This window comes from Odontesthes bonariensis, chromosome 22 (genome assembly GCF_027942865.1).
Source record: "Odontesthes bonariensis isolate fOdoBon6 chromosome 22, fOdoBon6.hap1, whole genome shotgun sequence".
Lineage (NCBI taxonomy): Eukaryota > Metazoa > Chordata > Actinopteri > Atheriniformes > Atherinopsidae > Odontesthes > Odontesthes bonariensis.
Genome location: NC_134527.1, coordinates 19609789 through 19720879, shown reverse-complemented (window position 1 = coordinate 19720879; position 111091 = coordinate 19609789). Strand labels below are relative to the sequence as shown.

The window sequence follows — 111091 nt, the reverse complement described above, 5'->3', positions numbered from 1 at the left end:
TGCTGTGGCATGTGTATCTTCTACATGGTATCAATATTTTGTCTATTGAACCTGATGGTTATAATCAGTACATCGTAATGCGCTTATTGAAAACTGAGCCTACGGCAAAATCATGGAACTCGTGTGCAATCCTGGCTTTAACGCACTGCATCTGCAACACACATCTTTCTGTTCAATTAAAAGCCACTTTAAGACTTCTGCAATAAAAACTGAAGTTGTTTTTCGCAACTTTTATTTGCCATCTCAACTGATACCGTACTGCTATTAACTTTCTACTCGTCAAATGGGTTGGTGGTCTCTAGTTTGTTGGATTATCTATTGCCAAGGTTTAGGCGAAACAAAGGAACATTCCTCCTCTGGCTTCCATTGTTTGATATGAATTTGTCATTCTAAAACATGACCTTAAATCTCAAGGGCGTAGAACAATAAATATGTTAAAGAAGGTAAAAATTCTATTTCATGATCATTTAAGAGCTCCATGAAGCTGGTAACATTAACATGCTAACATGTGCATAATTCCTATTCGTCTCAGGTGCTCTTTGTATTATGTGCTCAAAAGCTATGTTAGGATGCCAGCAGATGCATATTTCTGCTAATGTTGGCAAAATATGAAAAAGTGTGCTCACTGCTGACTAAAGATATAAAAGTCAGGATTTAATTGCTTCCCCTTGGGAGCAGCTTAATATTGTCTTTGTGGTACTAAAGTGCCTCATAAAAGATCACCATCTTTAGAAAACTAACTCTTTAAAACACTTCAAACTGCGAAGATTGAACAAATTTTATGAAACAAACATTGTTTTATATTTTGAACTGGATTTTTAAGTTCAAGCTACTGACCAGCCTGTTTAATAACTTATACCCATTCAACCAAAATCACTTTTAAAATGCTAAATGACCTGACTTTCGAACTATGTTTTCCACAAGCATGACAAATGGGATTTCAGGCACAGTAACTTCTACCAGATCAAACTATAGTTGCCCCTCTAATTCACAGGTTTTTTACTTATTACACAAAAACAAAATGTGAAAAAGTCAAAGGTTTACCGAGCACCACCTGTGTTACTGTTCAGATTAATTAGAAGGAGCTAAGGTGTGATTGTGCAGGGAAATCTGTTAAACTAGAGTGTGACAATTGGAAACACCTGAACTCTTGTGCTGCTGTGCTGTCCATGTGTGGCCACAAGGTGGGGGTAAATATTGATGGAGCTGCTGAAAAAAAAAAAGAAAACTGTCAAAACATTCGTTTTGCAGTAATTTCTCACGTGTAAAATGAAGCTGTTTCTCACTTTCTTTCCTACAGTTCAGCCTGCAGCCCCTGAACAATGGACCATCTAGTCCAAAATAAACAGTTCTCCGGACAGGGAACAAGCAGCCAATAAAGATAAAGCTTATGTAAGAGGGTTTTATTTAACCCGATCTAGCACATGAACATGAAATACACAAGACGAACAGCATAGGACTTTGTGTGCTCTCTAAAATTATAGGATGGAGGTCATGAACCTTTTTTCCTTTTACCCTGAGGGGAAAGGCCCGTTGAAACGACCACAAAGTTAGTTTTTCACAGCATGTAGACACACCCCTATCCGTTGCATGAGAGCATAATGTTTCACCCAGATTATATGTATTGTTAATGCCAAATCATTCAAAGCAAAGGATTTTCCAGTCCTCCCACTTTCCGGGTTTGCTGTTTCTTCTTTTTCCAGCTCTCAGTTCAAGCTTTGTCAAAATTGCCTGAAGGATTATTGGGGATCATATTTTTTTAGAGGTGGAAAATTGTTGCTTCAGGTTACAAAGGAGCCAGAAGCTAGCTGACAGATGGAAATAAAACATTTCAGAATGGTCACACAAATAGCAATTGTGCTCAGTCTGAATGCAAGGCTGAGCACTGCAGTGTCCGTGAGTACGTATATGGTTTCCTGCCACCTCCTCGGCCCCTCAGGCTGTGAACACAGCACACCACAAAGTCTTACGCAATAGGTGCGGAATGCTGGAATTTTGCCTTGGATTTCTGGCTCATCTCACTCTCGCACACAAAGTGGGGCCCCATCCCATTGAAAGCCAGCTTCTGCAGGATGAGGCAAACTCAACAATGATTTGTTAAATTATTAACGAGCACACTTTCAGGTAAATAAATTGGGCCAGATTGGTTTTTTTAAATGTTTTATTAACTAGAAAAATGTTTCAGTTGAGTCAAAAACATGACTGTAACAGAACAATAAATAAGAGAGCCTCAAAGTATTTCTCTTTCACAGATTATTACATATGAGAGCCTTTCCCTGCAGACTGTTGCATGGTTTTTCAGTTCTTTCTTCTTCCTTTAAAAGTAGTCTGAGTTTCACTCACACAGGAGGAGTATCAGGTGAGAATGTTAAATCTTTCTGCACCTCAACAAACAAAACCAGGATGAGTAAAGCTTTTGTTGAATATAGCACTGAAACAATTTTAACTCAACAGATGGAATACCCATACAGGAAACAGACAAAGCCACGATGAGGATAGTGGTGGTCTGTGTTGTGTGTAAACAAAAATAGAGGTTAGGGTTAAACATGCAGTGCAGCTCAGCTGGAAAGTATTCCAAAGTGGCTTCAAATCTAAAACTGCCAGTGAGTTTTAAAATGAGCAACAACCTTCATTTATATCTTCAATACACAAGTACGGTGAATGGTGTTAAATATCAAACTTTAAATACATTTTAAGATACTGTCATACTGATTGAATTTCACAAAAATCAACACTGGTGTAATCACACACCTTATATTGCACTCCCACTATCTTCCCAGAGCACCACTGGGGGGCCTCTAACTGCTTTCTCTGACACGTCACTAATCAAAGTCATTGCAGTGTTATTTTGACAGCATTTCAAGTTCAGTCCGTCGTCTATGGATCGTTAGGCATATGCTGCGACTGACATTAGGATCTGCACAGCCATGGAAACACAGGGTATCTGTGCAACAGTGTAGGCCAGAGAGCGGGTTGGTGCTTGCAGGGCCAACACGTAGGCAACGCTGTGCAGAACACGGCCCATGAAGAATACAAGGAAGTGAATGCGGGCCACTGACAGTGAAGGTCCAGTCAGGGAGTAGATGGCACCCAGGAAGAGGAAGGGGAGGATGTTTTCCAAGTCGTTATTATGAGCCCTAAAAGAGAGAAAAATTACAGAATATAAATTAAATTGCTCGGCTTGTCTTGCTTGCTTTTAACTCTCAGGAAGCAGAGAGTTGAGTGGAGGTCATTATTGTTTCAGCATGCATTTTCTCTCGTTCTTTGTATGAGCTTCAAGTCAGAACCTGAACGTTTGTCCGTTCAGTAAAAGGAAAAACATTTGCTCGAATAGAGGTGTACTTCAGACAGCAATTTTATCTCACAAGTTCCATGTAAGTGGCCTGTGGAGTTTGTTGTCAATGTGCCATTGAAAGCAAAAAGAGCAATTTGCTCAGAAAAATAGTGAGTTTCTGGGGGGCAGTTACAGAGCGATACCAGTCTGGCAGGTTTTCCTAATTAAAAGCTACCCTGAGTAGCAACTGAGATGGTCTGTCTCAATTGTTTGTGGCTATTGTTGTTTAAATGGGGCATGGTGCAGGAGGGTTTCTGTAAGTTCTTTTCAATTACTTTCGTGAAAAGCCTTTGGAAAAGTGCAAAAGATACAAGGGGCATTTAAATAAATAGTTAAAAAACAAAAACAAGGCAAGTTCTTGTTCACTGTCATTTAATATGGCTTTTTGTTGATGCATTTTTAACAAACTTGTTAACTGAGAGCTCCGGCAATGTACTCTGTACACTCTGATTTCCGTGGTGTTGTCAGGAAGGATAATGATGAAATAGTATTTCTCAATCATGCAGTGATTCATTCACATTTTGACTTCTCTGTCAGGGTTTAGGATTAGGTTAGGGTCTGGCACGGGGATTCCTTGTATGAGCAATTCTGTAGATTCGATAATTTGTCTACATCCGTTTCAACTGATTCAGTTCATGTCACATGCAACGTCAACCTTTCTAAGAAACTATATATCTTTGTAGTGAGCTGACAAGGCCTGCAGACCTTACTGTGTGAAGACGTCAAGACGAAAATTTACGAGCAGAGAAACATCTGCTCTCTCCATTTTTTTTTTCTTAACAGATGTTTTCAGACAAGTTTAAACAAATTCGTTCACAGGCTGCTAGAGGAAAGGTGGTGATGTACGGGGAAATGCCCTCTTAGTGGGGATATGCCACCAAGTGGGAATCATCCTTAGCAGCAAATATAGAATTAACACTATATGATTTTTTTTTTCTTATCTTTGCAGACTTGTATAAAACCATTATGACTATTATGTCTTCACTACTGATTTTGTTGGGTTTGTAAATTAGTATTTTTTCAAAATAAAAGCATGTCCTGACAGAATTGAACTTTGTGTTCTCTTACCTCTTACATCTTTCCACATCTGGATCCACTCTGTGATATTCTAAACCTCCGTGTCTCAAAGCGTCCTCAGGGTTGGCAAAAGCCTTCAGAAAAAAGAACAAACAAATGCATTAATGTAAAATGAATCAGTCCACAAACGCACAAAAAATTAAAGATGCTCTCTTTGTTTCCTAAACTTTCTCAACTGCTCGTCTGAATCACTCACCTTCTTACGCAGTCTCACTTGTCCCGTTATGATCGCCAGAGCGTACATTTTTATCACCAGCAGAACGGCGTAAAAGACAAAACAGGAGAAAACCTGGTTTCTTATCATGATTGGCATTTTGGAATTTCACAATGCGCCGCTGTGTAATCAAAGAGGGTCTCCGAAGTTGGTGCGCTGCTGAAAGTGAGAGTGAGGCTGTAAGGAGAGCTTTTTGTAGCCTACAGTCGGTGATGCCTCCTCCCACTAAAACAAGTCATGATGACAAGTTGAACCAAACGGAAATGTTTCATTCATGACTTTTCCCAGACTGAACAGGAAAGCCCTTCCCGCGGCCATATTTCACATGTATGCGCAATAGTGGAGGAACTCAATTATACAGTAACAAAAGAATGAATGAAATATATGTCTTTTTTCATTGATTACTCCTGATGAATTAGCAATATTTTTTAAAGATTTTTAGAGGAAGTAGGAATCAAAGGGGCCCAGATGAAATAGAACTTCACCTCTGATATGTCCTCTGCCATCCTTTGGTGCTGTAAACTGTGTACCACACCCCTCCTATTCGTCCCTGCAAAAATCCTCCTCACTGTTCCCTCCCTAAAATTTTCATCATGTGTATTAAGGTCATACCCTGCCAATGGCTAGAACCAAAGTACTGTTAAACACCCCAGTACAGCCAATCTCTGAGCAGGTATTTCTTCAAATGTAGAGGTTGAAAGGTCTTATTGTGATGGATGGAATAAGGAGTGTCTGGCCTAACGTTCTGTATAAAAAATTGTGTTTGGATGTCAAATGACCATTTTGGGAAATCCAAAATTCAAAAGAGAAGCAAAACAGCCACAGTGAGTAACTGAAATGAAATGGAAAAATCACCAAACATTCAGACTAATTGATGTAAAACAATCACAGAGAGGTTTTATGCCAAAGGATAAAAATGTCTGTCACAGAATCATCCACATCCCCTTAGAAACATTTCCAGCCCACCCGAATTTGAACAGTTTAGGGTAAGCCTTTTGTGCAACATGAATCATCGGTAACAGATGTGTGTTGTGCTGTTGGCAAACCATGCACTATCCCCATTGCTCACTGTGACACAGAGTCTGACTTCTGGAGCCAACACTTTTTCACTTTTACATTTTGCAGGGATTATACTAAGAAAATTACCTCATGCGAGTCTGCTGGCAAAACATGGGCAGTGAAGTAGGTTACAAAACACGGAAATTTTCCATTGCGATATATAGTCAGGTGGAGTACCTACTCGGTGCTTTAATTGCTCAACAGTGTAACCTGTCGTCATTCGATGCCAAACAGTTTCATGAAAATATTGTTTCATGCTACTGACTGCTTCTCAACTTAGAGACAAATTCAATTTAAGTCTAGTTTTAATTATTTACTATTTCAATTTTCTCCAACTTTTCAATGTCCAATGTACTTTTAGGACTTCACACAGTAAAACAATAACATTTCAAATTCAAAATATACAATGACAAAATCTTTGTTTCTATACACAGGATTCAGAAAACGACGCACTGATTAAACAACCCAACAGTACCTAACAGTTTAAAGAAAATGCTACTCAGCAGCTCCAAACATAAACTACAACCTTCACAATACTGATAATTTAAACACTACAAAGCAAAAAGAGTTCTGTTTACATTTTTACTCAAGTGAAAGTACATAAAAATTAGAGGGTGAACCCCAAACTTTAATTTGATGGCAGCATTCACAAAAGTCGGGACGAGGGCTGGAATACAAAAGGCTAGAAATGTAACTGAAAATGTTACTGAAAAGAAAATGACTTGAGGAGCATGTGAAAACTAATTAGGCGTATTGGCAACGGGCAAGTGACATGAGTGGGTATAAAGAGACCACATTAAAGAGGCAGTCTCACTCTCTCTCTCAAATTTAGAATGGATTTCAGAATACATGTTTTCTATGTTCTATTGTGAATGATTTGTAAATCATTGCATTTGGTTTTTATTAACGCTCTACATCGTATCCCAACTTTGTTCGAATTGGGGTCGTATCAAAAGTGTCAAAATTCAGAATGATAATGCAAAAGTATCCCATTTGCGCTTTATATGTAAAATTATGATGATAGTTGTTATATTAGTACACATGCTCATTTAAACAGCAACAATGTAGAAAGCTTATGATCTGAAATTCTGTACAGCATACTATGTGTCTAATCACTTTTGGGTTTAATACTTTTTACTTTGATAAGTTAAACCCCTTAATTCATGTAGTAACCAGCAATTATTTTCAAGTACACTATTTAAGAAATACAGTCTCCACCAGTGAATGTAGTTGTCATGTTTTACAGTTCTGGTCAAGTTTTATGTTTCTGTCATGTCTTAGGTTTGTTAAGGTTTAAGTTCCTGTTTAGTCTTTAGTTTTTTGCCATGTTTTCATTAGTGTCTCTTGCCTCACTCACATCACCCGTTTTCTCCCCTCAGCTGCACTCCATCACCAATCACCCCTTTCAGCATTTAGTTTCCAGGTTTCCCATGCACTTTGCCAGATCCTCACTGTCACTGATTCCAAGTCAAGTAAGGTTGTTCATGTTAAGTTTTGGCCATGTTTTTTCACAGTTCTAGTCAGGTTTTCTTTTTGCCAAGTTTTTCATAGATTAGGTTTTGTATACCGGCTCAGCCGTGCCTTTTGTTGAATTCTCTTGGAAATAAATCAAGTTTTTGTTGAAAATCTGCATCCGGTTCCTACCTTCTCCCCGCCACGCACACCACCAAACGTGACAGTAGCAAAGTTCAAATAGAAAACGGTTTTAAAAAAACCCAAACACTTAAAGTAATGTACCATGTTATTTTCTATTTTGAGTTTTTTAAACAAAACGTGTGTATTCTTGTTCCTTTGTCTTAAGAAAGTAAAATTTATGGTAAAGGGAACACAATTCAAAGAAAACATGCATGATCATCCCATTTGTTTCAAATACACCACATCCTTTGCATGCAGCATCTTCTTTATTTTCACATTGTACAATAGCAAATCTTGGTTGAGTGTCAGCCATCAGCATGCCAGTCCAATGTGAGCGAGCTGCCTGAGCTGGTGTCATCGCAGCAATCCTCGGCATCGGAGAAAGAGGACATGTAGTGGAGGCCTGTCACTCTGTGGTAACCTCCCTGGAGCATCTGTGGGTAGGTGGTGAGCTCCACGGCCCTGCGGCCGGTCCTTCTCGCCCTCACAGTCCATAAGTCAACCAGCTGGGAACACATGATGCAGCCCATGGTGCTCACAGATTATACAGGTATACACAGATTCTCTGCACACTACCACAGGTGTCCGCACATGCTCATACCGAGGTGGGACAGGAAGAAAGAAACTGCAAGACTAATATACTTATGACTTAATATAGCTACATGTTGTGAAATCCAGCATTTGTGACATCATTTAAATAAACTGGAGAACACATTGTTATACAATCTTCTTAAAGAGTTACAAATTCTAAATGTTTAACATTGTTATAAGAAGGAATATGTTATAAATAGAATTTTAATGCCATTATAAACAAAAGGTTTGCAAAGCAAAGTAAATGTTTGAGCGTTAAATATGTTGTAACCTATTCATTCCGTCTTATTTTGTTCTGAAAATGGAATCTAAGAGTGCACTGAAAAGCACTGCCTGTGTAAATGTAAATGTAAATGTGAGTCAGTGCTTCCTGGAATATGTGTAGCAGCTTTTCTTCTATAAAAGGCAGTAAACAAATGGAGGCACAACACAAAGATTCACAAAACAAGAAGGGCATTAGTACATTGAATTATCTTTTTTCAATGATAATTAAAAACAGTTTTACTCCCGCGGGGCAACCATGTGGTAAGAAGTCTGAAAGTCATAACAGGCTTGTCTCAAGGTGTTCTCAGTCTCTCACAGCTGCCAGGCACGGCATGCAAATATTTACAGAGGTTGGTTTTGCAAGAAGAAAAAAAGACCACTGAGAGCGAGTTCAAAGACACAGTTGAATCAGTAGTTGAATCCTCTGGCATTAACTTCTCCACAGAATCTGGTCATACAACAGTATTTGTTGATCAATTAATTCCAGAGCCATGTTAGTAATTTTGTTCAAGCTTGATGTGGCGTGTCAGTCACCAGTGATCTAATACATACCTGGAAAAAGGTGGCAAAGAAATGGAAGAGAGGTGAGTCAGCAGTAGATCAGATTACTGTAGAATCCATTCTCACTTTTTAAAGCAAATCTGAACCCAAAACATTGTTCTCTAATGTTCAATCATATTGTATTTCGTGAAAAGACAAATATTGTCAGGGGGGAGGCCGTGGCCTAGTGGTTAGGGAGGTGGACTTAAGATCAGAGGGTTGCAAGTTCAAATCCCGCCATTACCTCTCCCTACACCTCTATCCATGGCTGAAGTGCCCTTGAGCAAGGCACCTAACCCCACATTGCTCCAGGGGCTGTAACCAATACCCTGTATCTAAATAGCTGTAAGTCGCTTTGGATAAAAAGCATCAGCTAAGTGTAATGTAATAATGTGATGTAATGTATGAACAACAAAACAAAGAAAAAAAACAATAAGCATGACCATGACCTTTCCTTATTGTCGTTTCCTTTTGTTGCTATAGATAGCAGCGTGTTTATGATGCACACAAGAAGGTGCATTGCAATTGGGAACCTGAAGGACTAAACACAAAACCTGCAGGAGTGGTGGTATACTTAGAAATCAAGTGGGAACGGGGACAAGAAATCAGTCCCATACAAAGTTCTACCTCATACCATCACATCATTCCAAATCACCCCCATGTGGGCGGTCACCATTTCAAGCTGGGATCCTTTACAAGAGGCCTGGGAGCTTGAGGGTTCTACTCAGTATCAGCCCTCGGTATTTTTTATAGCTTCTCGTGTTCCTTTTTCATGACGTTGCTGTCGCTTGGGATTGCGAAATCCACAACTACTGCTTTCTTCTACCGTTTGTTGTCCACCACACTGCAATTTTTTTTACTTTGGGACTTCCAACTATGTGCTGGACTGTCTCAGAGACCAGTTTGCACAGCCTACACCTGGGGTCCCATCTAGGATTATTTTTATTTTATTAATCTTTAAGGCCTCTTCTTGAGCTGCCATGATTATTGACTCCCTGCTGTCTTTCAGACCAGCATTTTCAAGCCAATGATGAGGCTTGTCAATAGCCTCATCATTGACCTTTATCGTTTCATCGTGGATAGTGGCTCTGACATTCATTATCACCCAGTCTCCCTCCCTCCACTTAGTGTACAGTATCAGGATGCTGGGCTTGGGGTGAAACTCTCCATGTACTGTGAGGAGCATTCTTGTCTTGATATCAGTGGCTTCTATTTCCTCCTTTGGTCAGGTTGGTGTTCACAACTGACTGGGCATATGTGTAGATGGCTCACACTTTGTCCTATTTAGATGACTCTTTAGGACCTGCCTCACTCTCTGTAGGTAATCAGTTGTTCCCGACTCCTGCCTCTGCATTTTTCTTTTTTACATGGTTGAGTTTTATTTCACACACGTGTACAACAAACTACGTTCAGAGGAGCTTCTCAGCCCATGCTTTCATCCACTACAGAGTTGAGTCTGTTTTTGTTTTTTGTTGCAATGCAGCCTGAAAATCACAACCATCTGATTTTAGTTTTAAGTCTTTTCTCCTTGCATACAGATTTCTCCATATTAGCCGAATCTTTCAATGATATTATGTCCCACGGAGGATGAAATCCCCAAATTATTTGCTTTTTTACATTGAGAAAAAAACCTCAATCAATCTCTATTTTCAATAAGTTTGCAAATGATTTGCAAATGGTTGCATTTTGGTTTTATTTATAGTCTAGTGAAGCGAATAAACCATAGACTAAAGAGGTAGGTATTTTGTCAGCAATTTGGAACAACTAAAAGATATATTCATTCCTGCCTCGCACACTGCAAACATGTCAAATACGTACGCTGATGTAAGACAGTGCAGTACCTTGAAAATAAGTGAAATGGTTTAAGAGTCCTTATGAAAACTTCATGAAAGTAAGAGTTCAAAATCACTTGCAAGTCTCTTCCAGTAAAATCTGACTACTTTGCTAAAATAGATTTGTAGCTGCTGTAGGAAGAGTTTTCAAGCCAAAACAGGGTAACTACTAAAGTGTTTATATTCTGAATAGTAAAAATGTATGCATAAACCAGGCAGAATAATGTTTGTTTTAGCAGCCGTAGCAGCAAAAACATCGTTTCACAAACTCGTTTTAATTAACAACAAAAGACAGTTTCCATATAACACGAGTCTATGGATACTAAGCGCTTGGTGCTTTGGGCCTATCAACATTTTCAAAACAGTTACTGTGCTGCGACAGGATCTGTGCAACAGATTTACCCTTAAGGATAAGCAGTTTTCTTAGTGCAACTATTCCCATGTACAGATCTCAACTTGTCCTCCCAGACCTACAGTAAGATTTATTTTGGATTTCATCCAAAGCTTGCTGGTGCATAGAGAGCCACTGGCAAGAGTGAAAATGACTTTAATGAGGATGGAAAGGACAAGTGGTATGCTGCTACATGCCACACCCATCCCCTCCCAGTGAATGGACCCAGCAGGAGCGACTCCTCTGCTGCCCTAACTGTGACTGTGCTGATTTCAAATGGGATATTTAATCATTTATCAGTATATCTGGTGACTCATGAAATGCAACCTGCACAGTCTAACTTGTATCCAATCATCTGTGTAACCTTCATGTCAGTATTATTTAACAGCGTCAAAGCTGCGCGCGCGCACACACGCACACACCCACACACACTGCTGGAAACATGATGTGTTGTAGTAATATGATGTGGCAGATGCTGCAGCCATGCGTTTGTGCAAGTCAACCCCCCTAAAACATTTCTTGTTTGTGGCTCTTACCTGAGAGCAGTGTGTCAGTTCTCTGCATGCATGCTCCATATGTGCATCGTATCCTCTCAGCAGCCTGGTGTGTTTCCTTTCTGAGTCTGCCTCCGTCTCTGTCTGAGCTCGACACAGCTCAGCATACGTATGGGACTTGAGATGACATCACAGCTCCTCACTTAAGATTTGGTGTCTTTCCCAAATTAATGCATGTGTACCCTTTCTTTCTTAAATTAGATCGAAGTTTTTTGCAAAACATTTGTAATTGGAGTCCTTTTGCTTTAAGGAGGATTCCAGATATCTATTTTAGCACTGTACCAATTTGGGAAGCCCACTGGATTCAGTTTAAAAGAAAATAATCCAATGCATCAATGCAGCACCGGCAGAAATGCTCTCATGACCACCACATTCCTAGAATTTGACACATTGGTCGACAACTACAGAACTTTCAGATTAGGTCAAATAGCTGAGGCACTTTTAAGTTCTAATCATGTTAGATACTTCTGCTGAAGTGATGCATATCTTGAAACAAAATGGAAGGAAATTGAAAAACAGTAAAGTAAATGACCAACACAGAGAGTGAGCATCAATTCCAGAATTTACTTCCATTTTGACTTTGCAGCTAAAGCTAGTGTTGGTACTAAGGTTTAAGGAGATGTGTCTGTCTATCTTTGGAAATCATTTAAGGAATTCCTTTACTCACAACTTCATGTAAAGTCTGAGATAATAGGGATCATCCTACTCTCATTTATGAATGTTAAATGTGAAAATGGATGGAGTAGGCTTAGCTTAGCATATACTTTGGTACTTTTTTTGTTTTGTTTTTTAAATAAAAAAAGAAAAAAGCAGAAATGATGTGGCACAGGCAGATTTTCTTACCTTTTGGACAAAACTACAACAGCCGTTTTCTCTATTGAACTTTCTCATACAGTACCATATTTAGTAAAGTAATTTGAGAATGGGACAGAGCTTAGCTGACTCGGCAAAAATGTAAATTATAGTTTCAAAATGTCAAACTATCACTTCAAACGGAAAGCTCCCACTGAATTACTCAACCCAATGAGACGATAACCTCTGGGACATCATTATTCGCTCAAAAAGTGCAAAACACAACATTTTACAAAGAAAATGCTATTTCTAAGTGCAAAACATGACAGAAAACAAATCAACAAAACGGAACACTCTAAGAAAACATTTAAATGAACAAAATGGCATTTAAAAATATACATTACATAAAAACATACAAAACATTTCAAAGAACACTACATTTGACATAAAATTACAATATTTCATAAAACACATCACAGACGTGAAAAATGCATTTGATGATTTATAATGGGTATTTTCTTAACACATTACATCATTTTCAAAAGTTGTGGTATTTTGTGGAATGCTGACTCTTTGTTTTGTTGCCGTGTTTCTTTTAATGTTCTTTTCCAATGTGCCTTGGGTGTTTTATAAATGATGTTGTGCCTCTTGATTTTTTTTATTATGGTTTTGTGTCGTGCTGTTGTGTTTTACACCTCAGGGAGACCATAAAGTCAAGTGTCCTGTCAAATTTTTAAAAGGCGTCATCCTCCTCATAAGAAGCTATAGCTCCCCTTCAACAACTCTCTAGTTAGATCTAATTCATCCAAAGCAATGTATCCACGCCTCCTTCCTTATTTTTTTTTTTTCAATGTGGTCTGCCTTAATACATTTAAAGAAATAAAAGAAAATCTTAAAAATTCAAATTTAAGACAGGGAAACTTTAATCATTAAACCGGTAATGAGCAATTACATCAGTTATATAGACATTAAGACATCCCACTGAAATGTGGTTGACCACAGGTCAAAGCTTCACCATTGTCATGACCACAAGAGCCATACATAATAGAATATAGGGAAAACATAAGTCAATTTAATCGTGTTGTGTGCCATGATGGCACTTACGAAGAACTGTACATCAACACTTGTATCTTCTTGTGAAATGAAAATCTCACACACATAGCTGCGTGCTGTAACGTGAGCAAACATATTCACAGGTGGGATTAATAAATGAACTGACCCTCAAAATTCTTAATATGACACTATAATATGCTGCACTGCAACAGTTTTTTGTAATCCAGGCTGTTCAAACTGTTATGGTTTAGCAGCAGTGCAGTACCTCTTAGATTATAGAACTAAGATTGCACAAAAATTTGTCTTTCAGTTCATTGCACATACTCCCCCAAACATATCTAAATACAGGATACAAAGGAGATTATCTCTTGTAGATAAAGAATGTAAATGCGTGACATACTGGTTGCCTTTCTTATTAAAACTGATGAGCAGCTCAGAAAACAAAACAGGGATAAGTGGCTTACTATGAGCAAAGACAGAAAATACAGTCAGTAGACATGGCAAACTTTTTTTCCATATTACAGGGGATATTATTAGCCTTTCATAATGGCTGTCTTGCCTTTTTTTTTTCTTATTGTTTTTGGTCTTACACCTTTAAAGGTGGCAACTTCTAATTTCAAAAGCAGATCAGAGTTGTTTGGTGACAACCTTGTTGCCTATACAAGGTCCTTCAGAGAGGGCAGAGAAACTGGAGTGCATATATTTTCTTAGGGTCTTGAGTTCCCCATGACTGAGTAATGCACGTCAACATTCTGTTAAAAGAAACCCCCATTGGCAACTCAAAAAACAATGCTGTTCTCTTTTTCTTTTCTTTTTTTACCCCACCAAAAAGAGGGTTGCCATCTTTTATGATTCAATTTACATTTTATTGTTCCTATTTCTAAAACCGAATATATTGACTATTTCCAATCATATTTTCTTTGATAATTCATAATATTGACCTTGATGGAAATAAGATTAGTGATTATTTATTAGTGATTATTTATCACACAGACATGTCAAAATATTTGGCGAGCAAAGGTGTTGAACATTGTGAACTGTAAAGCAGCTCATGTCATTATTACACTTTTGCACATCTACTTAGCATGTATTGTATTAAGTGTGTCTAACAAGTCGAAATTTCAAGAACGGGGGACTGAAGATGGAGATCTGGCCATTAATGCAAGTGAAACACATTAATTTAGCATCCACAGCCAGCAGTTGCTTGCTAACTTGCAGTTGGCCTGGGTTTAGCATATAGACAACGGCTATCCACAATGTAGCCTACTATTTTAAAACTCAAGTGTCTGTAATAATTTGTTTCGAAAAAGGATTTTAGGAAATTAATCTTTGGAAGCACTCGTAAAAGAGGATTTTGTGGGGCAGGCTATGCCTTACAAGCCAGTTAGCTAATAGCTAGCCAGTTATCTATAAGCTAGCTAATAGCTAACTGACTTTTATCTGTAACATTTTAATATGACTAATTGAGATCTTCTCAGCCAATACAATGCAAGACAGATATTAAACCACATTTCTTTTTGACTTACTTCATATTTCTTATGACTTACTCTTAAGTTTATGTCCATTTACATCAACATGACCTTGACAATTCTAAGCTGAATTTTAGGCTAAAACTTTGCCACTCGTCCATACTTATTTGGCAATACAGCAGGCTGGTTTGCTAAATGATAACAATCTAAAATCGGGGTGGATGGCTGCTGAAAATTCAAACATAATGAGCCTTCAAACATTCTTGTCCAACCCCAACAGAATAACATGTGCAGTTCTTTAACAGGCACTGTACTTGACGTACAATGACTGTTTTTCTGATCATATATGATATATATATCCAAAATTCAAAATATCATTGTTCAGACAGATTAATAAAAAGAAAAATGCAGAAGTAAAAAGTACTGTGTACCTTGGTGAACAGTATTATGAAATAGACAAACTATTTTGAGGCAGCTCTGGTTCCCGATCTAAAGCGCCAACTCATTCATTTACAAGGGAAAAATTATTTTCCCTTGTAAATGCTGACTCATTGCACTTCAGCTTGGATTGGCAAGAAAAGGTCATGGGCGAATCAAAAATAAATAAAGAAAAGGTTAAAAAAGGTTAAAAACTGTGTCAAAGCACAACTGAGTACATAAAATCTTAGGAAGACCCTGAACTATAACTGCTATGGCCCTCGTTGATAAAAAAAATAAAAATTGGGCAAAAAAAAAATATGCAGACTACAGCAGAGGCCAATGGATTGGGCTGCACATAACTCATAGCTTAAACTATGCAGTTTAAATCGGTTATGGATAATATTTGATAAAATTATCAATTTTGGCTTGATTCGCTTCATCTGCATGGCAACAAACCCAGTGATTCATGGGTTATGTATTATTTAGACCCATCTGTTATAACATGTGATTTCTCAAGTTTAAATAAAACAGATGACCATAACAAATTAACTTTTGTTGCCATTATCAATTATCATAATCAAGGTAATTTAAAGTATATATATATAATTTGAAAAAATAAATAAATAAATGAATGCAGCAAGTAGCTCTGGCTACTTCACCAACTACTTCCAGCATGTGGAGACTGAAATGAGACATCATTCTTATTTTAGGTCAATTGGCTGTTGTGATACTGATTTGTGATTGAGTCTTTCTTTTCTTTTTTTTTGCTCAATTGCTAAATGCTTTTCATTACATAAAAAGAGCACTGCATTGTTTTAAATTACTGGTATCTGAAACAGCAGCTGGTATTAGGCCATTTAAACTGATATTCCAGAAGATTTACCAACTTACTTTGTAAGCTCTTGAACGAAAAGTCAACGATATTTTGTTGCACCGCATTCTCTTATCGCCCACTTTGACATGTACATCTTTCTCCTGGTTATCTCTTCCTCTATGACTGATGAAATGTTGAAATTTAAATACACATATGCCCTTATGCCTACTTGCTGATTACGCTTGCATAAACCAAAGGGCAGCAAGGCAATTTTCAAATCATTTTAAGCAGATAAACATAAACATATAAACTGGTTGTGCAAAAAAATTCAGCATTTAATCCTCCCAGTAAAATGCCCTTCCTTGCAGTTGCATGCATTTCAAGCCCGAGTATTTTATAACTCACACATGCATGTTTTGTGGTTATAAACAAACCTGCAAATAAAAACATTTAAAAAAAAAAAAAAAAAGACTTCCATTCCTGAGGGCTTGGTTCATCTGAGGTTGGAGGTGCAAGAGTTTGATTTATTAGAAACATCTCACTTCATGTCTGCACTTGTCGCTATGTAACTAGTCAACAGGCATACAACAGAAAGCTTGCTAATATATGTTGGTTGTTGCTTCCAATGGAACAGAAAAGTCCACACTAAACATCAGCCTGTCGTTAAGTACTCCGCAGCATTCTGGTTTGTAACACCGGCAGCGAGCTGTCTACCTGCCACAGCCAGTTAAGCAGAACATGACATCTAGTCGCTACAGCGGCCACTGAGACACCACAGCTACCAGAAATGGCTCCAAAGATGTGACACAATGTCTTACTGTTATCATTATATATACATAGATTTTTTTACACCTTAACACTGAAGATCAGAGCTATCCAATGAATAAACGATGTGATATTTCAGTACCGTATCCTCGTCTTGTGGCTTGGCATCATAAAATTATGCTGCTACATTTACAAAGTGCTCACGATGGGGCCTCTTCACCAAGGTGCAAATTCCTCAGCTTCCTGTGAGGGCAGGAGTGAAAAGGGGAATCCGATGACCTTAGGAAATATATGAAAAATAAAAGAAAAACAATTTGAGAGCCAATAGACTTTGAACTCCAACTCGCGAGATGGGAATTAAGCTGGGCTCCATTACTCATGACCACATGAAGAGACTTCTTTCTCTTCACTGGCCAGAAGGAATTTATGAACTCATGTGGTTGACGCAAGCAAAGTGGTCATGAAGGTCTTGTGTCCCAACATCAAGGCTGCAAGGTACATGTTACCCAAAGTACATTCAAATAAATGACTGCAAGTAGGCACTCATGCAGGTAAATAGTTTAACAATATATAAGTAGTACTTAGTTAAGATTCTAACCTCTGTTTAGCTCAAAGTGCTCTCGTCTCTGCTTCAATTTTCCTCTCTCCATGAAGGCTGTCAGGGTCAGCCGGGGCCACTGTCTGTCTTACTGCGATCTCAGGACCTCCGCCATATATGCCCAACAAATACTGCCATGTCTCCTCTGAGATCTGTCCATAGTCTGCGCCTGATGTGAAAAAACAGCAAAAATGTCTTTATTGACCATCTATTTGTTGTCATTCCACCTTTAAGTCTTTCTCGGACATTGCTTAGGTTTACCTTGCTTTAATTGTATGTGTCCTCCTTTCATAACCCCAATTTTACTGTTGTCGATGGGACCAGGTGGCTCTGAGAGAACAAAGAGAAGAAGTAATTTATAAAGGGAAAAGGATAAAGAACCTGAAAGGACAACTGTAATTTACGGCTTGCAGAGTGATACCATTGTCTTTGCCCTTCACAAAGCTCTCCCACTCTCTGAACCACTGCATGCTGATACACAGGATCACTGTTGGAGCTTCCTCGGCCTGAAACTCTTTATTCAGCTACAAATGACAAAAACAAAATGAAGAAATGCTCATTGAACATTCGACATAAAGAGCAAAGAAATACTTTTTTGCGAATACAGGTATTTACCTTGATGAAGGTGTCTATTTCTGTTTTCCTGCGTTTAGCAAGAGCTTCGATTTCCACCTGACAAATGGCACACATGTACAGGTGGTTGACAGCTGGGCCACCTCCAAAACTAGAAAAAGAAACAGCATTCAACATTATCGAAAGGTTACTAAAAGATACAGTAACACTGAAAAATGCTGATCAGTCAGTTACCAATCTTGGTTTCTAAGTTTTGCCAATGCATTCAGATCTTTTGCAATTTAAATAATTGTAAAGATACATTGGTCCAGTTTGAATAGATGTAACGTAATCAATTCAATAAAACTTCTATTATTAATTATTTTTCCTTTCCATTTGAAGAAAAAAACAATTCCGAGGGGAGCTTCTTTGTCAAAAGCAGCAGAGCATCTGGCAGGCTTGCTTGCGGTTGAGTTAATTTGCTAAATATTTTGGCCTGCCTTTCAGATGTTTGGTTTTAACATGTTAACTCTCATTGGGAAACTTTAATTACACTAACTTATCAAATTTTGACTGCACCTGTGTACTCTCTGCGCTGCTCCAGCTAATAATTCCAGAGGCTTGTTGCTATGATCAGTGTATTGACATCATCAGTTCAGCTCATTGCTTATACACACGGAGAGGAAGCATCCCAAGGGATGAAAAATAAAAACAATTGTAACGGCGTCTCTGGCTGGCCTTTACAGTCACCACCAATCAATCTATTTAGAGCTAATATTAGTGGCCAGTGAGATGCAGCACCTTGACTTTAGCTCTTTTAAGTAGCATTCACAACATATAACATTAAAAGGGGCAGGTTTAATTGTTTAGACTTAAAACAAAGTTTGGCATATAACTGGCCCTTCACACCCATCAGTGTGTTCTAGCAGGAAACAGTCCTACAGAGTGTTAGGATTTATGGTCCCAGCATCTTTAGGATACACTATGCCAAACCTTTACATTTCTGGCATTGGGGAATTGCTCAGCCAAATGGAAGCCAATGACACTGAAATTACAGTGATTAAAAATACTGAATATGAAGTTTCTTGTATGTTTACCTGTTGTAAAGGTATTCCCACACATTCTGGGGAACAATGACAACGAGATCATCTATGTACTGGTACTTATTAGGAGGGATCCCTGAGCAGAGAAAAAAGCAGGTCAATGGTGAGGAAGAAATCTTTTCTGGCGTGTGCTCAACAAGACTAATAATATAATACATAAGAAACACACTTTTATTAGTGCTGTCCTCCTGCTTGTCCTCTTCTCAATGATATTCTACAATTCAAAAGCAACATGGCGTTTTTTTTTCTAATCAAGATAAACCCAAGGGTGGCCATCTCGAGGTAATTGAAAGAAAGGCCATGTTTGTCTTAGCAAAAACGTACCTAGCCAGACATCATACAACCCGAAAGAAACCCAATGTTAATGAGTGAGCGACAGTGGGACTGACACAGCTTTGCTCTCAGCCATCTAGAGAGATGAAATGTCAAAACAACAGGCCACAAATCTCCTTTCAGCACGGACTTCTAAGAAAGGCGGAAAAAGAAATTTGGGTAAATGAGCATGTTTAAGAAAGTACGAGTTGGTTGGATGTATTCATTTGCCTTCAAACTGCACCTTGCAAAAAAATCCTTTGGTCATTATTACAAGAGCAAAAATTATTAAATGAAATGTCCAAATCGGTGCAGAGGTGACAGTTTTCTGATTTGCAGTCACTAAGAAACACCGGATATACGATTACCAAAAAGCTACTCCGTTGCATCATTTTGACTCCAAATTCACATTTCTTTTTTTGTAGAATTGGACATAAATGCAATACTTTGTCACAATACTAACAAACTAAAACCAGTTTATACTGGTTTCAGGTTTAGGGAAGCCGCAGGCAAAGGAGGAGAAATGCAGCTTTGAGAAATGTAAACACTGTATTAAATCAATTTTGTGGTGCTGTTAAAAGAAAAGTAATAAACGTGGTCACTCTTTTTAAAAATTTTTTACTTGATTTGATGTCTTTGTATAACCTTTGTAACAAAAGTTTTTTTTTATTTTGGCAAATTAGTTGGATCTACTTGTTGTGTTCGATAACTAATGACGTCATGTATGTTCACGGCATTTTTTTCAATCTACAAACCCTGAAGTTCTTGTTTGCAACGCAGAGATGAAAGTCTTCATCTTTTTACAATCATTTGCACAAGCTGAGTGGAAAAAGGAAAATTGATCCTCAAAGAAAGCACGTCTGTGTTTTTCTCTGCGACACCAGAGGTGATTATGACAAAAGCATTGAGACACATTTACCACACACCTCCGTGCTGACACAGAAATGTGTGATTGCTAATGGGGCCTGGCTCGGCGAAGGTGTTGAACTTGTTCAGCCATTCTCGGGAGATGTAAAACTGCAGCAGGCTGGGCTCCTTCATATTAGCCAGAGCCACCACCTTCTGCCTTTCTCTCACCGATTCCTCACTACTTTTCCTGCATCAGTCCATGAAAAACACAGTCAACAACGACATTTCCAATAAACCAGTGTTTATTTCGAGACAATGAGGTCCCTTTATACTCACCTATAGAACAACACGTAGGCCTCCGCATTCTGCACCACCGTCTCATGGACTTCTGTAACGTACTGATCATCGAACTCATACCACTGTCCGTTAATCACATTCTGACAGTAAGCTATGTAGTGTCCACCTGCACCAACAAAAAGGATGTAAGAGAAAAAAAATTAAATACTGAAATTTTTTACTCAGCACAGATAAAAATCCAAAAGATAAAGCGCTTGCACATGTACTCTCTGTTTCTGAGATATGTTGACCGAAAAGGAAACATCTCAATCGGTCTTGTCTTAAGGAAATGAAGAGATCTCTCATACTTCCTGCAGTGCCGTGGTGGCAAATGACCGATAGTAGATCGTAAGTGGTGACTTGAGATGGGCTCTCTTTTGCCAGGAAAGGTCGCATGTCGAGGCCCTCCAGTGGGAAGGACACGTGGCTGCTTATCTTGAAGGAATACATGACCTCGTGCCGGAAACGTTTCAGGTGAATGCACAGAATCTATACGACAAACACGGGCCCAGACATGTATGAGAAAACTTCATGCTGCCGACCACAACTCAAACCAAACCCCTTATCTGAGGCAAGAAAGATATCAAGTTTTTAAAAGAAAGGGGGGAAAAAGTACCTCTGGGAGTTTTAACACTTTACAGTATTTGACACCATTTCTCAACCTGTTGAAAACAAAATCTTAATGAGTGAATAAATGCATGTGGAACCCAATGTATTTCAAGCATGCAACTGCTTCTGAAAGCAACTTAGATTTGTTGCACATACTCACTTTTTACATCTCTCACAGCTGTACATGTTGTCTCCTGGAAAAAACAGAATGAAGTTCAGAAATGTCAGAAGTGTAACACCGTGTTAGTGCAGAAAAGCACATTTCAGTGCGGTTTACCCTTGAGTTCATCTGCAGCGAAAAAGGCAGCAAGGCAGTCCTCTAGTGTTACCATGGGCCCCCAAAACCAAGTCGGGATACACGAGACGACGAAGCTGTTCAAAAGGCACAACACAAACAAACGTGATCCTTATAACCACAAACACCTTGTTAATCTTTATCAGCACATTCACTTTACCGAATAATGACCCTAAAATGGGGTGATTTAATGGTTAATATTTACTCAAGAATGTCAACTTTTAGCCCCAGTGCTTTGTAGAGGTTTGTTCCTTGTATGACCTAATCTCAAGTGCAATGCTCATACTCGATCGTGTCCACTGCTTTAGACACGTTTTGGTCAACTTGTTAGCAAGAAGCTGCCTATCCACGCATCCAGCAGACAAGGAGAAGTGCCTGCACTTAAATGAAGTGCAAAATTCCGTCTCCTTTTAACTCTGTTGCGACCTACACCAAATCCCGAGGGAAATGGGTTCCACTAAATGTTCCATTTAACTCTGCACTTGCTTTGTTGTTGTCTGTATGGTAATAGACTGATCACACGCAGTGGGTTTATCAGAGAATATGTGCTGAGGAGGAGGTTAATGAGGCAAAAAAAAAAAAAAAAAACACGCAGAGGTAACGGGACTCAAGTCCTAATAAATCTCACTAAAGGCAGCACGGTGGTGTCGTGGTTAGCACTTTTGCTTTGCAGTAGAAATTATAGCTGGGGGCATTTCTGTGGGAAGTTTCGATCCTTGACATTCCTTCTGGTAACTCAGCATTCAGAGATGGGTGAAGAATCTAAGGGCATCCAATCAGTTTATCTGATCTCTTTAACCCATCAGCTCTGGAGTGACTCCACATATCTTCCCAATCCACTGATTTTTATCATCACATAACAGATTTCCTCTGTGACACCCAACATGCGGGCTGCAGTGCGAGTTTGTCATTATAGTCTCCAAATAAAGTGATTAATCAGCTTGTCATATCTCTGTTTCCTGTAACAAGCAAAGTTGCACAATGCGTCCTGCTGCTTCCAATTTAATGCTGAGCACGTCATCAAAAATAGAGAGTCAATGCATGATTGGCAGCAAACAAAACAATAAACATTAACGTCGACTTGGCAGATCTGTCAAAGCTTGATGTATACCATCACCTGCGTTATCTTAAAAACCTCCCAAACACAACTGAAGATACTACTTGCCTATTTCCTACACAAAGCATTTCCCTGAAGCCTTATGACTCTAATCTCAAGTCAGTCGAGTCAAAATAATGCACGGTAAAACACAAATCAGCACTTCCCTTCTGATGGGACGTGATCAGTGTAATCAGTTTCCACATAATTGACGTCCCTGCACTCAGGCTTGTTCAAACGTGCTTACTTCTTCTTTAACTATGATGGGGACATATGACTCACTGACCGGCGTATGGAGTCCATGATGTAGGAGATCCAGCCCTGTGACCCGTAACTCTCAGGACACACGCCCGTTTTTACAGGCAGGTTCTGGTGGATGGAGGAGTGGAGCTTTGCCAGGTCTTCTTTGCCAGGAATAGGGAGGGATAAATCCTGAAATGTTTCCACGGTGGTAGAGACCTGTAACACATTAAGAGAACTGGATTACAAGGCATGCCTCTAGTTTTAAACACTGTGTTCATTCAAAAAACAAACCTTTTGACTTCAACCTTTGCAGGTGGTAATAACAATGAGAACTAATGCCAGTTAATTCCTGTTAAAACTGTGAATATATATGATTTTTTTCATGCATATTTGATTGCTCAAATCAGATAAGAGACTTTCTATCACTGAAATAAAATATAGGAATCCTTTTTAGATTTCAATTTTATTCATTAAATTTGAATATTTGAATTAGGGCTGGGCGAGTTAACTCATTATTATCGCGTTAACTCGCTAATCATTTAACGCAGATAAATATTCGCGCATTAACGCAGGTTTTATTATTTTTTTTAGGCTGGGCAACGATTTAAATTTTTCATCTAATTAATCACATGATTTAGCATTTAGTTTTATTTTAAATGTACTGCCATATGAATAAAAGTGCTATAACATTTGTTGTGCAAACACACTTTTAACATCAGCATCTTTATGTAGTTTTTATGTAGAAGCCTCGCTCCACTGTCTGTTTCCTTGAATGACTTGCTGCTATCAGTTGTGTGTTTTGCCTTGAAGTGATATTTTAGACTGGAACTACTACGGTGATAAGACCATTCAAAAGAAAGTAATTAGCGGATCCACCAAACATGGAGAAGGGTACGGAACTTTTACTCGGCCATTTTCATTCTAAAGTTCTTCCAGACGGCGGAGTCGACAGAACCAAAGTCATCTGTAAACACTGCCAAGTTGAATTGTCTTCTCACCGTAGTAGTTCCAGTCTAAAATATCACTTAAAGGCAAAACACACAACTGATACCAGCAAGTCATTCAAGGAAACAGACAGTGGAGCGAGGCTTCTACATAAAAACTACATAAAGATGCTGATGTTAAAAGTGTGTTTGCACAACAAATGTTATGGCACTTTCATTCATATGGCAGCACATTTAAAATAAAACTAAATTCTAAAAGCTATACACTACTTTTGAATTAATTTTTGGATTTTGCGTACAAATGCGATTAATCGTGAATATTTAGGGAAATCATGTGATTAATTAGATTAAAATTTTGAATCGTTGCCCAGCCTTAATTTCAATATTTTAATCCCTAATACAATATGAAAGCAACCTCCCCTAGTGTTGAATCCTGTGAAGCACATCTCACCCTGTCACAGGTTAAACACTGAACCAGACTGAGGATTGAGCCGTCAAAGATGTCAGAGATCACGCTGCGATAATGAGACTGCTTCTTCTTCCTGGAACTGAGCAGCAGCTGAGCTGGAAGACACACGGCGGCAGGGGCGATGTTAAAGAGCAAACTCTCAGCTGACAAAGAACTTTAAACACAAGCTATCCTAAGTACTGCTTTTTGAGACCTACGTTGGTGAAATATCTGTGAGCACATGCTAACATTTGCTAATGTTAGGAAATGACATTAGCAGACAGGAAAATTTTAGTTACAAATTCTATTACGAAAACTTTATTTTTGACCCATCCATAGCACTGCATTAAACGTTGAGTCATGACAATTTATCATGAATCACCAACCAAATTAGATGACAGCCCGTCCCACAGCTTTTGTACCACCTTTACCCCACAGCTAAATAAATATTTCATCCTGGACCAAAGCTTCACACAGAGCATTTCTGCCATCCCCACTGACATGTTGCTAGCTACCATGGCTAATAAGCAGAAGATGCATCAGAGTAAGTTCTCATGACTCGACGAGAATATCCTCTTCGGCACACTCAGCCTAGATATACAAGGCGTTGGTGTCATTTGAACCTCGCACAACCCCATTAACGAAAAACAGAACTTAAGTGATCAATATGTTGCTGGCTACATACTGCAAACGTTTGAAACGTTTGAAATATATGCGACTCCAAATCTGTCATGTATCTGTAATCTGCCTGAGCGTTTAGAAGTAATAATACTAGCATCTAACGAGCAGTGGAACATGTTGCCCTTTGAATCCCAGACAATGGCCTACCTTTTTTGAAGGAGTACACAGGTCCTGCAGAGCGCAGGGGGCTGGAGCGTGGTGGACTGGAGGACAGTCTGGGATGCAGTTCCTGAAGGGTTCGCACAGGACTGCAGGGAGTGGACTGAGGTTGGGCCATCGATGCTTCATTGTCTGGCTCTAAAAAAAGAAAATGCACAATAAGCACAGAATTCTTCCTTTAGAGTTTCATAATCACATATAAAAGTCAAAAATGAGCTTTTGTATTCCTGCTGGCCCTCTACCTGGGGGGTTGCTGCTCTGGAGTTGCCCTGTATTAGATGTCTGGTTGTTCTCTTGGCTTTGGACCTCAGTGTTTGGGCTCGGGGCTGAGTCCTCTTCCTCCCCCCTGTCAGGAGCCCCTTCCTCAGCGGCTGTGTCCACATCAGCATCTTCGTCCATTTCTTGTGAGCCTCCACGGAGGGGTGAGCCAGGCACCCTCTTTTCCTTCAGCCTCTCCTTCTCCGAGATCACCGCTGCAGAACCAGTACCCACCATTCCCCCAGCCGGCGACCTGACCCCATCGCACTCGTCCTGCAAGAGCAACTCGCTCTCACCAACCCCTCCGCCCTCCCCCCGGTCACTGCTGGAGCCAGAGTCGCAGGAGAGGAACTCGTCCTCAGACGGGGAGCGGTCTCCGTCTCTTCTCTCGTCTCCGTCACTTCCCTCCCCACTCATGCTGCACTCCATCAGAGGCTCCTTCAGCTCCTCGTGTAACTGGTCCATCAGACAGCGCAAGAACTCTTGGGTGTCCTGGAGCGAGACAAATCCGTATCAACTCAAAACATTGACAACTGTGCCTTCATTAACAGAGGCTGGGCTTTCTGTGGAGAAGACGTACATGGATAAAGGATAGAAATTTCAAAAACTCACAAGAAATCATTTTGTATGTTAGTTAGATGGATATTTGGCAAACCAACCAGACCCACAAAAGACAGGCAAATTTTAAAACCTCTTTTTCAGTCCAGTTACAAATGAAACACGCAACAAACCGGAGCCAAACATGAAAACATCTGCGACAGGTGTAACACGGTCGGAAAGGTTTCTTAAAGCATCTGATTTCTTTTGTTGATACTGTGTTGGCCGAACTGACTGAAGAGGGCGCTGTTTGTGATTTAATCTTCGTTTTAATCTTCGTTTCCAAACTTAAAGCTACTGCCTCAAAGGACAATTACTTTTGTTCATCAAAATGAATTAGCTGCTTCACAGCATCCTCATCCGTTTGATCACATACAACCACATTTTTTTGCATGTCCACGACTAAATGAGCCACCCATGGTCTTATTCAATTCAATTACAGAGACATAATCATTTTTACAAAAAACAACAAGAGAATATTCATCTTTTCCATTAGTTCTTTGCTGTTCTCTAAACAGGTGTACTTTTTGTGGCTCTAGGGAAGTAAAAGTACATATTCATGAATGTCTATATATAACAAAATAACATCTGTAAAAAATACACAAGGTTCATGGTGCAAAAAACAAAAAATAGGGACAGCAACCAGCTTCTTCTGAGTGTTGCCAGGTGTAGTTACCTGCTGGGTGCCTACCTGCTGAGCATAACCTCGAAACATGGGGTTTACCAGTTTGATGCCGTGGGACAAGCTGGTAGGCACCACATAGCTGGGCCTGAGAGGGTTAGAGGTCATGAGAGAGATCCAATTGAGGATATTTGAATATGAATACTTAGACTTTTAGCAGCCTAATTTTATACAAATTGCAAAGCCGCCATTTAGTGCAAGAGTTCTTACCGCTTCTTATGCCAGAGTTCTGAGATGAGTTTCTGGTAGCTCTTACACAGAGCAGGCTTCTTATCAGTCCGTACAAGTCCACTGCAGTCCAGGAAGAACTGAGTGAGCGGAGGGCTGGTGAAGAAGGCGAGGGGTGGGGGGACACATTACATGATAAGAACAGCAAACATAAACAAAGAAAGAGTCACATTCCTGAGGATTAGTCAAAGCTAAAGCGAGAAAGTGAGCTCACCAGTTGGACAAGGCTTGAAGGGCAGCATTCATGTAGCAGGAGTTTCCAATATTTTTCATTCCTGTCAAGCCTAAAGGCAACAAGAACAACACCCACCAAAAATTACAATTAATCATCAATGCTGGTGTGGATGAAAGGGCTTATAAGTCATTGTTCTTAGGTCTCAAACCAAGCAGCTATGATCACTTCCTTGGATGTGTTTGGAACACATTTTTTTTTTGATCAACGCTGGGACTCTTTATCGCAAATGAATCTGTATCAAATACACAGTTACGGAGAAAGAGCTAGACTCTGTGTACCTCTGGGTTTTAGTTCATCCTCCTCTGATTCTGAACCTTCTTCTTCTGCCACAGCAATTGGTACTGCTTTTATTGGGTGACCCGTTGGCTGGGGAGCTGCATCCTATGAAAATGATTCATGCATATCACAAGTTCATCTAACGTGTGTGTGGTTTTCCTTGTTTTTAACTAATCAAGCACGAAAAGTCAGAAAATAATGTGGCGAGCTGAGCTCAACTGGTACCAGCTCTGTGGCTTTGCAGTGGTGGGCTGCAGCTGGTGAAGGCGCTAGGGCTGGCCTCTGGTCCAGGAACACCTCCCGCTCACACACATAACACCAGATCCTGAAGGTTGTCAGGTTCACCGTCAGGTTGTGCTTCTTGGCCTACAGGATGAACGTAAACAACATCTTTCTTTTAATCAAATACACGCTCTAGTAGCCAAAGAGGTGGGCTGCTAAAAAGAAGCAAAAGCCTGGCAGGTATGTTTAGTTGGTTTGGAGATGGTTTTACCTGTGCGTGCAGGGTGCTGTGATCAGAGAAGGACTCTCCACATCCGACATACGAACAGTCGCTCTAGATAGCAGAAACACTGTTTGAGATAGAATCTGACAGAACTGAATCATCTCATCTATCTTGCAAAGAAACACTGTCATCCAAAGAAAAGAAAAAAAATCTTTCTCGCTTGCATTTTTGAGAGCAGCTGCATTTAACGATAAGTTTATGTACCACACTCATTAATTATTAAGCAGTCACCTGCCTCCTAACGTCAGAGGATGTAGGATAAGTGCAGTATGTCTGTTGTTGCTGTTGCAGCAGGCATCCTTTCTAGAAGGTGAGCCAGGCTAAACCATATTTAAAGTATTTAAAACAGCACTTAGGCCTGACCCTACCTGCAGACAAGCCCATAGATTTGGGCCCCCGGCTCCACATGACTGACAAGTTCCCTGCAAACAAAGGTGGAGAATGGAATAGAATATATGAGCAAAAGTAGATTAAAATGATCCGTGTGCACATGCATTTCCACAACAAACAGCATACAATCTCAACACAGTTCAATGTAACTGTTCCCACTCACGTGGTTTATAACTAAATCAACACTCAGGCATCAAATAGTTGGTATTCTGTTAAATCCTAAACACACACCTTGGACTTCAGAAGGAGATCATCTTTGGTCACCTCGCCTATTGAGTCCAGATGTGGACACACGTCTTGCTCTGCCATAGTTATTCACTGTCTTCAAGGAGACGTCTGCTCCTTAGACAGAAAAACTGAGTAATTTAATCAGAGGATGTTGTAGCAACAGCTAGCTTCGTCAGCTGAACACAAAACACGATCAGCACTCACAGAAATCCAATACACCTAAGCTCTGACTGGTAAGTCCAACATATGTAATACGTCTACATCACTTTAACTGTCTTTTCACATGATAGACCCTCCAATGTATCTAGAGGCTGACAGCTCAACAGAGTGACAGGCCCAATGTTAACCCAAGAAGGCTCTGAAAAATCGGTTAGCAACGATGACAGTTCTTATAAACGAACTTGTATTTACCGCAGAATAGAAGGAGCTGCCGCGATGATGGTGGTTATTTCTTATCTTTCTGTAAACAACCCATATTGACAGCGAGCAGGTGACAGTGTGCTAACAAGAAGAGGAGCCGACCGACGTAATACAGCGACCCACCATCCTCAAACAGCCCCCCATCCGCAACGCGGCCCGGTGAGGCACTGCACGACGTGGGAGGAGAGGGGGGGGGGGGGTGATGGGGCACAACAAGTCAGCCCAGTTTGAAGAAGTCAGTTAATAAGTCTTAAAAGAAAAAGGAAAAAAATCAAAGCTATTTTTTATATTGTCATCTTTTTTCCTTTTCCATACAGTCAGGTAGGGACAAACATTTTTTAGCTTAGTAAACATTCTTCCATAGATAGATAGATTTAAAGGTAGATATATAGCTGGATGGCTAGATAGATAGATAATTTTATGTACACATAAAATACAGGTAAACTGTAACGTGCTTTTATTCCGTTTTCATAAATATGTATATTTACGGAAGTGACGTACGCATGTACGTCGGTTAAATGTGTCCTGTTTGTGTCGGCCTGAATTATCGTCAAGCCACCAGCAGAGGTCACCACATTTTAGTAAATTTAACTGCTCCACGTTTGGAGTTCACGTCAAGACAGAGTCATTATATATAGCGCTTGTTCTTTGTTGGGCACGTTTATTTGTATATTATGCACAACTAAAATTTTTTTCGACTATGCGACATTTTCTTTATATTGTCGTTAAGTTTTAAATAGATTTGTAGCCTATTGTAAATATTTTACTGCACATTACAAAAGGCAAAAGTTACAAAATCCCCCATCTGTCTAGGATATTATTGAATTGCAAAGTTATAGAGATTTACCACACTCTCACAATGGGCCTGTATCACTGTCTAGTCCTGGTATAATTTGATCTATTGGAATAGTATGTGGAAAAAATAGACATAGACATACTATGTTATTAACACACATCTATAGAAATATCACTAGACTACAATAAAATTCCAGTGTCCATACAAGGACAATTTCAAAGACCTTCTGAACACTACTGTCAGATGAAAAGAAACTTGTTTCTATGCACCAGTGTTTGAAATGAAGAGAGAAAACACAAAAATGTTTCCAAAAGAATTGATATGCTGTGTAAAATGTAAAGAAAAACAACTCTGCAATGATTTGAAAATATCCTGAACCAACATTATAATCAAAACAGAACAAAGAAAGCATATCAAATGTTGAATGAGACATTTTACTATTTCATGAAAATTGTGAGTTCATCTTGCATTTGATGGAAGAAACACCTCTGAAAAAAGTTGGGGCAGGGCCATGTTTACCACTGTGTAGCATCCACTCCTCTTTGGGGGAACTGAGGAGACCAGTTGGTGGACATTTGGGGAAGATATGTTGACCCATTATTGTCTAATATAGGACTCTAGCGACTATTTTCTATTTCATGTATTTTCACGCAAAATATTTTCAATTAGTGAAAGGTGTGGACTTCTAGCAGGCTTGTCCAGTGCCTGGACTATTCTACCATGAAGCCACGCTGTTCAAATAGATGCACTTTAGCATTGTCTTGTTGAAATATGCAAGGCCTTCCCTGAAAAATGTGTCTTCTGGATGGGAGCATATGTTGCTCTAAAACCTGTATATACCTTTCAGCTTTGATGGTGCCTTTTAAGATGTACAAGTTGCCAGTTCCAAAGGCACAAATGCATTCTCATACCATCAGAGATTCAGTCTTTTGAACTGAGTGCTGATAACAAGCCAGGTGGTCCTTCTCCCCTTGCTGCTTGACAGTCTGAAGATCAGGGGCATCCAACATCAATTTTCAGTTGTGTTCTTGCCTAATTAGCCTAATTAGTGGCAATTCCAGCTGTTTCTTTTTAGCATCACTCACTTTTCCAGCCTTATGTTGCCCCTCATTCCAACGTTTTTGAGATGTGTTGCTGCCATCAAATTCAGGATAATCTGATATAAAGAATGAAATACTAAAATGCCTCATTTCCAACATTTAATATGTTTTTATTTGTTGTATTTTGAATGGTTATTGCATTGGTCGTTGCGTGAATTGTGACGTCAACACAGCGCCAGGTACTTAAAGTCAGTCACAAGCAGGTAAGGAGCATCCAAACTAATCTAATTCTAGTTTACAGACTGCTACAAAACCCAGTTCAAGACTCATCCCATACATTCACTCTCTTTTCAATTTCAGTTTATTCAATTCAGTTTTAATTATATAGCTCCAAATCAACACAAATGGAATTTAAAGGCACAGTCCATGTCAAGTTAGTTACAATCCAATTCATTGTAATACAATTATAATCAAATCATATAAAATTCATTACATTCTATATTGGCCTTCTTACGTTTCTACTGTCACTACCATAGACATAATATCTATGGTCACTACTCCTTCAATTGACAGGAAACCGTGGTGCAATCAATTTATTAAAACTGTTTGTTAACTAATACATGGAAAATACAGTATGACATGTATGCAAACTACTGTATCAAGTATTTGCTTAAAAACTAAGTGGGAAAAAAATAAATAAAACCAATCAAAATATGATTTCTCAATATAATAATACATTGATTTTATTCATACTACTACTAATGCAGTTATCAAGCTGTAAGTAAAACTAATTTTTAATGCGCCCTTTCTATTCTGTCAGATATGTGATTAACATAATATGTTAATTATTATTATGAAACTGAGACATGTAACTTACGTTAAACACGTTTGAATTAAACTTCTAGACTTTTAATCAAATCGTAAACTGATTAATACATGTTGGTTACAAGCGACGGAAAGCCAAAATAATGATCGCTTCTGTTCAATTCAGCATGACGTACGACACGTATTAAGATCATACAGTAACATCATTAACAGATTCTGAGTCTGTTTTCAAGTAATTCTACCATACTTTTATAGGAAGTCAGTAGCTGAGAAATCTGACTCCAGATCGGCGCCCCGAAACGCACACTGCTCACTCCGCAAACCTCGCGGTATTTACATTACCCACAATGCCCTGGTCTTCCTTTCTGCCTGAACCGACATGGTGGGTACATAGCTCATCTTTCTGAGGAAATGTTATAGCTGTTGTATCTGTTTGCATCCTTGCCTGCATGTTCTTTTTTACAATGTTGGATGTTTCTACCAAGTCTTTTAAGCTTTTGTGTGGATTGCAAGTTAATATTGTGACTGGATGTGATGTAGTTAATGAGTAAAATTGGGTCCAAGTGACTGATGTCTACCCGGTAAGAACAGCGCTGTGTCTACCTATCGTAAGCTAAAGCTAACGCCTGTGAACACGTTGGAGTCGCCACCGCTACATTAATGTTTATTCTGTTGTAGATTATTTCATTAACGTGACTAGCTGAAATGCACCTAGTCTATACAATTCAGTCGAGTTTGAATGAGAGTTTGGACACCTTAACAGGCGGAGTTGGGTGAATAGGCCTTAGCTTTGACTGGAGATGCTAACGTTACATTTCGCAGACGCAATTATAAGTAAGCAACGTATCAGTATTCCTAGTGAAACATTCAGTTCAGACTGTAAGTTTTCAGTTTAAATGGGTTTTGAGTGCAACAGATTAATTATTACTATAGCCGGCTGGGGTTTGGGGTAGCTCCATGATGTGTTTCAGCTTCACCTCCATGTGATAATCTCGTCAGATAGTTGATGTGCGGTTTAAGGTGTTTTAAAGGAGGCATGGTGCAGCTCTAGAATACTACAACACTAGTATAGCTGTTTCTGTGCTAAATGGAGGATATAATTGAGCATCATAAGCTTCCATGACTTAATCTGTGCTTTTAAGATGTATTTACTTGCAAGCTTTAAATTCTCATAATGGATTAGATTTAGTATATTCTTCTAACTTTATTCTACTTTGCTCTTAACAGCCTAAGGGAAAGAAGGCTAAGGGGAAGAAGGTGGCACCTGCCCCTTCTGTGGCCAAAAAACATGAGGCCAAGAAAGTTGTCAACCCCCTGTTTGAGAAGAGGCCAAAGAACTTTGGCATAGGTAAGTCGTTGTATTTTAGGTGAGCGGGATATTGTTCACCAATAGTGCAGATGATGTAAAACAATATTTGCTATCGTATTACCAATGAAGACAATCTTCCACCAAGATCGCTGATGCACCTTAAACAGATAGTTGAAAATGGTATGCTTGTGTACCAAAAATGGATATAAAGTATTTATTTCTGTTGTCTACAGGCCAGGATATTCAGCCAAAGCGTGATTTGACACGCTTTGTGAAATGGCCTCGCTATATCCGCCTGCAGAGGCAACGCTCCATCCTCTACAAGCGTCTGAAGGTTCCCCCTGCAATCAACCAGTTTACCCAGGCTCTGGACCGCCAGACTGGTGAGATTTGAAAACGTTTAATTCCTCACAAAGAATTTGTTTTACACGGAAGCCTTTGCAAATGATGTTAAAGGATATTTGCTATCTGATTAGTTGTGCTGACCATTCCCACCAAGATCACTGATGCAACTGCGTGAGATATTGATAAGTGTTGCCTCCTCTTTTGGCTGTGGGGTGTTTAATTTATTATGTTCTTCCTCAGCCACCCAGCTCTTTAAGCTGGCCCACAAGTACAGACCAGAGACCAAGCAAGAGAAGAGGCAGAGGCTGCTGGCTCGTGCTGAGCAGAAGGCTGCTGGAAAGGGAGACACCCCAACCAAGAGGCCTCCTGTCCTCCGTGCAGGTGAGGAATACTGGCCCCCCTTTAAAAAAAATAAATAAATAAAATGTGTTGCTGGTACTGTCAATTCACTATGAAGTGGTGTATGTTAATGAACATCACCTGTTATGGTAGAACTTAATTTAAGACCTTTAGTTTGGCCTGGATGCAGTGATGACATGAATTTCTTCACCTGAAACCTGATGTTTTCGAGCTTTTTAACCCTGAGCATTGGCCATACTATGAAGAGAGGTTTTTATGGCAGGTATGATGCGAATCAGAAGTTAATTGCCATATTCCTGTTTATCTAAGGTGTGAACACTGTCACCTCTCTGGTGGAGAGCAAGAAAGCCCAGCTGGTCGTCATTGCCCACGATGTGGATCCAATTGAGGTAAAATATTGTGCTATATTTTGTATTTGTAATAAGTCCAGGTTAGCGTACAAAGTGGTCACTGGCAATGATGTCTGAATTTCTTCACCTGAATCCTCTGTGTGGATCAAAACTTACGAGCTTTTTAACCCTGAGCAGAGACCACAAATTAAGAAGTTTAATTGCACATAGTGATCAGATTTGCTGAACAGAAATTCTAATAAATTTTTCTGTACTTCTCCTATTTTTTTTTTTTTTTTTTTAGCTTGTTGTATTCCTGCCTGCTCTGTGCCGCAAGATGGGTGTCCCATACTGCATCATCAAGGGCAAGGCTAGATTGGGCAGACTGGTGCACAGAAAGACATGCACTTCACTCGCCTTCACAACGACTAACCCGTAAGTGTAAATATAAACTGAACTCTGCTGTGACTGAAGTTTTTAGCAGGTTTTTCTACTTTTCAGTTAGTGCTTCATTCATGGCTGAAACATTTCTGAAAATATTGGTTTGGATTGTATTACCCTCAAGTTTTTAATCCAGTTATGTACAAGAGCTAACATGAATAAAATGTGGCTCAGTGTTTATTTTTTTTTTGTTATTATACTTTGTTCCCAACTGACAGACCACTTTTGTCTTTCATAGTGAGGATAAAGGTGCACTTGCTAAGCTTGTGGAAGCCATCAAGACCAACTACAATGACAGATATGAAGAGGTGAGTATTGGTTGTTTATGGTGTCCACAATGTAAATATTTGATGTTTTTATTATTATTAAACTGTCTGAATTTTGTTTTTCAGATCCGTCGTCATTGGGGAGGTGGCATCATGGGCCCCAAGTCTACAGCCCGCATCACTAAGCTGGAGAAGGCTAAGGCCAAGGAACTGGCAACCAAGCTTGGTTAAAATGTTTGGAATAAAAAAAGTGTATGTCCTAATGAGGTTTTTGTGTTTATTATTCAGAGTAAACATGGTATTTTGTGACCAGTTTCTTATTCATTCAGTTTAATGAATGTAGTAACATGAAACAAATAAGAGATTTGTCTAATTTTTCCATATAATTTACTGGTTTAAAGAGGATGGTGCTTAATGTTTCACCTCTTAAGAGTAGTGTTGAGTTTAATCATAACCTAATTTTTTTTATTGCCCTGTTGATGGGGTGAGATGAGCTGGTTTGCTTTCAGCAAGCCACTAATGAGAATGTAATGTGAGATTACAAGTTATGGGACAAGAAGTCTGGCAGGAAATGTCCTTTATTTAGATGTTTGTGTCAATCTCCAACATTCAAACAAGTTCTGAATAAGCTCTAGATTCAAAACATTACACAATGAATGCATGATTTTAAAAGGATTGTTTGGCCATAATTTTACCAGTTCAATGCCAATAACTTATACAGAAAACACAACTCCCACACCCAGTGAGGTTATTTACATTTATCAGGAAATTTGCTGATCTATAGAACAGTTAAGTTTGAGGCCTGCTTTTGGAGTATTCATGTGTAACTACAATCTCACTGTTGAATCATCACAGTTTAATCTTCTTGATGAACTTGGCGTACCACATGTAGGTAGTAGCTGCACACAAGCCATACCTAAGAAAGAAAAGTAAGTTGCAGTATTACTAATAAAAAAGATACATTGACTTTCCAATAACTCTCAAAGTAAAGTGCCCACCTACCATGTTACTACATATTGCATGTGTTCATTCCTCAGCGTGATTCTGGTCTGTCCACCGACTGGTCCACCAGGAATGGTGCTCCCTGCATTATACAAGATACACAGTCAACATATTTATACTGATATAAGAGGGCTAATGTATTTACCGCTCTGTACCCCTGAGGGAATATCACCGTGTCTAAACCAGTAGATTTAATGTTATGACACCAGGCACTTTGGCGTTTTTACCAAGGTCAGCATCGATGAATATTGGTGTAGCTCCAGTGACGCGGGACATGGCCTCCAGGTCACGGAAATGCCAGCGGTTTTTATCCACGTCGTTGTTCGGTACAAACGGCTTACGAATCTCTGTCAGCCTGACGACTCCCACCACCTCCATCTCACCCTCAAACTGCATAACAACAGTTTATACACGCCTTGATAGAGTGCACGAGGACTGAGGGAAGCTTATGAACAAGGTCTTTACATCAATCAAACACGTGCAGTATTTTATTGATAGACAGCTCAGTCAGAGTTGTGTCCACAAAAACGGTATAAATAATTAGTTATAAAAACATTGAAATGTTTTCACTTTATGTTCAGTGATCTGTTTGCCACATAGATGCAAGATGTCTGTGTGGCACGTAGTTTGTGTCACATCATCTGGAATACTGACCTGTCCTTTCATCCTGGTCTCTGGTCTTATTTTCTTCCTTGGGACATATCCTCTGTTCACCAGGATTGTGATGCTGCAGTGACATAAACAGCATAAAACAACATGGCTGTAGACTGGCATCGCTGTGCAGTTAGTACCATCTTGCAGTCTGTAGTCTCCTTACCCGAGGTCAGTGCAGACGAATGGGGTTATGACATTAGCGCCGGTCTCTCCACTTGAAGACAGGCCTCCTGCCTCCCTGGCCTCCTTCTCTGGGTCGACAGGTGAGCGGGGCAAGATGTACAGCTCCTGTGAGTGGTCGTAGTGTCCACGCACTTTAACCCTTCTGTACTCCAGCTCATTCAGCTCATTAGGACTAGGATCCAGTGGAAACATGACAAGCAAATCTGCACATTAATGAAGAGCATATAGACTCCGGGCAGGGTCATGCCAAAAAAAAATGACCCTTGATTTTTTTACATGAATAGAAATCGTATTTAATATTTGTCTGTGTTGAGAAAATAAACCAAAAGAGAGACGGTTTGCCTTCACACAGGTGCCATCATTAATTAACACATGGGCTGTTGAGCTTGATTTCCAAGGCCCTTGATATATTGCACATTCACGCATTAACATTAATAAATCACTTAGTGAATAATCAGTGTCAGTATGACCTGCAGTTTGATCCTGTGTGCAGACTTTCACACGTCTACCATTTACTTACTCAAGAGGAAGAGGGATGGGCTCTGCTGTAGTGAGTCGTCTCATCTCATCGATTAACCCCATTTTCCACTGACGCCTTCTCAACTTCACATAAATAATGTAATTTCAGTCAGTTCAACGAGAGACCGCCAAAAAAAAAGAAAGGAAAATAGAAGCATTAGAACACCGTATTCCATAAAAAGTGACACGAAATAAGTTAATAAGCTGTACCTGCCATGTACCAAGGCCAAAGGTGGTGGCAGGGATGAGCAACAGAACCCATTTGAGGAAAGAGTCTTCACTTCTCTCTGCACTGGCTGCTGCAGAGCTGGACAGCCGACCGGGGTTTATACACTTGCCTGAAAATGTACAACAGTGAAGTCTCATTGTCGTTTGACAAAGCCACGCACAACAGGGAGGGAAGAAATAATGTATGGATGCTGCTCAGAAGTATGATAAGAGCGGCATGAGCATAATTCACAAACATATTCATACTGTATACGGTGTACAAATTGAATTCCCTGTATGTAATTTATATTTATATAATGAGCTGAAAGAACTGAAAAGTTTTACTTTGTAAAATCAATTTACAATTTTAATGCCTCTAAGCTAAATACCACATTAAAGATCAAACATATGACTTACGTCGCTAATAGGCAAGGCAAGTTTATTTGCACAATTCGTACACAAGGCAATTCAAAGTGTTTTACAGCCACATAAAACCACAAGAAAGCAAATGAAATCATTAAAACATAAAAATAATCATTAATTAAATAAATTAAAAACAAACAGTGCGGTTAAATTACTTTCAGTTGTCATATGCACAGCCAAAAATAACTGTTTTCAGCTTGGATTTAAACATTGTCAGAGTTGAGGCCTGTCTCACATCTTCTGGAAGACTGTTCCAGATTTTAGGAGCATAAAACTAAAACGCAGACTCGCCTTGTTTAGTCCTGACACTGGGCACCAGCAAGAGACCCCTCCCTGGGATTCTCAAGAGTCCCAGTTGGTTCATAGTAAATACTAAATATAATACTAAATACTACACCTAAAACCTTTATTTTTTCAATGAATTAGAAACATAGTGTTCAGTCATTTCCCCTGCTTATAACAGAATAAGAAACATTGAAAAACATTGTTTTTCTGTGATTTTGAAATGCAAATAGGACTCTATTAACATATAAAAATTAACATTAAAACAAGCGTCGAATATCGTTGTAAGAATAATTATATGTACCGTCTGCACGTTTGAAGAGTCTGGGGAGGAAGAAAGTCCTCTTAATGTAAATAACATGAGTCTGTAACGATATAAAACAGAGTATTATTATTTCTGCAGGTCGAGCAGTCACCAACAAAAATGACATTCACGTTTGTTTTCTGATGTAAAGGCACAGAGGTGAATTATGCCAGGAATAACTTACCTGTTTCCTAAGTGTTGGAAGAAGCCTGCTAGAATAAGCCACCAGTGATTTCAGAGAAGTCATGTTGAATCAGTACATTAATAACGTTTGCTAAAAGTGGACGACAACCCGACTACATAACAGCTATGTAACTGACATGTTTCTACTCGGACTCGCAGGGGACAGATTTCGGTGTGACTATTTCCGGGTTGGTGACGCTCCGCCCATCATATTTTTTAATCCACGTGCGTTCTAATATGTGTTGATATTTATAACCGACAGATTTAGTGTTTCTTGGATCAGTTTGAGTTAAAATAAACGCGGCGGCCCGGTGTATTTGGTCAACATGGATCTCGCTGCAAGGGACTCGTACATTCAGAAACTTGCTAGTAAAGTCTTGTCCCAGCGAGAACAGGAGCCAAAGAAGAGACCGTTTGGTAATATTTGCTAGTTTTGCAAAGTGATTTACACATTACCGCGCATTTTTATTGTATTTAATTAGGAACTGTACTGTATTTGGTCACGATCTGTGTCTGTGACTGTAAAAAGCACGTATTACTGAAATTGTGACCCCTCTAGTGTACTACCATAGTTCACCACACGGGGCGCTACACGGTTTAAAACTATTCCCTAATACTTTTTGTCCGTTAAAGCGATACTCCGGAGTAGATTCAACCTGGGGTCATTTGAACCGTGATATCCAGCCAAGTAGCCCACCCGCAGTTTTTCCGATATTGGCTGAACATCAGCTGAGTTACTGAGTTATCCCGAACAGCTTCCTACAAGGGTTAATGGATCCTGGCAGTATCTCCAAAATTACCACACTAAAATCACATGCCATGACACCAAACTTCTACAGTAGTACAAATATGGTCTGTACTCACAAAGCGATGCATTTGGAAGTTTGAAAATAGTCCAGGAGTTGATTATTATCAACACAAGCCTAATAGCTTCTCTGCAGCTAAAGCTGCGTCGACGTCACTTCTGGAGCTGGGAGCTTCAAAGTAAGATGAGGGTTGATCTACTACTGTAGACAACAAAGTATATGCTATATTCTACATGTTTTTTTTTAATGAATTTTTATGTTGTAGAGTTGTGAAATTATTTTATCAATGGAGAAATTGAGCAGCCTTGCTTTGTTGTCTGCAGTAGTAGATCAACCCTCATCTTACTTTGAAGCTCCCAGATCAAGGAAGTGACGTTAACGCAGCTTTAGCTGCAGAGAAGCTATCAGGCTTGTGTTGATAATAATAAACTCCTGGACTATGTACAAACTTCCAAATGCATCGTTTTGTGAGTAGAGACCATATTTGTACTACTGTAGGAGTTTGGTGTCATGGCATGTGATTTTAGTGTAGTAATTTTGGAGATACTGCCAGGATCCATTAACCCTAGTACGAAGCTATTCGGGATAACTCAGTAACTCAGCTGATGTTCAGCCAATATCGAAAAAACTGCGGGTGGGCTACTTGGCTGGATATCACGGTTCAAATGACCCCAGGTTGAATCTACTCCGGAGTATCACTTTAAAGTTTATTCTTTAGAGAAATTAATGAACTACTTTTAAAAACCGACCAACTGTTCAGAGTTTGGAGTTTATAAGATTTTAAGATTTTGAGCTTTTGCCTGTTTTTCCTTTTTAGAATTTACATCTTTCCAGGTGTGAGACAAAACTAGACATTTAAAAACACTTGGAACATTGTAGTAGGGTTAGAGTATTTATACACTGCTTTCAGACATTCTACGTAGAAAATGACCACAATAATTTGCAAAAATTAGAGAGAAAAAAGAGTAGAACGAGACCAATATATCTCAAACTGATTAAAAACTCTCTGAAGGAAATGCACAGGGACTCAAAAAGCACAACAGAACGAACATAAAGTGATGCAAACTTCATGCAAAATGAACAAATGAGAAGAATAGAAACTACCACAAACTGATAAAGATCAGACACACAATGGTCAAAATAGCACAAAGTAACTAGCATATGAACAACCAAGAGTTGCAAACTAATCACAATGTGATGAAGAAATCCTGTAAAACAGTTAGACACAGAAAAACCCAAATCTGTATCAGCATTCTTTGTTTTCTGTTCCTACCAGTCTAGATGTTTCGTTTCTCTGTAGGACAACTGGGAGAGGCCTTTTACACATTTGTTCTGTGGGGCCCACTTTAAATGATCCATCCGTATATGCAGGCCAGAAATTGCTTTTATACTAAAGACCTAAACTAAAGCATTTTACAGACGTGTTACATGTGATCTGAGACGGCAAGGACAGTTTTCTTCATGTCAAGGGATCAAAAAATTAATTTATAATCAAAATAACTTAATTCCAGCCTGAAATGAGGAAGAAGGGGGAAAAAAATGTTGCACAACAGATCATTGGACTGGCAGATTTTAAATGACTTTTGCAAATTCAGGCGTTTTGAGGTTAGCCGAGTCTCGTCATCCAACCCTCTGAAAAAGCAGAAGCATTTACAGAAAGCACTAAAGGGAAAACTATGGTCCTGAAATTTTTCACATTTGGTGACACAAAATGAGCCGATCTGGTCTTGTTTCCTTACAGTTTGTCGACATCGCTTAAGCATAACATACTTCCAGGTCTGGTAACTAACTACAGTTCAGCACCAAGGGAGTCAAATAATTGTTCATAATTATCACGTTAAATATTCAACATGTGACTATAAACATGGATTATGTTTGTCTGTCATTAGTTCATTTCAAGGGTAGAAATGACGCTGATCCTCCAAAGAAGAAGAAGAAATGTAAAAAGAAGCATTTGAAAGACAAGGACACCGATCACAAGACTCCCAAAGCCCAACAGAAGCCTTCGCCCTCTTCAGCAGCTCAGAAAAGCCCCACTGCAGTAAAACCGAATGTGTCCAAAAATGCTCAGAGTGTAAATGGAGGCACAACGCACACACCTAAAGGTGCAGTAAGTGGATGCAAGTTGAGTAATAATCTGATATCAGGCTGTCGATTTCTTTAACATCTCTTGGTCTCATTTTATTCCGTGTTTTTCATGAAGGAAGTAAGGTAGACTCCAGCTTCTCTACAGTAGATGTGCTGCGGAAGAGGCTGCATGAGAAGATCGAAGAGTCCAGAGGGCAGGTATGCAGTTTTTAAATGCGCCTCCTTAATTTGGAGTCATGTTTTCAATTTAGGCAAAACAAGTCAGCTTTGGGCTGAAAGGTTTCACTTCTTTTACCCATCAGTTGTTTCTGACCCTCACCTAACGATGCTAACTGGACACAACCGCAGACTGTGAGAACGCACTTAGCGTAAAGGCGCTAGCATGGTTGACGCGTCTGTCACGGCGGTGGCGGACCGTGACGTCAAAATGACGTATCAGGCCTGGCGCTTCCCTTGAAAAGACGGCGCAGCGCGTTGTCGTGCACCAGTAGATTTTTGTAACTTGGTGGCGCCACCAAGGAAAAACTGGATGGACCGTTGTGAGACCGGCACAGTGAGGAGGTGCGTTTGCACAGGCAGCTGTACGGCAGAACTTTGGGGAAAGAGGGAGAGTTCTGTAAGAATGTGTGGAAGAAGCTACGGGACAGATACGTGAAGGAAAGAAGAGGGCAGAGACTCAAAAAGTGGTGATGCCGGGGACTTCAGACTGTCACCTCTTTTAACTGAATTAAAAAATTAAAATTATCCGAATACTGCAGCAGTATCATTAATGACAGTATTCCTGCTCTTCATTGTTTTCTTCTCCACTTTCGTGGTTGTAGAGTAGCGGTAACCTTCACGTAGCAGCGCCACCTCTGTGACGGAGAAAATTGCAACTACTGGCGCATTGACTTGCGCCATGACTATATATGGCGGGCACGAAATCGTGACGTCATCAACACTGCTCGCGCGAGCAGACGCAGCAACCATGCTAGAGCCTTTAAGCAGAGGACGTATATGACTTTTAAGATAACGTACAAAGCAGCGTCCAAAAAGATGTTGGGAAGTTTAGTTAAATAGATAAAAAAACAGAATGCACTGCTTTTAGAATGATTCAACCCTGTTTAATTTAAAGTAACACAAAGTCACCGGATCAAATGTTGTTGCGTCAAGAATTTTGTTTAAATGTATGTGTATTTTTAATTTTATGTCGGCAAAAAGTTAAGAAAAAAGAAGTTTGGTTTGGCACGTCTGCTGCTTTTTTTTTTTTAAATATATTTTTAGCTTTGACGCTTGATGTAGGACTTTTGGGTAGCATCCACAGTCTGTTACTGCAAAGTCATGCTGTTGGAATATGGGCAGAATGTGACTTGGTATTGTCTTTCTGTAAGACACAAGCCTTAACTTAAAAACAAAACAAACAAACAAAAAACCTTATATAATGACAGCAAATATTGCGTCAAAATATACATACAGCATTAATGGAGTCTTTACATTTGTGCATGTTATGCTATTGGCACGAATTTACCCACCAACCTCCTGCCTGCTAGTTTTCAAATTATGGGTTAATAACAAGCTGGATGATCCCTCGGCTTATTGCTGGATTTCAAATTTTGATTTGCTAGACCACAGGAGGGTTGACTGAGCTGTGTATGAGAGTTTTGACACGCATTTGTAGACGTAGCAGGGAAGTGTGTTTTCAGTGGCATTCTTTAACATTTGCAGGGATTTCGTCATTTATCTCTCGGTTTTTTCAGTTGTTTTTTTTCCAGTTGTAATACCTGAGGGCTCACATTCATTACGTGTTGAGTCATCTGCCTTGTCCACTGTATAGATGAATGTTTCCAGGTTCTCTCCTCAAAAATTCCAAAATACTTATTCTTTTTAAAGTTTTACACAGCGTTAGACTGGGGTGTTTTTGGTAAGGGCAATTCAACAATTTAAAATGGTTAAAAAAAAAATGTCAACAGAGCCCAGAAAAACAAGGGGTGACGGACATTCTCAGATATTCCCAAGTCATTTAGCTATGAGCTTCACACAGTTAGGAGGGAAATGGTTCAGGTGACAGTTTTGAACAGATTTGATACAGCAGAGACTGTAGAGACAAAATGTATGTACTGTATTTCTATGTTTCCCGTAGATAAAATTTAGTTCACCACATTAATTATTTGATATTGAGTTTAATGTGAATGTTTATGCATCTTTTATCAGGGAGCCCCAAAGGATGCTTCATCAGAGGCAGTCCAGGCAAAGCGTGCCAAGCGAAAGCTGGAGCGGGAGCGCAAGAAGAGGAAGAGGAAAGAATTTCTGATGAAGAAACTGGCTGAGAAGAATGGCGAAGAGCAGCCGGTAAAAATAAAAAAGGAAGAACCCTGTGCTCCTGCCTCAGACAAAAAAGTTGAGACTCCCATTATCTTCAACAAGGTGGAGACTGTGGAAGAGGCATTTGTCGATAAAATGCTGAAAAAGAAGGAGAAGAAACGAAGCGTAAAGGGCCAGATCACGCCTCTGACGGGGAAAAACTACAAGCAGCTGCTCGGCCGTGTAGAGGCTCGCAAAGCAAAGGTGGAGCAGCTAAGAGAGAAAAATGAGGAGAAGGCTTGTGCGATGGAGGAGAAGATTAAATGGACCAACATGCTTTATAAGGCTGAGGGAATCAAAATCAAAGATGATGAGGACATGCTGCGAGCCTCTTTGAAGAGGAAGGAGAAAAATCGCGCTCAGAGGAAAAAGAATTGGGAGCAACGTAGCCAGAAAGTCGTGGAAAAGATGGGGCAAAGGCAGGACAAGAGGAAAAAGAACCTCCAGAAACGCAAGCAAGTCAAGATGGAGAAGAAGAAGAACCAAGCGAGGAAGAAGGGCAGAGTGCTGCCAGAGGACTTGAAAAAAGCCGCTGTTTAGAGGTTTAGTACCTGTGCACAGGTGTCTGTATTAGCAGATCAGCAAAGTTTTTACATTGAATCAAAGTGTATTGCTTGTGCACATATTGTTCCCGTTCTTCATGTACAGGAGTAATGTCATTTGTTTCGTGGTCAATAAAATGTGATCCCTCATTATGCAGGACTTATCTGACAACTTCTGGTACTTAATTTGATTATTTTAGCAAAGGTAGAAGAATTAGCTGAGTTGATGATTCATCACCCAAATCTAACTAATGGTGTATTCAATGTACCAAAGAACTGGGAATTCAGAAATCAATTTCTGAACGATGTCTGATTTAATGCTCAAATTCGGAAGGAAAGCATCGCTATCCCAGGTTAATGTTACTTTTCTGTGAACGACATACATCACAATTAATGAATTATATAGTTTTTTTTTTATTCGACGTGCGAGAGGCTTGACTCAAAACACTCAGATTTAATCTGACTACTGTTGGTGATGGTAAAATTTCCCACTTACCTCGAATGTAACGTAAACCAGAAAACAACAGGCTAGCTAAATTAGCATAGAAACAGAAAACTAGCCTGGCTTCGTCGGACAGGAAACAAAAGCTTGTCGGCTTGTCCTTGCTCATTAATTAACGTGTATTTATTTGACTTTATTTTACTCAAAACAAATGTCCGTACATTTTCAAACTGTTAAAACGACATGTTTTACCTGGGGGATTATTTATTTGTTGGGCGCAGTGATTTAAGTATGTCCTGTGGTTGTTGGGGGGCAACTAGTGGAAGGAATGGCAACAACCCCAATGAAAGAAGCCTTTTTCACAATCAAATTCAAATAGTCGTGATATGTAATTATTTAGTATTTTTTGCCGAACTGTGCATTACTTGCTTGTGGTGCAAACCATGGTGCAAACCGTCAGTGTCGTATCTCGCTCCGCCCAGACAGGAAGCAGAAATGAAAACAGAAGGTCAAAGGGTAGCTGTGAGAACTTTAACTCGTCTGTTACCGTTTTACATTTGCTGTATATATATTATGGTCTCTGGGGTGTCAGGTCAAGAGTGACGCACTTCTCTCGTAGCTTCAGTAAAAGCTTTAAAGTCTGCGCTCACCTGTCGGAGATGATGATCGTCCATTGATGGGAATAATCAAGAATCTGGCTGCCAATTTGACTGTAATTCGTCAGAATTTAGTGAGAAACCAGCACAAAGTGAGTTGTTCACTGCCGTTCTGAGACATCGTGGTACAATGACACATATCTATGGTGCTGTTTTGAAATATGTTTTTTTTAATCTCAGACAATCATGTCCGGACGTCTTCAAGCCCACAGGACAGACGGCGTTGATAAAAACGTTTGGTAAGTGATCGTTTGTTGATTCAGGAGGATTAAAGTCAGAATGATATCATGCATAAGCAAGTACATAGGCAAATAATTTGGAAAACAACTGTTCATCAGAGGAAGATTATGTATTATCCTATAATATGGTTTAAATGTTGCACACACGCATGGATTAACTTTTCCAGTCGAGCTCCTGTGTTTTCCTTAGTATAACTATCTGATTGGAGGGGTGGGGGGTGGAACATTATATAGGACCAAAGTCCCTATAATATACTCTAGATTATGACAAATAGAAAAAATGATTTCTACAACGTGGACTTTATGTCATCATATAAAAAGATAAAAAAGAGAGAAAGAAAATAGGGTGACTGACATTTTGTTTTCCATCGTCTTAAATCTGGAGCTCAACTTGATTATTGGGGCTGATATCTCTGTTGAACTGCATTTTCTCATCTGAATAAAAGGAAGAGTTAGGAAATGAATGCATCGGATGTGCAAAACCCTCAATTTAAGGTCCTCACATTAATTTGTACAAATAAAACATAATGGTAAATCAAATCCGTTCTTCATTAATGCTTACTTTATTCTGTTCAACATCAAATTGTTGACTGGACAGGTTGACATCCCATCACAGAGTTAACTCACAGAGACGGTTAAATCTCACTCATGCCCACAACCAATGAACCTACCCTGCGTGTGTTTGGACTGTAGGAAGAAATCAGGGTAGTCGGATAAAACAGTTTAGGCACCGCCAGAACACCAACACCATGAACCCATGTGGCATCGTGCTGCCCCATAAATAAAATATTCAGTCTTGATATTTTGTGAAGAATCCAGGCAATGATAGCCTGATCTGTGGAACACATGCACGTCATTAAAACATGGGTTTCCTCCTCTAAGATGCTGTCCCAGGTCTTTACTGCAGCTGTCCGGGTCGGTTCACGTGATAAATTGTGCCACTGGAGGATGTTTCACTGGCCTTACAAACTACTGGCTTCACGTATGATCTGGCCACGACTTTCATCCATCGTCACCTCATCAGTCAACACTAATGACCTTGTGATATTGGATTTAGTTGTTTTTGTCAAAGTATCTGGCCGTTCTAATCTTGAGGCTTATGAATGGTTTACACCTGGTAAACCATTGATTTGTTCTGGTGAAATATTTTCTTTCAACTCAGACAACAATATGTCTGCCTCCTTGGAGAGTGTTCTCCACTTGGCTTGATATGATCTAGAGGTTTTTCTTTGAGCACCACTGTTGTCTTCTGTGGATGTGTGGGCCTTTTATATATATATATATCTATATATATATTTGTTGACCTGAGCTTGCTGATAATACTGACTTCTTTTTATTTTAAATTATATGTTTAACTCGATAAAATGAAAACCTATGATAGGGCTAGAGCTCATTTGCACAACAATTAACTGCGTCGTTTGATCTGTTTTGTACCAACAGGGTCGAATTCACACAGATGGCTGCAGACTACAAGGCAGTGAACCTTGGACAGGGATTTCCTGACTTCTCTCCTCCCCAGTTTGTCCAGGAAGCTTTCTGTAAAGCTGTGAGTGGAGGACCTTCAATGCACCAGTATACCCGAGCTTTTGTAAGTGGACAGCAGGGCACGTGTCTATGTCTCAATAAATATCAGAAAAACATTTTTATTCGAAATTTTCGCTCAGTTATTTAATCATGGGTGTGAGAACAAGTGCTTGTATGAGAAATGGCGAGTCACCATCTGTTTTACCTTCCTCCCCAGGGCCATCCCCGTCTCGTCAATGGTCTTGCCAAGTTCTTCAGCAGGATTGTGGGACATGACATTGATCCTCTTGAGGACATCTTGGTGACAGTTGGAGCTTATCAGGCGCTCTTCTGTGCATTTCAGGCTCTGATTGACGAAGGGGATGAGGTACAGAAATCGACAGTCGAGTCACCTTAAGATTAAGAAACAAAGATATTTATAAAGAGTGAGGACGCCACATTTTATATAAATTCCTAGCATGTTGTATGTGCAATTTTCTCTTAAATTAAACTCCAAATGGGGCTTAGCTCAGATGACTAAATACCAAGAAATATGAAATAAATGTAGGTATTTAGCAGTTCTGTCTGTCTTTCAGGTCATAATTGTTGAACCATTCTTTGACTGCTACCACCCCATGGTGGTGATGGCAGGAGGGAAGGCGGTGTATGTACCTCTGAGACCAGTGAGTAATTCATTCCTTTTATTTCACATGCATTTCCACAATCTCATGTGGATACTTTTCATGCTAACTTAAAGTAATACTATGTAACTTCTCAAAAAGCCCATTATGGAGCTCCCCCTACAGGCTTGGAGGTAATGTACGTAAATACAACACCCTTTCGCTTTCACGTTTCACGTTTGTTGAACCGGCGAGGAGTCAGAAGGTGCAAGCTATGTAGAAAGAGAAGGTAAGAGTAATCAAATGTACCTGGGAGCGTGAGAGGGGTCTATTTATTTTTGCGGTAGGTGTGCCAGAAAGCAAGTCGAAGTACTTCCGCTCAGCTCCCGGGCCGCTCCAGCAAAGTTACATAGCGCAGTTTTTCCAACTCAGACCCCCGAAGGGCATAGGACACAGGCCAATCGTAATATTAAAACTCATTCTAGCCTCACAATTTTTTTCAAGCTGTTATTTTAAGGTAGAAATGTTACATAGTATTGCTTTAAACTTATAGATCCAAGACATATTTCGTTTGTTGTGTTTTTTGTTTATGGCAGAGAGAGGGCAGCACTGTTCTGTCAAGTGGAGACTGGGTTCTTTCTGCAGAGGAGCTGGCCAGTAAAATCACTCCAAACACAAAAGCAATTGTTATTAACACTCCAAACAACCCATTGGGCAAGGTACGATTAGTGATGGAGTCTTTGCTGTGCTCGGGTTTTGCATACAAATCCATAGAAGGCAGCTTCTGTGAGCCCTAATCTGCTGTCATGTGTTCAATTTTATTTCTGGTGCTTTGCTGTTTGATAGAATCGAATGAGCGATGTTCATTGCAGGTTTACAAGCTGGAGGAGCTCCAGATGATTGCTGATCTATGTGTCAAACACGATCTGCTGTGCTTCAGTGATGAGGTGTACGAGTGGCTCACGTATGACGGAACCAAACATATAAAGATAGGTGAGACAGAGCCAAAGCTGAAGCACAATGAGCACACTAACCAGAAGAGAGCGGCGTCATTAACAGTTGGTGTGTGTCATTGACAGCCAGCCTTCCTGGCATGTGGGAACGAACCATCACAGTCGGCAGTGCTGGGAAGACCTTTAGTGCAACTGGCTGGAAGGTAAAGCACATATTTTAATCCTGTGTATTACATACCGTTGCCATGGTGTTATTTATTGGTTTTGTTGATGCTGTTTCAGGTCGGCTGGGCCATGAGCTCTGGACATATAATCAAACACATGAAAATCATCCATCAGAACTCTGTTTATCACTGTGCAACAGCTGCTCAGGTATTTCCATCGCCAAACATTTCTCCTTATATTTTTCTAGTTCTCTTCAAGGACTCTTGTGCAGGATTTAGTGACACCTAGCGGCAAAGTTGCACATTTTTCCTCCACTTGTCCTCTTTCGCAGTTTGTACATCCTCGATTCCTCTTCTTGACTCCACTCGTCACATTTTAGCCCCCCCCCCCCTGCCAAAGATGAGAGTGCAGGACGCGAGAACAGGTACCAGGAGGTGACAGGCTCTTATCAAACTAGGATGTCCAATGTCCAACGTTAATTAAATGACACAAGTGATATAGCTGATTCATCCCTGGAGCCTGTCGCTCTTTTTTCTGGCAGGTATTTGTCACAACATATACATTTACTTATCGCTCAGTTTACTGTGTGGGATTCATGTGTCGCACCCTTCCCAGCCTGTTCTCCTGCTGCACGATTATTTTGTCTGGAACGAAGCTAAATTTGGTGACTTCTGGTCAGTTCTAATGCCACTATTCCTTCAAGTGCACTGATTGTAATTTATAACTAAATCCCTTTTTCTACAGGATTATAAAGGTGAATAGAGCTTTTTCATACTAAATAACAATCAACATGTGAAACCACATCCTGTTCAGACCAATCAAAACTTTTGTGATTAAGACTCGTGAGACCTAATTGATTTACTTTTTCCTCACTGTAAGTTCTGTGTAAACTTATGTTGCTAAGTCAACATATGGGCAGAAAGTGGGTATACTTTTATGAAAATGCTACTTTTGAAAAAAAAAAAAGTCAAGTATGTACAAATGTATGACAAACATTAAATATGATGAATATTTGAGTTTTAAGAGGTGATTTTAGGCGTCTTGCCGTGAGTTTGCCTCACATGCTCAAAACTAGAATAAATGTTCTTAGACTTTTGATTTTAAAACTACAGTGAGGCTTAGGCGTAACTCGTACTAGAGTGTGCTTTCTGGGCATCTTTATCTCCTGCAAACAGCATACTGAAAATAAGGATTATTCATTCTTTACTGAACCCACTGAATGTTTGTGTCGCATATGAGGATTCCCAATTCTCCCTCACAGCTGTCAAAAGTTGCTCATCCACTGTTGACGTCGCACTTTTTTTATTTTTTTTATTTCAATCTTATATTTAGCCCAATCAAGATTTGTAGAATTCTCCCCAGTTACACCTTTGAAAGTCTTATAGAGCCCTTTTTCGAGCCTCACATCCACCTCTTTCTTTCCTCAGGAGGCAGTAGCTCACGGATTTGAGAGAGAGTACGAGCTGTTCGGTACCCCGGAGAGCTACTTCCAGCAGCTGCCCGCAATGCTGCACCACAAGAGACTGAAGCTGGCTTCATGTCTGCAGAGTGTGGGCCTGCAGCCCGTCATGCCAGAGGGAGGATATTTTATGATCACAGACGTCTCCTCCGTCAGTGAGTGGCGAGCAGACATCTGAACCTGATGTTTATTGTCCATTCATGTGTTGATTCATGCAGTGAAATTTACCTTTGCTCATGTCAGCTTTCTTTCTGTTGACATTTTTTAATAGAAGTGGATCTCAATGATCCGAGCACCAAGGATGAATCCTATGACTTCAGATTTGTTAAATGGCTGATTAAAGAGAAGGTAAGGATTTATCAGTTTACCTTTACAATTTGTTATGGGGGGGGGGGGCGTGTAAAGAAAATCCTATTTTCTTTTTCTTTCTCTTTACATTTGTAGCAACATTTTTGATTTTCATCCTGCAGGGTTTAGCAACAATCCCCGTCTCTGCTTTCTTCAGTGCGGAACATAGCAAGGAGTTTAACAAATACATCCGCTTTTGTTTTGTAAAGGTAAAAGCTGAACCAGTGTTTCATAGTGGTGCCCTTTGTCAGTCCTTCTTCGTTAGACTCACTGTTACTCTGTCTAACAGGAGGATTCCACTCTGGATGCAGCAGAGGACATCTTGAGAAAGTGGAGCCAAAGAGAATGAAACCACCAGGCTGCTTAAAGCTGCTTAATCTGACTGCTCAGGTGTTTTTTGTGTGTTTGACCCATTAGTTGGTGAAGTCACCCAAACACACCTCCATCCTCTTACACATGAGGAAACTCTGGCGATCTGCTGTATTTACCAAGAAATAGAAATTAAATATACATGTGATTTTGTTTAAAAAGTTAGATAAGGTATGCGTGTGTAACACCTTAACTGCAGGAGTATTTGCTGGAATGAAACGTTGTAAAAATAAGAAATAAACTTTTAGTAAATTGTTCCTCGTGTTCTTTAGCTATCATCAGAGCCATGTTTCCTCTTTCTATATAAAGACTATATAAAGAGTCCATTTTATTTACCAATCTGACAACATCATTTACAACAAGAAGTACAACAATTCAGTGTTGCACTAATAAACATAAACATGGAATAACCTGTCATTTTATTTTTTTCATGTAGTATTTGAATAGTTTTTATTCTAAGTCTCCTAACAAATGATGTTTAACTCTCATCTGATCCCAATAAGCTGCACATGCAGAAATATGATGCATCTGATGCCTGATAATAAATCTTAGCAGCTTTTATCATATAAGAACAGAGGAGCCTTGCTCAACAGTTGGAGGATGAACGGCGGCAGCTGCCACGGGGAGCGTCCTCTCTCAACTTTGGGACACTGGGTGTAATGAAACAAACTTTCACTTATTCTTCTATCAACTGCTCTCAGAGACCTTTTACCTTCACCTGCTGAGGACACACTGGTCAGCATCAACGCCTGAACTCATTCAGCTCTGATTCTTCACAGTGTGGTGAGAAAAGAAACATACTGAAACTTCTCTGTTTAAAGGACAAACTTTCAGCTGTGGGGCAGGATTTCCCTGCAGGCTCCCTATTTTCTCTTTCTCGTCTGTTGTTTTCTGTCCTAACTTTAGTCAACACAGTCTGACAGTAAAAAGCTCATTCTCTCTCATTATCTAGTGTTTACGTCACTGTGTGGACAGCACAGTTACACATGTATGGTGTTGAGTGAACGTTCACTTTTTTATCATGATCATGATTGGAAATATGTTCTTGATTCATGATCAGTTCAACTGTAATGTAACTAATATCTGCTGTTAAGAAAGCGGACTCTTTATTTTTGATTTGTCGCCCTCTTGTGGTATAGATATACATTGCATGAAGTCAGTTTGGCCTCCGGTACCAAAGGCAAATATTTGATTTTTTTTTAAACTCAGATGAAAAGGTTGTCACAAAAAGAAAATGCGTGTGGAAATATAAACATACTGATAACGTGGGCATATAAAGACAAATGACAAAACATAAAATAAGCATAAAAGCTTTTACTAATTACGTAATTTACTGTACATAGTGGGGATTTTGCTTTTTTTTTTTAAATGAATTTACGATCCCATAAGCACCTGATGTTACTTACATCACTTCATTGGAGAGAAGTGATGTGTGTACTTTTATTTCGTTAGTGTGAAAATGTCAGATATCTTTAATTATTTGTTATTTTAAATATCCTCACCGACTTTATGTTTGAAATGCGGAAGTCACACCGGAAGTAAATACACTTCACGTGTTGGTACGTGAAACAATGTCTACCGACGGTGCAGTGATGAAAATCAAACCTGACGCCTCTCAGGTAGTTTTGTGTAATTGTTAATCATGTCATTGTTCGTGTACCTGTATCCGCACATGTTGTAATGTTCCTCTTGCTGTTTTACAGCCCGAAGAGGCGGTTCGCTGGAAGAAAAGGAAGGCAGAGTGTGAGTACCTAAGCTAACCTAGCTGCACTGAGCTAACAGCTACATTTCTATATATGTTGAGGGGAATTTATTGTTGCACTTTATATATATAACTGCATTTTAGTTTAGTGGCTCCAACAAGGTCAATGAAGCACATGTTTTTAAATATTCTCAGCATCATAAATTCAAGTTTCAGGTGTTTTTATAGATTATGGGCTTAAAGTTAAGACTTTAAGAATGTTTACATCCAAACTGAAGGGAACATTTAGACACTATAGCTCCTCAACACTACAGCTCCTCAATACGTTGTGGTTAAGATTTGAACAGATTTAAAACGCCATAAATAAAATGTTCAGTTATCATTTTTCATATTAATTTACAGCCAATGGTCGCCTTCAGTTTTGAACCCACGCACATTACAGTATAACGAGTTATCGCCCTTGCGAAGCCATTTTAAGTCATTTTAAGTTTAAGTTCCAAACCTGGATTGACATCAGAATTTATTTGTTAGTAAGTTAGGCCATTTTCCACATGTAAAATTTCCACGCAAAACGTCCTTTTGGATGTCAGTCGACACTAAGTCATATCATCAGACTGCATCAGACTCCATGTTACAGGTGAGCCTGTATACTTTGGCTCATTGGTCGATCCAACTATCCTCCCTACTTTAGTGTTTTTTTTTCCTGTCTTTCTGATATTGGTTGATTTTAGTTTAATCTGGATTTGTAACATGTTTTTTGGTGATATTTGTTCTTGGCTCAAAAATGATTTGTCCCTTTTATGGTAGACTTTGACAATGCCTTCCTGTTGGAGAGTTTTCTTAATCCGAGACCTTTTACCTGTTTATCTTATAAGGAAGTTAACAAGCCACAGCTATCCATAAAAGAGCTTTTGAGTCAGCTGTCCAATCACTATTAGTCCCATGAAGGATTTGATTTTCATGTTAAAGAGCTGTAATTCATTCACCTCTCTACCAATTCCTCCATTCACATAACTTTATCCTAAAAATGGTTTGGTAAACAGGCGTAATAACGCTAATTGTCCAAATGTTTACAAACCTAACTGTATTTTTTCAGTTTACTGTTGCATAAGATGAAGAAAATTGCAAATACTCAAAGATGGATCCTGATAATGGGTTGAAATTATTATTGAATTGTTATCCAAAATACGCATTAAACCACATGATACAGGGAAAATGATGTTATACGGTAAATAAAGTGTGAAGAGAGAGTATCGGAGAAACCTGCAGGGCTCGTTGTTGAACAATTAGAACATAAAAATGATTACTCTGGAACAATTACTATTATTAAGCATGAATGAAATACTGTGTAATTATAAACAACAATTTTTTAACATGGTCAAAAATGATTCCCTCTTTAACAGTAAAAGAGAAAAATAAGCAATGGAAAAAAGCCAAAGTCCTCAAACAATTGGAAAAGCAGAAACAGCAAGAGGCTGCGGAGAGCACAAAACACGAGGAAAACCAGAGCAAAACAGGTAACATGCTCATCATTTTCTGGAATGTTGTCAGCTTATGTTACTGTAAAGGGAGCGCTTTGATGAGCAACCTGTGTCTCTCAGGTCGGGCTTACACGGTGAGCGTAGCGCTGCCAGGCTCTGTTTTGGACAACGCTCAGTCCCCTGAACTCCGTACGTACCTGGCGGGACAGATCGCTCGAGCCTGCGTCGTGTTCAGTGTCGATGAGATCGTTGTGTTTGACGAGCAAGGGGAAGATGTCAAGTAAGTTAACAGAGAGGCAGAACTTGGACATAAACACTCTGTCAGACACCAAAGAGATTTAGATTGTTTTTTTTTTTTTTTTTTTTTTCTTCACAGGAGCGTTGAAGGAGAATTTAAAGGTGTTGGGAGAAAGGGCCAGGCTTGCATTCAGCTTGCCAGAATACTTCAGTATGTGGAATGTCCACAGTAAGTATGATTGTACAGATCAACACTATCTGTATCATTGCTGCATTGTATCAAATTGAGATTGAAGCTGATCTTCTCCACCAGGTATCTGCGCAAGTGGTTTTTCCCAGTCCATAAAGATTTACAGTACGCAGGTAATTTGACAAAAATCCACATTTCATTGACATGTACATCTCTTTACTCAAACAGGTTTTAAATTCTGATACATGATGTTTTACTTACTGGGTTTTTAATTCTGAGAAATAAATGTTTAAGTTGGAGCTGAACTTCAGTAAGCACTTTTACACAATATTGGCAGAAAAGGTCTTGCTAATCCCACCAAAACAGACAAAGCGCCGCTCTATAAAATGGCGCCATCGTCACTCAGCGGGATCTTTGATGTCGGCTTGATGTGTGCAAGGACACAGTAATGGGGTGCTGATCCTCCTCTGTTTGAGTTTACAAAGAGGAGCAGCGGCATGTTAACATGTACGGCTTCTTTTTTTTTTTTTTTTTTCTTCTTCTACTGTAATGTGGATATGTGAAAGAGACTTGACTGAAATTGAAACCAAAACTGGACTAACAGACCCAGATAATGCAGTTGGGGATTGAATCTCTCTTGCATATCTCAACTAAACTTCAATTGGCCCCGTTTGTCTGCACATGCTCCAGTGTCCCATCTTTTTGTTTCCTGTGTCCAACCGCTAAACGTGTCAGAATTTGTGCCTGAAAATCAGACCATTGAGTTTGTCAGCTCGTGGTCACTCAAAGCATTTCTGTTGCTTCACTCTAATTAAATCCTGATTTTTATAACCACAGCATTATCTGACAAAAATCCCCATTCATGTGACTTAAGGACGTCGTCAGCGAAGTGAATTTGGCTGTGCTCGCGTGTACGATGATCTCCTGTGATAGAGGTAGTGGTAGAGTGTCTCGAACGTGTCTGCACAGCATCGCAGCGTTGGACAGAATTACTCAATAACTCGATTCTGCTCCTGTACATGTATACTGGGACAAAGACCAATAAAGGTCCAATAAACTGGCCAAGTGGAACTACGGCTGTAGCTTGACTGCAACTGCTTCGGCTGCTATGTAATTAATCCTGTCAAACTACAAGCATTGCTTTATTTATTAAACGGTTTAGGCCCAAAATACATCTGTGATATGTTCAGAGAATATAAACCCAGCAGAGCTCTTAGATCCAAGGACTCAGGTCAGCTGGTCCAGTCCAGAGTCCAGACTAAACATGGAGAAGCAGCATTTAGCTGTTATGCTGCGAACAAGTGGAACAAACTTCCAGTGGAGATTAAACTTTCACCAAATGTAGACATTTTTAAATCCAGGTTAAAAACATTTCTTTTCTCATGTGTCTATGCAGGAAATCTGCACGCTATCTTTTAATTTATCTTGACTGTTGCTCGTTTTTAAATTCATTTAAATTATTTTAATTGTTTCTCTTTATATTCTTTTATGTATTTTTAATGCTTCTTCCACTCCCTGCTGCAATGCTTTTATTTTATGTAAAGCACTTTGAATTGTTTTGTACATGAAATGTGCTATATAAATAAATTTGATTTATTTAAAAAAAATCATATGTGCAGCATTAGAATAGTTCAAATTTCAAATTCTTTTACCTCGCAGCAGCTGCAGTGTTTGTTAACCAACATTATCGTTTGTTTTTAATCTAAAAACAGAGGGTGCTGTTTAAATACCACATGTTTGATGATATAAAATGAGTTAAAAAGAAGATACTTTTTCAGTTGAACCCATGTGTTTTTTCTGCAAGGTTTGCTCAACCCTCTCGACAGTCCTCATCACATGAGGATAGATGAAGAGTCTGAATACCGGGAAGGGATTGTCCTCAACAAGCCGCCCAAACAAGGAAAAGGCTCATTAGTCAACTGTGGAATGAGGAAGGTGAGCATCACTCAACAGGCAGCCCTGCTGTTTTTACTATGTTGTCACTATTGTCAGAGAATAGAAGCTTCACGTGTCCATCTGCTTCCACAGGATGTCCGCATTGATAAGCAATTACAGGCAGGCCTACGAGTCACAGTACAGCTCAATAAGAGCCAGAATCAAGGTAGTATTCTCCATCAGACTTCTCAGTATTTAATTTTCTTTTATTCTTTATATGACATCAGTTGAGCGTGAGTCGATTTGTCTCAGCAGATTTCAGACTGTACAAAGGTGTCGTCGTGGCTCCTCATGTGCCGAGAACTCAAGGAGGACTTTACTGGGGCTACACTGTCCGTCTGGCATCTTGTCTCAGTAGGTCTCCCGTTCTCTTTGTACTCTCCCACTACTCAGTGGGATTCACTTTGGACTACCTTGCCATGTCAGTCGTGTTTGGATCTACACAACGTCTTGTGATGTAAGAGTCCACTGTGGGACTTTCCCGCCTGTGTTCGCCTCATCCTCACTGCTGCTGGGTTTTGTCGATACAGGTTCGGTGTTCACAGAAAGTCCACACAAAGATGGATACGATCTGACCATTGGCACCTCAGAGAAAGGCAGCAGCCTGGACCAAGCAACACTGTCACCATTCAAGTAGGTTTCGAGCCGATTAGACAACGCCATGCTTACGTGCTAAATTGAGGTGTTGAGCATGTATTTGCTGGCATGAGGAGCAAATTCAGTTTTCATAACTGAAAGGAATTTTTTTTGTCCTCTTCAGGCATCTCTTGATTGTTTTTGGAGGTCTTCAGGGTTTGGAAGCCAGTTTAGATGCTGACCAAAACCTGGAGGTGACTGACCCCAGTGTTCTGTTTGACCTTTACCTCAACACATGCCCTGGTCAGGGCAGCAGGACCATTCGAACTGAGGTGAGAACACGCATTCAAATGCAGCTCAAGAAGCAGCGTCTGACTAAATAATCTGATGCCGTCTGTGTCAGTAAAATGCTGTGACACTTCTTTGTTAGGCTCACTGGTGTATTAATGCAATTATTTCTCTTCTCATGTCAACAGGAGGCCATCCTTATTTCTATGGCAGGGCTGAGACCAAAGATCACAGCAGTTTTTCCAGACGTTTCCAGCGGTTCATTAAAGAATTAGTTACGTGTCAAAGTAAACAAATGAAGTTTCAAATAATTCATATAACAGATGGATGTCATCATGTTGTTTATTGGTCATAACTGGAGTTTTTAGCTTTGCCTCTTGTTAAAAACGCATCACGCGAACACCGGGCGATCAATACTGGTGTTTCAGGTTTTTGTAAGTGTTACCCAGTCCTAATTCTGACTTTGTTTCTAAACTGTACACATTTAAATACAGATGTTCATGCCTTAACTAACCGAGATTATTGTTTTATTTAAAGCACAAAACCATTTTTTATTCAAACCAAAGGATTCCTAAAAGAACTGTGAAAAGCAACACAACACGGACAAAATAAAGGGAGCTTGTGGGTTTTAGTTTTCTGAGCTGGTAGTTCAAACATGTATGTATGAAGGGAAAGTCGTCCATCTACTGTTTGGCATCTGAATTGTTTTGTAGTCGGTGACGACTAAAGTTACAGTTCTGATTGTCTTCGTGGTTCCATCACTTAAGTTGGAATGAATACAGCACGCATCTACCCCTTAAATTAATGCCTTATTTTCCCAGTTGCCAGTTAAATGGGACCTGCAACATTCTTTTCTGGGTGACGTCCACGTGTCTTTGTGAAAAGGTTTTAAAATTAGATGCCGCTATCTATTAGAACAGTCCTGAGAAAATGTGTCCTTTGTAAACTGTTGAATCAGCTATATGTTTTGATCTTGGAGTTTGAGCTGGTCCTGATACTCTACTTCATTTTTGATATAAGTGAGTATATCAGGCTCCTGTGTGTCCTCCGTAGAAGCAGCAGGTATTTTAATCATGTTCAAACAACAGTCAGCACAGTTCATGGACTTTATTTCTATTCAATGTTGACAAATGATGTAATAGAACTAAACTAGATGGTGTGAGAGTAGCCTCTCCTGAGTACAGATACTCTTAACAATTACGTTTAAGGATAGATTACTTGGAAAAAGGCAACATGGTTAAAAAGAATAAACTGCATCCTTTTTTCTCATCCAACTGAGCTTTCACCTTTAATTTGTACAGGTCCAAGATCAAGTAACGTGACCTTGGTGCATTTTGTGAACAATCTGAAAAGCATGCTCTAAATTTAAACTCGATGTAAAGGGGTATATGTTTCAATGACAATGGCATTAATGATGTAGTAGCGACTTCATATTAAATATTCCTATTTGATCAGCTGTTTAGGTATTGGTTCAGAAACTGAAAGATTTGAAACCGATCCTGTACGCAATGATACTGCTTTGCTGGCTGTTAAGGCCCCAGTATGGACGGCTCGTAGGCTGGATTAGTTATTTGTTGGCTTTGGCAACAGAAACTGTACAACATGACCTTCGTGTAATGGACAAAAAAAACTCCTCAAAACAGTATTTTGTAGGCCACACATATCTGATTAAAAGCGCTTGCTGAAAAGATCCCCCTTCGACATGCACATGTGCATCACTACATTATTAATGCATAATAAAATAGAAAGATGTAAAAAACCTAAATTCTTCTTTTTTTTTTTTTTTACTATTTACAAAAACACTTGTCGAACAGCTCCCACGAGTCAGTGTGGCTTATAGATGTTCCACAGACCTCAGCACTGCGCAGCTTTACTCGTCTGCAACAGAAAACATCCCCACGCGTCATCTAAATCCTTCGCTCCGATATCAAAGTTTTCCAAATGCATCTTCACCTGCGTGACAGGCCTTGAACACAGCCACCGTTCATTCATGAAGTCTCCTTTTGGGGATGTGACCTCCAGCCTGTTTGTGCTTGTTCAGGCCTTGTTGTACAGAGAGCTCTCTTGGTCGCTCTCACCAGTTGGGGTTAGTGAATGTGATGTTGTACTGCTTTGCCCAGCGTGAAAACACATGTTTCTCCGTGATGAAGCGATGGTGGTTTCCTCTTCGTCCGCTCTCGTTCTGTATGTACATTTGACATTCATCGGGCCCCCTGGGTTTGTAGTAGTGGTACAGCATCTTCTTGGATCCAGGTTTTTTCCTGGATAAAATACGACTTTGATATGATTAGTTACAAGTTAGATTGAGAATTTCTCTGCGATTTGCAATCGTGGGATGATGTGTTTTGGGTTGATTTGTTTTACGGCGTCATGATTATACTCACCCACAGTAATTTGGTGGAACCATGCCATACACTTTTATGTTATCGCACATCTCAATGGCTATGACCATTGTGAACCAGCCTGTGCTCAACCACGAGTGAGATTTTTGTCTGAGCAGAAGGGGGGAAAAAAAACAAAAGGAAAGCAGAGATTGTGAATGTGAAAGTTGACAAAGACAGGACTGATTCACAATAAGATGTAATTAGAAGATGACACCAGCTCCCTTAGCGCTCACCTATCTCGTCCCGTCTCTCTGTGGAACAGATTGTCAAATTTACGCATCTTGTTCTGTGCGATACTGAAAAAAGATAAGTTGCGGTAGGTCATGCTGACTCTCTGGATCAATCTGTACAAGGTTCCTTTAGCATCCTTCCCAATCTTATTCGGGGGTCCCCAGAATATGATCGTAGAGTTGCTGTCTGTTTGGTGCAGAAACTCATTTGGCCTTCGCACCACCCGAAACACACTGGCGTGGGCTATGACCCTCAAAGTGGTCCGGTTCCCAACATCGGACTCGTACCCCAAAGTGGGGGCGTCGTTCATCCGAATCACGCACTCCGCTTGGTCGATCTCATTCCCTGCTCGACTACCCAGGACGTGGCTGGAGCTCGTCACCAGCGCGCATTCATGACAGTGTAGAGTCATACTCTGAAAAGGAAAGGAAACATTAAGCCTTTGAGTAAATCTTAACGTCAGAAGCACGGTCGTACAAACACAAGTCTGCAGACAGTAAGTTGAGCTCAATTAACCCATCCCTAGAGACTGTTCATTCTGTGGGATCTTAATTTGAATGTAATGTTTAAACAAACTGAGTTAAACAGTAAAGAGAGTGTGGAAAGAGTTATTAACTCTGCTATGTTCACTGCAGATTTCTTGCTGAGATTAGGAGGATGTCAGACCACAGCTAACCACCAGAACCGCTTCAGTGCTCCATCACACTTAATCTACAAGTCTCTGGATTACTTCTGCTGGGATGAGCACCATTCTTCCAAAAGGTATTCCCTCGTTTGGTGTGCTTCGATGATGGTCGCGAGTATTTTCTAGCACATCTGTAAAACTCCGGCTCGAGTTCTCGAGGCGCTAACAAAGCAAAAGCAAGGAATTCACATTGTTTACACTCCCATCAAACCCCTGTGTGTATGGAAATACTGTTATCCTGGAAGAGGCCCCTCCTGTCATGACCTAGTTATTACATCACAGAATAAAGATGACCATTCAGAAGAACGAGTTGCAGCGAACTTGCACTGAACCAGCAAAATGCTTCCCTCAAGCGTAACAGAGCCACTCATTGAAAGGGTTGAAAGTTCAGGCTTTTTTTTTTTTTTTTTTTTTTTTTTTTTATGTTTTTGGTCACGTCTGTAATTTGACTCAAACATTCATGTTCCTTTTGGGATACACTTTTAGAAGCTAACTCGTTCACAGATTGCTGTTTTCGTATGTAGCTCCTCCAAGCAGACGGGGAACCAATTAAAACAACAGCAACATCCGTGGCGTCAGCAGCTGTTCATGCATGCATCTACAAGGGGCTTTAATCCAGACGTCAGTCTCTTTATGTAGCGGTAACGAGTGAAAAGAAGCTTGCAAACTGTGGGAGAGCAGAGCCCTGACACTGCTCGAGTTACACATTGTGCCTTGTTGTTGCTCGAACCATACATATTGCTTGAGGTTAGGATGAGCTCTCTCTAGCTGATGGCGGAGATGAGGCGCCAGCCTTGGACAGCAGGTGCGGAATAAAGATTGAGTTTGGGCCACGTACGCACAGAATGATAGCGAAGGGTATAAGAGGTTGTCACAAACTGAGGTCATTGGGAATTTCCGTGCATGCTGAAATGTACATGTCTCTGTGACGGTCTGTTCAATAAATTCCCCATAAGAGGCTGAGCCGACGAGTCCGACTCCTTTTTCTCCACAACAAAACAAGAATTTCACAACAACAATTTCTGCCTACATACAGTATTTAATCGCTGTGGCAGTTTAACATTCAACACAGCTCTGCTTCATCTGCTACATCTCCACCCCTACTCACAGCAACATTTACATGCAAACTTGTGTGCCAGCTCTTGCGAAAAAGACCCCGTCTTCCTCAAGTTCTTTTTAGTTTGTTGCACAACTTACTTTGTTCCCGTAAACTGGCACGTAGCCGTCTTTCCCGGACCATGTCTTGAGGTCGGTAGGCTTGATGGCTTTATTTACTGCCATGTGGAACGGAGGGTAGATGCTTTCGTTGACATTGTTGGAGCCGTAGAGGATGAGGAGTGTCATCAGGAGGAAGATGGCTACAAAGATCACCACCCTGTGGCTCTGCTGACTCTGCAGTGTAAAAAGCAATGGTGGATAATATCTATTTAAACACCAATATGAGGTATTTACACACTGAATACTTGGAACATATTAACTTTGAGCCACTTTATACTTTTTTTTTTCCCCCAGTAAAATTCACAGGGTATTAACTGAGAAAAGATGAACAGTTTTTCTGGCAGTTCAAGCAAGGATTCGATCAATTTATGCGACTTTATGTTCCGAGTGAAACTATGTTGTGTGTTCCATGATCGGAGCAGTCTCAATTCTCTGAATAGTGAGGGGCTTCAGTGCTTCCTTTGTAATATCCTTTCGAAAAGGAATCGCAGGAGCATCCTTTGTGAAAGAAATGAGACAAGTCCGTCGCACAACTCCTTGGAGCCGAAACTCTCAAAGTGACACTCGATTCTATTTATCCAGTAACGCTAACTATTCCACCAGCCCGTGACAACAGTATGCTTTTATTTCTCTGCATTTTTCTTTCTTTTTTTTAAACGATCAACCTTGACAGTAACATTTCATTTTATATGATGAAGGATCTAATGCTCTTTTTGTAGAGTATTTATTGAAGAAATGTAGTTTCAGCGCTGCGGACCCACATCACAGCTGAGCTCACTGCAGCGCAGTCCTCTTTTCTAAGTCCTGACAAATTCCTTCTGTCATCTTTCTTTAACGCCACGGCATTTTTCAACAAAGCCAGGGGAAATAACTCGTATCTAAATGACAGGAGGTGATTTTATTTATCTGTTTGTCTTATCCACCAGACCCCTGGTCTACAGATTACAATGTATAGAGATGGATATCTTTATTGTCAATGTACAAGTACAGTTAAATGCAGAAGGAGCAGACCAATTTGATGCTAAAAATTCAAACACAGTCCTGTTCACTGTTCCTTATTTACTCACTTCCCTACACTCACCCAATCACCCTCCCGGTATATATTTATTTACTTTGGTTTTGTATTCTCTTGCTTCTTGTTCTTTACTTGGTGTATATAAAGGTGATTTGTGTTTTCATGGCTTTATCGTAAAATATTTCTAAGTTCTGTTTTGAAAAGTGCTTTAAGTTTAGGCAGATTACTTCATCTTAAAGCACGGTTTTTAACGAGATTAATATTTTGAAATATATGCATTAAATAATAGTTTACAGCACATTATGTCATTGCAAGAGCAGCATTTGTCATAATTTGCTTATCCACCAGCCTCCACTGCCCATGTTTCAGGTGCGTGTAAATGCTAAATAGAGGATGTGCTCCTCTTGGCATTTCTATTTATGATGATGATGATGATGATGATGATGATTAAGGGAAACTGGTCATTGTGCCACACCCTCCTCTGGTTCTGTCTCTTACCTTGCCATTGATCTGGGGCCCCATACTTTCTGATCAGTACCGACACACAGCCTGTGACTATCTGTCATCATACCTAGAGGGAAAAGATATATCAGCATCAACTCCTTTAGTAGCGTTCCTGGCGATAAAGCCGTGTATTTACATTCAGTGACAGCTTTAGCAGTCTAATCACACTCATTTAAACGCTTGGTATTTTTAATCTCGGAGTTACCAAACGTCGTGGAAATTCAAAGCAGCGAAATGTAAACATTTTGTAAGAAACCCCATCTTGCGCAGCCGGCCGCTCGCCGACCGTTACCCTGCCTTTCTGAGCCGTTAGTTCCTCCCAAACGCATCCCTGCCTACGTGACTCTGATAAAATCCACTTCCACATTTGCGAGAGGGTGTTGGCAGAGCCCGGTGTGGGTCCTGGCTTACCCTGTCATGGTGTTCGTGGTGTCCGTCTGATGTCTCCCTGGTCTTTCTCGTCCCCCATCTTCCTGCGCCACTTGCTGACGTCATCCTCGCGTTCTCCTACCGCAGCACGCGGAGAGTTCCTAGTAAACAGGAAGGTTTGTGCCGCCACGGCCGCTGAATGCGCACAACAACTTTAAACCCTGGACATGTGCTTAAATGGCAGCTGAAGGAACTGCATGCCATGCCCGCTAAACCAGCCTCCAGTTCATAGTTCATTTGAATTCTGCCACAACTATAATAGTTTTTTTTTTTTTTTTGCATATTATGTATTTGTGTCCTTACTTATCTGAAAGCCACACGTTATAGATTTCTTTAATCATTGCAGTAGAAGCGTCAATATCCTGATATAATATGATACGATTCTCTCAATTGAAACACATCCCAAACACTTTCATAATTCATTATTTTCTCTGCTTTCTCAGCGGCTGTTTGATGGAAGTATAATGTTGTTTATTGAGGCCACATATTCTCATCTAACTATCCCAGCTCATGTCACAGATTTTCTTCATTTAAAAATATCTTGTAATTTCATGGGGTTTTCTCTTTTTTTTAAGCAGAATCCATCACATGAACCAGTTGGAAGATGGCATTGGACGGCAGCTTCAAATTTGCATAGAGCCCTTCAATAACTTGCTTTCAAAATTTTTAACAAATGAAACTAAAGTAAACTTTCAGAGGCCGTACAGATGCGATCAGTGAGCCTGATTTAGTTCCTACTACTGTTGATGTTGGGTACAAACGACAATGATATCAGGATCTTTCCCACCTGAACACATACAAAACAAAGTTAACAAGAAAGTGATTCAGTAAAGTAGTTCAGACATGTTAACAATGTCCTGAAAAAAAATCATCAGTTAGTAATAAAACACTTGTGTGGGTAGAGTAAGAATGTGCCAAACATCTAACTGAATCCACAAGAACAGATTTGACTCTAGAAAGGACAGACACAAAGACTCTTTATTTACAGCCTCAAAGTCACAAACATACCCTCAAACAGGATGTATTCAACAGCAGATTTATTCATGTAGACACAGTGGCCACTGCCCAAGTTTACATTCAAGTTTTTACTTTGTATTGAATAGATGCAGACTACTTGACATTACTAACACACAATGAAAAACGAGTCATACTTGAGATGTACTTGCTCAGTAGTGCAAATACTGGTACAGTCTTTGGAATTAGTCACAAAAAAAACAAACAACAACATTTAACTGAGAAGGCAGTGCTTTGTTTTAAATTGTAAACAGGTAGAAAAATATAAAGGTTAAACCATTTGAAAGGGGACACTTAGAAAAAAATAAATCCATTTGTTTCAATATAATTCAGCCTATTACATTCAGAGTGAAAACCGAACATGGTGAAATTCCGCATTTGGGTAGGCCGCATTTCAGCTCCCAATGCAAGATGACTTCAGAGAAAACTTATGCACCAAACCCGATCATAGTGTAGAGTAGATTTGACATTACTATTTTGTTTCTGTGACAACTGATTGAGCAACTGTTTCAAATTAAAGCTAAAACTTAACAGAGAGTGGTCTCCTGGGGGTCTCCATTACTGTCACAACCAGCACATATTTAGCACAGACCTGTTTGGTTTTCTGTTCCCGTTCTAATTGTATTCAATGTGTTGCGTCAGTCCAAATCCAAAATCCTGTCTGTGGTAAAGGAGATGGCTTTGAGGGTATGAGGGTATGTGGGGTGATGACAGTAGGTTAGAGAACACATCAACCACTTGTAACAGCTATAACCTTGCTCTCAGCTCGCATCTGACACCATCAGAGCCCTGTTCACATTAACACGTGTAAATGTTCAAATAAAACCCGACTTCTCTTCCCCTTTATTAACACTAACTGGCTGCGTCGCAATAAGGCCAAACGATGTAGCATAACACATAACTATCAAACGTAAAAGAAAAACTAAAAAAAAACCAGTGTGTTTATCTGTTTTGGGTTTGATAGCCAGAAAAAAAAAAAAAAGAAAAAAGGTCATCAAACCAAAATGTGCCACAAGAGACTTTTAAGAAACAAACAAGCTTTTAGGTTTCTGCTTTGAACTCGACTTTTTACTGGACGAGACGTCAAGTTCTGAGACAAAATACTGACCAAGAGAGTAGCAATAACAGAGAGAGCTCAAAGAAAAAATTGCCGGATTATTAAATTAGTCTTGCAATGAAAGTTAATCAAACAATTTGTGTACAAGCATATTTTTAAGCAAGAATGCCACAGCATCTCTGCTACTTTCAGTTCAAACTGAGCAACTTTTGATGTTCTGAATATCTAATGCATCATTAGACAACCCTGAAAACAACTGCTAACCTCAGCCCTGTATCATGAACTTGCTGTCTCAAAGAGAAAGGTGCATACTGTCTTGTTACTTTAAATTATACAGGCAAATTGGAGCTTAAAATAAAGCATTGTGCAGTAAAAGACCAAAAGTCAAGGCACAGGTACTAAGAAATTAAAGGTTGCCAGCTTTGGCATGAATTGAATGTTTACTTTTGGGTATTAATATGCTTTACCTGTATCCATACTGATGTTTGGGTATATCCAGCAAAAATATCCAGAGAGACTGAGAGTGCACTCTGTGTGTTACTAGGAAAATGCTGGGAAATCTTAAACATCGATTGTTGCAGGTAACATATTGAGCACATGTAGCTCTTTTGTATTTAAAAAGAAAAACATTTCCCATCAGTTGTGCTTCAGATGACTCATTAAGTTCCTGATTAGGAAACACAAACGTCTTAAGTGAACATGATTCAAATCCAGAAGGCAAGCATCTTCTTATTTTCAGGATTTCTTTCCTCAGAGGATCCAGAAGGGGTGTTTAAACTCGATCTTGTGGCGTGTTGCCCATTTACCATAGATGGCCTTCTCAGTGATGAAGCGGTGACCTCCGCGCTGTGTGTGCTCGTGGACCTTGTACATCCTGCACTCATCGATTCGGTTTTTCTCGTAGTAATGGTAAGGAACAGCGCTGCGATTGGCACGGCTGTCAAGAGGAGATAAGCACCAGAGGTCAAGGCTTTTAGGGATGGGTATAAAAATATATTTGGAGCTTGAATGTAAATCTTAAACGCCTCACTTGCAGTAGTTGTTGTCGATCATTCCATAAACACTGATGCTGTCGCACATATCCATGGCCAGAATCATTGTGAAGAATCCAGTGCTGAGAAAAGCCCCCGTTTTCATTCTGACAGAGAGAGAGATATATAAAAAAAGATGTAAAATTACTAAATGATATCCTAAAACTGCATTACAGTATAGTCATTGTACACTCAACGTATCAGGTTACACTTTTCTAAAGCTGATAGAATAGAATAGAAAAATACTTTATTCATATAATTCAATTTCAAATAATGATGTATACATTTACAACTTTTGTTGACATCGTCATGAAATTATTCTTTTTCTTACTTTATTTTTGAGTTTGTGTTTTGATGTCGGCGACACTGAGGTATTAAACTGCTCATCACAATGAGCAAGCTCACCCCCCACAAACCATCTGGAAAGGTGTCGCCTGGAGTGGAGCCAGCCGGTAGAATTTTTAAAAATTTCATTTTGGCATTTCCAGTAGACGATAATCCTTTTTTTTTTTTTTTTTTTAAAGGAAGGTTTAGACAATAATAATTTTTTTAAGGGAAGTTTGACATTTCAAAGTATCTTTTGGGGTATCTTGAAAATATGAAATTGTCTATGACTTTTGTCTTTATTATACCAACAGCTTAGTGACTTTCTCCTGTCTAACAATGCTTTTGATACTTTCCAATCAGGCTTTAGGCCCCACCACAGCACTGAGACAGCTCTGATCAAGGTGACAAATGACATCCGCCTGAACACAGATGCAAGTAGAGTCACAGTCTTAGTTCTGCTGGACCTGAGTGCTGCCTTTGACACAGTTGACCATGCGATCTTATTACAGAGGTTAGAAGACTGGGTGGGAATCTCTGGTCGTGCTTTAAACTGGTTCAAGTCCTATCTGGAGGACAGGAAATATTTTGTTGAAATTGGTAACTGTGTCTCAGACCAAATGGCTATGACCTGTGGGGTTCCCCAGGGGTCAATCCTGGGACCCGTATTGTTCAATCTGTACATGCTTCCACTAGGCCAGCTAATACGCAGCTATAATGTGTCCTACTACAATTATGCAGATGACACTCTACATGTCACTGACGGCAGGAGAACACGGGGCCTGTAGATACACTGTGTCGCTGCATCGAACAGATCAGTGTGTGGATGCAAAACAATTTCCTCCAGCTAAACTCAGACAAAACTGAAATCATTGTTTGTGGCCCACAGAAACAAAGAGAAAGTGTTATCAGTCACCTTGAGACTCTCTCTCTAAAACCTAACTATCAAGTTAGAAATCTCGGGGTAATATTGGACTCAGACCTGAACTTTAACAGCCACATTAAATCTGTAACATCAGCAGCTTTTTACCATCTAAAAAACATTGCCAGAATCAAAGGAATAGTGTCTAAACCAGACTTAGAGAGACTGATCCATGCGTTTGTCTCCAGCAGGTTAGACTACTGTAACGGCCTGCTCACTGGGCTCTAAACAGGCTGTAAGACAGCTGCAGTACATCCAGAACACTGCTGCTCGAGTCCTGACTAGAACCAGGAAATACGACCATATTAGTCCAGTGCTCAGGTCTCTGCACTGGCTTCCTGTCGCTCAGAGAATTGACTTTAAAACAGCTCTGCTTGTGTACAAGTCTCTTCACGGTCAAGCGCCAAAGTACATCTCTGACATGTTAGAGCCATATGAACCAACTCGGGCTCTGAGAACCTCAGGGAGGGGTCTCCTGCTGGTGCCCAGAGTCAGGACTAAACAAGGTGAGGCTGCGTTTCAGTTTTATGCCCCTAAAATCTGGAACAGTCTTCCAGAAGATGTGAGACAGGCCTCAACTCTGACAATGTTTAAATCCAGGCTGAAAACAGTTCTATTTAGCTGTGCATATGACACCTGAAAGTATTTTATCTGCACTCTTCACTTTTTAATTACTTAATGATTATTTTAATGGGTTTCAAATTTCTTTCTTTTTTAATTTCTTTCCTTTATTTTTTTATTCATTTTTAATGGTTTTATTGCCTTCTTGTGATTTTATGTAGCTGTAAAGCACTTTGAATTGCCCTGTGTATGAATTGTGCTCTATAAATAAAATTGCCTTGCCTTGCCTTTATTCCTATAGGACCATAGTGTGAGAGTTCAAGGGAAACACCTGTTAAAATTGGCTTTGTTCTTAGACATTATGAATGCATACTAAATAGTCCATGTGCCTAGTTTGTACTTTTCCACTATGCACACAATATATGACCTTAAATGATCCAAGCATAGCGAGACAAAACAATTAGCCTGGGAAAGCAGATGCACGCTTAAATCAACATTCCCACACACACATTGTTTGGCTTATCCAAAGAACATGACGAAGACAGAGTTTAACCTGCTCATGTCCAATTATACTCTGTCGAGTGTGAGTCCAACCTTTGTGAAATAAAGTGTCATAAAAATATGAAATGTTTCCCGGAAATCGGTGCTCGGTCTGACGGATGTCCTGCGAGAGCTCTGTCACTCCGAGTCCAGCGCCGCTATACTTCACATGTGACCACCAATAAATACTTTGTTTAACTTAAGATTTCTCCAGCTTGTTCTTGAGCTTCCAATGAAAAAAATCGAGCTAACAACCTACCATATTTTAATCGGTTACCAAGGAAACTGACACTAGGTCAGTTTTTAAGTGCCATCATACCATTTCAAAACAGTGAAGGCGTAAAGCAGAAAAATCACTGAGGCTGTATTGAAACAGACCCACTTCCAGAGATGACTTTACAGTATAGAGTTAGGAGGCTCTCCTGCCATGTTGTATGCGTCTTTGACCTGTGATGGTTCCCAGCGGCTCAGCTGCAGAGTCAGCAGGATGGAGGGTGACTGGTCATCAATTTTCACCCTCAAACATCTTCCAGTGGTGATCAGGAACATCTCCCTGCCACCTTGTGCTGCTATTTATTCCATTTCTCCCCCTGATGTACTGCCTAAAATCCACATTCCCAGTTAGTTGCTCTGGAGTAATTCCATTGCATCACATGTGGTTGCAGAACCGTGCTGCAAATCTTCCCTGAAAAAAACTCCCTGCCCTGGCCCACCTCCATTCTTCAATCCTTCCTTTGATGCTGGCCTCGTACTGTTTGTGCCTGTCCCCTCACCTTCCCACATGAATTGGAGATCCTGCAGGTTCACTGATGGATTCTCATGGCTAATCTCTTTAAGTTAGTGTGGTCTTAGATCCTGACAGGATACGAAGGAGAGTGGCACACAGTTCACGAGTCTGTGGGACTTTGGGGGCAGGCCAGAGTGTCTTGGCTTGTGCTGATGCAAAGCTGTGGCAACTTCCAGATAGCCACCCATGTCATGAACTAGGGTCACATGTTGTCCTCTGGCCCTGTTGGTCTTAAGGGTTGCTTTCTTCGTGCCAGTTTCTTGGTTGTTTCTGAGACCATGAGGCCCTTTAGTGTTGCAGGTTGATAGTAGGTGTTTTTTTTGTTTTTCATAAACAACATTTATCCTCTGAATTTGGACTTCAGTGAAAGATTAAAGCTGTTTTCCTTTTGGCCTTTTAACAGAGACGAGGGGCATTAAGTAACAGTTGTAGATTGTGTCATGTCTTTTTTCACTTCACATTAAACATAATTACCACAATTTGTTTATCAAACTGAGACGTTAAGCCCATACTGTACCTGTTTTTCCCCGTTTCATTCTGAAAGACACTGTCGCAGTACTGGACCTTGTCTCTGGTCACAGCATATATTCTGACTTTTGGATACTTTATCGCCATCTTCAGGAGGACATTGAAGATGTGTCCTTTCCCATCTTGCCTCATGTTCCTCTCAGGACCCCAAAACACATATGTTGTGTTTGCTGACTGATGGAAGTAATACTTCTCATTTTTTACCAGCAGGGGAACACTGGTGTGGGACACAACTCGAACAGTAGTGCGGCTCCCAACATCTTTTTCGTATCCTTTTGTGGGCGCATTGTTCATCCGGATCACACATCCTATTTTGTCGATCTCCTCTCCAGCACCAGCTCCAAGCATTTGACCGGAGCTGGAAACCAAGGCACACTGACCGCAGTGAATGTCCAGAAGCTGTAAAGGAGAGAGGAAAAAACAAAACAAGATATGAGTGTTTTGAAATATGTATTAATATGTCTGACTATAAGGTACACCTGGTCATTTCAGTATGATTCAAAAACTCCAGGAGAGCTTGTCTGTATGTAGCAAATTATACCGATTATAACCAGCTGTCATCTGATGAAACTGTTAAAGACTGAGATGGCAAACAGTGTTAAAAACTGACAAGATACTGCGGTGGAAATTACTATATTGACTAAGGAACACGTCTGAAAACCACTGAAAACCAATGCAGTTTGTCACTGCATCCACAAATGCAAATTAAAACACACACTACTTTAGAATTACCCCTAAAGGGCGGCCGTGGCTCAGTGGTAAGAGTGGGTCGTCCAATAACCGGAAGGTTGGCAATTCGATTGACTTGAAAAAGTCCTCACAGTCGCTTGGCACTATTTTCTCTCCCTTCGTATCACTGCAATGCTGTGTAGACCGTGCAGACCGAAGCGCAGACCGAGCAGTAAACACTGTAACAGGTGCAGCTATTGGCAGGTGGCTGAACGCATTGATATGAAGGTAGAGAGAAAATAGCGCCAAGCGATTGTGAAGTCTGACTTTTTCTGGATGAACAATTTTGTTTTGGAAATGTATTACTCTTTTGAACGCATTTCATTTTGAGAAGCAAAACGCTTTACTTTTTAAGCCTCAGCCAACTAGCCGGACTACCTTCGTCAACGCCAAACCAAGGCTGGAACTCGGCTCACAGGACGCAGCGGGGGGTAAGTCAAATCTAATAAATGATATTGCTAATATGGGATGTCCTACAGCTTCATGTCAAAAGAGGCAAACTATCCCTTTAATGCACATAAGCAGGAAACACCAGATAAATATTACCAACTGCGATCAGTTGATGTTATCCTATTTGTCAATAGACCGATTACAGTCAACAAGCTTAAAATAGGCAGATACTGATGTTAAGCTGGAGTTTATTAGTGCACATGCCATTGGTAACTTATCCTGATTTTGCATATTCTGCCATCTGGATTCCAGATAACATTCTCCATGTAATACAGCAGCATTGCTCTGTAATTAAACAGCCTGGGTGCTGAACTGTCCTGCTTGCAAGCCAACCACAGTAACTGCTCACATCATTTCATGAATTGTAAAAAAAAAAAAAAAAAAACACAACAAAAGAGGCCTCGAATTGTCGAGCAAACAGCATCTAACAGTTCCAAAGAAGAGATGGTGCTGTACAGTGGGACCATATCAGCACTCATTTGAAATGTTGTGCATTTAATTGAGCAGCACGTCAAATGCAAAAACACAACTCAGTGTAAATGGAAGATATAATATCTGAAAGCAACTGATAAAACGGTGTTATTGCATGTGGGTCCAAACCAGTTTTCACGGTCATCATCAACCAGTAAGCCAGCTGACCCAGAACTCCCTGCTGTGACCCTGACTTGGCTCCTACATCCACTCACCTGACTCATCCAACCGGAGCTGATCCTCGTGTAGCCTTTCAGCCCTGGGCTCCGCACAGCAGACTCTGAGTCGTCCCGTGTGATCACATGTCCGAACCAAACCAGCAGAGGAAGGCTCAGGCTGAGCAGGCAAAGCCAGCGGCGGAATAGCTGCATGGGCGCAATAAGAGGCGACTTAGGGTTGAAGGTGCACACCTTGAATTGTATCCATATTTTCTATGAGTTCAAACATCGTATTAAATCATTCAACTCGTTCTTACCAGAGTGTTCATACCAAGGCCTTTGTAAAAGCCCCTCTCGAGTGGAACCGGTGGTTCATTTTCCAAGTTCTTTAACTTGTGACAAAAGCGGCGAGACACAAGCTCAGCCCCCCTCGAGGAATTATGATCATATCTACAGATTTCCCATAGCTTCGCAACAGTCAAATGAAAGATCCCTTTCTGTTCGGCGCAACTTTGGCTCTCATCGCCTGGCAGACAAATGGTCCATTACTCTCGTCTATTGCAACATGTTACATTTACACCTATCGACATGTGTCCAATTGTCTGCTATTCCACCACCATTGTTGACACTTTAGCCTAATAACGATATCCACAACTTGGTTCGTAGACACGCAATCTTCCTGTATACGAAGTAACGCATCCGGAACTTTTCATAACAAATGTCGTCAAACGCACAAGGACAGATTTTTCCATAGCACTGGCAAAAATGAGTCAGGAGGACGTCAAATGACACCCTTTTCCAAAACGTTGGCATAAGAAGCTCTTTACTGATCCTTCCTTTTAACAGAATAATATAATGTGCTCTGCCAATGTGATATGTGATACATTTCAAACAGTACAAATTGCGCAGTTATACACTAGTTGTGTACTTGGATTGTATAAGAATCAATTATAGGTTATAAAACAAAAATGATTTTTTTCTTAAAAAGCATGATACTAGGAGGATAATTTGATCTAAAAATAATCAGACTACGGTTGGGTAAACGTATGCAAGAACAGTATGTATGTAGTGATGACTACTGGACTATATTTGTGCTTTTATTCTGAAATATATCTTCCAAAAACCGGAAACAGCTGTCTAAGTGCAATGGTTTTCTTAACCATGCCGGTCTCTCAATGATACATTCAGGTACCATTAATAAAATCAGTTTTTCATCATACGTTGACGAGGACATTATCTTCTTTAAAAGTCAGTTGTGTATAAATTAAATTCTTTCGAAATTAATAAAGATTGTCCACGAGAAAATCATATTATGACGTTACAAAAGAACGAGGACCGCCGGACAAGACTAAACTAAATTCTTGTTAAAAACGGCTATATTACTCGTCCTGGGGCAAGATAACATATGTGGAATATTTTTTAACCGTTTGGTTCTTGGATAATGTCATAGTTTAATCCTTATTAAGATTCCGTCAAACATAACTAATATCTGTGAGTTCTTTGCTATTTTATTTATCTTTTTAAAAATATTTGTACCGTCTCCGAAACTTCTGACTGCAGTTAGTTTATGATTTTGTCCGTATAAGGGAGGACCACCAACCTAGCTTCGATCCACTGATTGGATTTCCAAAGTATACGTCCTGCCCCTCCTTTATTCGATTGGTTAAGGAAAAAGAAACCCCCTGTACTCCTAATCCAATTGGCTAATGCCTGTGTCAGTATTCTTGTAGTCCTAAAGTACCGCCCAGACATAAGACCCACACAGTGCCGCTTTCACTGACTGTGACACCGGAATGTCCTTCTCTGACGTCTCGGATGCTGAAGGCATGTACCTAGGTGAGGGATTATATTATTAGTTGTGCGTCCGGTGACCAGTTCACAGAGCCGCTAATGAATCCTATGAGGTGCCAGTTCAAACCTTTACAGTCAGTGTCTGGCTGACCGTGTGATGCTGCGATGTACACTGACAGATCGTGCCTGGCTAGGCTAGCTAAATGAGCTAACTAATGTTAGCATGCTCGGCATTGAGGTCGGTCTGCTGGTGCTGATTGTTGGCCTGATTTGAACATGGGTTTAAAAGACAGAGCTCACAGTTGCTTTGGAGTTTATGTAAAAGTTGTTTCCTGAATGAGCTAACAGCCGAGCTTTAATTTGACATTATACTGAAGTCTCTCCTAACTAGCTGCTTCTTAATTTTTCCCCGTTAAACTGTCACATAATTGTGCTTTATTTACAACAGTAGGTATTCTACTAAATTAGACAGTTTTGCTCAAAAGTCACACAGTATCTCAGCCAGTTCATGCAGTGCCCTGCATACCAGGCAGTGTGGACAGAGGTTAAGTAGCTGGTTTCATGTAAATCAGCTTCTTATCAGTTAATAAGACCTTTGTTTCCACGGGTTAATCCAGTACTGGGTAATTTTATGTTCTTTGTCTAGATGGTTTTCCTGATGTAAAAAAACAGTGTTGTCATGATACCTTTTTTTTACCTTGGCTGGCCTATATATCAGCGCAATACCACCTATACACCTTTCCCCAGTTTATCATATGTAAGGCAAAAGCAGACATGTATGCAATTCTAAAGAGCTTGAAAGTCAATATTTGGTATGAGCAACTTTAATCTTTAACACGCCCTGACCCCTTTTTGACAAGCTTTCTTGTAATTTCTTTAGATAGTCTTCAGGAACAGTTATCCAGGCCTCGTGAGGAACATTTTAAAGTAATTCTTTGGATGTTGGCTGCCTTTTGTTTCGTTCTTTGTCAAGATGATCCCACACTGCTTCAGTAATGTTGAGATTTTGGGCTCTGGGGAGGATTCATCCCTCGATACGACCTGTTGCCACTGTTTTTTCAGTCCAGTTGTTGTGTTATTTGGCATGCCTCAGCCTTTTACTCCCTGTTTCCCTTCCTTAAGAATGGCTTCTTGACAACCACACTTCCAATGAGACCATTTCTGATAAGGCTTCAGTGACCAGTAAATGGCTCGACTGAAGGTTCAGATACATCTCTTAGGTCTTGGTTTTTCCTAATTTTAAGGATATCTGCTGTAGACAGTTTTTTAGGGCTGCCAATTGCTCTTTTGTGCTCCTTTTTGTCCAGTTTCTTCAGTCATTTTTAAGGTCACTGGACACTAATGTCAAGTTTTTCCATCGCTAGTAGCTCAGTGAAAATCAGTGATGCGAGACTATGTGTATATATATGTTATTTTTTGCCTGTCACACTGTACTATGTTTGGCTTGTTAAGACTAAATGAATGGAAACAAATTGTGTATCTTTGCGACAGGCTGCTAGTAACAAAGTGCCTGAAAATACCATTGATGTTGGTTCTTTGCCAAGTTGCTAGTTATGTGTGGACTTAACACTGGTTAATTCTTTGGCTCAGCGGCCTTTTTTTATGTTTGAATGATGCATAAGCCAGTGTTAACTGAAAAAGGAGCCAATGTCCAAAGTTAAACTTTAAAAGACCTTCAGAAAGCCTGGAAAACTATTGCTCAAGACCACTTAAAGTGATACTCCGGAGTAGATTCAACCTGGGGTCATTTGAACCGTGATATCCAGCCAAGTAGCCCACCCGCAGTTTTTTCGATATTGGCTGAACATCAGCTGAGTTACTCCCGAATAGCTTCGTACAAAGGTTAATGGATCCTGGCAGTATCTCCAAAATTACCACACTAAAATCACATGCCATGACACCAAACTTCTACAGTAGTACAAATATGGTCTGTACTCACAAAACGATGCATTTGGAAGTTTGAAAATAGTCCAGGAGTTTATTATTATCAACACAAGCCTTATAGCTTTTCTGCTGCTAAAGCTGCGTCGACGTCACTTCTGGGAGCTGGGAGCTTCAAAGTAAGATGAGGGTTGATCTACTACTGTAGACAACAAAGTAAATGCAATATTCTACATGTTTTTTTTAATGAATTTTTATGTTGTAGAGTTGTGAAATTATTTTATCAATGGAGAAATTGAGCAGCCTTGCTTTGTTGTCTACAGTAGTAGCTCAACCCTCATCTTACTTTGAAGCTCCCAGCTCTCTGAAGTGACGTCGACGCAGCTTTAGCTGCAGAGAAGCTATCAGGCTTGTGTTGATAATAATAAACTCCTGGACTATTTTCAAACTTCCAAATGCATCGTTTTGTGAGTACAGACCATATTTGTACTACTGTAGGAGTTTGGTGTCATGGCATGTGATTTTAGTGTGGTAATTTTGGAGATACTGCCAGGATCCATTAACCCTTGTACGAAGCTATTCGGGATAACTCTGTAAATCCAGCTGATGTTCAGCCAATATCGAAAAAACTGCGGGTGGGCTACTTGGCTGGATATCACGGTTCAAATGACCCCAGGTTGAATCTACTCCGGAGTATCACTTTAAAGAAATTATGGCTGGCTCCTTGCAAGTAAAATATAACTTTTGCACAGTACTTTACTGTGTTAGGCAGCTGCATTCAAGTAATTTTCAAAAAACTGTGTCATTTCTGTTGTAAGGTCCAGGGACACGGACTAGTTCAGTAGTGGATGACTGCAGTCAGTTCATCAGCAAGTCCTGTGTTGCCTGATCTGAGAGCGGAGAGGAAATCTCATTTTGGGTGAATGTGAGGGAGTTTGGAGACCTTTGGCCCGGAGCCTTTTCCATTCCTGAGATGTCAATGAAAAGATCAGACGGGGTGTCCATCGCCCAGGCTTTGGCCATGACTGTAGCAGAGATACCAGTCTTTCTCTATTCCACATTTGGACAGGTAAAACCTTTTACTTGTTCTGTAAAAGCAAGTAAAAATGTCTAAAGTTAGTTATACGTAGATGCCTTTTCACATCCTCACTGCACCTCTGCTTTTCAGTCCATATTTTCCCAGCTAAGGCTTTCCCCAAACCTGAAGAAGGTGCTGTTTGCCACAGCGCTTGGCAGTGTTGCTCTGGCTCTCACTGCACATCAGCTGAAAAGGCGAGGGAGAAAACGAAAGCAGGCAACACAAGTGAAGGAGGGCCAGAAGACAGTGGGAATACCCGAGGCACTGTTGAAGACAGGAAGACCTTCGTCATTAAGGAGAGGTATGCATAACCTAAAGCTGGAACTGTTGAAATTTTGACTTTGTTTTGCGGTGTGAGGCATCTTGTTACATCTTTTTTTTTCTCTTTGTGTAAGGTCCATTTCCTGGTCGACAGATGATGAGCCCTAGCTCCCGGAGCAATGACACCATGAGTGGAATTTCCTCCCTGGCTCCCAGTAAACACTCAAGTTCCTCACACAGCTTGGCATCTGTTAGTTTCCCCGTTTTCTTGTCACAATCACATGCTTCTTTCATTCATACTCCTGTCACACTGTGTCTTTGATATGTGTGTCTGTGTGTTTCTGGCGCAGATGCGAGTCCCAAGCTCCCCAAATCAGTCTGCTAATCCCTCCACCCCCTGGGAGGCGGAGCCTGTGGTGGAAGAATTGGGGCCAGTCGAGGATGCTAATGCAGAGAATCTATACTTAATGGGTAAGTTTTTGTTATTTGTTTTTTTTTCTTTTGTGAAAATGGATAATTCAAGGCGATGGAAAATAATCTTTATTCATCCTTCTATACTTTTGTTCAGAAGAAACAGCAGATTTTAAAACAAAATACATTTGTCCAGCAGACAGTTGTAAAAGCATCTAAACAAACGGTGTAAGGGCTTCTTTTGATGTTGCTGGCCTCCATGTAGATTTACACTGTTTTCTGGCAGGTTTTCTACTGTTGAATATGACGCCTCACGTGGAACTGGTGCAAGTCTGTTGGCGAACAATAGGAAATGAAAGGGTCCCCTCTTTGTCAGTGCGCTGGCGGTTAGAAGTGAAGACACATTTTAAAAGAAGGGTTTATCTCTTAAATAGAGGGATACATGTTTGCCAGCATGAAGAGGCGTTCCTTAAAAACAACCGAGCTCTCGGAGCAATTAAGGTTTATTGTTAGCATGATCATCTTAAAGATAAATGTGCCACAGTGCAAAAAAAAAAAACTGTACCAGTAATCATCTGCTGGTTAATGTACAGCCAGGAATAAAACATGTTGAGTAGAGTCACTTTATTCATCATTCATCATCCAAATAATCCTGTTGTGCTTGCATCAGCCATATAACTGAGGTGGGTTGATATGTTGTTTCCATCACTGGATTTCAGGGGGATGATTGATACCCCCATAGCCCTCATTTTTCACATGTGTCGGTTTATAATTTGAGTTTGGGTGTGTCCAAACTGGACATTGTTGGAGTACCATTTTCCACTTTCTTTTTTGAAACACTCCCGCCTCATTATGGACCTCCTCCTGAAAGCCACAGTCTGCTCTGATTGGTCTGTGAAGGTAGAGTTCAAGTCAGCTGAGCTTTGAGCTTATCGGGCGCTATCAAAATAGGCTTCACAGCGGTTTCATTGAGTATAGGAAGTAAAAAAATGGACTGAAAACTTGCTCTATGTGAGTTTGTTCTATAGAATAGAATGTCTGTACGATGAAGGTTGGAGAAAACCATTCAAAAATCCCGATGCAACCTTTTAAAAAAAAAAAAAAAAAACTGAATGTACATCCTAATTTTATTAACTTAAATAGTCACTTTGACTTCATTTTCATTTTCTAGCACAAACTGTTTTTTTTAAGTGTTATTGCTCTATTTCTTCTAGGAATGGAACTGTTTGAGGAAGCGCTACAAAAGTGGGAACAAGCCCTGAATATTCGTCATCACACCCACTCGTCCTCCAGTAACAACAGTCTCGCTCTAATGGGGGGGGCGTGTGGGGACTCTCCCATGGTCGCCATCAAACCATCACCACCAGTAAACCATACTTGAAACTCTTGCGCATGTTTGAATTACTTCCAAATCAAGGACTGTACTGTTTGACCCACTGCAATTTTGATCCATGCTGCTGGAATGAAATGATCACAATATAAAAGCAATTTTGTTTTCCTGTTTTTCTACTGTCTTGCTCTTGGTTATAGGCTGACGTTCGTAACAAAGTGTTTGCTGAGAAGTTGGAGACACTGCTTCACAGGGCATACCATTTACAAGAGGATTTTGGCAGCAGTATCCCAACAGAGAGCGTGCTGGCAGACTTTGGTAAGAGTCAGCTTGAGCTTGCATTTGATATTTGAGGACTGAAGAAAGTTTGTTGATCAGAGGGAAAGAAATTTGAATTTGAAGCTCAACTTTGTTAAGACAAATGTCCTGGCAAAAGTGACTTAAAGAGGTTGACATTACTGAGTCAAAGGTAGAAAACTGTATCCAGAATTGAGTTCTTCCTCAGCAGAGACGGTTTGTGTTTCTCCTTTGTCAGAGAGCGAAGGAACCCTTATCCTGCCTCAGGTGGAGAGTTTCCACAGACAGCAAGATGATGACGCGACTACTGTTACCTCCGATGACTCCTTTTTCTCTGCTGCGGAGGTGATTTCCTTCTTTCTGCTCTCTCAAGAGTGACAGAAGTAAAAATATAGCAGTCCTTTGTACATCAGTCTTAAAAACTTGAAAAAGCTTTCATAAAAGCAACAGATTTATACATATAAGTATAAATAAATGAATATATATATCTCATGCCTGCTGGCCTGCCTGCCTGCACTGGGGTTCATTCTGAGGTATGTGTGTTTTGTATGTGCAGCTGTTTGATTCCATGACGTTAGAGGAGGTTTATCACCCAATGAAGCCAGCAGCTCTTTATGAAGAAGCTTTGTCTCTGGTTAAGGAAGACAAAGTGAACTATAGATCCCTGAGGTAACTATGAAGATGATTTCCATTTCAATATTTGTAAACTGCACTTAGAGGCTTTTTTTTATTCACTGTAATATTGAATGACTGTGGGTTTGTCACTACATGCGACTCCTTTAACACACAATGCATAGAGAATTACTAATATTTTTCAGGAGTTGATAAAGACCCCAAAACAAACCCAAAATGTGAATTTTGTGCTTGTATTTGTTAGCGGTAAAGAAACATTTTAAATGAATGCCAGTGTTGTGTAAATGAATAACTGTTTGCTCAGAGGGCTGCACTTTTAAAGTTATAAGCCAACAAGTTTTGTAGCTGTAATAAAGATGATGTCCTGCTGCCCCCGAGCGATTTTATTAAAAATCGTTCTTCTTCTTCCCTTTACCAGGACTGAAGTACTTGAATGTTATGGTGACCAGGACTTCCTTGCCAAGCTCCACTGTGTGAGACAAGCATTCCAGGTCTGTCACGGCTCTCATGACTTACCCATAGTTGATTCTCTTCGTCAGAGCACCTTTAAAGCCACTTTACATTGCTCCTGATTCTACTTTCTCCTCCTACTGTTACACTGCTATCTTGTAAAGCTCATTACAACATTTACAGCAGAGCTAGCTGTCAAACTCCACAGCGTAGCTTGCATCGGCATTCCATCTGGTTCTAAATAATCCTGAGTTGGTTGGCGTTTACTGTACAGTTCCTTGAACATGAGCTCTGAACCATGGCACTAGTGGTGCAACAGATCATAATTGATCCGTGATCCGAACAGATTTCTCTCTACGGTTCGGTACGTACGTGGTCCGCGGATTGGTTGACGCAATGAATAAATAAATAAATAAGGAGGCGTGTTTATGTATCATAAAGTCGCATGTATGGGCACATTTTGGCTTCCCTGTCACATACAATGATGATGGACGAAGGGTGGTGGATAAAACAATTACCGTATGTCTGCATTGTGGCACGAGAAAGCCATATGAGAGTGGAAATACATCCAGCATGGCAGAACATTTGAAGAGCCATCATCCTGGCATGTTAGCTCCTGCGTCAGGCTCCAAGACGAGTGCTGCGCATCAACCACTAATCACAGCGACATTTAAACACCCTTTAGCAGCAGAATCTGACAGGGCCAAAGCTATAACAAATGCTATCGGAGTGTTTATAGCTGCAGACATGAGGCCATACTCTGTTGCGCAAAACAAGGGGTTTAAACATCTGCTCAATGTGCTTGAGCCACATTGTGAAATTCCCTTGCGCACCCACTTCAGTGAAAAGATCGTGCCAAGTCTGTATGAGCAGGAAAAGTTAAAAATTGTTACGGAATTGTCCCAGGCTACTTCTGTTGCGCTAACCACAGACGGGTGGACCTCCAGAGCAACAGAAAGCTATGTAACTGGGACCGCTCACTATATCACAGCGAACTGGGAGATGCGAAGCCCTGTGCTGCAGACACGTCGCCTCTATGAGAGTCAGACAAGCTCCAATCTAGCGCAGGTACTGGTGAAAGTGTCATGTCTTATATTGTACTTTAATTTGAGTTTATATTATTCATTTTATTTAAGCATTGAATTGACATCTTGGGTTACATGTTTTATTTAGTGAACAAAAAAGGTTGCAATAAGTGTTCTACTAAATAAATGTAAAGCAAAGTTATAGTTTTGTCTACTTTTTCTGCTGATCCGAAAAATTTTCCGATCCGTGACTCAAAACCGTGATACGATCCGAACCGTCAGTTTTTTGATCCGTTGCACCACTACATGGCACCATGGTGAACTCTGAACTGTGCACTGATTATGTCATAGTGCCAGTTTTCTTATATGCAAGCAGTTAAGAGTGATATTACAGCTGTTGAATATTGCAGTGCAGTTATGGATGGTGAATGAAGATGATCCTTGGTGAGAAATCTAGCGTTCTTTGAAATTTCTAAGTTTTCTTACGCTAGTCATACAGTGAGACCCTTATAAAAAGCTTGACTGTAAATTTTAGCAAACCTACATATGTAATATGCTGCCTCAGTACAGGTACATTCTTGATGCTCTCATCCAATGAGTTAGGCTTCTTTCCTTAAACATCCAGACTATCGCTACCTGGCAAGATAAAAGGACAGCATTGCAATCAGGACACATAAATCATGATGCTCCTTCCACCTAAAACATGGATGATACTCTGAGAGTTTGTTTCTACAGCTTTGATTTTATTTTATTGTTTTAGCTTTCCTCTTCAGGCTCCTCAAAACTTCCTCAAAGTTTCTCCCTTATTTTCATACATCACATATGGGCAACGACTCAGCAAGAGTTAAGCAGTTGAGGATGATTTATTGTCATGTGTCTGTGGAGCTGCTGTGATTTTTATTTTTATTTATTTTTTATTAACATATCAAAAGCTGCGCTTTAAAATAAGTCAACACTATAAGGAAATCCGACCCGCTGTACAAGCTGACTAAAGTATTCTGGAATTTATTATGGGAAATTACAATTTTCAGGTCCTGTTGGTTGATGAAACTCACCGCACATTTTTCATGGAGACTGGGAAACAGATGATTGCAGGGCTAATGGTAAAAGCAAACAAGGTAACTTGTCCCATTTGGATTAAACTTGGCAAACATCTGCTTCTGTTGGCACAATTGAACAGCGGTAACAATTTACTTTTGCATTGAATCAGAGTCCTAAAGCCTTCTTGGAGAGCTATGAAGACATGCTGCTTTATACTCAGAGAGAGGAGACATGGCCTATTACTAAGATGGAGCTGGATGGCCGAGGGGTGAGTGGTCCTTTAATTTAAATCATGTCGCCAAATACCATTTTTGTTTTTCTGCCTGCACCTGTCAGCGTGACTGCCCTTGTGTCCCTTACATAAAGACATGTTTCTATGTTTTACTACCACTGGTCACATGGGATCTCAGCTTCATGTAAAATGGTTTTGTTTCAATCGAACTTGTATTCTTTGAAGGGTAGTTTGTTATCATCTAATTAGCATATTTGTATATAATCAAATGCACATCCTAATGCATTCAAAAGGAAATTGAAATATGGAAATATGTGTGCATGAGCCATAAATGCTACAAGGTAATCCATTTAGTAGTCACTGTATTCATTGTTTTGTAAAAGTGTTATAAAGTGTTATCTTCAAGGAATTTGAATATGGGTGTATTACAAAGGAAAATGTTTTTATTTTTTTTAATTTTTCCATTGCTGTGATTTAAAAATTACACAGTGTACTTCAAAATATCTTATTTCACACACCCAATAAAAAGGATTGTTTTTAGAGGAAATGTATACATGATCCCGTGGTTTCCTGTGATCTCTGCAGGTGGTGTGTATGAACTTTTTTGACGTGGTCTTGGACTTCATCTTGATGGATGCTTTTGAGGACCTGGAGAGCCCTCCGTCCTCTGTGGTGGCGGTGTTGAGGAACCGCTGGCTCTCGCACAGCTTTAAAGAGACGGTTAATTATACACATACATGATCACACACAAGCCTTAAATAAACAATTTCTCTAATAACAGAGTTATCTTTCTCTTAAAGGCTCTGGCGACTGCTTGCTGGTCTGTCTTGAAAGCCAAAAGGCGTCTTCTTATGGTGAGTTTGACTCGGCTTTGACAAGCCGCTGCTTCTTATTGCTTTATTTCTTTAAACATACACGAACGATTCTCAGTGCTTGTTCAAACTGCTATCCGCAGGTTCCTGATGGGTTTATCTCCCACTTCTATGCCATATCAGAACACGTGAGCCCAGTTTTAGCTTTTGGGTTTTTGGGACCCAAGCAGCACCTAAGTGAGGTTTGCACGATTTTCAAGGTAAGAGCATAAAAAAGGAGAGAAGGTGCGTTGTTTTTTTGGGGGGGTTTTTTTATATACAAATTTGAAAAGTAAGCTTGCGAAGTTGATGTAATTTAAAAGGGGACTTTACGGATTTGAAATTGGGCCACTTAATGCCAATTTTACTACCCCTCCCGGTTCATAAGATGGATTTTCCTTACTTCAGTTTAACTCTCAAGACCTTGGTAAATCCTGAAGCTCTACTCCAAATATCCTTTTTCTTATGAAAATTTAGAGTTAATCCACTGGTGCTTAATTTAATTTTTGAGATGTAAATTTCCGAAGTTTCAGAAGTTCATGGAAATTTCAGAAGTCTGTGGAATCCCATGATCATTCAGAGGAAAATCAGTCATGTCGTTGGTTGATTTAGGAAGCTGGTATTGAATGACTAGTTCATCTTCCTCACTAGATAAGTAATATATGGTCTTTTTTAAACGACATAATACAACTGTTATAAACAGGAGGCTGTTGTGGAAGCTATGGATATCTAAGGGTATCTCGACTTAATGGCAAGTGTTCTGAGATCTGTTGTAGGATTCAATGTTTGGTATCTGGTGCATCGAATCGGGATGAGATTTTGGATGGGTTTCCTTTAAGGTTCAGGTGTTTAGACTTCAGTGAGATGTATTGGCACAAATGAAAAAATTATGTTCATAATTATGTTTTCATTCGTGTAAGATTACCTGAACATAGTAGCCCTTGAATTTCAGTAGCTTGAATAGCCACAGGATCATGTCTTTCTATAATGAGTCCACCATGTTGCACTGCTGTGTAGTCCAGAATGAACATACAAACCAAACACTGGCTCTAGACCAGGCTGATTTTTAAGGCTTCATGGTTTCTCCTATGCATTTGAAAGGAGAGAGTGAGATGAGAGTTACTCAACTTTACCACTAGATGTCACTAAACTCTTCAGTCTGGATCTTTAATCAGTTTGTAACTGATTTCCTACAGCGCAGTATTAGATTTTCTCTAGAGGATAGCTTTTCAAGGAGACGCATTAAAAACAAATGTCAAATCTCATTTTGCACCTCATTAGCATAGACAGACTCCCTGTGCCCCCAGGTAACAGTACAGGCTTTCTGTTAAGTTTAAGATTTCCAAGCCATTCCCATTTATTTAAAGACCTGACATGCATCTCCTCCAACGTAACAATCGCCATGAAGTGTTTTTCTATGTGTAATAGTAATAACTATGACTAAACTTACTTTAAAGTATAAAATAAGTAAGACACCTTGCATGATATAACAGTTTGTGTCATTAATTTCTCCCCTTTCACCTGCAGCAACAAATCGTGCAGTACCTTAAGGATATGTTTGATCACGACAAGGTCCGCTTCACCACTGCTCAGTGCTTGGCTGAGGATATCCTGAAACTTTCCCACCGCAGGAGTGAGATCTTATTGGGATATTTGGGAATCGATGGCCTTCGGGAGCTGAATGGTGCCCTGCCCAGAGACGCAGAGAGCTCCTCAGGGGCCATCTAGGGTCCGTAAGGGCTGACAATTGGGACAGACAACTCAACACCTAATCTCTCTTTACGTTAGGACTGGACCGAATCCTGTTTCTGTGATACACTGAGAACCAGCATTATTAATTCATCTGTGCTCATCAAACAAAACTACCCTAATAGGATATATTTCACCACGGCTACGGTATGGTTGGTCCTTGTGCTAATGAGAGAGACTGTTTGGATCATACGATTCCACTTCTCCCTTGTGCCGCCGCTTTGTTGCGTATCCAGAAAGCCGACTATAATCACAGACGTGTGAGGACTTGTCTCTGCCTTGTTGGGTGACATGGATACTTGTTGAAAACAGAGTTGACAAACACACTTCCAGCATACAAGGACTGCGCCTTCTACATAAACACTCCACATGGACCAGCTTCTCTTCAGAGAACTGTGTTCATCAGAGGTGGGATGGGGCCGAATATCATATTCTTCACTATTATGTGAAAAGAGATGGAGTTGATATTGTATGCTTCTATGTTTTATATTAAAAGTGGAAGGGTGTTTGCTAAAACTCTGACAGTTCCTGACATTTCATGAAAACCTTGGCCATCTGAACAGCAGTGTTGCGTGATGCAGTGAATTTGCCTCTTTACTTGTCCTTAAATCCTGTTCAGTTTCCAAGTTTCCACTTCGATTTAATTGAGCAGGCTAACATATTACTTGTCCAGGTGTGTGTTTGAATGCAAACATGCATTGTGTGATATTATTGTAGGAAGCAAATAATTACTCAGAGGTTGAATTATTCCTGAAGTAAAATGTCTGGGTTTTTGTTGAAATTTCTGACACTTCAGTACTTTCAGTGCTCTTTTTTTGAAGTAATATGTGACTTGAAAGTCATCATTGGATTCTGCAGTTCTACTTTTATAGTTTTCAAAGTAAATTTCTTTATCAGCTGGGTGAGTTAGCTTGAATTACTTCCAGATATAAAGGCTTAAATTTTACAACTGCTACACTTTAAGGAATGAATGGGATTGTGACTTAAAGCAGAAGTATCCAAAAAACAAATTTTTATCAGGATACAAGTCTGTTGTCAATGTTAACTTTTCAATGTTGCCGCCTCTCGAGCATGGTTTTTGTAATGGCTTTCTTGAACAATACCATGACTCAGCGGCACCTTCCCTGCAATGACGAGTCAAATCGAATCCTTAGCCTTTTGGCGATGGCATTAAAACTGATCACAAATACATTTCCATCCCTACTGTATAAAATCATTACGTGTGTGTGTATACAGCACCTCTTGGAAATCAATGCGACCTGTAAACGGAACAGTCGGCTGATGGATTTACAAAAGTTGTTTCTGATTTTATGAAGATCTGCATTGAAGAACAGGGCATTGTACAGTTGGACCGTACCTTTTATATAAGTGCACTGAAGATAACTACTATGCTCTTTAAGTTTACTTATGATATTCTTTTAACACAGAGGCACTGACGGCACCAAGATGCCAAGTAATCCTGACATCTGCAATCCTATAGAAAACTCCACTACCCTGAAGGCAGGTTTGTGTTTGGCAGACTGTAGCTTGTGTTTAAGAAACTGTCCGGTACTAAATTATTTTCATTGAATGATTTTAAAAAGATATATATATATATATATATAGATATATATAAAAACTCATGGATTTGGAGGCGCAGTATAGATGCTTACAGTTTCATTTGGGGGCATATTTCTGACCACTTAGTTCTTTGTTACATTTTTATTTCAGCAATTTATCATAAAGATTAAGAGCTGTATGAGATTTGTGTTCTTGAAAGTGTGGCATTTATAATCCAAATCCTGCTATCGCTGCAACAGACCTCTTTAATTCAGAGCTCAGAGATATATATTTTTTTTTTAGCTACCTTAATTTTACTGACTGCCACGTGCCAGTATTGTTGGGTTACAGTGATTTCTGACATGAATCAGAGCGATAAATGGAACATTTACTGAAAACGTTTTGGTTCCTTGTTTTAACCGATGTGCAGCTTTGCGTTTTTAAGCATTTTGCACTTTAGCAGAAAGATGTGGGAATGTCTAACAACTCTTTTTGATAATCAAATTGAGAGTTCAAATGTAGAACTGTTAAATTATTTATTGCATCACGTAACTGATATGTGATTGATGACACAGAGTATAGATGCTGGACAAAAGTGAAATTATTTTTCCCAGAAAGCTATACCAAGCAAAAAGTTTAGTTCTATGATCATATGGTTTTGTTTACGTGTTTTTCTTTTAATAATTTAAAATCTCTGTATTTAACTGTGTTTGGTCTGATACCTGGTAAAGCTGCTTTAAAAACATGTTTTCCCTTGTTTTGGTGGCATCATAGAGTACTGATATGTGTCATGGACATAAGCGCAGTTATGGGGAAAAAATGTCATAGATTAATCAGCTTTTTCCATGTTCTCAGAGTTAATTGACTGCCTTTGCATGTTAACAGTGTAGATTATCTCTTCTGCATCAGTGTACTGTGCAACATGTAGACACCGCCCAAGTTGTTGTATTTAAAAAATAAAAATCCCAAATAGAAATCAGCTAAAGAAAAGATTTAGAAAGTAATAATCATTTCAAGGTTCCAATTTAAGCATGAACTCTCCTACTTGTTGCATATTTTAAGCAATTTTAGAGTTTTAAAAAGTATTTCAGATGGCCAAAATGCAGAATTTCTTTTCTTTTTTTTTATCAATGTACATTGCAAGTGTCCTACTCATGCCTTTTGTCTTTTCTATTGTGATATTACAGTGACGGCACAATCTGTAAATTAATTTACAGTCTCCATCCACATTAAATGTTATTTTTTGTTATTAAATCAATATGTTTGTTGTGACTTTTTTTTTTTTAAACTTCCTAATACACTACATGATTTGGTCACTGTGTCCTAAATGCATTTATTTAATTTAAAGGAGCACAGTTGGTCTTATAAATATGTGGAGGATTAAAAGATAAATTGTGTAAAATGGGCCTGATGATGCTTTGAGGTGCTGGTCGGTGATGTTACTCTGTCCAGATGGTGGCAGAAACCCCACTGGATTATGATCCTATGATGTCAAACCTTTTTTTAAATTTTACCCAAATAGTAAAGGCAGAAGTCATCACTATATCACATTGTTAATCATTTAAAATGACTCTACATTTGATCATTAACCCCTCTGGCACTACATTCCAGATAAGATTTTATTCTACATTTAAACTTTGCCTCTTCTCCAAGAAAACTAGGAGTTTGTCTTTACTTCATTTTAGTCCAAAAGTTTCATCACTTTTGTACCACTTCCAGAACCCAAATCCTAAAAAGCCATCTGACACCATCATCTCTTCAAAAGGTTTTTATGATATAGTTCTACTTATAAAACAGACATAATTCTGGTGTGAAAATCACTTTGTGGGCTAATAATAACTTCTGAAAACCATTGCGAGCAAACACAGTTCATCACGACAACCATGAATATGAGTTTGCAAAGTTGACACCCTTTCTTGAGCTGATCTTATTTAGGTCAACTGGGGTAAAGTGGTAAATGGGTCATAGTGACATTTCTATCAACTTGGTTTGTGTTACGCATTAATCATCTTGCAAACATGCCAAACTAATATGATCAATATCACACTCATCAGTGTCTTTGACGGCTTACATCAGTTCAAACTTCATTTAGGTCAATTAAGTGTGAAATGTGCCGACTCACAAGAGAAAAAACTCTGTATACATTTGATATTAGGCCTGTGGAGGAAGCACAACTGGTACTGTGATTTATTTAGCTGAACATGCTTAGAAATACTCTTTTCTTATCCCAGTTGTAAGATGTTTCAGTAAGAAGAACAAAAACCTTCTCCCAGCTCAGATTAATTGTAACTACTCTCAAAAAGTAGCAAGGTAAAACCTGATTCTTAACATTACCTCTCTACCAAAACTTTAGTTTGAAGCTGTAATTCTTACTTCATGTCCTCGAAAAGAAATCATTTTGTCACACTTTTCTTGGAAAATGTTCCCATAAGGTTTCACTCACAGTCAGTGTTGATGGAGGCAGTGCAACTCTGGCTCATGTGTATCATTTTCTGTTCACACTGTTCCTGTAGCATCAGATAATCTCAACATTTGTTGTCCACTCATGACCAACCGGCTACAATTCGAAGGCTGTAGACACAACAATTCAATAAATGTTACACAGCTATCTTCTCCATTCTTCCACTGTTAATATGATTGGAATTTTTAAAAATGATTTTGCTCATTTAAATTTGTAGTTTGACTGACTTGTTTTACACATAGAAATGCATAACAGTTAAGACAACCGAGTTTGTAGTTTGTTTTTGCAGTTTACTTTGCGTATCCTGTTTCACCGAGCCGTATTCGCGTCAGTCTGTCTGTATCTACTGTATCTCTATATATGCGCAACCTTCAGATGAATTTATTGTATCTACTGGTTTATACTATATTTCACTTGAAGTCTTTGCTCTGTGATATTTGTTAAGATGTGGCCTAAAAGAAAACAGATTAACTTGCTGTATCCAACATGGAATCTTTGTCTCTGGAAGACAGCATTTGACATTTTCCCCGCATAAAAAGACGCCGGGTGGAGTGTAAGTGTGTCATTTGCTAGACAGGTGAGGTACACTCGGGATACTTTAAAGGTTATTATGTCAATTTTGTATAGTTGCAGTTAGGTGCGGTGGTTTGGTCAAATTAAGAGGATTTGGTTTATGGTTCTGTAAAATGGTGTCATACAGCAACATGTTTCCATCACTCACTGCAGCTTATTTAGATACCTACTTTATTTTGAGGGTAAACTGTGCTGGTGGCTATTAAATTGTTAGTCTAAATGTTATTTGATCGAGACTTGTTAATGATATAGGTTGTAATTTGGTAATCTGAGCCAATGAAAATCAAACTAGATAACTAGATAACATTTTTCCCAAAACATTTATTTTAACATTATACTTTTTTTGAATGAGTGCAATTTGCTGCTTTAATGCAGACTGGTGGACTTATGCGTTTTTTCTTCATTCAATAATTCTTCTCTATGGGCTAAATATCTCCTCTTCAGAGATCGGCTGAGATTGGACGGCTCCTGCGCTGCTGGGGGCCCGTTTGAACACGCAGCTCCGTTTACCATTGGTCGGACACGTATCTGGGGCGTTCCACCGACGCTGTCCCGGTTGTGTCCGGGTAAGATGGCGTTGGAAGAGCAGTGCTCGGCACCACCTCAATGGCGGGCCATATCAGTGGTACACGTAGAGTTCCCCGAGGGTATGTAAACTCAACTTTGTTCTCTACCTACTGAAGTCTGCTAACTACTCGCCGCTTTGTAGTTTTCAAGCATTGTGTATATTTTGTTGCTACTGAATGGACACGGCCATCGGTGCCTGCCAAATTCTGAGCTGCTAGTAAACCCCGAGCTCAGCGTGCATTGCAAAATTGTGAGACGGCGCCGCATGCGCAGTTTGTAAGAATGTTCACAATGAAGGCTAGCTAGCCTGCTAGGTGTCTTATTATTGACTTTGGTGTTTGCTCCCAGGGACTAACAAATATGCCATGTCCTGTTAAAAATAATTGACAACATTTAAATATTGTGAGACGTAAAATATAATTTATAGCTGTGCTGGAAGTAATTCGTTTTTTTTTTTTTGTTTTTTTTTTCTACGTGTAGCATTGTGCCCAGCTAACCTACTGTATAGCTCCCTGGCCTGATACTGATAAGTCTAACTTGCTTGAACCACATTTTACTGAGTTGTCTGAATATTAAAGATTGTATAGTTTGTGTGAGGATAATTTAGCTTTTCTGTCCTGTTCCCAACATGTACTCTCAAACTTAAAAATGTAAACCATCCGGTTTCACCGGGAGGCTATCACCAGGGCTAAGTGTGACTTTGTATGTTAACATCAGCAACATCAGTCTGTGTCCCTGTTTCAGGTGATCTGACGGGACATGTGCTGGCCTACATCAGTCTCCTACCCATCGCCATTTTTGTGGGTTTTGTCACACTCATAATGTTTAAACGGGAGCTTCACACGGTGAGTCATGCTCCTGTGCTTGTTTTTTTTTTTTTTTTTAATTTTATTATGTGAAAGTGATAATTGTGTCATGTACAAGAGGCAGGGCAGAAGACCGTGAGCGCTCATGTGTTGGGTTGTTTTTCTGTCTTTTCCATAAAAGATTTCCTTCTTTGGTGGACTCCTCCTGAACGAAGGAGTGAACTGGCTGCTGAAGCACATTCTCAGAGAGCCGCGCCCTTGTGCAGGTGAGTGAAAGAACGAACTTTTGACTCTTGAAGGGTTGGGAAACCTTGCAAGAACACCTGGATAGAGAGTATCTTCTGACCTCAATAAGACAGAACAAATCAGCTGCAACTGTCAGTTTGTGTTTTTTTTTTTTTTTTTTTGAGAACCTGGTATTTTTGTACACAGCAACTCGCATTGAAATATAATTCAAATAAGTCAGCGGTTTCAATAGTGTTGCTCTGTTACTAAAGATAAAACATTACCGACAGTGGGCACGCTAGTCAAACACAAAGCATTTTTACACAAATTCATACAAAATATCTGAAGAATTACATTTAGACACGTCTGCTGTTGCTTCCTAACATATGTACTTGTCAATCTGAGACTGTCAGCGTAGGATGTGTTATTACCACAGATGCTTTGTAGTTGTGCTTGAGTAGAGCCAGCAGGAGACGGGACATGCAGGAAACCGTATGCAGCGGGCAATGGTGCCTTGTGTACAGCATCTTGAGGATAGATAGATGGATGGATGGATGCATGCATGCATGCATTGCTATCGGTACTGCATGTATTGGAATATATCAGCATTATCAGTGAAAGAGTCAGAAACCACATACAAATAAGCAGACAAGAAAAGTAAAGCAGCATTCAGTTGCTCTCGTGAACTCTCCAGAGAGTCGCTTACTCATGTCTTTTGCAGACGTTTGCATTAGCATATACAGCTCCTGTGGGGTGATGTCTGGAAACTATCGGGGCTGTACTTCAAGTGTGAGAGTGGCTTGAATGATCTGTAAATGTAATAGCTAGATTAACATATATGCCTTTATGGATGAATAAAGTATGTTTTATTCTATTTATATTAATACATCTAACAAATTCAATTTAGCAAATTGAATGATCATTTATTCAGTTTTATTTCTTTGTTGGTCCAAGCTCCACAGATGTTTGAGTAAAGCAGGCATAAATCTACACTTTGAGTTTGTCCCACCACAAATGAATAGGCTGTTCACCACCCAGCCTGACATGAATGATCAAAACAATCAACTGAATAAAAGTGTGTCTCAGAATCGCAGGAATTTGAGCGGTGTTATCTGCTCTCAGATTACCTTGATTTATTACCGGCAGAAAAGCCCCAACAGAGGGGACTCTTCAAGACATGTCGATCAGAAGAAAACCATCAACGCCTTTGAAGTATCAAAGGTCACATTTTCGACCAACGCTTTGTCCAAAATCATTTGCCTGTTCACTGACTACTCCTACTACTGGCTTCTTATGGGAGTTGTATCTATATTATATAGTGTACTCATTATCATAAGAAGGAACACTATCACACGTTACTGCAAATGACTGCTGTCACACAATTTGATTTCAGCTTTTTTTTTTTTTTCCTCAGATAGATAAATACAAAATTCTTTGAGCTTTGTCTGTTCACATTAATTATTACATTTGGAGAAAAAAAATGTCATGCCTGTTACAAGGGTAGACAAAGACCAAAGCTGTTGTTTTATTCAAGAATATTCTTTGTGGTGGAAAGAAAACATCATTCATTAATGTTGTTAAAGAACAAACAAAGTCAAAACATCTTTGAAATTTAACCTGAAAACTACTAGCAAATGTCGGACAGGTTTTGGTGCTGCTTCAGGTTTTTTTTTTGTTTAGTTTTTTTTTTGTTTTTTTTCCCCGCTGGATTTATTACTGTCAACTCTACACTGTGTTTTGCAGTGCATTGTGGGACACTGTCAGGGACCAATGGTTATGGAAGTAATTAGTTTTGAAGGACCTTCGCTATTAACTCTGGTTATTACCTTACTAAACCAGTTCTGAATTTATGTATAGATAACTTGAAATGAACTCCATATTTTGTATGATTGATTACGAGATTCTGTTGTCTTTCTGCAGGAGTTCACTCAACCCTACACACAGAATATGGGATGCCCTCCAACCACTCCCAGCTTACCTGGTTCTTTGTTGTTTACTTCTTTCTTTTCCTTTATTTAAGGTGAGCTTGCTTTTTCTTGTTGTTTGGGGAGGCTTAAGGGTAGAAAGCCACAGCTGTGAAACAGTTAGAAGTACAACAACTTGGTAACAATTGTGCATCCAGCTGGATAAGTTGTTAGCGATGATGTAAGTTCTATCTATTGTTTTCACTTACACTTTTAAATGAGGTAGATGCTGTTTTGTAAGCTCTGCTGATCTCTTTCAGAATGCATCAAACGAACAATGCTCGATGTGTGGACCTGCTGTGGAGACACATACTGTCCATTATCCTGTTGGGCATGGCCTTGTCAGTGTCCTACAGCAGGTAAGCAACTGATCCCCTCATTTTATTCAGCTTGTTGATGGTAATCGGCCTGTCAGCAAACGGGATAATATCAACCAAGGGCAGCAGCAGATATTTATCTGTTGTGTCCAGGTTTTGTTGCCTTGACTTTATTGACGTTTAATTTTGTGAGCTGAAAAACATTTTGTTGGATTATGGAAGCACCAAAAAGTCATTGAGTTGGTGGTGGTGGTTTAAATACATGCGTATGAATGAAATTGGGCTCATTGAAACATGGTGTGATCAATAAAGGGAATACTTTAAAACGGTTATTTTCTGTAATGCCTATTGTAAGTATTGTGTACTGTTTCATAATGGAGGCTCAGAAAATGGACATGACTTTGAAGGAGAATCACAGGTGAACTCGAAGGACACTAAAGATGTCCTGACCATATGTTTTTTCCTAAGTGTATTGGGAGACACGGGGTATCATCTACACCAAGTCTGATACAGTGCTTGGATTTCCCTAACTGCTTTAATATGACTGAAAACATGGCAGGCGTAGCCTTCTTAATATGACACTTGTTTTTTTTCTTCATGTTTCTGGCGAGGAGCAGTCTGTTAGCGACTCTTACTGGAAAGCTGTTCCTCGGTTTGTGTTGGAAAGGCAAAAATACCAAATCCTGGTTTACACGTCTGCTCAGTTCTACATGGGTCATTGTGACATAAATCTCATCATCTCCCCAAGGGGTGCCAGGACTCTGCAGATGTTCATGTGCCGCCCCAAAATTAGAGACCACGTGGACTATCTGCGCAGTATTTGCCCTTCAAGTAGCAGGATGTTAAATTTAACAATTATTTCCTGTGACACGGGCAGTGCTGTTAGTTTTTATATTTTGCACACCAACACTTTTATAATTTTTTGTTTAAGCCATTTTGAAATGGCTAAATTTAATTTAATTATGTGCTTCAACTTGAAGCTCTCTCCTTTGAGTGTAGAGTGCAGGAAGTCTTCAGAAATTTGATTTTTTTTGTAAAGCCCATTTTCCCCTGATGCTTAGCACAATCTTTCTCCGTCTGATCTTTTCTTGAACACTTATTTTAGTAAGTAGTTCTAAACATAAACAACTGAATACTTTGTTTGAAGGATAAATGGAGAGTCAATCATGTGTTTAGATAAAAAAAAAAAAAAAAGTGCAATTTCTTTGGATGTGTGAGAAACACTTTCAGGAGTTTGCTGCTGTAGTAGGTTCATGCACTTAGTTTTGTATCACACTGAATATTTGTTGTCTTTCTTTGGTTCTCAGGGTGTATCTGTTGTATCACACCTGGAGCCAGGTTTTCTATGGTGGAGTGGTGGGCAGTACGATTGCTATAATCTGGTTCTTTTTCACACAAGAGGTGCTGACACCATTATTCCCCAAAATAGCAGCATGGTAAGTAGCTCTCTCGTTTTACTGCTTCCTTCTGGTGTCACCACTCATCCTCAGCCGGAACAAGTTGATAAAAGTAATCCATTATGTCTTCTTTCATGTTCTGTTCTTTGCATTTTGCTTTTTACTCTTAATAGGCCAATATCAGAGTACTTCCTGGTGCGAGACACAAGCCTGATTCCCAACATCTTATGGTTTGAGTATACAGTGACCAGATCAGAGGCAAGGTAAGATGGTGATGCATTCACTAAAGGCACATTTAACGAGTCACCTTTGCATAATAACATACCCTTACTGTGAAGCTTGATTTAGCGCTTTAGTTTAAACCTGAGTTTCTAGGGAAGGGACAGTGGTTTGTTCCTTATTGGCATATAAATTAAGTTTTTAAATTCCTCACATTTATCTCTAGATCTGCAAAGTTTGAACTCACCTGGTGCTGAAATGGCTCTTTTTCACATGAACACAGTCAGAAAAGCAGCGCTGACACGGAGTTGATAAGTACAATTGTCATTGAGTCGTGTAGTCCAGTTTCCCTTTTTATAAGCTCTTAGTTTTACCAAGACCTAGATGATTGGGAATCTACTCTGACATATTCAGTTACTAAAGCAGGGAGGGGCCTTTCTAAGCTAGTTAACTTGATGAGATGCATTGGCTTCCTCTTTTTACTTTTTTCCCCAAACGTCAGCGCTGTCAAGATGACTTGTTAATTTGAGTATTATTGTGTTTCAAACCACAAAGTTCATGTGGTTCATGCCACTCCTCTCAAAGTTGAAATTTGACCGTTGTGTTTCATGTGGGATTCACCATATTTTGTTTGTTTTTCTTCGTCTAGGAACAGACAACGAAAGCTTGGAACAAAACTTCAGTGATGACGCACAGTTCTTTTGTGAAACCGAGTTTAGGACCACATGCAGCACACACTCACGCTCATTCTCATCCACAAACGCAAAACAAAACACACTGGAGAACCATCTTTTGGACCAACGTGGTTGCAAGGATTGTAGGGCAAAAACCGTTTACAGGTGGTGAAAGAGTGCCTGGACCTGGCCCGGAGCCCACAGCCTGAGCAAGTCCGTCCACACGCCTTTCCTTCTTGTACAGCTTGCCCAAAATGCTCTTCAATGCATGCAAGACTGTGCAAGAGGCATTCTATTTAATGATAGATTAATATATATATTTTAACTATTAACGCACGCTGACAGTAGCCGTTTACTGTAAGAGATTCAAAGAGCCAGAAAGGAGGCTTTGGTCAAGTTTCAAACTAATTGGTGGGTGTAATTACAGCATGTATTTAGTGATTCTTTTTTTTTTTTTTTTTTTCTTTTTTCTTAAATACTCTGATGGTTAGCTGGTGAGAATGGGTGGTAATGGCTTTGTTGGCAATATGTGGAATTAAGCATTTTTCATTGTTATATAATAGAAAATGGACAATTTCTAAAATTGGTCATGATGTAATATACATGAAAATTTGCACTTTGTGAAATTTACAAGTTAAAAAAAAAAAGGAAAAAAAAAAGACTAACACTAGTTTAATGTTAAGATCCTCCCCTTTTCTTTTTTTTTTCTTTACTCTGTATCTTTGACTCTCAGTTCTTGTATATTAGACTCCAAAGCTGATCTGCAAGCAGTGTAGATTTAATGTCTCTTCTGTACTATTACTTATCAAGATGGTTTCTTTTTCATATCCATGTCTGAGGGTTATGAAACTGAATCGCAGCAGCTTTGACATATTTTTTATTGTTGGAACTCACTTTGGACTGAGAAGGTATTTTCTCGATGCCTCGCACATAGTAGCAGCCTGGGAACAGAGTTCTGGGAACCAGTTTTCTTCTTTCTTTTTTTAAAAAACAAAAACAAAAATTCCATTTCTTATATAGATTTCTGCTGTTGCAGAGAAGTTTTCTTTTTACCTGCATTTCTAAGATAACATTCCATATCATTTAGTGAGAAAACATAATGACTGCTGAGGGGAAATGTTTTCTTTTTTTTTTTTTTTTTTAAGAAAGATTTAAAAACTAGCCTCAGGTCAGTTGTAGCATGTGATTTATGGTTATTCCTCACAGCCTGTGACAGCTGGTGTTGAAAGCTGTCAAATGGGGATCTGAAGCTAATTTAGACAAAAAAAAAAAGTCATCATTAGCTCCACAAAGGGAAGTAGTTCTCTTAGAAATTAATTTTTTTTTCATGTGTAACCTATATCAGGCTGAATAAAAATGTGTTTATGTACAAGAGATGGTCAATGTGTGATACTTATAGTAGCATGTTCTTGCATTTAAAATATCTTCTGTTTGTTGCATGTTTTAGTGTTGATCAAATGTGACATTTTATAGTCTGATTTCCTGTTAATCTTTAAATGCTCTGAAGCTGCCAGGGCGGTTACATCAATGTCAAAGCGAAGATCTGAAAGCGTACTGATGAAAAGATTTCGCAAGATTTTGAGTGACGCCATACAAGTGCGGAAAAACATGTAGCTGTATGTCATAATGCAAGTACTGTAAGGCAAAATTATTCTGAGATCCAACCTTCTCTGGATCAGTCAGTCCAATATGTTATCTAACGCCAAAACTTGAAAATAACTTTAAAAGTTGATTTTCTTTCTCAGAACATGTACCATGTGTGTTGTTAGACCGTTATGTTACAAACAGAATTCATGTGATTGAGAAGGACCCCCACACCCTAAGCAGTAGATCTCCTGTTCCACTGCTTGAGGAAAGAACCTTTCTAAAATTGGCAGCAGTTTTGGGACTAAAGGTTTGGTCCATCTTAAACCTCACAGCATGTTATAGTAGTGCCCATCTAACACCCAACTTGAGCTGGTACGCTGTCCTCATTGGTAAACCAGTAAACTCTTATACCTCAGCAAATACCCTTTAAAAATGTGTGATCTTCTTGATGCTGTGACCGTTTTTTAAATTCGTTTTTACTTGTGCTTTAAGAAATTTGGAGTCACTCCTTTTTTTTACCTATTTCAAAAGGTAACAAAGCCATGTTTACCAAGTTAATTATTTGTAATAACTGGCAACCAACTTAAAGTGCTGATTAAATCTTTTTTTTTTTTTTTTTTGGGGTATTCGAACCTTGATCATTAGTAAAATTAAAGTTTGTCCATGATGATGGCACGGTGGATTAAAGTTAATCAAGTCGGGAACACAAACGTCAAAGATGTGCAACCTGTTTTTTTTTTTGTTTTTTTTTCCCCAGAAGGCCAAATTGACTTAAAGGGGAAGTTCGTTTTTTTTTTTTTATTTATTTATTTATTATTTTTATTTTTTTATTATTTTTTTTCCAAAACCTGGACCTTATTTCTGGCATAAAATATGTTCATCTACTCACCGATAACAGTTTGGTGAAAGTTGGCGTCCTTCGGACGATATTTAGATCACTTGAGATCCGCATATATCAATCTAACGGGAGAGAACAGGGCATAGACAATACAGCCTCTAAATAAGACATTATCTGTCTTTATTTCACCAATACTTTAAGCTGACTGAATGACTATTACACTGTTAGTTCAGAGCTGCCATGTTGTTATTGGGGGCTATCAGGGGGCTTTCTACACATGCGTCTGCAGCGGCGCGCATCGATGACGCCATCCCAGTAGATGCGTGTGAAGAAAGCCCCTAATAACAACAATATGGCAGCTCTGAACTAAAAGTGCAACATTCATTCATTAGTCTTAAATTATTGGTGAAATAAAGACAGACAATGCCATATTTGGAGTCTATATTGTCTATGCACTGTTCTCTCCCGTTATATGGATATACCCGGATCTTGAGTAATCTAAATATAGTCGGAAGGACGCCGACTTTCACCAAACTGTTATCGGTGAGTCGATGAACGTATTTTATACCAGAAATAAGGTCCAGGTTTAAAAAACGAAAAAAAAAAAAAAAACTTTAAGTAATCAAGTGCTTTGGAGGAAATAATTTGGGCCTATATCCTTCTGACTTGTACATGTCTGGCCTATTTAAACAAGCCATTCCATTTTTGATTCACTTTTCAGGTCTCAAGCTATCCCCAAACACCTGTCACATAGCCTAGATAAAAATGATGACAGCTTTAACCTATTTCTGTTTCTCTAAGCTATTCTATCTATTCTGCAGGGTTTGGAATAATAACAGGCACTAAAGTAGAATCCATCTGTATCAGAAGGATTTCCCAGAGTTAATAGCCATTCCTCTGTTCATATATGATAACTGTTTGGCTATGGATTTGAGTTGTTCAGGTTAGTAAAAGGTTGAAGCTTTTGTCAGCTTCAACATTTCGCATGAACTGTTCACATGTTGTAGTTTCAAGGCACCCTGCTCTTCAGGGCTTCCAGGAATGTAAAACAAAGGGGGGGCTGACATCCACCGGGTAACGCCAGGTGTTGCAACACTGTGTCCAAGAAAACAGCAACTGTCATTAATCAAAACTGTCAGTACTTTGGCCGATTTAAAAACTGATAGAGGTGAAAACAAACCAAACAAGAAAAATCTGCTATACTGGAGTGCTGAGCAGGAAGTGACTGAAGGAGGTAAGTGAAAGTGTAATAAATGTTTATCCCCATGAACGTTTTAATTTAAGATCATCCTGCATAAGCTGTCGTGCTGATGTGAATACAGATTAGATCACCAAACCAATCTAAAGTTGAAAATGGTTTACAACAAATGTGCCATTTACTCCTGTTTAAACCACTAAAAACTACAATACCCGGCATTTCAGCAAGACCAAGAAGGTTTGGAATAACACATTGTTAGTTGGCAGCATTTTCCTTTATGATTATAATCAATTTGAGATAAATTTCTTTTTGAGATGGATACTGTTCAGCTACTAATACACACTTTAATTAGCTCTCTGGGGAATAAATTGAATAACTAATCAAAATGCAGTTCTGTTTAATTAACAAGCAGGTTGTAATTCAGGTTTTCCACCATGGAATTGTTTCTTGACATCCTGTGTGACACATTAAACATGTAACGGTTGGTGGAGCGACAGTGAACAACAACTACAAGTTAAATTTTGAGGTAGGCTTTGCATTTTGCTGTTTGACGCCAGTCACTGATAAATTGATGTTTTGCTAACTGGAAGAGTCACGCTTGAAATTTAAGGTGTGACCAAAACAAAACAAGCTATGAACTTGAACTTGTTTAAACTTGAAATTATGTTCAGATTTTCTTCTCGGCTGTATTTTCTTTTGCATATTATGCTGTCTTATTTCAGTTTATAGTCAGAGATGATGACTTATTCAAAAGTGGAATTCTGTTACATGTACCTTCTAATCTTGACAAGATTTATTTGACCAACTATTGAGTCCCATGGTTTGGTTCAGCTCCTCTGTAAAGCTTGACCAAACCTGCTTCTTGGGTAATCTAGTTTTAATCGTATTCTAACATGTGTCCCAACAAAAAACTGCAGCTGTCTTTGAATTTGAAGTCTTTGAGGGATTTTACTGACAAGAAAACCCTGTTTCTGCTAGCACACTGGCAAGACATTCACATTCATAATCTCATTGAATGTTGGCAGTAATTTGAGTTTTGAAATGGAAGCTGCACAACATCCACTCGCATGTTAGGAAATTATTGTATCATGCTTGCACAACCTTTTTTTTGTGGCACCACTCAGATACAGAGACTCTGAAAAATATTTTTCAAATCAGAGGGTTTCCATGATGTTCATCAGCTTGTTACATAAATTACGAGATAAACTGGTATTTGATTCACAGGAAAAACGCCAAACTGAAATAATCAGCTGTCACAGAAAGCATGAAAATGCCTCTCTTAAAGAGCTAATGTCATATTCATTCATGTACAGTGTACTAGCACAGATTAACATTCTGTAATGTGAAAAAAACCAAAAAAAAACACCAAACAATATCTTCTCATGCCTTACTTTCGACGTCACTTAATGTGCCCTTTTGTCTCTTCAATGCCCCCTCCTGAAAGGTCCAGTCTGCTCTAATTGGTCCACGGTGTTGGAGTATAAAGCAGCTACTCATTTTTTGTTAGTTTCAAATGATACAAACAGACATTATGTGAATGTGATGCATGCTTAAGTAGATATATGACAAATAAAATGGCTGTGATATAAATGAGATGTTTTAGTTCATCAACATTATCATCCGAGGTAGAAAACAGCTTGAGTGTTTTTTTGCATGCACAAAAATGCTTTATCATACTTTGAAGAAGACGGAGAAACCAGAGCCCGTTAATACAACTTCTTTAATGGTAACAAAAGTTCAGATAGTCAAATTTAGTCAAAAAGTATATAATGCCATGAACTGCATGTAATTATTCTGCACTTGGATTTTTATTCACTTTCTAATGGATTTTTAAGATTGTGAATTAAAAGCAATTGCAAACATGGCAAAAACAAGAGATATCAACTCTGGGGAAAAGGGCATGGATTGTTTTATTGGAAAACAGAAGGCCACTCTATTTGTCCGATCAGAGAAAAACTCTCCCATCCTCCACAGCTGAGTGCATTGTCAGAAACTTCAAAAATGGGACTTGGGACCGAGAAAAATTCAGAAAGACAGCATATTGAAAATGTAACAAAGAAAAAAAAGCAAAACACAAGTAAAGATTGTTCTAGAAATGATTGATAATCACCAGGAACAACTGGACAAATTGGACAATACCAGACAAACCAAACAAATATGGATACAGAGAGTGTTATTCACTCATTCCGTTATTTTATCTAATGAAATTAAAAATGTATTCAGTTCAATTTAATTTCTTTATTGTCATGATGCATACAGTACAACAAAATTCAAAATGCAACATTACAATCAGTGCCATATAGCAGGGTGCAGCTTACAAAAGTTTAGCTGTTCCAGGAAATTTGACCTGATGAGGTCATGTAAATAAAAAAAAACTTTATTAGTATTCTAATCTCAGTCCTCATCTGAATTATCAACAGTCATAGGCCTGTGTAAGCAGCTGACTAACACGATGCAATTTGAAATGACTGATGCCCAAATACAGGAAAAGACCGCGAGAAGATAAAGCATAAAATGAAGTTGTTCCCTCAGTTTGTGATGTCATTAAGAACTGGCAGTAAACACGGGGGATGATCAACTTGAAATCTTAATCATAAAATCTGCAGATAAACCTAAAACAAAGGTATATGCTAAACCACTCAAAAAATCCCACAGCACTAGAAACTATTTTTCGGAAGAGATGATGACCAAGCTGGCAAAACTTTTGTGAGTACAAATGTAAGAAACCCTGTGAAAAGCAAAGTTTAAAAACCAGAGAAACAGAGGGAAAGTATTTTATCACGTAGGACTCAACTAATTCACTGTACTGTGTATGTTTGTACAGAACATCTTGTGTCCAGTGACTGTAATGTTGAGCCGCCACCACTAGATGGCACCCAGCTCACATGTACACATACGGCACTGCAGTGTGATTTACACAGCTTCTTACTCACCCAATAATAATGTACACGGTTTTAACATCTCAAGGGAAAAGAAGAACAATTATCTATAAGACAGTCAACATGCACACAAGTATCATTTTGAGTTTTAATGCCCTTTTCTTTTTTACTTAATCGTAAAGACATGGTCAATCAATTGATCAAAATTCTAATTAAAACAAGTTACACGTTTTCATAAGAATTAAGAAGTATACACAACTAATTGGACCATTTCTGGCTCACAAATTGAATATATTATCACTAAATAATGTTTCATATCTTAACCTTTGACTTAACATGAATAGTGTAAAAAGTGTTAAAAAACCAACATTTTATCCTTCAATTAATGTGAAGAAGCAATACGCAAAACCCATTTCTGAGTGGAAAATGGAGCTACAAGAAAAAAGCTAAATAGATGCATCTACTAATTGGAATTAAAATTAATGGAACTTAAGTTAAAATGATATGAGGTTAAGGTTAAATGATATAAGTATGTTTAATTGATCTGAAACACTGAAGAGTGTGTCAGAATTAGTGGCTGAGAAGTCACCATCTTCCCCCCAAAAGTGTTTGCACAGATTGTACTGTGTGACTTTATGAGCGGAGCCATGATATGTGCTGAAACTACCGCCTTCAGATTGCTTTTTTTGTCACTAAAACATGAAATACCATCATTAACAGAATGACGTATATGAAATGTGGCTACATGACTACTTTGATAAATATCTTAGCCTTGGCATTCTACTTTTTGCCTATCCCACGCAGATTCCTTTTCTCTATATTACTTTGAGGACATAGTGTGACATATATATACATACATACATACACACACATGTGTATATATATATATATATATAGATATATATGTGTATGTACATATAGGAGTGCACTGTACATGAGCCAGATTATTTGATGCTTGTTCTGTTGCTTGAGTTTGTAAAGAATATGCGATAAAATGTGAAAAACGTTTTATTCTTGTATATGTCGCTGAGACAGAAAAATGATCAGGAATCCAAACAGGAGGCATCTATATGTCCAGTCTGTGGACTCCTACACATTCATCCATATCTTGAGCTTTTGACGAAAGGCTTCCATGCAGGAATAGTTTCCTGCCAAACTTAACAGACTAAGAAACCGTAGGCAGCTATAACGTGTGAACTGTATGAGTACATAAAAGAAATTGAAAAAAAAAAGAGAAAGAATTTATAAAAAAATTAATTAGATAAATAAATTATAAGATAAATTAGATCCGTTCATTCTTGTTTCGTTGAAAGAAGCCAGCCATGCACTTGACCTCTAATGGGAGATAAAACATGGCTGTAAATAAGTTACTAATTATATAACCCATTCGATAAAGAACATATATCTGATTTTATTAGCTAAAATACCTATTTTTCACAACAGTGTATGAGGTGGAAATGTAAAAAGGACTGCAGCGCATTGATTTTAAAGCAAAGTTCAGTCTACTATTTGGCCCACACTCATTGCTTTGAATTGTGTTCTATTAGTTGTAGGATGCATAGCTTTTGAGTGTGAGACTTGTGAGAAATGTTATGATCAGTTTGTTTATTTCACCTGAGCACGCAGATCTCTCTGAACAACTGCTTTTTTTGGGGGTTGTCCAAGAATAGATAAACAGGGCTTTTCAGCTGTATACTTTAAGTGGGAATTATGTCACCATGACAAAGATGAACTGCAAGCATTAACATTTTATGAGAGGTTCCATGTTTGTTGAACACACCTTTTTCATGTCTCCAAGGTAAGTGAAGTCACTGAGTAAGCTGGCAGACTTCTTGTAATGTTATTCTGGTTATCTTTAAAGGAAAGTCAAAGCAAATTTCTTGTCAGATTTCTCTTTCATTGTGAGACATAACTATTTTTTCTTTACCCATTTAAATGTTGCCTTTGCATGCACAGAGCCCATAATTACATGGCTAAATGGCTAAATTAAATAAGAACTAAAACTCATTCTGGCACTCTTTTGTAATTATTCATAAAAATTTGTTTAATTTAATAAATTTCATGCTTTTGACAGGGACTATAAACTGTTACTCTAACAGTAACTAACTATAAACTGTTACTCTAACAGTTTATAGTATTGTTGCAGCAAATCTTTTTCTTTTTCTTGTAATTTTACAATTGATCATTAAAAGCTTTAAGGTTCTTGGTCTGTTGTTTGTCCTGAATTAATTGTGTATCAGTGTAACTTACCATGAAAAAGTTAACTTCAAAAATTTACTTTTGATATAATAAATGAAAGTTCACAGTATCTATACTATACTAGACTTCTACAAATAGACTCTAACATTGTTCATTAACAAGATGCAGAGCTGATTCAAACTTCTTGAACAGGCAGGTCTGTAAAAAATAAAAAGATCTCTTTATCTCTATAATTGTATGGAAAAAAAAATATTATGAAACAAGTGAATAGGAAACTCTTTCACTCATTAAAAGTACTTCAACTAGATTTAATTACACTTTGCTGAACCTGCCCAAAGCACTAGCTGTATTTCAAACCAGACAAAGGCTCATTGCTGCAGTAAATTAAAGAAAATGTAATCCGGTTATCGATCGTGGGAAGCAAACCACCAGGTTTTTTACGGCAATGGCGATCTTTTTTCCTAAACCATTAAGAACATTATGTTTAAGAAATCATTTATAGTCAAAGATTACATGATAATGATAAAAACGTGATTAAATGTGTTTGATTTTGTTTTGTGACATATCGAGTGACAAATGCAGTAACTATACTGGATATCATACTGAAATGTAGCGTTTTGGTGGGATAAATCAACAGAATGGACACACTCAAAGTATAAATAGCCTACCTAACAACATTTTTCTTGCTGCTTTCCGCCACTGAGTGTACCAATAGAGGGTATGGGATTTACTCTTAAAGGGGAACTCCGGGGCATTTGAAGCGTGTTTCCATTGCTAGAGGTTGTCAAATACTGCTAGTAGGACACAGAGAGGTCCAGATCTGTGCTCCCTGTGTGAAGATCGCTCTGTCCGCACAGCATGTCATGCGAGGCTAATACGTGGTGGCTAAGGGGCAAGCGCTAACCCTTCCACGTAAAACAACAACTTGCACACTGCAGAAACGTCACACCACTTTATAAACCATCCGACAATAAAGTCACAAGCCTTACCATCAAAACCATATGCATGGTTCTCACATTACTGGCATGGGGACGTTACAAAACAACTTTATAAACAGCATGTCACTCACCGGCTGGTTGTAGGCTCGCGCATGTGAAAGCCCAAAAGAGTCGATGGAGGATAATCCCATATACAAAACAATTATCTTCTCTAGAAAAACTACGTTCAAGTATTTAAAACATTACAACAATATTACTGGGCATGTATTGTTGTAATGTTTTAAATACTTGAACGCAGTTTTTCTAGAGAATATAATTGTTTTGTATATGGGATTATCCTCCATCGACTCTTTTGGGCTTTCACATGCGCGAGCCTACAACCAGCCGGTGAGTGAATTGCTGTTTATAAAGTTGTTTTGTAACGTCCCCATGCCAGTAATGTGAGAACCATGCATATGGTTTTGATGGTAAGGCTTGTGACTTTATTGTCGGATGGTTTATAAAGTGGTGTGACGTTTCTGCAGTGTGCAAGTTGTTGTTTTACGTGGAAGGGTTAGCGCTTGCCCCTTAGCCACCACGTATTAGCCTCGCATGACAGGGTGTGCGGACAGAGCGATCTTCACACAGGGAGCGCAGATACGCATCTCTCTGTGTCCTACTGGCAGTATTTGACAACCTCTAGCAATGGAAACACGCTTCAAATGCCCCGGAGTTCCGCTTTAAGGTCTGCACTCTAATCTGGTTGTCTTTCCACAGAGTTTCCACTTGGGGGCAACACACCATGACCAGTTACTTTAGGCGATGTGGGTTAGTTCAAGGATAAATCTGCTATTTAAAGGTCAAAACTTATTAAGAGACCTATTGTGATCATATATTTGTTTTTATTTGAATGTTTTTTTTTTTTTTACCGTACTTTCCTCCTAGTAAATACAGTCCATATCTTTATTGTTGATATTTTTAAAGGCTCTCCTCGAAGACGAGCATTAATCTCCTAAATGGAAGCAAATTCCTGAAATAAACTATCTTAACGTTTAAATAATTTGTATTCCATATCAGGCAAATGGATATCAGACTTGAAAGCTTTATTGCATATTGTTTTATAGCTCTTGTTTCACCTCCAACAGTTTTAATCTTTATTTAGACACTGAGAGATTTGTGATGGAAACAGAAAAATAAACAACCTCTCTGTCAGGCCCTGATCCCAGAACAGCTGGTTCTACTTTTGTGCAATACAGAGCTCATGTTAGAATCATTTTCATATCACAGAGGATAAAAACTCTAATACAGTGCACGCCACAACTTCTGCAGCTTTACACCTGCTTTGTGAAGTGTACTTTACTTTCCAACCACACTTTTTTCTGACACAGATGTTCAGATGCTTTACTTGAAGATATCACTTTCATCCCTACATTTGTAGTTTTTGTCACCTGCTAACTCTAATTACACACTAAGCTCACCCACAGCCCTCTCCTGTCTCGACTGCAACTACATTAATTCATTTCACCATTTCTTCGTGTCGGCGTCTTGCAAACTATTTACATTTAAACACAAAGTTGCTGTCCTCTCAATAAAAGCCTAACCGTTTACTCTGAAACGGGGATCGGCTGATTCGCTAGTCACATGACTAATCAGCCATCACATCACATGATCGCCCTTGCTTTATTATTTATTATGCTTTATTATTTATTCTTTATTATTTATTCTTCGGCGACAACAACTTGGTCCACGAAATTGTCCCACCATGCGCTGCTTCTTCCCGGTCTAACCCAAAAGCGGCGCTCCATGTACGGCTTGCGTTGCTGCAGTGGCTGGGTTTTCATCATAAAAGCTTGTTGAATCTGGCGCCTCCTTGCCACGTATTGTTGTGCACAGCGTACTACCAGCAGTAGGACATGGAGCAGGCTCCCATGCTGATCGTGGTTGTCCATGATTTCCATATTCTTCTCGATGACACGAATAGAAAGGAAGTTTGTAACTGAAGTGAAGCACGCCTGTTTGTTTTTAGTTTCCCAGCACTCAAGTCACATGACATGACCAACGATACCAGCCTAGCGAATCAGGGAGGAGTACGTCCGCAGTAGCTAGAGCTCAGCACTGCGGATCCTCGTTTCTCACCGTTTACAACTGCTAAAATCAGCATCATATGCGAATGCTTACGTGGACTCCGGCGTCTTTGAATCCTTCCACCTATGAAGTCGTATTCCAGTATTTTAATGTAAATGGACAGTGCATCCGCGATAGAAACGATATAGAAACAGATTAGTATAAATGGCACCTTAGTGTGCCAGTTAGCACCTTTTGTACAATAGTTTCAGTGCATCAAACCCACATCACAGCTTAGTGTAAGTGTGGTAAAAAAAAAAACACTGCTGCATGGTTGTCTTTTCCTAAGTCCTGAGGAATTTTTCCTCCCTTTTCTCCTTAACTCCATAACGTTTTTCCAAGAAGGAAAAGAGTTTAGTAAAAGACGAAAGGAGGTAATTCCTCTGACTATTTGACTGGACCCTGACTTTCTTGTTAAGATCCCCCAACAGGTCAGAAACAAGGTGTTAAAGCCGCTGTTAGGGTTTGTGCTTATTCTGTGTTATTTTGTGACTTTGGTTTAGATTTTCTTGTCCGTTTTTTAGTTGTTTTTGTTCCTGTGTTGCATGTTGAATTCTGCCTTCTTGTTTGTGTTTTGGAATATCCAGTCATCCATTTCCTTAACCGCTTAGTCCACATGGGGACGCGGTGGCAATATGGAGAGTAGAGAAGCCCAGGCATCCCTGTCCCCCGCTACTTCCTTCAGCTCATCCTGGGTGACCCCGAGCCGTTCCCGGGCCAATGGAGAAACATATGTCACAAAGTCTCTCCAGCGGGTCCTGGGCCGACCTCGGGGTCTTGTCCCTGGTGGTCGTGCCCAGTATGTTTTGGAGTAATTGGTTTGAATTAGGATCTATTCTGTTTGTTTTAGTCTATTCTTGATGTCCCTTTTCTGATCCTCAGTTGTTATTCTTGCTTTTGTTTTCTCAGTTCTGTTCTTGTGTTTATTTTTTAGTCCTGGTCTCAGTTTAGTTTTTAGTTATTTTCTCAGTCCTGATCTTTGTTAAGATTTTAGTTCATTATCTATAGCTTCCCAGACTCACCAGTTATTGTCCTCAGTCCTGTTTCGTTCAGTTTTTTATTAGAGTTTGCTTTCAGTTTGTGATCTATTCACGGCTTTGTTTAGTTTCCACTTTCCTGTTTATCCTGTTTATCAATGTTTCCAATTAGTTGATAATGCCCTGTCACTGTTTAGTCTCCTAAGTTTTCCTGTTAGTTAGTTCTTTGTTGATTTCATCATTAGTTTTCAGTCTTTTGCTTTCATTTAACGAGTACAATGAAGACTTTTGGGTCTTCTTAGTTTAGTCTCCGGCTGGTCCGCTTTTGGGTCCAAACGTCACGCCTTTTATCATGGATCACAACAGCTGACAGAAAATAACCATTTTTAACCATAATTGTTTATCATCCTTTTTAAGTATTAGACAGCTGCTTTGAAAGACAGATTGTAGATATATAAATAATGTATATTTAAGTTGTATTAACCCTGTAAAATAGCAATTAGCTATTACAGATGGTGTCTGTATCAGTGGTGAGTTTTGTTTCAGTGGTCGTACTTTTCACTCTGTTCTTCCTAATCCTAATATTACAAAAATGATAAATGCCCAACTTCCCGTTTTCTGCTCTACCTGTACAATTGTCTTTCAGGTCAAAGATCATGTTTGTGGAATTATTACATTCACACTCCACAAGAATCTGAATCCTAGAATAAATATAAACAGAGTCCTGTTTGAGGGTAAGCTCAACAACAAGTCCTCTAACTGGAATGGTCAGTCAAGTCATTTGTTCATATCCGCCAATATGGCTATTAGTGGCATCCTGTAAAGTGCTGCTCCTGCAAGTCACAGAAGCGTGAATGAAGCAAGTGAGCCATGCGCTTTCAACTATAGGGCTTTTAGTGACACATAATTTTTACGACGTGACCATCACCCTAATGGACCCCATTTGATTGGTTGCCTTGGTTACATGTAAACACATCACGTGATGGCGAAACTGTCACTTTCTGGTTGAGTTTAGGAATAAAGCTTCTTTTGGTTAGGATTAGAAATCAAAAGCATTTGGGTAGAGTTATAGTTCTGTAACTCTACCCAAGTACTACATGGCAATATCATAGATGCCAATTTATACCATATAGCCTACACATGAAGTTAATCTCACCAGCACTGGAGGTCACATATGTTTTGAATGTAATCATTGACCATATCTGACCACATGAAGAAATGTCACATGGGCAGCAGGACAGTCTCAGCTCAATAGAAGGAAATGTTTGTGTATTGCTGGGTCAATTAGTCTATACAGCTATTAGATGAATGTAAAAAAAAACTAAAAAAACTTGAACAGGTTAATCTGTTTTAAAAAGTACTCTTTGTTTTTACTTTGGTGATGCTCATTAGTCATGAAGCACCACCAGCAAATCTAAAGGTTTACATAGCAAAACATCTCTACATCTATTCCATGGACTGTTTGTGGTTTATGACTGAATACAAAAACTAATATTCTCACCCCATCGAGCTTTATTTTGTGTTTAATGGTAGTAAACATGGTAACAGAACTATCTCAACATTAGAATATGCTGAAGAAACATACTAACATTTGCATTTATAACTAATAGTTCTGAATAATGTAATATGTTATGCAAGCTAATTGGCAAATATCAGCTTGCTCAAATGCCAGTCTAAAACAGTGACTATGGTAAACATTAAATCTACTAAACTTTGCATTATAGCATAGCCTTTTGAGTGGGTTAGCTTTAACATTAGCATTGGGGTAAGAGGAAGTATATGATAAAGTGTAGCCTTATACAACTGTTTGTTATAATATCAACACATATGCATTTTAAAACTGTCTTCCTCTCTTAATTTTTAGTAAATGAATACCTGAACTCACAGCTCAGCTATTTTTGTGCCTGTTGGTAGCATGTTTTTCTTTTTTAATTGACTGAACTCAACGTAGCTAAACCGTCATCAGGCTCAGGATTACCACTGGGATCTGGTGGTATTTTTCCTTTATCTTCATAATCCTCACAGTCAGAATGAGTAGCCTGTGAATCCCCTTAATGTTGTGTTTTGTCACCTGTTCATACTTCTGTTGAGTCTTAACAGGGATGCTGATGTCTTTGACTACGGCTTTGTTATTGCACTGAAGGAAAAGCTCCCACAATTTTTTTCCTGATCTGATTCAAAAGACTGAGTTTAAAAATTGAAATGTAAATTTGCAACTCTTAATCATTTATTCGGATGATTTGTAGACTGTTTGCAGGGCTCTTTAAGACAGACTTAATTCAGTGTAATGCAATTCAAATTTGCTAA

The 111091-nt window shown here is 39.3% G+C and overlaps 11 protein-coding genes and 4 non-coding genes across 20 annotated transcripts; 10 read left to right on the top strand and 5 right to left on the bottom strand.

The window, feature by feature from the left end:
* Window positions 1-1388: 1388 nt before the first annotated feature.
* Window positions 1389-4810, bottom strand: ptges (prostaglandin E synthase). Its single transcript, XM_075455290.1, has 3 exons — window positions 4608-4810; window positions 4403-4485; window positions 1389-3137 (listed from the first exon to the last, which is right to left on the bottom strand). Exons 1-3 carry the CDS (start codon window positions 4722-4724, stop codon window positions 2888-2890), a joined length of 450 nt encoding a protein of 149 aa, XP_075311405.1. The 5' UTR covers window positions 4725-4810; the 3' UTR covers window positions 1389-2887.
* Window positions 4811-13182: 8372 nt separating this feature from the next.
* usp20 (ubiquitin specific peptidase 20) lies at window positions 13183-28993 on the bottom strand. 4 transcript variants are annotated; one of them, XM_075455150.1, is made up of 25 exons: window positions 28840-28993; window positions 28432-28556; window positions 28179-28232; window positions 27799-27861; window positions 27531-27671; window positions 27308-27410; window positions 27009-27078; window positions 26777-26890; window positions 26561-26654; window positions 25272-25779; window positions 25018-25167; window positions 24193-24305; window positions 22841-23013; window positions 21441-21535; window positions 21324-21357; window positions 21171-21216; window positions 20863-21043; window positions 20555-20681; window positions 20296-20465; window positions 19052-19133; window positions 18018-18126; window positions 17824-17926; window positions 17664-17732; window positions 17403-17571; window positions 13183-17083 (listed from the first exon to the last, which is right to left on the bottom strand). In XM_075455150.1, the coding sequence occupies exons 2-24, from the start codon at window positions 28507-28509 to the stop codon at window positions 17414-17416; spliced, it is 2835 nt and encodes a 944-aa protein (XP_075311265.1). In that variant the 5' UTR covers window positions 28510-28556; window positions 28840-28993; the 3' UTR covers window positions 13183-17083; window positions 17403-17413. The 4 variants fall into 4 exon arrangements, with proteins under 4 accessions (XP_075311265.1, XP_075311263.1, XP_075311266.1 ...); XM_075455148.1 differs by having other exon boundaries at window positions 28432-28542; XM_075455151.1 differs by having other exon boundaries at window positions 26576-26654; window positions 28432-28542.
* Window positions 28994-32733: 3740 nt separating this feature from the next.
* Window positions 32734-34822, top strand: rpl7a (ribosomal protein L7a; the record flags this gene model as incomplete). Its single annotated transcript, XM_075455495.1, has 7 exons — window positions 32734-32857; window positions 33052-33201; window positions 33404-33544; window positions 33833-33912; window positions 34157-34287; window positions 34532-34601; window positions 34686-34822. Coding segments are annotated over 7 exons (801 nt in total), but the record flags the coding sequence as incomplete, so codon positions are not given.
* Window positions 32903-32975, top strand: LOC142373434 (small nucleolar RNA SNORD24). The gene has a single exon (XR_012768490.1). It is a non-coding gene; the product is annotated as a small nucleolar RNA SNORD24 (small nucleolar RNA).
* On the top strand, window positions 33258-33329 carry LOC142373435 (small nucleolar RNA SNORD24). The gene has a single exon (XR_012768491.1). It is a non-coding gene; the product is annotated as a small nucleolar RNA SNORD24 (small nucleolar RNA).
* On the top strand, window positions 33687-33753 carry LOC142373433 (small nucleolar RNA SNORD36). The gene has a single exon (XR_012768489.1). It is a non-coding gene; the product is annotated as a small nucleolar RNA SNORD36 (small nucleolar RNA).
* Window positions 33975-34051, top strand: LOC142373432 (small nucleolar RNA SNORD36). Its single transcript, XR_012768487.1, has one exon. It is a non-coding gene; the product is annotated as a small nucleolar RNA SNORD36 (small nucleolar RNA).
* A 297-nt stretch (window positions 34823-35119) lies between the features above and the next one.
* Window positions 35120-38489, bottom strand: surf1 (SURF1 cytochrome c oxidase assembly factor). The gene is made up of 9 exons (XM_075455494.1): window positions 38318-38489; window positions 38134-38194; window positions 37128-37255; window positions 36919-37001; window positions 36379-36570; window positions 36216-36288; window positions 35789-35951; window positions 35562-35643; window positions 35120-35475 (listed from the first exon to the last, which is right to left on the bottom strand). The coding sequence occupies exons 1-9, from the start codon at window positions 38378-38380 to the stop codon at window positions 35409-35411; spliced, it is 912 nt and encodes a 303-aa protein (XP_075311609.1). The 5' UTR covers window positions 38381-38489; the 3' UTR covers window positions 35120-35408.
* A 9-nt stretch (window positions 38490-38498) lies between these two features.
* Window positions 38499-44264, top strand: surf6 (surfeit 6). The gene is made up of 4 exons (XM_075455491.1): window positions 38499-38733; window positions 41012-41227; window positions 41326-41408; window positions 43401-44264. The coding sequence occupies exons 1-4, from the start codon at window positions 38643-38645 to the stop codon at window positions 44088-44090; spliced, it is 1080 nt and encodes a 359-aa protein (XP_075311606.1). The 5' UTR covers window positions 38499-38642; the 3' UTR covers window positions 44091-44264.
* A 374-nt stretch (window positions 44265-44638) lies between these two features.
* kyat1 (kynurenine aminotransferase 1) lies at window positions 44639-51103 on the top strand. Its single transcript, XM_075455489.1, has 13 exons — window positions 44639-45282; window positions 45371-45429; window positions 46870-47017; window positions 47171-47320; window positions 47529-47615; window positions 48149-48271; window positions 48425-48545; window positions 48632-48708; window positions 48788-48877; window positions 50098-50284; window positions 50401-50477; window positions 50600-50686; window positions 50767-51103. Exons 1-13 carry the CDS (start codon window positions 45211-45213, stop codon window positions 50824-50826), a joined length of 1338 nt encoding a protein of 445 aa, XP_075311604.1. The 5' UTR covers window positions 44639-45210; the 3' UTR covers window positions 50827-51103.
* Window positions 51104-52381: 1278 nt separating this feature from the next.
* On the top strand, window positions 52382-58670 carry spout1 (SPOUT domain containing methyltransferase 1). Its single transcript, XM_075455490.1, has 12 exons — window positions 52382-52465; window positions 52550-52589; window positions 53952-54065; window positions 54150-54309; window positions 54406-54495; window positions 54580-54629; window positions 56261-56391; window positions 56485-56557; window positions 56647-56745; window positions 56922-57024; window positions 57152-57299; window positions 57444-58670. Exons 1-12 carry the CDS (start codon window positions 52418-52420, stop codon window positions 57528-57530), a joined length of 1143 nt encoding a protein of 380 aa, XP_075311605.1. The 5' UTR covers window positions 52382-52417; the 3' UTR covers window positions 57531-58670.
* st6galnac6 (ST6 (alpha-N-acetyl-neuraminyl-2,3-beta-galactosyl-1,3)-N-acetylgalactosaminide alpha-2,6-sialyltransferase 6) lies at window positions 58348-63855 on the bottom strand. Of its 2 annotated transcripts, none has more exons than XM_075455493.1 (6): window positions 63704-63855; window positions 63287-63359; window positions 61753-61947; window positions 59873-60285; window positions 59640-59747; window positions 58348-59516 (listed from the first exon to the last, which is right to left on the bottom strand). In XM_075455493.1, exons 2-6 carry the CDS (start codon window positions 63308-63310, stop codon window positions 59330-59332), a joined length of 927 nt encoding a protein of 308 aa, XP_075311608.1. In that variant the 5' UTR covers window positions 63311-63359; window positions 63704-63855; the 3' UTR covers window positions 58348-59329. The 2 variants fall into 2 exon arrangements, with proteins under 2 accessions (XP_075311608.1, XP_075311607.1); XM_075455492.1 differs by having other exon boundaries at window positions 58348-59531; window positions 63704-63854.
* Window positions 63856-64741: 886 nt separating this feature from the next.
* On the bottom strand, window positions 64742-72972 carry st6galnac4 (ST6 (alpha-N-acetyl-neuraminyl-2,3-beta-galactosyl-1,3)-N-acetylgalactosaminide alpha-2,6-sialyltransferase 4). Of its 2 annotated transcripts, none has more exons than XM_075456003.1 (5): window positions 72611-72972; window positions 72351-72500; window positions 70475-70884; window positions 66823-66930; window positions 64742-66729 (listed from the first exon to the last, which is right to left on the bottom strand). In XM_075456003.1, exons 1-5 carry the CDS (start codon window positions 72620-72622, stop codon window positions 66543-66545), a joined length of 867 nt encoding a protein of 288 aa, XP_075312118.1. In that variant the 5' UTR covers window positions 72623-72972; the 3' UTR covers window positions 64742-66542. The 2 variants fall into 2 exon arrangements, with proteins under 2 accessions (XP_075312118.1, XP_075312117.1); XM_075456002.1 differs by having other exon boundaries at window positions 66827-66930.
* A 1080-nt stretch (window positions 72973-74052) lies between these two features.
* miga2 (mitoguardin 2) lies at window positions 74053-88120 on the top strand. The gene is made up of 16 exons (XM_075455829.1): window positions 74053-74129; window positions 76784-77034; window positions 77134-77344; window positions 77439-77554; window positions 77655-77775; window positions 78930-79081; window positions 79246-79363; window positions 79581-79687; window positions 79899-80011; window positions 80394-80466; window positions 82482-82568; window positions 82661-82759; window positions 83309-83443; window positions 83524-83577; window positions 83679-83795; window positions 85102-88120. The coding sequence occupies exons 2-16, from the start codon at window positions 76939-76941 to the stop codon at window positions 85300-85302; spliced, it is 1800 nt and encodes a 599-aa protein (XP_075311944.1). The 5' UTR covers window positions 74053-74129; window positions 76784-76938; the 3' UTR covers window positions 85303-88120.
* A 2325-nt stretch (window positions 88121-90445) lies between these two features.
* dolpp1 (dolichyldiphosphatase 1) lies at window positions 90446-97437 on the top strand. Its single transcript, XM_075456026.1, has 8 exons — window positions 90446-90543; window positions 91208-91308; window positions 91451-91535; window positions 93415-93514; window positions 93719-93817; window positions 95083-95211; window positions 95346-95435; window positions 96041-97437. The coding sequence occupies exons 1-8, from the start codon at window positions 90468-90470 to the stop codon at window positions 96075-96077; spliced, it is 717 nt and encodes a 238-aa protein (XP_075312141.1). The 5' UTR covers window positions 90446-90467; the 3' UTR covers window positions 96078-97437.
* The last annotated feature ends 13654 nt before the right edge of the window (window positions 97438-111091 follow it).

Excerpts from the sequence above, each read along its gene's own strand:
- ptges (XM_075455290.1), bottom strand. The coding sequence starts at position 4,724 with ATGCCAATCATGATAAGAAACCAGGTTTTCTCCTGTTTTGTCTTTTAC. Across the intron at positions 4,486-4,607 it reads AAGTGAGACTGCGTAAGAAG|GCTTTTGCCAACCCTGAGGA; the intron begins GTGAGTGATTCA and ends TTTTTTCTGAAG. Across the intron at positions 3,138-4,402 it reads GATGTGGAAAGATGTAAGAG|GGCTCATAATAACGACTTGG; the intron begins GTAAGAGAACAC and ends TCTCTCTTTTAG.
- usp20 (XM_075455150.1), bottom strand. The coding sequence starts at position 28,509 with ATGGCAGAGCAAGACGTGTGTCCACATCTGGACTCAATAGGCGAGGTG. Across the intron at positions 27,862-28,178 it reads ATCTATGGGCTTGTCTGCAG|AGCGACTGTTCGTATGTCGG; the intron begins GTAGGGTCAGGC and ends TCTGCTATCTAG. Across the intron at positions 19,134-20,295 it reads ATTTCTGTGTCAGCACGGAG|GGATCCCTCCTAATAAGTAC; the intron begins GTGTGTGGTAAA and ends TTCTCTGCTCAG.
- surf1 (XM_075455494.1), bottom strand. The coding sequence starts at position 38,380 with ATGACTTCTCTGAAATCACTGGTGGCTTATTCTAGCAGGCTTCTTCCA. Across the intron at positions 37,256-38,133 it reads ACTCTTCAAACGTGCAGACG|GCAAGTGTATAAACCCCGGT; the intron begins GTACATATAATT and ends GTACATTTTCAG. Across the intron at positions 36,289-36,378 it reads TTCGTCTGCACTGACCTCGG|CATCACAATCCTGGTGAACA; the intron begins GTAAGGAGACTA and ends ATGTCACTGCAG.
- surf6 (XM_075455491.1), top strand. The coding sequence starts at position 38,643 with ATGGATCTCGCTGCAAGGGACTCGTACATTCAGAAACTTGCTAGTAAA. Across the intron at positions 41,228-41,325 it reads CACAACGCACACACCTAAAG|GAAGTAAGGTAGACTCCAGC; the intron begins GTGCAGTAAGTG and ends TTTTTCATGAAG. Across the intron at positions 41,409-43,400 it reads TCGAAGAGTCCAGAGGGCAG|GGAGCCCCAAAGGATGCTTC; the intron begins GTATGCAGTTTT and ends ATCTTTTATCAG.
- kyat1 (XM_075455489.1), top strand. The coding sequence starts at position 45,211 with ATGGGAATAATCAAGAATCTGGCTGCCAATTTGACTGTAATTCGTCAG. Across the intron at positions 45,283-45,370 it reads TAGTGAGAAACCAGCACAAA|ACAATCATGTCCGGACGTCT; the intron begins GTGAGTTGTTCA and ends TTTTAATCTCAG. Across the intron at positions 47,321-47,528 it reads TGATTGACGAAGGGGATGAG|GTCATAATTGTTGAACCATT; the intron begins GTACAGAAATCG and ends TCTGTCTTTCAG.
- spout1 (XM_075455490.1), top strand. The coding sequence starts at position 52,418 with ATGTCTACCGACGGTGCAGTGATGAAAATCAAACCTGACGCCTCTCAG. Across the intron at positions 52,590-53,951 it reads GAAGAAAAGGAAGGCAGAGT|TAAAAGAGAAAAATAAGCAA; the intron begins GTGAGTACCTAA and ends CCTCTTTAACAG. Across the intron at positions 54,066-54,149 it reads GGAAAACCAGAGCAAAACAG|GTCGGGCTTACACGGTGAGC; the intron begins GTAACATGCTCA and ends TGTGTCTCTCAG.
- st6galnac6 (XM_075455492.1), bottom strand. The coding sequence starts at position 63,310 with ATGGGGCCCCAGATCAATGGCAAG. Across the intron at positions 61,948-63,286 it reads GGCCCCAGATCAATGGCAAG|AGTCAGCAGAGCCACAGGGT; the intron begins GTAAGAGACAGA and ends TTTACACTGCAG. Across the intron at positions 59,748-59,872 it reads AGAGAGACGGGACGAGATAG|ACAAAAATCTCACTCGTGGT; the intron begins GTGAGCGCTAAG and ends CCTTCTGCTCAG.
- st6galnac4 (XM_075456002.1), bottom strand. Across the intron at positions 70,885-72,350 it reads GCTCCGGTTGGATGAGTCAG|CTTCTGGACATTCACTGCGG; the intron begins GTGAGTGGATGT and ends TCTCCTTTACAG. Across the intron at positions 66,931-70,474 it reads AATGAAACGGGGAAAAACAG|AATGAAAACGGGGGCTTTTC; the intron begins GTACAGTATGGG and ends TCTCTCTGTCAG.
- miga2 (XM_075455829.1), top strand. The coding sequence starts at position 76,939 with ATGTCAATGAAAAGATCAGACGGGGTGTCCATCGCCCAGGCTTTGGCC. Across the intron at positions 79,364-79,580 it reads GAGCGTGCTGGCAGACTTTG|AGAGCGAAGGAACCCTTATC; the intron begins GTAAGAGTCAGC and ends CTCCTTTGTCAG. Across the intron at positions 83,796-85,101 it reads AGGTTTGCACGATTTTCAAG|CAACAAATCGTGCAGTACCT; the intron begins GTAAGAGCATAA and ends TTTCACCTGCAG.
- dolpp1 (XM_075456026.1), top strand. The coding sequence starts at position 90,468 with ATGGCGTTGGAAGAGCAGTGCTCGGCACCACCTCAATGGCGGGCCATA. Across the intron at positions 91,309-91,450 it reads TTAAACGGGAGCTTCACACG|ATTTCCTTCTTTGGTGGACT; the intron begins GTGAGTCATGCT and ends TTTCCATAAAAG. Across the intron at positions 93,515-93,718 it reads TTTCTTTTCCTTTATTTAAG|AATGCATCAAACGAACAATG; the intron begins GTGAGCTTGCTT and ends GATCTCTTTCAG.